Raw genomic sequence first — 144,179 nt, 5'->3', positions numbered from 1 at the left:
AAACTTGACAACTCCTTGTCTCCTTGCACCAAAATTAATTCAGTGAATCAAAGACCTAAATAAAAGATCTGAAACAATAAACCATATAGAAGAAAATAGAGGTACTAAACTTATGCACCATGGCCGTAGAGAACATTTTATGAATTTGACCCCAAAGGCAAGGGAAGTAAAGGCCTAGGTCAAGATATATCTTGACAATATGTTCAGATGAAAAAACAATGACTGGCTCATGTGTTTAAGGGGAGGAAATGGAAAATGCGAATTTTATAAAGTTTGATGATTTTACGTTTTCCAGAGTCCTATCATTATTTTAACTTTTCATAATTAACTTGTAGGTTTGTTTCTCTCGGGATTGGGGTAAGACGGGTATTACTACAGAAATAAAAAGTCGCTGGGTTTTTCTTTGGCAAAAAAGTACTATATGAATAGAGAATTATGATCTAGAGCAGAGGTCCCCAAACTTCAGCCTGCGGGCTGCATGAGGCCCCCTGAGGCCATTTATCTGGCCCCCCCGCTGCACTTCCGGAAGGGGCACCTCTTTCATTGGTGGTCAGTGAGAGCAAAGCGCAGCGTCGCTCACGTATAGTACTACTTCTGGTGACGCTGGACGCACATGTCAGGGCTCTGGAAGCGCTCATATCACTTGTTACGGCTAGCAGTGACAAATATGGAACCAGACATTGATCATCTCATTAGCCAAAAGCAGGCCCATAGTTCCCATTGAAATACTGGTCAGTTTGTTGATTTAAATTTACTTGTTCTTTATTTTAAATATTGTATTTGTTCCTGTTTTGTTTTTTTACTTTAAAATAAGATATGTGCAGTGTGCATAGGGATTTGTTCAGTTTTTTTTATAGTCCAGCCCTCCAATAGTCTGAGGGACAGTGAACTCAGTGGCCCCCTGTGTAAAAAGTTTGGGGACCCCTGATCTAGAGATTTAAGTTCAGTGCATTAGTGCACTTTAAAAGATGACATTTCTTTTCATTATTAGAATATTGAGCCTGACCTGTGGTGGCGCAGTGGATAAACCGTCGACCTGGAAATGCTGAGGTCGCCGGTTCGAAACCCTGGGCTTGCCTGGTCAAGGCACATATGGGAGTTGATGCTTCCAGCTCCTCCCCCTTTCTCTCTCTCTGTCTCTCCTCTCTCTCTCTCTCTGTCTTTCCCTCTCCTCTCTAAAATGAATAAATTAAATAAATAAATAAATAAAAATATTGAGGCTAAAATAATTTTGTTGTTTGACTCACCTTTTTGTCTTGCAGCTAAGCAAACTGAAAGGAAGACATCTGAAGTGGTTTTTCTCGGTTCCCTGACAGCCCAAGACTGTCACCGTCCTACAGTGGACGGCTCTCCCCACTGGGAGGCATCTTCATGCGGAATGTCATCCGAGGTAGGACAATCAGGGTGGCCGGGTTAGAGGGAGCTAAAAGCTCGGTACATTTCTTTTTTCCTACAATAGTAGGCTTACATTTTGCTAGTGACTTTGTAGAAACACAAAGGCTGAATCAGGCAGGCTTGAATGTCAGTCCCCATTTGAACCGCATACATGCCACTCAGAGATTGTCTAACATTCAGTACCTCTCCAACAGCTAGCTGTCTTTCCTCTTTACAAGCACTGGTCCCTGCACTGTGACAAATGGACAGCATCGTCCTAGGAAGCCCCGCAGGGAAAATACTGGCCATCCCCAGGGCCACAGTGAGAACTGTCTCACCCCAGCAGTTTGTTCTGGGGATCCAAGCCGCAGGACGGGACGCGGTCCTCATGCAGATGGCCGGGGCTCGCTATGTAGCAGACGGTTTGATCAGGGAGGTCAGCGAGGAAGAGGACCCTAAGATAAGACTTCTGGACGTATGAGGCTCATTGTGTGCTAGGGATGAAGCCAAACGAGCCAGCTGTGTGTGCCGTTGGGAATGGAAGGCAGGTCGGGTCAGGGCTGTGGCTTTGTCTGCACCGCCAGTGGAGGAGGCGCGGGGGCTTCAGGGACAGCGAGCAGGGTTGGTCCCGGAGACCAGACGCATGATGCGGGGGGGGTGAGGGAGTGGAAGGTAGTCTTTGACAATAAGGCACAGAATCAATCAGGTAGGCGGGTTGAGGACCAAGAGCTGTTAAAGAAGGAAGTTTATACCGAACGCTTGCTGAGAGGCGGAGACGTAGGCCAGCTGAGCAGGGCAGAAGCAGGCGTGGCAGCAGCAGAACCTGAGGGCATGGGCTCCTCTCCTCCATGGATGTTTCCTCCCCACGTTAGGGCTTCCATTCTGGTCCTCCAAGACGATATGCGGAAGTCTTCATTCCCACAGCACAGATACGAACCTTATTTAGAAGGAGGGCCGTCGCAGACGCAGTTAAGAGGAGGTCATCCCGGAGGAAGGCAGACCCTTAATCCACGATGGCTGGAGTCCTTATAGGAAGAGGGGATTTGGACACCGACATACAGAGAGAAGAGCTGTGTTTGAAGACACCCGTGGAAGATGGCCACGTCAAGACGCAGCGAGCGCAGTTGTGCCGTCCCAAGCCCAGGAACACCTGGGCCGCCAGAAGCTGGAAGGGGCCTCAGAAGGGAACATGGCACCTCCAACATCTTGAACTCAGACTTCTGATCTCCAGAACTGTGAGACCTTACATTCCTGTCGTTTTAAAGCACCCAATTTGTAGCACTTTGTAATGGAAGCCCTAGAAAACTATTAAACACTACTTTTATGATTTGTTAGGTGAGAGGAGGGGAGATAGTGAGGCAGACTACTGTATTTGGCCCAACTGGAATCCACCCAGCAACCCCATCTGGGGCTGACTCTCGAATCAACTGAGCTATTTTTTTCTTTTTTTAGTGCCTGAGGCTGACTCGTTCAGACCAACCGAGCTCTCCTCAGCGCCTGGGGCCAATGCTCAAACCAATCAAGACACTGGATATGGGAGGGAAGAGAGAGAGAAGGGAGAGAAGGAGGGGCAGAGAAGCAGATGGTCGCTTCTCCTGATGCCCTGACTGGGAATCGAACCCAGGATGTCCATATACCAGCCGACATTCTATCCACTGAGCCACAGGCCAGGGCACTTCTCTGATTTTTAATCACAGCCAATTAAAGGCAAGTGAAGTAAAACATATTCTCAACCAGTTCTTAAATTAATTAGCTGAAATCTACCTGGCCAGGCGCTGGGCCCGGGGACAGGCTCTGCTTTGGCTCTCCATCAGCTCTGATGGGCCTCTCGGGGATGGAGAGAGAGGATGGAGCTGTCGATACCAACCCTCCTAGAGAGCTCGCCCTCACTAACACCCTTCCTTAGTCGTCTTCTTAATCCTTTTATATCTTCCAAGTTGAAAGGATCGAAGTGTTTGCAGAACAAATTCTCAGAAACTCTTGATAAATATCTGTGTGTGGTCATTTGTCACCTCTGTTTGAAAGCTCGTATCTGTTGTATCTTGGTTCTTAAGCAAGACTTTATTTTAACAAATGCTGAAAGATCTAAAAACAACAGAGACTTGAAAATATGATCAAAGAATGAGAATCTATTTTTAAAAAGAGAGAGAGAGAGAGAGATTTGAAAAAGAACCAAACAATTTCCAGAACTAAAATGTATAATCATTGAAATTAAAAATGTGGCCTGACCAAGCGTGGTGCAATGGATAGAACGTCAGACTGGTATGCAGAGGACCCAGGTTCAAAACCCCGAGGTTGCCGGCTTGAGCACGGGCTCATCCAGCTTGAGCGCAGGCTCACCAGCTTGCATGTGGGGTCACTGGTTTGAGCCCAAAGGTTGCTGGCTTGAAGTCCAAGGTTGCTGGCTTGAGCCCAAGGTCACTGGCTTGAGCAAGGGGTCACTCACTCTGCTGGAGCCCCCTGGTCAAGGCACATATGAGAAAGCAATCAATAAACAACTAAGGAGCCACAACGAAGAATTGATGCTTCTCATCTCTCTCCCTTTCTGTCTGTCTGTCCCTATCTGTCCCTCTCTTTGTCTCTCTGTCCTTGTCTCTCGCTAAAAAAATAAAAATTAAATTAAATATGATGAATGTGCAATGGGACAAGGCTTGATTGCCACAGGAAAAGCTCTAACAATAATTCAACAAGTTCCAAGAAGCAGGTAAACTGATCTCATTTGCACAAGGGCCACTTAACTATGTTTTGCCTGCATAGTCAGGTTTTTTATTCTTCCCTCAAAGATCTCTGTTGTGGGTGTTGATAGTCCTATTTTCTGCTGCTTTGCTTAATATATAGTGTTTCTTTTATCCCTCCTATCTCAATGCCCCACTCATATTTCAGGCTGGGACCTACTCCTAATTTAGAGCTCTCTTTCCCCCTTTTGCCAACTTCTATTATAAATCTACCTTTGCCACCCAGCTTAGTGTATCCCAAGGTTCTCTTTACCATGCCACAGTCGCAGAGCTCCAGGGAAAAGCTACCTGGTCTCATCTCTCCAGGCAAAGGAGAACAGAAGCTCCATATCCACGCATGCTGCAAATGGCTTCTCCAGTCTACCTGAAACATTACCAGCTAGAAGCAGCAGTCACTGGGACTTGGACATGAGCTGCAAATTATAGAATGGTGACAATTCCGGTGCCATGCGGACTTTTCCTGGATGTGGACTTTTCCTGGACTCCTGCTCCCTGTGACAGATCCTAACAGACTGAACTGTGGTTGGGTTGCATTTTTCAGGGATTTGGCATGGTGATGGGGCCAACTTGGACTTGGTGAACATGTTAAGGACACTACTCTTTTATTATGGATTCTTGCTGTATTGGCCAAGAGTTTGCTTAAAGGCTTTTAATCACTGAAGAAAAAAAAAGGCTGGATAAAGAAGATGGGGCACATATACACCATGGTATACTAGTCAGCTAGAAGAAATGATGACATCGGATCACTTACAACAGATTGGTGGAATCTTGATAACATTATGCGGAGTGAAATAAGCGAATCAGAAAAAAACAAGAACTGCAGGATTCCATACATTGGTGGGACATAAAAGTGAGACTAAGAGACATGGACAGGAGTGTGGTGGTTATGGGGAGTGGGGGTAGGGAAGGAGGGAGGGGGGGAGGGGGAGGGGTACAAAGAAAACTGGATAGAGGGTGACGGAGGATGATCTCTCTTTGGGTGATGGGTATGCAACAGAACTAAATGACAAAATAACCTGGAAATGTTTTCTTTGAATATATGTACCCTGATTTATTGATGTCACCCCATTTAAATAAAAATTTATTTATTAAAAAAAAATAATAATAATTCAACAAGTTAAAGGAGACAGTGGGTTTTTCCCTTCCTGTGTAATGAACCAAGGTGACCATCCCAGGTTACCAGGCAGCACTGGTCCAAGTGGCTACTCAGGGACATTGATCTCTTCCATCTTAGTTTTTAGCTACCCCCCAGGATCAAATGGGACAAATTCAAACTAAAAAGCTTTCGCATACCAAAAAGAAACAAACAAACAAAAAGAAACATCATTAACAAAATAAAAAGACAACCCAATGAATGGGAGAACATATTTACCAATACAGTTGATAAGGGGTTAATAACCAGTTTATAAAAACTTATAAAACTAGGGGGAGGGGGAGGGGCACAAAGAAAACTAGATAGAAGGTGACAGAGGACAATCTGACTTTGAGTGATGGGTATGCAACATAATTGAACGACAAGATAACCTGGACTTGTTATCTTTGAATATATGTATCCTGATTTATTGATGTCGCCCCATTAAAAAAATAAAATTATTTTTTTAAAAAAAACTTATAAAACTCAACACCAGAAAAGTAAACAACTAAAAAATGGGCAAAGGACCTGAATAAACACTTCTCCAAAGAGGACATACAGATGGCCAATAGACATACAAAAAAAATGCTCAACGTCACTAATCATCAGAGAAATGCACATGCAAACCACAATGAGATACCACCTGACACCTGTAGAATGGCGCTCATTAATGAATTAACACACACAAGAGCTGGCGAGGGTGTGGAGACAAGGGAACCCTCCTGCACTGCTCATGGGAATGCAGACTGGTGCAGCCACTGTGGAAAACAGTATGGAGATTCCTCCAAAAATTAAAAATGGAACTGCCTTTTGACCCAGCTATCCCACTTTTAGGAATATATTCTGAGAATATGGGAAATATGGTAAAATTAGTGTACATTTGCATAAATCCCTCTAAGAAACTCACCCCCCCCTAAAAAAAGAAATAGGGGCCCTGGCCGGTTGGCTCAGCGGTAGAGCGTCGGCCTGGCGTGCAGGGGACCCGGGTTTGATTCCCGGCCAGGGCACATAGGAGAAGCGCCCATTTGCTTCTCCACCTGCCCCCTCCTTCCTCTCTGTCTCTCTCTTCCCCTCCCGCAGCCAAGGCTCCATTGGAGCAAAGATGGCCCGGGTGCTGGGGATGGCTCCTTGGCCTCTGCCCCAGGCGCTAGAGTGGCTCTGGTTGTGGCAGAGCGACGCCCCAGAGGGGCAGAGCATTGCCCCCTGGTGGGCAGAGCGTCGCCCCCTGGTGGGCAGAGCATCGCCCTGGTGGGCGTGCCGGGTGGATCCCGGTCGGACGCATGCGGGAGTCTGTCTGACTGTCTCTCCCTTCAGAAAAATACAAAAAAAAAAAAGAAATAGGGAAGAAAACTTCCATTTACAATAAAATTGGAAAATGGCCACCAACCCTGAAGAGTCCAGGGCGGGTACTGCCAGGTTTCATCCAATTATAAGAGATACCGGAGGGCCAGGGTCACATTTACGTCCTTGTTCTCAGGGTCCACCCAGAACTACCTTCTTCTGGGGCTCCAGAGGGTTTCAGGAGAGCCGGCCTGCTCTGCCTCCTTTCTCTCCCCCACCCAACCTCTGCCCCTGAGAAAGGTTCCTCCCTCTGCCCAGGGCCATGGCGCAGGCGTCGGGCAGGCCCTGATCCCACCTCCCTTACCAGAAGCTGTGTCGCCTCCGGCAAACCACTCTGCCTCTCTGGGCCTCTGGGCCTCCCTCTGTAAACCAGAAGCCTGACGTGCATCCGTGGTTTGCAGCCTCAAACCCTTTTCTCCTTACAAAGCTTGAGAGGGAAACCCATCTATGGGAAGAGAGGGGGAAATCAAGCCGCTGGACCCCAATCGGACAGGGAAGGGCAAGCGCCCTGCCCACTGGACTTCCCGTCCTGCCCTACAGACACAGAGGGCGTGCGGTGCGGACCCGCACTCCTCGGAGCAGAGGGCTTTGAAAATCACCCGTGTCTGTCCTCACTGACGTCTTGTCCAGCTGTAATGGCTGATGGTTCTTTAGGGAGCCAGACCACTAAATATTGGTCCCTGTCTTACTCTTTGGGAGAGAAATATAAAGAGGAGAGGAGGGGGAAAGGAGGAGGAGGAGAAGGAGAAGGGAGGTGGGGAGGAGGGCTGAGGGGGAGAGGGGAGAGGGGAGGGAAGAAAGGAAGGAAGGGAGGGAGGGAGGGAGGGAGGGAGGGAGGGAGGGACGGAGGAAAAGAAAAGGAAGAAAGGAAAGAAAGAAAAAGAAAGAAAGAAAGAAAGAAAGAAAGAAAGAAAGAAAGAAAGAAAGAAAGAAAGAAAGAAAGAAAGAAAGAAAAGAAAGAAAAGAAATAAAGAGAGAGAGAGAAAGAAGTAAACTGAGCATTTAAAACAAGAGCCACAGGTTATTTTCAGGCTTGAGCACAAACCAAATCCAACCACTGTCTTTGCCTAATGAATAATCAACATGAGGTAACTACACAGGACATTTATTAATAAGAATTATGTAGCCACATCTGCTTTTTTTTATGCCCCATTCTATTAAAATGTCTCGCAGAGAAGAAAGGGCCATTCGTGGGCCCGGGGTCTCACCGGCAAAGGGGCAGAGGGACAGCCAAGCGCCCGGTCCCTGGTCCCTCCGAGGCCGCTCAGGTTGGCGGGGACAGCTCCCTGGCCTGTGCCAAACAAACACGTCAGCCCCCCCGTCTTCCACCTGGAAATTGCTATCAGCTCTCGACACACGCAGCCCTGAAGAAGACCAGCATTCTGGAAGAAACATGGACTGAGAACAAAAAGCCTCTTTTGTCTCGAGGGCAGCAAAATAAAAAGGGCTCTTTTTCTTTTCTTTTTTTCTTTTTCTTTTTTTTCCAGGCCATAAGAAAAGACTCACTTGAAGCGCTCAAGCTGACATTTTCATGAGAAAACAAACTTGGACAGCTCCATTTACTGCTCGCAGATTCCGACGTGACCTGGACAGCAGCCCCTCTCCCCGGCCGGCAGAGGGGAACTCCGCCCCTCGCCCTCGTCTCTCTCCCCTGCACCTCCCGGGGGGCCTGTCACGTCCTCCTGGTTATTTATTTGGGGCTAATTTGGAGAGCGAGTGATGTGTCTGCGTGCCATGTGCTCTTGCTCACTGTCGGTAGCAAAGGAATTCTTACCCGTAAACTGCGGAGGGCTAGCGAGAGGGCACTGCGTGGAGGCTGCAGAGAAGAACCATCGGCTCACATCCCCGCTCAGCTCTCCCTTCCCAGAGTGCCTCACGCTTCCCCTGACTGCCCCCCCACCCCCCACCCCCGCCCCCACGACCTTGGGTGACCTCACCCACTCGTCCCGGTCATCCGGTCATCCGGTCCTATCCTCTCAGACCTTCCTACTCACTGCGCTGCCCTGCCTCAAATCCAAGACCTCGCTGATTCTAAAACACACCACTATCTTTATACAACTTTGTGAAACAAATACCCCTGCCAACGGCACGTGATGTGACGCTTTCTGCACCTTCGGAATCATTCTTTCATACTCAACGAAAAGGGTTTTGTCGGCTTATTTATTTAGACCAGGGGTCCCCAAACTACGGCCCGCGGGCCGCATGCGGCCCCGAGGCCATTTATCCGGCCCCCGCCACACTTCCAGAAGGGGCACCTCTTTCATTGGTGGTCAGTGAGAGGAGCATAGTTCCCATTGAAATACTGGTCAGTTTGTTGATTTAAATTTGCTTGTTCTCTATTTTAAATATTGTATTCGTTCCCATTTTGTTTTTTTACTTTAAAATAAGATATGTGCAGTGTGCATAGGGATTTGTTCATAGTTTTTTTATAGTCCGGCCCTCCAACGGTCTGAGGGACAGTGAACTGGCCCCCTGTGTAAAAAGTTTGGGGACCCCTGATTTAGACAGAGGACAGAGTTGTTCGTTGCTCTTGTGCCCGGATACCGATGGAAAATACACGCTAAGCAAGGGGTGGTGGTATTTCTAACATCTCCCGTGTGGAGATTCTGAATCGCTGTTCTGCACTGAGTCGTGGGCGCTCCACGCTCGCTCCTTCATGGACTCTCAACCTCCACACCCTCGAGAAGTGTGGGCGACCCGGGGTTTCTAACGGTGGCTCCTGTGTGGTCCCCAGTCTTTTCCTCCCGTCGTGGACACGCATTCTGTGATTTTCAAGGCTGGCACTTTCCGGGTCTAAGCAGAAGCTATCAGGAGAGGCCGTCAGATGACAATCAAGACTTGTGTTATTTCTCTCAAAGTAACTCTTACGCTGTCCAGTCGCCATCGTACCTAAGGGTGGAATTCTCACCTGCCCAAGTAATGACAATAGGGAGGGCCTGCCACCAGGCTGGGCGTGACTGCGGGACGCCCTCAGCTCCAAGACTCATCCCGAATCCAGGAACGGGAGCACGTGTCACAGCTATTAAGACGCGAGGGGGGGACGTGCTCTTTCCTCCGCAGGTCCCCTCTCGCCCTGGCCACTGCCGAGTCAGCTCCCCGGGCTCTGAGCTCCGCGCTCAGGGGCTGCTCTCCCTGGGCCTAGACTCCCCTCCCTCCTCCGAGCCACGTCTCAGTCCGCAACACGCATCCTGACCATTGTGGTTGTAACACGCGGGAGGGGCACGGAACCAGGGAAAGAATGAGTGTGTGGCTCCCGGGTGGGACGTGCGTGCCAACGCAGTCAGCGTGCGGCAGAGCTGCACCCGGGCGTGAGGAGTGCAGGAACCGTCACCCGTTCCTCACTCACAGATACGTTCAGCCCCTTCATGTAAGGGGCGCTGGGTGGAGGAGGGAGATCATGGTAGGAGAGGGTCTGATTGTCAGGACAGGACGTGAATGGTGGCAATGAGTTATAGCGAAGAGACAGCAGGGAGAGGGGACAGAGTTGGAAAGCGCTGCTCTGCGTGTGTCCTCGGGAAGGGAGGTTTCCCCGAGTCGGTGACGTCCAGAGGCCGGGAGGGTGTCTGATGGAGGAGTTTCTCGGGCGGCAGGAAGGCAGAGGGCTCAGAGACAGAAGGACCCAGCGTGTCCGAGCGACAGCAAGGGGGCTCGTGTGATAGGAACGCTGTGGACACGAAAGACAGCGGTCACGTACGACAGGAGAGAGGCAGCCGGGGACCTACTTGTGAGACCTTCAAAGCCACTTACAAAACACTTCAAACTGATCAGGCTGTACCATTGTCCCGGGGTGTCCTCAAGAGCCCGGAACTCTCCCTGACTTCCCCGGAGTTTGGGGGACAAACACCGTCCCGAACAGTAACATGAGTAGGCCACCCCGCTGTCCTTGCCGAGCCTGGTCGACATTCACACGGATCCCGACCTGGGCAAAGCCCTCCCGGGTAAGTGTGTTTGTACACAGAGGCAACTGCTCGCCATATGTGTGGAACAAGGGGGTTGGGCAGGGCGCAACGAGGGCGAAGGGGTGTTCTTCCTCACCCCCTCTGCTGTGCAGCTGTGCCCTGCAAGCCACTATCCTCCTGGCCCCGAGTGAAGTGTCCGGGAGAGACTGCGGGCGCTCGTTCCCACATCTGGTCAGGAAAAGGCGCAAAGACGGGATGTCAAAGAGCATGAGAGCTATGAGCGTGGCTGCAGTCACCTTTGAAACCAATCTGTCGCACGGGCTTCTGGGAATGTCTTCTATCTGGAGGAGGAATCTATTTCCAGCCCAGACTACTCCAAAAGTCTATGACTTTCAAGAATGGAGACTTGTCTAATATTTCCACTGAAAAGGATTGGCGGTGGGGGCAGGGGGCATGCAGAATAGACCCCAGTGCCAGGTGATCAAGGGAGGGCCGTGCCCTTGGGATGTTCTGCCATGCTTACGTCCTAGCTTATGTGTTCTTTCAGCTTCCCGATGATTCTGAACAAACCCAAATCTATACTGCTATATTTAGCATCCCGCAGTTTGATCCCGAGCCTGTCTGGAAGACGGCGTGGCCTTCTGCCAGCGATGAAATTAGCCTGTGGGATATCTACCGCGCCGAGCTAACCAATGGCCGGGCAATATTTTTAGCAACCGTAATATCATGTTTGTAAAAATTGTGCCTTTCTGTGACTTTTTAAAGTCATCTCTAATACAGTTTAAAAGCCGTGTCCCGTATTCACCCCACGAGGGGCCGCGGACCTCTGCACACAAGAGAGAAACAGACCGGGTTGTCGGTTCTGAGACAGGCAAGACCGAGGCCCCTCCGCGTGCAGGAAGTCCCTCCAGCAAACGCTCTCCCCGGACAGTGGGCAGCGGGGTCTCCCCTCTCCTTGATAAAGCCGTTTTCTTCACCACACTAGAAAACAAGATGAGCAGAAAGAGTGGGGAGAGTGGGTGAAAGCCCTTCTAAAACCGCCACACCTGTGTGTCCTGCCCCGACCAGAGCACACGCCGCTCAGTCCCACCTCACGGCCTTCCTCACACAGTCTCTTCTGCCTGCGTGCTTTCCCCCCATCGCTGCCGGCCCAGCCCTCCTGGAAGCTCCATACCACACTCTCCGGGGAACATCTCACGTTGTCCCGGCAGAACTCATCTCTCTCTCTCTCTCTCTCTCTCTCTCTGGTCTCCACAGTATTTCTGAAGAGGCAGAAAACGATTCTCTCTTAAAACTTCTACAGATTTCACCCCAGGTAAGGACGGTCCGAGAAGCTATCACAGCCAAGAGGAAACTTAGGGAGACGTGATAACTAAATGTCGCCTGGTCACCTTGATGGCGTCCGGGAACAGAGAAGGGGCACTAATTAGATAAGCACAAAGTATGGATTTTACTCACCAGGAATGAACCTGTGCTGGTTCGTTACGCATCCCACACGTTCCAGACCAGCCTAAGACGTGACTAAGAGGGAGTCTGGGCGTCAGGGACATGGGGACTCTGTGCTGTCCTTTCTGTTTTTCTGTAAATCTAAAACTGCTCCACATACAGAGGTATTGAAAACACAAGGGCAGGAACGACCTCCACTGCTAACCCTGATGAAAATGAGATTCACACCCTGGCCGGGTGGCTCAGTGGTAGAGTGTTGACCCGATATGTGGAAGTCTCGGGTTCGATTCCCAGCCAGGGCACACAGGAGAAGCGCCCATCTGCTTCTCCACCACTTCCCCCTCTCCTTCCTCTCTGTCTCTCTCTTCCCCTCCTGCAGCCAAGGCTCCATTGGAGCAAAGTTGGTCCAGGCACTGAGGATGGCTCCATGGCCTCCGCCTCAGGTGCTAGAATGGCTCCAGTTTCAACAGAGCGATGCCCCAGATGGGCAGAGCATCACCCCCTGGTGGGCATGCTGGGTGGATCCGGCCAGGTGCATGTGGGAGTCTGTCTTTGCCTCCCCACTTCTCACTTCAGAAAAATACAAAAGGGAAAAAAAAAAGAAAGAAAATGAGATTAACAGATGGTCATTGCCAACCACGTCTGCCTCTGGAGAGAGTACGGTCAACAGGTTGTGCCCAGTGGGCAAAGCCTCCTCTTCCACTTCATCCCCAACACCAGGTCTGCTCCAATATGTGAAAATGGAGACTTCACAAGAGACATGTTGTTGCAAATGTCAGAGTTTTCTTCCTTATTACGGCTGAGAAATATTCCATTACATACTGGACACCATATCTTCTTTAACAATTTATTCATCAATGGACACTCTAGGTTGTTTGCAAAGAATGCTGCAATAAACATGGGGTGGAGATATCTCTTCAAGGTGGTGCTTTTAAAACTGTGTGTATTGGTTTTAGATAGAGGGGAGAAGGGGGTGGAGAAGCAGGAAGCATCAAGCTGTAGTAGGTCGTTGCCTCCTGCCTGTGCCTTGACCAGGCAAGCGCTGGGTTTTGAATCGGTGACCTCAGTAGTCCCGGTGGACATTTTATCCTCTGTGCCACCACAGGTCAGGCAAGGTAGTGATTTTATTTCCTTCAAACAGATACCCACAAGTGTGACTGCTAGATCATATAGCTCTGTTTTAAATTTTTTGAGCAACTTCAGTAGTGTTTTTGATAGTGGCTACATAAGTTTACATTCTCAATAACAGTCACCAAAGGGACCCTTATCTCCACATTCTCTGACATTTGTTATCTCTTGTCTTTTTGATGATAGCCATGCTGACAGGTATGGGGTGATATCTCATGGAGGTTTCTATTTGCATCTTCCTAATAATTAGGAATGCTAGCACTTTTTTTCCATGGACCCGTCAGGCATTCGTATGCTGTCTTTGGAAAAATGTCTATTTAGATCCTCTGCTTATTTTTTTTTTAAATGAGCTGCTTTTTGTTGTCGTTGTTTTGGTTACTGAGTTGTATACGTTCTTTATATATTTTGGATATTCACTCCTTATGCAATGTATGGTTTTCAAATATTTCCTCCTAGCCCATTGATTTCCTTCTCGTTTTGCTGATGGCTTCTTTTCCTGTGCAGAAGCTTTTTGCTTCGATGTAGTCCAGCTTGCTGACACTGGCTGTGTTTGCTTACGATTCTGGTCTCATACCCAAACAAATGATAATCATCACCGGATTCAGTGTCAAAGAACTTCTTCCCTGCGTTTTCTTCTAGGAGTTTGATGGTATCAGGACTTATGTTTAAGTCTTCAGTTTGTGCCAATTTAATTTTCATGAGCAGCGCAAACAAAACGTACCATTTCATTTCTCTGCATGTGGTCATCCCGTCTCCCCAACACCCCCTGTGGAAGAGACTTATCCTGTCCCCGTCGAGTGTTCTTGGATTTAGATTAATACGTTCTTTACCTTCGTCCTGATGAAGAGATAAGTCTAAGCTTGCTGGTCTTGACAGGGTGGATGCTCATCCCAAAGTCCAAGGGTCCTTAGAGCCTCAGTCGGTCCTCTGTTGGGCACTGTCCTGTGGGGGCTCTTCTTTGCCCTGCTCTGTCCGTCGCCACACCCGGCACCCGGGCACCTAACACAAGTCTTCGTCTAGAGCTTCAGCCTGTGGGAGCTACACTCAGACCCCAAGCCCAGGTGTGCAGACGAACTGTCGCTGCCTGGCAGCCAGCAGAAAGATCAACTGGACACTTTGCCGGCCGGATTCCTCTTCTGTCCTTGTCCACTGTCTATCTGCTTCCCACCCACCTGCCACCGCCAGACGGCAGCCACTGATCACACATGAGCAGGTCGTGCACTTGGCCTTACCCGGGACACATTTAAAGTCAAGGTAGCAGTTCCTGACATCTGCTTCGTTCAGTACCTTTTCCTCTGTTCTTCCCTGGGTGGCATTAATCTGGTCTCACCGTGATAACCCTAAGAGATACACGAGGCAGGTCTGATTAGCCCCATGCTCGAGATGATCAAACAAAACATAGCAAGCAGTGGGATCTCACTCAGACGCTAAACCCCGAGGACGATGTTTATGAGTTAAACCAACCATTTGGAGAAGGAGACCTACCAGTTAAAGCCGACGTGTTTGTTCATTCGTTTAATCATGTATCCGTTTGCTAGTCTTTGCATTCTTCCAGTATGGTACAAAGTTCAAAGTCATAGTAAGCATTACCCTGTGTTTTAGAATTGATAAAGGGCATATTTTTTTTCTTCCCAAAATAAAGGAGCGTATCATCAGGATGGAATGACAAACAGGTCCACAAGCAAAGGACAGTGTTATAACAGTACTTCTATTCATTCATCCTGTTACTATTTGTTGAGTACTTACTCTAGGCTGGCACCCAGAAGAGACAGGAAATGGTGGTGTGAAACTTAAGCAGCGTGTAATAGTTTGATTGCTTGGAGTCAAATCCCAGCTCTGCTATTTTAAGTTTTGGGACTTGGGCAAATTACTGATTGCCACAGAGCTTCTGCCTCCACCTTTATAAAACAGACATCATAACGCCTCCTGACAGAGGGGAGAAAGGATTCTATCAGTCACTGTGAGTCAAAGCTCCAGACCGATGCCAGGTCCATGGTCACAGCACAATTAACACAAGTTATCACCACGACTCGTCACTGCTACCATGAAGCAGAGGTGGACAGGCAGAGTGTGCCACTAGAGAAATGCTCAGGTTTTTAAAAAATTACAAACAGAATAAAAGGTATGATTTCGAAAATAACCACAACTCACAGATAGATAGATGTTAGATGATAGATAGATCAATAGATAGATAGAGTCAATTGATTTTTGATATAGATGCAAAAGGAAATTTGATGGCAAAACAAGAATTTTCAATAAATGAGGCTGAAACAACTGGCTATCTAAAAGTTAAATAAACAAATAAGCCTTATCTCTTACACTACACACAAAATGTTACTCCTCATCGACCACAGACCTACACAGAAAAGCTAAAATGACAAGACTTCCTCCCCAAACGTTCCCGCCTACCCCTGAGCAGTCGCCACTCCGTTCCTGACAGCCACCCTCTGCTGGCGTCCATCACGAGTTCCAGGAAAAGCCAGCGGGAACCCACAGAGGCGGCGGAGCAGTCTGTAAACAGGTGTCCTTCACTGACCGCAGCGGCCGCGAAGCCACACGGCCCCAGGCACCCGGCTCTGCGTATCAGATTGGAGGAGCAGAGAGAGCTCCGTGTCCCGGACACGGCTGGGGCTGGGAGAAAGGACGCGGAAAGATCAGAGGTCCAGCTGGCGGCTGCTCACAGTTCCAGCATCGGGCCAGAATCAACAGGTGGCCGCAGGGGCAGCGGTCAGACAGGCTCGGACTCGCGATGGGGCGTGGCCAACTCCATCCCGCAGAGCAGTGGTGGTCAACCTGGTCCCTCCCGCCCACTAGGGGGCGCTCCAGCTTTCATGGTGGGCGGGAGCGGAGCAACCCAAGTATAAATAAAATGATAGATTTAACTATAGTAAGTTGTTTTATAAAGATTTATTCTGCCAAATTTAGCGAAAATCCGACATAAAGTACTTGGTAAGTAATTATAATTATATGCTTTAACTTACTGTAACTCTGCTTTATAAATTTTACAAAGTAAAGTTACTTCCCTACCTTATAAATCACCATTACTGTGGGAACAGTGGGTGTTAGAAAATGTTCTACTAACAGAGATACAGAAGTGGGCGGGAGGTATAAACAGGTGGACTCCCCCTGCCGCAGAGCCTCAGTGTTCCCAAGGCGGACAGAGGGGATGTAGGTGGCTCTGGGCCGCTCTGTCTGTCTCCAACCAAAGCAGCCTTGATTTAAGTGTTCTTTATATACAGGTTTGTACAAGTTTGTTTGTTTGTTTTTTAAGAAAGAAGCATTTTCTTAAAATAAAAGAGACAAAGCATTCACAGAACTGCTTACATGCTGCCCAAAAGACCAGTCCTGGGGGTCACCACGGCCCCAGCCAGAGGTGGTTGGTTAGACTTGGGTTCCTAAGAGCAGAGGGAGAAAACACAGTGGGCACTGGGAGAAAATATAGCACACATGCTCCAAGAAGTATAGCTGATGTTCCCATTACAGACCCAAAGAATCCCACGAACGCTCCCTAGAAATGATGTCGGCTTCGCTCATCTACTGACGTGCTGTGGTCAGAAGCAGTCAACCCCTGAGTACCCGTCCCAGCACACCTTTCCTGTCCCTCACCTCTCCTCCCTCTTCTGTGGAGACCTGGAGGATCAGAAACCTCACCTCGTACACGGGCGGCAGGGCAGGAGGAAGAGAAATACAAGGTGTAAAGTAGAACAGGAGTCAACCCGTGGTGGCGCAGTGGATAGAGCGCCCACCTGGAACACTGAGGTCGCCAGTTCAAAACCCCAGGCTTGCCAGGTCAAGGCACATATGAGGAGCAACCAGTGAACAATTCAAGTGAAGCAACTATGAGTTGATGCTTCTCTCTCTCAAAAATCAATAAATAAAATCTTTAGGCCCTGGCCGGTTGGTTCAGTGGTAGAGCGTCGGCCTGGTGCGTGGAAGTCCTGGGTTCAATTCCCAGCCAGGGCACACAGGAGAAGCACCCATCTGCTTCTCCACCCTTCCCCCTCTCCTTCCTCTCTGTCTCTCTCTTCCCCTTCTGCAGACAAGGCTCCATTGGAGCAAAGTTGGCCCGGGCGCTGAGGATGGCTCCATGGCCTCTGCCTCAGGCACTAGAGTGGCTCTGGTTGCAACAGAGGATGCCCCAGATGGGCAGAGCATCACCCCCTGGTGAGCGTGCCGGGTGGATCCCGGTTGGGTGCATGTGGGAGTCTGTCTCTCTGCCTCCCCACTTCTCACTTCAGAAAAATAAGTAAAAAAAAAAAATTTTTAATTAAAAAAAAAAAAAACAGAACAGAAGCTTCCTACTCACTCCCCACCTGATGCATGCACCAATATGTTAATGTGCATGGGCTCAATATATTAATTACCAAAAGGAGACTATTCTTGTAGCTGAAAATGACTATAGAACCATTTAATTCTTAAGAATGAGCTAGCCGACTCTGCTGGCTTCCCAAGACTTCATCAAAGTGTGAAGTACCTTGCCCTGAGAGCTCAAAGGAGGAAGAATAAAATTGTTAAAGTAATAGGTTTTTGTTTGTTTTTTTTTAACATGTAGGAAGAAGCGAGGGCACCAGACCTGGGGAATAAGATACCCCAGGTACAAAAGGGCTCAGAGGGTGAGGAAGGGCAGGGAGGCGGGGTGGCCAGAGAGAAGGGAGTGACCAGTGGAGGCGGTCAGAGCAAAGGACGTGACTGGTGGAGGCCGTCAGAGTGAAGGACGTGACAGGTGGACAAGGCCAGAGCGAAGGAAGTGACTGGTGGACAAGGTCAGAGTGAAGGACGTGATAGGCAGCTGAGGCCAGAGCGAAGGGAGTGACTGGTGGAGGCCGTCAGCACAAAGGATGTGACCGGCGGACAAGGTCCGAGTGAAGGACGTGACAGGTGGACGAGGCCAGAGCGAAGGGAGTGACCGGTGGAGGCAGTTAGAGCGAAGGACGTGACCGGCAGCTGAGGCCAGAGCGAAGAAAGTGACTGGTGAAGGCCATCAGTGCAAAGGACGTGACTGGTGGACAAGGTCAGAGTAAAGGACGTGACAGGTGGACGAGGCCAGAGCGAAGGAAGTGACCAGTGGAGGCTGTCAGAGTGAAGGACATGACAGGTGGACGAGGCCAGAGCGAAGGAAGTGACCGGTGGAGGCCGTCAGTGAAGGACGTGACAGGTGGACGAGGCCGGCTCGCAGGGAAGGCTGTGTCCAGTGCTCCGAAGTGGCCCTCTGGTTCTGCTGGGAGAGGGACGCTCTCGGAGGAGGCAGAGACAGAGTGTGCTGGTCCTTCCAGGTGACAGCCCCGGGGACGGTGTGGACAGAGACGAGAGACCTTCTGGAGGCCCCTGCAATAACTCACACGAAGGAAGAAGGTCTGAGTCAGGAGAGGGGTTGGTTGGAATGGAAAGGGGGTGGGTCTGAGAACCTCCATGGGGGCAGAATGCTCAGGAACCGGCCACTCTGGGTGGCAGGAGGGGAGAAGAAGAGAAGTTCAAGGACCACGACTTCTTAGAGCCTGAGCATCAGGTAACCGGACGGGGCCGGTCACCTAGAGATGGGAGAGAGGACAAACGGGGAGGGAAACGACGACCTCAGCTGCAGACAGAGAACTGGAGACGGTGCTGGCCGCACATCCTCGGGGAGACGGCCGGGGCGCAGCCGGAAATCCGCCCGGTCTCGGGGCTGCGGAGAGGTCAGGGCTGGCGAGACGCTTCTGCCCACCGCGACGCTTCTGCCCACCGCGACGCTTCTGCCCACCGCGACGCTTCTGCCCACCGCGACGCTTCTGCCCACCGCAGCGCCCCGCCCTAACGCCAGCCGGGGGCGTCCATCCTCGCGGGGAAACTCCTCCTGGTGATTTTTTTTTTTCCAGCACATCTTAGAAGCTGAGGGGAAAGAAATGGATCGCTTTTTAACATTTTCATTACGTTCATTCTAAACTGATCCTCTCCTGAGGTCCACGGACTTCCAGGGCCTGGTGTTGATATATCACCGCATAACTCTCCCCTCTGTATATAATGCTGAGTGACTTGCGCCCCTCGCAGGGCTCACGCCTGACACGGGATGTCAAACAGAAACAGAACATGCGTCTGGGCTGAAACCTTACAGAGGAGTCCGTGGGCGGCAGTAAATACCCCCGGCGCTCCCGGGGAGGAGGGCGCGCGCGGACAGGGCCGGGGCGCTGCAGATTTACGAGTGTGCCGTCCAGTCCGCAGGCTCCCCACAGCCCGGGCGGGGGCTGCAGACAGTGGGAGGTCCACACCGGCAGGGCTGCAAAGGGACAGCTGGTCCCCAGGGCTGTGAGACCCGGGCACCCCAGGGGCCGCATAACACGTTTCTAGTTCCTAGTTTGTTTGTTTGGTTTTTTTACCGCTACTCTTCCTGCCGGGAAGAGAACTTTGAGGTTCATTGAAATCCAGGAGTGTTTTCTTACAGCAATTGAACTCTAATGCCAAGAACACTAACTATTGCTATTGTGGATATTAGGCTGTTCCGCGTGCCTGAGTGTGAACTGGGTGTGAGTGAAGATTGCCTTTTCATCTCTCCTTGTTTATTTATTCCTCGTTTCCCACACCCATGGCTTTCTCCCTCTCTCCTCTCTCTCTCTCTCTCTCTCTCTTCCTCTTTCTCCTCCCCTAACTCTCCCATGAAAACCCTTTTTGTGCATAATCTAGAGTCAACTGTCTCACCTTCCAAGCACTTCACGTTATCACCTGCAAAATGAAGGCAGAAAACCAAGTGCTTCTCAAGCTTGAACGTGCAAATGATTCCTCTGGGAGTGTTGATAAAATATAGATTCGGACTTAGTATCAGAATGTGTGACCCGTACCCAGAAATAAAAGCAGACAAAGGAAGACACCTTCGAGAACAGCCAGAAGTTGGCTGGACAAAGACTTCAAAACAATTATTACACATATGTTAAACCAACAAAAGACTACAATGTTTAAAGGGTCAAAGGAAGGTAGGAGGACAATGTCACATTAAAATATCAACAGAGATGGAAATTATTAAAAAGAACCGAGTGGAAATTGTGGAATTGAAAAGCAAAATCAACAAAATGAAAAATTCTCGAGGGGCTCAAGAGTAGATTTCAGCTGGCAGAAGAAAGAATCAGCCAACAGAGTGAGAAAAGGGAGGAGAAATAAATAAATGGAGCCCCTGAGAAATATGTGATATTATTATGTGTCACGATATATGCATAAGAGTAACTTTAGCTGGAGAAAAGAGAAAGAACAAGAAAAAGTATTTGAAGAAACAATGACCACGCCACCCCATCCATATATATAGTATATAAAGATATACCATGCAAATAGCCACAAGAGAGCTACATGGACTATATTAATAATAAACAACATAGACATTAAAAAACATTACTAAGGCCCTGGCCGGTTGGCTCAATGGTAGAGCATCGGCCTGGCGTGCAGGAGTCCCGGGTTTGATTCCCGGCCAGGGCACACAGGAGAAGCGCCCATCTGCTTCTCTACCCCTCCCCCTCTCCTTCCTCTCTGTCTCTCTCTTCCCCTCCTGCAGCCAAGGCTCCACTGGAGCAAAGTTGGCCTGGGCACTGAGGATGGCTCCATGGCCTCTGCTTCAGGTGCTAGAATGGCTCTGACTGCGGCAGAGCGACACCCCAAGATGGGCAGAGCATCGCCCCCTGGTGGGCGTGCCAGGTGGATCCCGGTCGAGCGCATGCAGGAGTCTACCTGACTGCCTCCTCATTTCTAACTTCAGAAAAAAATTTAAAAATTTAAAAAAAATAAAAAATATTACTAGGCCTGACCAGGTGGTGGTGCAGTGGATAGAGCTTTGGACTGGGATGGGGAAGACCCGGGTTTGAGACCCCGAGGTCACTATCTTGAGCGCAGGCTCATCTGGTTTGAGCAAAACTCACCAGCTTGGATCCAAGGTCGCTGGCTTGAGCAAGGGGTTACTCAGTCTGCTGAAGGCCCGTGGTCAAGGCACATATGAGAAAGCAATCAATGAACAACTAAGGTGTCGCAACGAAAAACTGATGATTGATGCTTCTCATCTCTCTCACCGTTCCTGTCTGTCTGTCCCTATCTGTCCCTCTCTCTGACTCTCCCTCTGTCTCTATTTTTAAAAAAATTACTAGAATTAAAATAAAACATAATAAAAAAGGTCAATCTGACAGGAAGATTTCTATTATATAAACATATAATGAACCGAACTGAGCCTCAGAATACATTTCCCCAAAATAGTTTTAAAACATTAGTCTATACATTCAAGAAGTTCACCAAACTCCACACAAGATACACACAAAGAAATTCACATCCTGAGGTATCCTAGTCAAAATGTTGAAAGACAACGAGAACATGTTTAAAGCTGCTGAAGGAAAAATAATTCCTTGCGTACCCGGGAACCCCCGTAAGATGAATAACGGACTTTCAGTCAGAAAGATCTTGAGCACAAAGCAGGGGGGGTGGGGGCGGCCATATTCAAAGTGCTGAATAAAGAAGCTGTAGACTAAAAATGTTACACTTGGCTAAACAATGTTTCAAAAGTCCATGGAGAGACTAAGATCCCACACGGTACACAAAACCACTGGCAGGTCCAGCTAACAAGAAATCGCAAAGGAAGTCCTTCAGACTGAAAGCAGGTGGTAACATACAGTGACTCAAATCCACGAGAGAAAACAGAGCTCCGAAGGTAACTGCATACAAGGGTAATTATAGAATACAGTATCAGTACACGTTTGCTCTCTTGCTCTTAACTAACGGAAAAGCAACTGCATGCTGATACAGACATACACGATGGAGCAAAAGTTGGTTTACAGTTGTGACTACACAAAACAGCTTATTCTTGGAATGTTATCTATTAATTATTGTACTGTTCTCCATAGGAACAACTAAAACCATGTTTGTCCCACCCTGTATAATCTAAACATATTTAAACATATACATTATATACATTATACCTGAACATATACCTCTTTCAATAGAGAAAAGAAAAAAAAATGAGAAGATCTACAAGGATATAAAAGACTTGAATAACAACTGGACCAGTGGTGACGCAGGGGTTAGACACTGAAGTCGCAGGTTCAAAACCCCAGACAAAGGAAGACACCTTTGAGAACAGCCAGAAATTGGCTGGACAAAGACTTCAAAACAATTATTACACATATGTTAAACCAACAAAAGACTACAATGTTTAAAGGGTCAAAGGAAGGTAGGAGGACAATGTCACATTAAAATATCAACAGAGATGGAAATTATTAAAAAGAACCGAATGGAAATTGTGGAATTGAAAAGCAAAATCAACAAAATAAAAAATTCTCGAGGGCTCAAGAGTAGATTTCAGCTGGCAGAAGAAAGAATCAGCCAACAGAGTGAGAAAAGGGAGGAGAAATAAATAAATGGAGCCCCTGAGAAATATGTGACATTATTATGTGTCACGATATATGCATAAGAGTAACTTTAGCTGGAGAAAAGAGAAAGAACAAGAAAAAGTATTTGAAGAAACAATGACCACGCCACCCCATCCATATATATAGTATATAAAGATATACCATGCAAATAGCTACAAGAGAGCTACATGGACTATATTAATAATAAACAACATAGACATTAAAAAACATTACTAAGGCCCTGGCCGGTTGGCTCAATGGTAGAGCATCGGCCTGGCGTGCAGGAGTCCCGGGTTTGATTCCCGGCCAGGGCACACAGGAGAAGCGCCCATCTGCTTCTCTACCCCTCCCCCTCTCCTTCCTCTCTGTCTCTCTCTTCCCCTCCTGCAGCCAAGGCTCCACTGGAGCAAAGTTGGCCTGGGCACTGAGGATGGCTCCATGGCCTCTGCTTCAGGTGCTAGAATGGCTCTGACTGCGGCAGAGTGACGCCCCAAGATGGGCAGAGCATCGCCCCCTGGTGGGCGTGCCAGGTGGATCCCGGTCGAGCGCATGCAGGAGTCTACCTGACTGCCTCCTCATTTCTAACTTCAGAAAAAAATTTAAAAATTTAAAAAAAATAAAAAATATTACTAGGCCTGACCAGGTGGTGGTGCAGTGGATAGAGCTTTGGACTGGGATGGGGAAGACCCGGGTTTGAGACCCCGAGGTCACTATCTTGAGCGCAGGCTCATCTGGTTTGAGCAAAACTCACCAGCTTGGATCCAAGGTCGCTGGCTTGAGCAAGGGGTTACTCGGTCTGCTGAAGGCCCGTGGTCAAGGCACATATGAGAAAGCAATCAATGAACAACTAAGGTGTCGCAACGAAAAACTGATGATTGATGCTTCTCATCTCTCTCACCGTTCCTGTCTGTCTGTCCCTATCTGTCCCTCTCTCTGACTCTCCCTCTGTCTCTATTTTTAAAAAAATTACTAGAATTAAAATAAAACATAATAAAAAAGGTCAATCTGACAGGAAGATTTCTATTATATAAACATATAATGAACCGAACTGAGCCTCAGAATACATTTCCCCAAAATAGTTTTAAAACATTAGTCTATACATTCAAGAAGTTCACCAAACTCCACACAAGATACACACAAAGAAATTCCCATCCCGAGGTATCCTAGTCAAAATGTTGAAAGACAACGAGAACATGTTTAAAGCTGCTGAAGGAAAAATAATTCCTTGCGTACCCGGGAACCCCCGTAAGATGAATAACGGACTTCCAGTCAGAAATATCTTGAGCACAAAGCAGGGGGGGTGGGGGCGGCCATATTCAAAGTGCTGAATAAAGAAGCTGTAGACTAAAAATGTTACACTTGGCAAAACAATGTTTCAAAAGTCCATGGAGAGACTAAGATCCCACACGGTACACAAAACCACTGGCAGGTCCAGCTAACAAGAAATCGCAAAGGAAGTCCTTCAGACTGAAAGCAGGTGGTAACATACAGTGACTCAAATCCACGAGAGAAAACAGAGCTCCGAAGGTAACTGCATACAAGGGTAATTATAGAATACAGTATCAGTACACGTTTGCTCTCTTGCTCTTAACTAACGGAAAAGCAACTGCATGCTGATACAGACATACACGACGGAGCAAAAGTTGGTTTACAGTTGTGACTACACAAAACAGCTTATTCTTGGAATGTTATCTATTAATTATTGTACTGTTCTCCATAGGAACAACTAAAACCATGTTTGTCCCACCCTGTATAATCTAAACATATTTAAACATATACATTATATACATTATACCTGAACATATACCTCTTTCAATAGAGAAAAGAAAAAAAAATGAGAAGATCTACAAGGATATAAAAGACTTGAATAACAACTGGACCAGTGGTGACGCAGGGGTTAGACACTGAAGTCGCAGGTTCAAAACCCCAAGGTTGCCAGCTTGAGCACAGGCTCACCAGGATGGGTGCAGAGTTGTTGGCTTGAGCATGGGATCATGGTCACTGGCTTGAGCCCAAGATTGCTGGCTTGAGCAAGGGGGTCACTGGCTGGGCTGGAGCCCCACCCCCTTCCCCCATCAAGGCACATATAAGAAGCAATCAATGAACATTAAAGTGCCACAACTACAAGTTGATGCTTCTCATCTCTCTCCCTTCCCCTCTCTCCTCTCTCACAAATAAATAAATAAATAAATAATACTTGAACAATATTATAAACTAAACAGACCTAATAGATATCTATAGAGACATGCTATATTCTTCTCATAAGCAAATGGGACATTTTCCAGGATAGACCATGTAGTAGGTAGACCATAAAGCAAGCTACATTCTAATTTGAAATAACATATTGATATCATTTGAAATCATATAAAGCACAGTTCTCCTATTACAAAGGAATTATGTTAGAAATCAATAACAGAAGGAAATTCAGAAAAATTCCCAAACAACTGGAAAATGAGCAACATGCTCTGAAATGGCTGATGGGTCAAAGAAGAAACCGTAAGAGAAACGAGGAAAGACCTTTGAGACGGGGGAGAACAGAAACATGACGTGTCGAAATGTCAGGGCTGCAGCCGAAGAGGAGCTCGGAGGGACGTGATGCTGTGAGTGTCTGTGTCAACTTAGAGACTTCCCTCAAATCAATAACCTCATTCTCCCCCTTACAGGAACAGAAAAAGAAGACCAAACTAAACCCGAAGCAAGAAGAAAGAAGGACATGTGTAAGGATTAGAGAAGAAATAAATAGAGGAGAGTGGAATAGAACAAGAGAAAAATCAGTGCGCGAAGGCAAGGGCTGCTCCTCTGACAACACAACAAACGCAACAAATCTGTAGCTGGACTGACTAAACACAGGAGACTCACTACGTCATTCAAGCAGGAAAAACTGGAATTGCTTACGTCAGAAAGTACAAGAAGCTGCATCTCTAAGGACATCACCAAAATAAAAAGAAAAGTAAGTGAGGGCTATGAACAACCATGTGCCAACAAATTAGGTCATTTCAATGAAAGAGGTCAATTCCTAGAAAGACACAAGCGATGAAAACTGACACAAGAAGAAATGGTAAATATGCAGAGTCTATACAAAGCTAAGCTCGGGGGTATCAGTAGAATGAACATAAAGTTAGATCAGTGGATCAGGCTGAATTTACTGACAGGGGACCACGAGGCTGAGATTCTAGACTTGACGTTTACTTGAGGGGTTAGAGAGAGTTCACAATTTGTTTGATTGGCTGGACCCCTCTCAGACCTGAAGGTTTGGATCCCTCACCAGGCACAGAACCGTGACCAGCTCTGCCGCTGGCTGAGAGACTACGGAATGGGTAGGAAAAGCAGGTCGTTCTATTGATAAATACCAGCTGGAACCACATGAGCAGTTGCAGGTTATGAAGACTATAACTGTTACAAGTGTTTCTTCCTTATCGAATTATGACTAGGTCTCTGTGTACGTACCAAATACCTTTATTTTCTTCTCTCGCTTTTCCCCTTGTCATCTAACGTAGGGAGAGTCATAACAGTTCACTTTCACCCATGATTTAAATTACAGGGTATCAAAAAGACTGAACCTCACCTATGACTGCCCCCTCTTCTGTTAGAAAGAGGAAGCACACTTTGGGGTCATATGCTGGAGCATTGTATCAGTTAGACAAAGGTATGACTTTATTAGTGTCTTTATTTGACAGTTAAGTATGGTGTGAGGAGAGGAGTATGGGGGTCATGTGGACAGGAGGTGGATGGTGCTGGTTAGTTTTATTGGTCAGCAGGGCGAGGCTGCCTCGTTCCTCCATCTCACCCTAACCTGGACATTGTCGTACCAGCCCGCTGTAAGTAAAGGAGACCATCTTGATGATGGGGGTGGGGGGCGTTCATCTGATCCGTTGAAATGCCTAAGAGCAAAAATCAAGGTTTCTTCCCTTAGGAACAAAAGGAATACATAAACATTTCTTTTTTAAATTCTTTACATTCCTCAAAAGAAAATTATCTGCTTAAAGCCCAGATGCTAACAATATTTTGGGATGTGTGTAACACACATGGGAACATGTATGACAGCACAGCACCACAGATGAGAACAGAGGTAAGCTAACATCTGTTGTTATCAGCTTCTTACGTCATAGGTACAGGGGTGTATAATTGTCCGAAGGTAGACGGTGACAAGGGCAGATCACAGTCCTAAGCGGCAGTCTTTATCCAGCATTGGAAAACTGAGGTTTCATATGCTTTTGTTCAGTTCTATAGTTGTTACTTGGGGGACGGTTACCCATCATGGTGAGAAGAAGTTCCATAATAGTTTTTGAATCATAAGCGTACCTATCATATACAGCATTTAAAGTAGGGGTCCCCAAACTCTTTACACAGGGGGCCAGTTCACTGTCCCTCAGACCGTTGGAGGGCCGGACTATAAAAAAAAACTATGAACAAATCCCTATGCACACTGCACATATCTTATTTTAAAGTAAAAAAAACAAAACGGAAACAAATACAGTATTTAAAATAAAGAACAAGTAAATTTAAATCAACAAACTGACCGGTATTTCAATGGGAACTATGCTCCTCTCACTAACCACCAATGAAAGAGGTGCCCCTTCCAGAAGTGCAGCGGGGGTCGGATAAATGGCCTCAGGGGGCCGCATGTGGCCCGCAGGCCGTAGTTTGGGGACCCCTGATTTAAAGCCATGACCCTAAATGACACTGCCACAAGGTCAGTGTATGAAGAACCAGGTGTGGCCCAGGGGCTGCTCTCTCTGCAGGCAATCAGTGATTTGAGCACGTGCTCATGAGGAAGTTTCCATGGTGACACCAGAAAAGACTTACCAGTGATGCGGGAACAACGGGGACAATGTGGGATCGGAAGTGAATGAAGCATCTTTTCAAAAAAAAGAGGGGGGAGTAGTCAGCTCTGTTCCACGGGTTTGACAAGTTAGGCACGATGAGGTCTGCAAAGTGGCCACCAAATTCAGCCACACAGATAACATTACAAAAGTGTTTTTCATGGAGAAGCCTCACGAAACTAAATTCGAGAGTAAAAAAAAAATAGATGCCCTGGCCGGTTGGCTCAGCGGTAGAGCGTCGGCCTGGCGTGCGGGGGACCCGGGTTCAATTCCCGGCCAGGGCACACAGGGGAGGTGCCCATTTGCTTCTCTACCCCCCCCTCCTTCCTCTATGTCTCTCTCTTCCCCTCCCGCAGCCGAGGCTCCATTGGAGCAAAGATGGCCCAGGCGCTGGGGATGGCTCCTTGGCCTCTGCCCGAGGCGCTAGAGTGGCTCTGGTCGTGGCAGAGCGACACCCCATAGGGGCAGAGCATCGCCCTCTGGTGGGCAGAGCGTCGCCCCTGGTGGGCGTGCCGGGTGGATCCCGGTCAGGCGCATGCGGGAGTCTGTCTGACTGTCTCTCCCCGTTTCCAGTTTCAGAAAAATACAAAAAAAAAAAAAAAATAGAGAGGTTGGAAACAGCTTGTAGATCAGTCTTGAAAAGTTTCACTGCAAAGAGTAAAAGGGAAGTGGATAAAAATTGGAGGGGAAAGTAAGACAGTAGTGGATGTTTTCTCTTTTTAGGTGAGAGGAGATGAGATAGTGAGGAGACTCCCACATGCGCCCTGACCAGGATCAATCTGGCAACCTCATCTGGGGCTGATGCTCAATTACTGAGCTATTTTTAGTGCCTGAGGTTGATCTGCTCCAACAGAGCTATCCTCAGCAGCACCTGGGGTCACACTTGAACAAATTGAGCCACTGGCTGCAGGAGAGGAAGAGGGAGAGAAGGAGCAAACAGAGGGGAGGAGAAGCAGATGGCTGCTTCTCCTGTGTGCCATGACCGGGAATCAAACCCGGGACATCCATATGCCAGGCCAACACTCTATCCACTGAGCCACTAGCCATGACCAGTTGTGGACGTTTTCAAGATGAGAGAAATAATAGCATGTTAATAGGCTGAAATAATCTCATAAAGAGGAATAAAGAGAGAGTATACCAAGGAGACAGGCAATAACTGCTGAAGCAATGCTCTTGAACAAGCAGGGCGTAAGGTCTGGCTCTCTAGTGGAGAGGCTGGTCTTGGCTCAAAGCAGAGGTGGTCTTGTCTGTACACGGGAGAGAAGGGCACGCAGTAAGGTCTGGCTCTCTAGTGGAGAGGCTGGTCTTGGCTCAAAGCAGAGGTGGTCTTGTCTGTACACGGGAGAGAAGGGCACGCATAGAAAGACAGATGTATTATAAATAAATGGGCACACAGGGTGGTGGGGGAAACGTAGCAGTTCTTTCCCTAATGCTTCTATTTTATCAGCAAAGTAAGAAACAGGGTCATCAATAAAGTGGGGATGAGCAAAGACTGGCTGGAGACAAGTAGAGCAGAGGAGAAATGAAGGAGTCAGCTGGAAGAATGGGGTAGGGTGCATGGTCCAGTTACATTTTAAGGGACAGCGCTGCTGCATATCCACTTTGAGTTAATTGTCACTAAGTTGAAGGAGGACCAGTCAGTGAGAGAGGTGTCTGTGTGTTTGATTTTCCCCAGCCATTTCAGCATGCATGGGTGGGTGCAGGAGGGGTGGGGAGTTGGATCGGGTGAAGAGTTGGACTGTGTACCAGAGTTGTTGTTTTGCAACGACAACCACGGAATGCAATAAGGAGGGGGCAAGGAAATTGTTCACGTGATGGAGCATGGACAACAAGCAGGGTGTAAAGGAAGGGTGTGCATGAGAGGGAGGAGACAGGTGGGAAGAGCCACGGGGTCCAGTGCCAAGCGTTTCTGGCACCGAGACTTCGGGCCTGCCGATAACTCTACTGTTCGCCTCCATATGTTAGATTCCTTATTTCCATTCTAAAGAGGAGGACATAAATGAGTATTAAAATAAATCAATAATACATGCATACATAAACAAACAAAGAATAAATGACGTCACACAGTGATAAATGCAAGCAAGCGAAGGAAGCAGAGTCCGGGCATCAAGAGTCGTGACAGGGGCCTGACCTGTGGTGGCACAGTGGATAAAGCGTCGACCTGGAAATGCCGAGGTCGCCGGTTCAAAACCCTGGGTTTGCCTGGTCAAGGCACAAATGGGAGTTGATGCTTCCAGCTCCTCTCTCTTTCTCTCTCTCTATCTCTCCTCTGTCTCTCCCTCTCCTCTCTAAAATGAATAAGTAAAAAAAAAAAAAAGTTAAGAGTCGTGACAGGGAAGAGGGACGATGTTACACCTGCTGGGTATAAAAGGCCTCTGAGCAGTGGGCATGGGCTCTGTGGCTCCTGTTCTGTGTGCCCAGCCTGTCCCTCTCTCTCTAGCCAGCCCCCACCCCACGGCCGCGGGATAACCACACCTCCTTCTTCACTGGAAAAGTGTCATCTAGCAACGAGCTCTCGTGTGTCTCCTCGCGCTTTTTAAGAGGGGCGTGGGGAGAGGTGACCTGCGGGACAGACAGGAAGGAGGTGGAGGCGGAGCTCCGCGGGGCTGCGGGGTCAGGAGGTGGCAGGCAGGTCGGCAGGACCGGCGTGAGGGCGGGAGCCTTCCTGGAATGTTCCATCAAACAGCGCGGAGGTCAGCGTGGCCAGCCCTGCGAGGCGGGGCCGGCAGGGAGGAGCGGACCGGGTCACAGACGTCTGGAGACACTACTGGGAAGGACGGTCCCCAGGGCTGGAGAGAGATGGGACGTCACGGGAGGTTTCTGACACGACAGAGTTTGCAATGGCTCAGCCCGCCGCTCCGCAGGGAGTCGCGACAGAAGGGCGGAGGAGGAGGAGGGGAGACGGGAGGAGGCCCGGGCCATGCCCCCGAGGGGAGGCGACGGTGGCCCGACCGCGATGGTGGAGGAGGGAAGACGTGACTGGACTCCGGCTTGACCCTGAAGATGCGGCCGACACGCCTGCTGGTGAGCGGAGGACGAGAGGGAGCGAGGGTCCGCGGGCACCGCCCAGGCCTTGGCTGAGCCCACGGAAGGGGAGGGTGGCCGTGGACTGGAACAGGAAAGCCCGTTGGAGGAACAAGGACAAGAAGACAGTAAGGAGGTCAGTTTTAAGTAACATGAGACGTCTCACAGGCTTCCCAGTGGAAACTCGGTGTAAGACGTTAGATTCATGAGCCTGAAGGGCGGGCGGGAGATCCAGGTTGGACATATAAATGGGAGCATTAGGCTGCTTAGAAGGGTACCGGAAGCTTTGAAATGTAACGAGATCACCAAGGGAGTGTGTGTGCATGTGGGTGGGTGGGTGTGGGTGAGGGTTTGTGTGTGTGTGTGTGCGTGTGCGTGTGCGTGTGTGTGTGTGTGTGGGTGTTTGTGTGCGTGTGGGTGTGTGTGTGTGGGTGAGTGTTTGTGTGTGTGTGTGGGGGGGGGTCCTTACTACTGTGTATAAGTAAGTTTCTTGAAAGCAATGCCGATTGCCTGCATTTTATAAAAACTACGTGTCCATCGGGGCATCTTCCGTATTAAGCAATATCTGTTACGTTACTGCTATTTAAACATAGACCTCAATAAAATAAAATAAACACACACTTAGCCGAGAACTTGAGAAGGGTAGGATTCTTTTAAACTCTCTGCAGACACACCACGAGAGGCACGACGTTTAGCCAGGCTTGGAAGCTAGCAGGCATCTCGCTAAAGTTGATTCTGGTTTGCCAAGTGATTCGCTAATGAAATTAAAAAAAAAAAAAAAAAAGACACTAGGCTTCAGATTATCGGTTACTTGCATGACTTATGAGCAAATCATTTCTCCTCTCTGAGCCTCCGTTTCTCCAATGCGAAGATGAGGGAATGGAATTAGATGACCCTTAATGCTCCCCCTCCGAGCAGGCAGAGACTACATAAAATCTTTCACTTGGCTTTTCCTGAACTGGTTCGTTTTCTAGCTATATGTCTCCCCCAAGTGGTCAACGGCATGAGTGCAACCTGCGTTTCAGGCAGCGGGCTAGTCTTAATTGAGCTCCTGAACAGGTAGGTTCTCCGCCCTGGGTCAGACACTCCGCTAAGCCTTTCGGATACATTTCCCTGTTGGATCCTCACCACACAACCCCAGGAGGCAGATGAGTTTCTGATCCCTGTCTCATGTCGGAGGAAACTGAGGCACAGGACTCAAGTTCTCACGGGAAGTACTGACTCAGGATTCCAGCCCAGGCAGGCAGAACTCCCGACAACCACACCGCGTCAGGCTTCTCAGTCCCGCCCTGTCCGGCGGTCAGAAAGGAGGCACCGCCACGGCCGGAAAAGCTCTCTTGGTCTCAGCACTTGCGGAGAGGTGAGGAGTGGCTATTTTCGTGCGGAAAGAGCTCAGGGGTGTGGAGAAACCTCTGCTCACTACCTCAGGACAGAAGGTTTCAGGAGGCCCAGGTGCCCGAGAGGTCAGCTTCTCCTCACGATGTGCGGTCACCTAGCCAGCCTCCTACCTCCAGCCACCCTGGATGGACCCTCTTTGCTCCTTAATAGACTTGCCGGTCTCTTATTCCTGGCTCCTATTTTCAAGCCTCCCAGTTGCTTTAACAATGTTAAACATTTCTAATATTCTACATCCGATGGTTCAAGTAACGCTCGCTGCTTGTCGTGTCTTCTGGTTCTCGGTCGCCCCATCTCGTTTGTGTTTGTGATTTCTGACTGCGAGCTAGCTATTCATTTTCCTTTGAGCCTTACTTGTGCTGACTCTTTGAGCCTGAGTGGAAGGCAAGTTTCCCCAAAGACTATTTTGATTTGCTTCTGCCCATCTCCTGGGGATACTATTAACCCAGGCTTGGGGTTTTTGGATGACAGAGGAAGTACGAATCCAGGTTCTTCCTGAACCCATCTGGAAGTTGATCGGTCGTTATGGATTCTTGGCCAATCACACAGCTTTTCCTCTGCCTAGCGCTCAGATGAGGGTGAAGATGTTTCAATTCCATCTCTAATGCATGGGCCAATGTTTTCCCTACCTTATACTGTACTTTGTATGCAGGGCTCCGAGCACCCAGCCTCACTGGAGGAGTTCCTAGAGAGATCCCACATTGCGCAGGCTCACACCGTATTTCCCGAGCCCCGAGCGCTGTATAATTTTAAATACAAAGGCTCAAGGTCTTCAGGATTCCACAGAAACTCTAGGCACAAAGACTTACTGAGTATTCATTAGGCAACTTTCAAAGGCCCTGCCTGACAGGTGGTGGCACAGTGGGTAAGACTTTGAGGTCCCAGGTTCAAAAACCGGAGGTTGCCGGCTTGAGCGCAGGCTTACCAACTTGGGCATGGGGTCACCGGCTTGAACGTGGGATCACTGACATGATCACATGGTCGCTGGCTTGGCTGAAGCATCCCGGTCAAGGCACATATGAGAAGCAACCAATGAACAACTCAAGTCTTCAGGAGCAAAAATTGCTTCTGGCAAGTTGTTTTTGTTTTTTGTTTTTTTTCTGTCCTCAATTGAAACAGATATCTGTGGTTTGAAAATTATCTACTTTCTAGAAGAAACAGGCAAAAGTAGGCTGGGAGCAAGAGTTCCTGCTTCTGTGTGTGTGTGTGGGGGGGGCTTCTCAGATTTCTTTTGGGCCAATCCAGGAAAGCATTTTAAAATACGTTTACTTTGTAACTAAGAGTGTAGTTACTCCAGTCAGGGGTATCATTTCTGGTATCTAATCTGACATCCTGTCAGAAACAGAAGTCACTAGTACTTTCTTAATGACAGCTGGTTGGCTACCTCTCTTTTCCTAATACCTAAAATTTGGTTGATAACTAGTAACTGGTCAACAGCCCCAGCTCTGACCTATAGTCACTTCTTTTCTTTTAGCAGAGATGCCGTGGATATAGAAATACTATTTATTTTGCATTGTTTTAGGGAAAATAACCTACGCTCAATAGGATGAAATGTTTATCTCCAAGTGTGAGATTGGCGCTTACCCGGAAAGCACCGTCACTGCCGGGCAGCCAGGATGACACGACAACAGGGCCGCAAAGATGACTAAGACGGACTCCAAATAACTCACCATCGAGTGAAAGAAAGTCAAGTCAATAGAACAAAACACACAGGTTTCCAGTAAAACAGATCCGCAGACAGAAATTTCAAACGCAGATAAAAACTTTGATTCGTTACACATCATGATCACTCCGCTGACTTTATACTACACTATGTGGACTGCCCATTTTAATAGCAGGATCACATTTTACACTTTACAAGGGTAAATTCACTTCACCCTATCAGAAAAACGGGGGGGGGGGGGGAGGGTGTTACCATAGCGATTGGACTGCTAACCCTTATAATGATGTCAAGGTTTGTGGTGAGAATCCCTGGATATTCATTCATCTGAAGGACAGGGATGACAAGAACATTGCTCCCATGTGCAGTCGGGTCCCAGAGGATGTGCGGAAGCTGGGGGGTGACGTGCCAGAGGTATTCCCCAGACCACGTAGTGGACCAACGCCCCGGCCACGTGCTTCTAGGAGTCACGACTGCTGACTGGGTTCCCCCTCAGACCAGTTCATGAGGCACTTAAGGACAGCAACAAGCCCACGATCAGCTCCTAGGTTCTCTACCTTCCGCACTCCGAGTAACAGGCACCGATGCGTGTGGCTGTGACTAGCGCGCCCAGCCCGGGCCAGGAGCCAGGGACACGAAGCCACCTCTGAGCTGCGGAACAGGGTGGCCGGTGTGCGGTCCCGGGTGCCTCAGGACCTTCCGTGTCCTTCGTCCTCCTGAAGCTGAGACAGAGGTGAGGACTCGGAGAGTAGAAGGCCCTTAGAGACTAATGAAAGGGCCACATCAAACTCCTCTCCCGCCTAATCCGCATTCGCAGTGATGGACACGGAACATGGCCACGCTATGGGGACACAGAGGCCTCCACACTGGATTCCCAGGGGTCCCGTTTAAGAACGAGGAGCCAGAGCGTCTCGGGTCGGTTCCAGGGTCGCCACCTTCTACACAGCTGCCTTCAGGTCGACCAGAGCCTCGGCCACCTGGGACCTCAGCTCGTGTCCGAGATCACAGAGCAGCCTCGGAAGGTTGGTGAGCCTTTGGCTCCTCCCAGCCATAGCCCGTTCTCCTCAACTCCACACTTCACTGAAACCACTTTGTTTTTTGTTTTTGTTTTGTTTTGTTTTTTGTATTTTTCTGAAGCTGGAAACAGGGAGAGACAGTCAGACAGACTCCCGCATGCGCCCGACCGGGATCCACCCGGCACGCCCACCAGGGGGCGACGCTCTGCCCACCAGGGGGCGACGCTCTGCCCACCAGGGGGCGATGCTCTGCCCCTCCGGGGCGTCGCTCTGCCGCGACCAGAGCCACTCTAGTGCCTGGGGCAGAGGCCAAGGAGCCATCCCCAGCGCCCAGGCCATCTTTGCTCCAATGGAGCCTTGGCTGCGGGAGGGGAAGAGAGAGACAGAGAGGAAGGAGAGGGGGAGGGGTGGAGAAGCAAATGGGCGCTTCTCCTATGTGCCCTGGCCGGGAATCGAACCCCGGTCCCCCGCATGCCAGGCCGACGCTCTACTGCTGAGCCAACCGGCCAGGGCCTGTTTTTTGTTTTTTAATTAACATAATTTCCTATTTCTAATCTATAAGAAAGCAGGAGGTGCAGCCCCTGGACGTGAGTCTCAGATCTCCTCTCTACTGTTCCCAGTCAGAGCTTCATTTCTCTAAGTGTTGTTATGTTTGGGTTTTGGGTTGTTTTTCATGTCTAACAGGGGACACTACCACCTGACTTTGAAGGCTCCGGTCAGGATGGAGCGAGATGAGCGAATACGGGTACTGGACACAAAGCACGGGGTGTAGTCCACCTCTCTCTCACGGCACCGGATCGGTGCTCAGCTCGGGATCTGGAAGCCCCACGGGGTGACCTCTCCCCTCACAGCTAACGGTGTCCGTGGAGGGCCAGGGTTCCCACAGCCACACCCTCCTCTGCAGTGTCTGGTACCTGCCCTAGTTGGCTCTGTAACGCTTTCTCCCACACCGCGGGCCAGGTTAGAAGCGGGCACAGAGAAAGGGTAAGGTGCGGAATTAACATACGATCCATGAGCCAGGATTTGATCAAGGACCGAGAGGTGAGAGTGTAACAGTCCATGCTGAAGCTTCAATGCCCTCTGCAACAGTGCCCGGGGCTCCGTGCCCGTGGGCTCCCTTCCAAGTCCTCCCATCCATAAACCTCCCAGGTTTGGCCTCCACAGAGACCTCTGACCACAAGTTTCCTCCCGACCCCTTGGTCTCAGGGAGCTAGGGGGTGACGACAGTTTGAGCGGACATGTGACGCCCTCCGGCAGCCTCGGACAGACCCAGGGCAGAAGCCTGGCTGGTAGCCCCTCATCGAGCCCGAGTGGGCTGGGTTCTTCCAGACTGTTCCCATTCCACCAAGTCACACAGGCAGAAAAACAGCCCCCGTCTCCTTTAGCATGAAGCGAGCTGGGCAGGTCAGGGCGACCAACAAGGAGATACCCCTCGGGAGACTTCGCTTCTCACCTGCCCAGACAGAAAGCAAAGCCACACGGCGAGCACGAGCAGAGGAGAGAGAGAAAGAAGCCGTGGACACATCCGGAAGACGAGACTTCTCTCCCAGGGTGAAACGAACAGATAATTTAATGGAATAGACTTCATTTTCCCCTCTCAGGGTCTGAGTCCAGAAAATCAGATTACAAAATCATCATCACATCCTAGATTTATTACAACTGACCTGCAGGCAAAAGGATAGAACTGTTACATAAACACTTCGATTCCGTGAATATATCTTAAATAGAGGAGGAATTCAAACAAGAATACAGGATAAAATATTCCAAAAGCTCCAAGAAGCAGTTATGTTACTGAGCTCCATTTTTACAGACAAATAAGGCAATATCCCTGCACATTAGCTTTTCGATAATTTTTATACATTTTTCTATGGTACAAGAGAAAAATACCCAGAGCTCACAATGTACAGTTCTTACACTATTTTCACAGTTTGTGAACACTATACACCCTTTTGTTTTAATAAAGATACAATGTAATAAACTCCTTGCCCTTAAGTTTATAGTTTATAATAATCTATGATTAATACGCTACAGTTGCCTTTTTATGTGACCATCCACACGAGAGAACGGTCAGCTCAGCTCTCGGACAGAATTGCTTTCTCTCCATTTGTATAATGGCAAAGTGACCCCTGCGCTGAGCCAGATGGGACAGTGACAACAGAGACACAAGGTCCTCGCGAGTCCCAGGGAGAGACGGAGGATGATGGCTTGGTGTGTGTGTGGGGGGGGGGGGGGGCACGTGACAAAAGCATGCTTCCTTTCAGAACACTGGGAAGTCTAAGGTTTAGGATGGCGTGGAGGAAAAAGTTAGGAAAATTACGCAAGTGGACCAAAGCGATAAATCAATTTTTTTTTTAATTCTGAAATTTACAGGGATGTAACTTTGAAACAGCACCATTCTCCTTTATTGTTTGATAGTGTTATGACTGTCACTCTGGGAGGAGGCGCAGCGACGCCCGTCCCCGGGGGCTCGGAGGTGGCATCGCCGCCCCCACGACCATGGCTGTTTTAGGTTCCAGTGTGCTTGGACCGTTCACAGTGCTGCTGGCAAAGCCCGGCTCTCGGGCCCCGCGGCCCGAGCGAAACCACAGGGACGCCTGGCGGACGCGTGAGTCTCACCACAGCAAATGTGGCCGGTTTCAGGGGCCTCTCACAACTGTTCTGGGGAAGTCTGGGGTTTTCTGTGTGTGTGGAATTCCAATTCTAAGAGATGATGGTGACCTGCTGGAGGTCCTGGCAGGGGACAGGCTCGCTAAAGGGCCGCCATCGCACGTCCTCGCTGGGGCCTGCGCAGGTCTAGAAAGATGCTTCCTCCTCACTCCCCACGTCAGCGGAGCCCGCATTTGTCAGCCTTCTCACCGTGAGCATCTGAGAGATCTGGGGCTAGAAATCCCTGGTAAGGAACATCCCTGGCATGGATAAAGGTTTTTGATTTTTTGATATGGGGGAGTGGGGGGGAAGGCAAAATATTGAATTAAGCAAAAGTCACATAGTGGCAACAGACTACAGGGCAGGGAAAGAGATGCTGGAACTGAAGGCCCGGGCCAGTAAGGGCGGACAACCGAGATTTTGGTCTTTCGCTGCCTACAAGAACTCTGTATCTACTCGATCAAGGCACGTTGCTACTAGCTACTTCTCCCTGTTAGTGAGTTACGATGGCCAAAGCGTCAGCGTGGGACCAAGGGGAAACACAGCCGCTACAAGTTGTCCGGAGGAGACACTAGAAGAAAGAACGTCTGTAAACTCTGCCCTCCGCCCTCTTCTCTCAGTCCTGGTGGGTGGGTGGTGGCGGATGGAGCGGGTTGGCAGCACACCAAATTCTGAGTGAAAATTCTTGGGATCAGCACCTTCTGTGACAAGTGGCAGACTCCTGAGTCTTCCCAATGAAGAGGAGAAGGGACTGGCGGAGGAGAAAAGAACACATTCTGTCCTGTCTCGATATTTTCATCTTTGCCTTCTTTGAACGCAACGTGGTTTTTGGTAAAGATAAATTCACTCTGATTTAAAACGGTATTTCACACAGGGATTTGGCTGAGCACATCGACCCCCGGACGTCGACGGAGACTGTAAAGCAACAGAACGTCGGAGCAGTGGATCTATTGCACTTGGTGAAGAAAGGCAAGGCCTCCTCTGTGTCCCAGCCGCGGAAGGCGACGCTCGCCGGCCGTGCGCCTCCAGGCTCGGACACGGCACCTCTATCACCGCGTTCTTCCAGGACTTGGAAGTCTGACAGCATTCTGCTCTAGCAGCTGCGACTCCGGGTTCTGAGTCCAGACATGAAGTTCTGATGTGATCGAGTCACAGTCCACACGCTGATCGTCCTGACTTCCACGTCTCACGAGCGTGTTCACCGGGAAAGAGCAGGAGGTCTCTCCGGCCAGCACGGACTCCGTGCGACCGACCGGGGGTCTCGGGGATGCGCGTTCCGGGGGACGGGGGGACACGGACACGATGGAAACGAACACCAGTCTTATTGCACGTGGTGTCTGGGCGAGCGATGAAAACACTGTGACGCGGGGGCGGTCTGTCCGTCCTGCTTCCTGTCAGCCCTTGTTTCTCGAGTCGGACGTGGCAGCGGCGTCAGTCCACGTACATGGGCGAGCTGGGCGTGGCCGGCATCTGATCCAGGATCTTACACACGTAGCCTGCCACCTCCACCGTGCGCTCCTCGTACATTAAAATAAAGGGGTGTTTCTGCGAGGAAATTAAAAAAAGAAAAAAATACCAAAATTTGTATCATATTGAACCCTTCCTGGTTTTGATGAGGCATTGGACCAACGGCTCCAACCACGTGGGGCTGTCCAATACCGGGGCAGCAGCGCAGAGGGACCCCAGGGTGGAGGGGCCCTAGCGCGGAGGGGTCCCAGGGCGGAGGGGCCCCAGGGCGGAGGGACCCCAGCGTGGAGGGACCCTAGGGCGTAGGGGTCCCCAGCGCAAAGTTATCCCAGCGTGGAGGGACCCCAGCGCACAGTTATCCCAGCGTGGAGGGACCCCTGGGCGGAGGGGCCCCAGCGCACAGTTATCCCAGCGTGGAGGGACCCCAGCGCGGAGGGGCCCCAGCGCACAGTTATCCCAGCGTGGAGGGACCCCAGCGCGGAGGGGCCCCAGCGCACAGTTATCCCAGCGTGGAGGGACCCCTGGGCGGAGGGGCCCCAGGGCGGAGGGACCCCAGGGCGGAGGGGCCCCAACGTGGAGGGGCACACACGCCTCGTGCACTGAGACGACGGTAGGGGGTGTGGGCGCCCCTGGGCACAGTGCGAGGCGCCAGCCCGGAAAGGAACCTGCACAGCTGGGTGTGGTTATTAAGGTGGAGAGCACAGCTGTCCCTCCACACAGGGCCCAGTGGAGGCCGCACCACCATCTGAGCACCGAGGGCAACTGCACCAGTGTCCAGCATCCGACTCAGGACACACAGAAGCACCTGCTGGCCCCTCCCCGCCGTGGAGAGCGAGGCCGGAACAGAAGGGCTGCCCTCTCCGTCCCCTGACCCCGCCCCGAGAGCAGCCCCGCGGACACTCATCCCGTGAGCTGCACGACGCTCTCCCAGCCGACAGCGCGTGTCTGCCCCGCGGACCCCCTTGATCCCCCACCATCGTCCCTGTTTCTCTCCCCTCACTGCTCCAGGACTGATTGGATGCCTTTAGTCCCGGCCGGGAGTGACCTTTAGTCTGGCCTACCGTCCCGGGGAGCTAGAAGCTAAGTATGACAAATAGGGTTTTTGTTTTCTTAAAATACTCCCACATTCTGAGGTCGGAAGCCTTTCCTCGCAGCCGAGCCCAAGACCACAACCACCACGAGATGGCTCACCACGCCCGGACCAGGCTCCACGGGTCGCAGGGCAACTTTCAAAGCAACGGGAATTGGCTGGGTGACCTCAGTTTGCACGAGAACAGGCAGTAAGGGCAGCGTTAGCTCAGCGGGTTCCTACGCACGTGTGACACACACACAGACCGCGCAGAAAAAAACGCTCCTTAACGTGGACGTTAAATTCCTCAGGGCAATTTTTACAACCTGTCGAGGTCAAAACTTCCCATGAGGACAGAGCTAGTAAATTAGTAGAAAATTAGAACAAATTTTCTCTTTTCAAATTATCTTTGTCTCAAAGCATTTTTAGAATACTCCGTCGGTCACGCTGCCTGCCTGAGACAAGCTCCCTTGCTGGGGGCCAGCAGGCCGGGGGCCCGGGGCTTGTTCGAGGCCAGCAGGCCGGGGCCCGGGGCTTGTTCGGGGCCAGCAGGCCGGGGCCCAGGGCTTGTTCGGCGCCAGCAGGCCGGGGCCCGGGGCTTGTTGGGGGCCAGCACGCCGGGGGCCCGGGGCTTGTTCGGGGCCAGCAGGCCGGGGGCCCGGGGCTTGTTCGGGGCCAGCAGGCCGGGGCCCGGGGCTTGTTCGGGGCCAGCAGGCCGGGGCCCAGGGCTTGTTCGGCGCCAGCAGGCCGGGGCCCAGGGCTTGTTCGGCGCCAGCAGGCCGGGGCCCGGGGCTTGTTTGGCGCCAGCAGGCTGGGGGCCCGGGGCTTGTTGGGGGCCAGCACGCCGGGGGCCCGGGGCTTGTTCGGGGCCAGCAGGCCGGGGGCCCGGGGCTTGTTCGGGGCCAGCAGGCCGGGGGCCCGGGGCTTGTTCGGCGCCAGCAGGCCGGGGCCCGGGGCTTGTTGGGGGCCAGCAGGCCGGGGGCCCGGGGCTTGTTCGGGGCCAGCAGGCCGGGGGCCCGGGGCTTGTTCGGGGCCAGCAGGCCGGGGGCCGGGGCTTGTTGGGGGCCAGCACGCCGGGGGCCCGGGGCTTGTTCGGGGCCAGCAGGCCGGGGCCCGGGGCTTGTTGGGGGCCAGCACGCCGGGGGCCCGGGGCTTGTTCGGGGCCAGCAGGCCGGGGGCCCGGGGCTTGTTCGGGGCCAGCAGGCCGGGGGCCCGGGGCTTGTTCGGGGCCAGCAGGCCGGGGGCCCGGGGCTTGTTCGGGGCCAGCAGGCCGGGGGCCCGGGGCTTGTTCGGGGCCAGCAGGCCGGGGGCCCGGGGCTTGTTCGGCGCCAGCAGGCCGGGGGTCCGGACTGAGGAAGAGGCGAGGCTTCCCAAGGCCTCATACTCACCAGAAGTTCCTTATACTTTGGCCTTTTGGATTCGTCCTTTGTAAGGCTAAAATAACATCAGAATAACATTGTTAGAATGGAGATACACTGACCCCAAGTAGTTTTTTTGTTTTTTCACAAACAAAACATTATAAAGAATCTAGTAGTTTTTTCTTTCAGAGGCAAATGTAGCCAACAAAGCAGACAACCAGCCAACACAGGAAACACGAACAACCAGACAACCTATAATCTAAGGGTTCATCCTCCGGACGGTCGGGTCAGGAGCGCAGGAGAAAAATGGGGAACAAGGCAACTGTGGGTAACTGGGTAGAGCAGGGGTACCCAAACTCTTTACACAGGGGGCCAGTTCACTGTCCCTCAGACCATTGGAGGGCCGGACTGTAAAAAAAACTATGAACAAATATCTATGCACACTGCACATATCTTATTTTAAAGTAAAAAAACAAAACGGGAACAAATACAATATTTAAAATAAAGAACAAGTAAATTTAAATCAACAAACTGACCAGTATTTCAATGGGAACTATGGGCCTGCTTTTGGCTAATGAGATGGTCAATGTCCGGTTCCATATTTGTCACTGCTAGCCCTAACAAGTGATATGTCGCACTTTCGGAGCCGTGAAGCGTGCGTCCTGCGTCACTGGAAGTAGTACTGTACGTGAGCGACACCGCACTTTGTGAGTGACATCCGTATCCTGTGCTCCTCTCACTGACCACCAATGAAAGAGGTGCCCCTTCTGGAAGTGCAGCAGGGGCTGGATAAATGGCCTCAGGGGGCCGCATGCGGCCCGCGGGCCGTAGGTTGGGGACCCCTGGGATAGGGGATGGCATAGCTACATGGGAAAATACTAAAAGTACTCTTAGTTAAGTATAAAGTATGTCTCCATATGAAATTAAATGTGTCTATGTGTGTGTGTGTCTCTGAATAGATGCAGATATATTCATACAGGCACCACCTAAGAGAAACCACTAATCTGGGAGGTAAACTGAATTATACATTTTACCAATTTATCCTGAGATTTAAGAAAATGTCTTACACGCTGTATCTCCAGACTGTGCTCTTCAGTCGGAAAGTTGCCAGCAGTACAACCTCACCATGGACTACGCTGAGACACTGCACACCTCCTCTCTGCCAGCTGAGGGCCCCTGAATTCTCCCTTGTCTCATTACTGTTGCCAGAAGTCTTCTGTTTGTATCTACCCGGCCTCGGACTGCACCTTAATCATCACTCTCCTCCAACCTCAATTAAATTTATTTTTTACTATGAAAAGCTAACTAATACTGGCAACACAGCTTGCCTATTTCTCACCTACTCCGGGAAAACAATGGGCCCCTGACACCTGTCATCACCATCTGTGGAGGACTGGCACCCAGGACACGGAAATAAAGACACACAGTGCTACATTTACAAAACAAAACCAGCAAAGGGATCAAGGATGCGGAACCAGCAGCACTGGCGGGGTGCACAGGTGACTGCTGTAGATGTTATGCCCCATGGTTCTTTAAACCCAGTGCTGCGTTAAAATGGAACATATGACATGATGACACTGACACCATTATACAGACCGCATATATGTGTGCAAACTGGTAAAAATAGATTGTTTTTAAAAAGGAAAAGGCAGCCGACTGGAGTCACCCTCACAGCCTCCGTCCTCCCTCTGAAACCAGCAGAAAAGCCGGATCCACAGGGAAGCTGCAAGGGGCTTGCAAGCCAGGGTCAAAGGCCGTGTTCTAACGACACAGAACACAACCCCGCTACACAACAGACAATGAAGTGTCAGCGCTGTAGGACCTGACACAAGTTCAGAGAAACAGCCTTCCTGGAGAGAAAAAGTTATGAGGAGAAGAAAAGAAAAGCATTTTAAGAATGCAAAGCTATACTAAATGCTATGACTATTTGCTCATGAACAATTTTTAAATCAGGTTGGGTAAAGTAATTATCAAAAATAGTCATAGAATAACAAAACAGGATGTATTTAAATACAGATTCAAACAGCACAAAGCAGGACTGTATTTTCCCGTATCTTCATGTCTGTTCTCACGTGCCACACGTTCCCCGGCGTGTGCACCTGACACAGGTGGGCAGACAACGGCAGCAGGGTGGGGTCGTCTTCCTTGGAATAAGGCTTCCGAGACCCAATATAGGTAGTTCTACCTGTTGAGCTTTCTATTACTGCATACCGTATTTCCCCATGTATAACACACACTTTTTTTCAAAAAATCTGGGGTCTAAACACTGGGTGCATCTTATACAGTGATTGTAGAAATTTTACTTGCATTTCCCGCTTTTATGCGCTTATTTCTGCACACATTGTTAAGACAGTGATTTGTCATCACACACAGATGAGTACAAGCTAATGGATGGGAGTTTGGGCAGTGATGAGAAGTGGTATGGATTTTATGATGAATAAAACTTGAGTTCAATAACTTTATGGAATACATTTCTTTTCCAAATTCTAGGCCCCAAAACGAAGGTGTGTCTTACACATGGGGGACGACAGCACAGCCGACCACGCTCCACGTTCTGTCAGAGCTGAGCCAGCCCTGAAAGTCTCATCTGGGAGGATCCCGACTCAGTCAAAGCTTCCAAGGGACCCTGGCCCAACCTCACCATCGGAACCCCCGCAGAGGGAGAAGCTGGCTCTCCACCAGGCAGTATTCTTGGACAGGGAACCAGAGCTGGGGGACGGAGCTGCCCCACCCCCACAGCAGAGTGTCATCAGCACCTGCGCTGCAGACCCAGAGCGCGCAGCCACGCGGGCTGGCGGGAGGGCGCCGTGCCACCAGGTAGCGGCAGTGACCCAGAGCCCAGCTCAGAGGGCAGGCGACAGGAGGCCCCGCCCCCCGTAAACCCCAGCGCAATTAGGACTAGTAAACCTCGCGGTCCTCACCACACGGGCGAGGCACCCGGCAATCACGTACTCACCACAAGTTGACAAAGTTGATGAAGCTGGGAGAGAACTCCCTCTCCTCCGAGTTACTCAGCTGCGGGGGGTCGCCTTTCACGACCTGGGTCAGCTGGTCAAACACGCTGTTCCACTTCGGGTAAGGAAATCGGCCCGTGGCCAGCTCATACTGAGAAGAACACGGAGGGAAAAGCAGAAGACACTCAGGCATCAGTTCCTGACTGTCCCCCCCGGAAACGGCAACACTGAGAACTGAAGCTGCGAGCAGAAGCCCTGGAACAGCCTCGAAGGGAACCCTGACCAGAAGCAGCAAAGGCGGCAGATTGTTAAAGCTAAGTGGAAGTGGTATTAGAATCAGGGTCATATAAAGACTTCTGGACCCACCAGATTCTAGAACGTGGACTAAAAGAACACTAGACTTAACCCCAGACAATGTCCCAACAAGGCACACCCCCGGCAGCTTCTGGTTCCAACTTCTTCGTACGGAGGGTTCCGGAAGGCTGGTCTCAGAACTATCCTAGTACAACGTCTGCACAGTCATAATCATCTGAGCAGGGTGCTACATCCAGAACGGTGGTCAAATCCATCGTTAAGGTAAAAGAACACGCACCATGCAAAACGCCCACGGAAACGACACGCGTGTCCCCCTCTGTGGTCATGCTGCAGCTCCTGCAGTTTCCACCACAACCAGATATTGCTGTTACTGAAGAAACAAGTCAGGGCCAACTCCCTCACCCTCAAGCACAGCAATGATGCTCTAGTCTAGACGATCTCTCTAAAGCACACAACAGCCGGAGATATAACCCCTGCGACTATAGTCATGAACAGGAAAATAGAGGTAAATGAAATCAGAGGCCAGGAAAGTGAAGAAGTTCTTAGGAGAGGTGGAAAATTGATGACACTTTCTTTCATTTCTAAACTTCTTGTTTAGTCTACTATGGCAAGGTTGGGTCAACATAAACATACCAATGTGATCCCCAAGCTCCAGACGTCAGAGCGGACATCATATCCTTGTCGCGATGCACTTGGGTCTATTCTTTCAGGCTGGAACACAAAGAGAGGTCATGGTCATTCATCACTCACAGCATCAAAGAGCAGGAAAACGGAAGCAACAGCTGGGTTGGTGACCAAAAGGCCAGCCTTCTCCTTAGAGCAGCGGTTCTCACCCTGTGGGTCGCGACCCCGGTGGGGGTCGAACGACCCCTGTGTTTTGGTCGTTCGACCCCCACCGGGGTTGCGAACCACAGGGTGAGAACCGCTGCTTTAGAGGATCCACATCTGGGTCAGATTCAGAGTAACAGAAAGCCACCATTAAAAACAATCAACAGAAAAACAAGCCAACACAAAGCTCAGTGGCTCTCTCCACAGAGGGAGTACAAAGCAAGTCTTCTCACTTTCCCCAAGTACTCACAAGCATTTACAAACCTGAAGCTGAGAACAGGCAAAGGCAGAGATAGGAAGAAAACTGGAAACGTGTAAGAAATAAAGAATTGCTGGGCCAGCTTCGTGGCAAGTATGGTTAAAAAAATAAAAAGACTGGCTCTTCATTGTTTCGGTGAATAAAGCTATACTGCAATATATTTGAGATACAAAAGCAAATATGAGCTAAATTTATTATAATTATTTTTCCTCTTCATCATAAAGCTAAATTTATTGGTACGCATAACTATTAGGCATTTTTATCCAAATTACACATTTCCAATTAGTTATACATCATCCCACCACTTAAACAGTTAAAATCATTTTTAGTAATTTCTGTGAAGGGTGCATCTTTATAGTTCCTTGAAATAAGAGACCACTGTCTACATAGTGTGTCAGGGATGAAGAAGGAAAGAGAAAGGGGGTGTGACAGGCAGGGCGGACCCTTACCCCAAGACTGAGAGTCACTGCTGTGGACAGACAGGTCCAGAGAACCCTAATAGCTGACTGCATGATATTCTCTGCCTGCCAGCAACAACTTGTGTGGAGACCTATGTATTTTGTTCTAAACGTGAATACTGTGGCTGCATAAATTTTCATTCTAAGCTATTTACTTTGCTTTTAATTACAAATACACTTTTGTAACTTCTAAGACACACAACACATAAAAATCCCAGACAGCTGGCTGACCAGAAAAATAATATACTCCACCCAACAGTGCAGCCCACACGGAACGTTCACTAATATAGACCGTGGTCGACGCCATAAAACGCATCTTCTTTTTAAAAAGTGAAATCATGTAAGCCAGTGGTCCCCAACCTTTTTTTGGGCCACGGACCGGTTTAATGTCAGAAAATACTTTTACAGACTGGCCTTTAGGGTGGGACGGATAAATGCACAAAATAAAATTATGCGACCAGCGTAAAAACTGTGGTATTTTTAAATATAATTGTCAAACTTACGAGACAAGCGTCAAGAATGAGTTTTAGACGGATGTAACAGAGGGAATCTGGTCATTTTTTAAAAATAAAACATCGTTCAGACTTAAATATAAATAAAATGAAAATAATGTTAGTTATTTATTCTTTCTCTGCGGTCCGGTATCAAATGGCCCATGGACCGGTACCGGTCCACGGTCCGGGGGTTGGGGACCCCTGATGTAAAGTATTTTCTAAGTCCCCAAAGTAATTAAATAAAAAATCAGTAACAGAAAGATACCTAGAGAATGCCCAAATATTTGGAGACTAAACAACACATTTCTAAATAATACATGGAACACTGAAGTCATCTAAGATTTCAGATCCATGAGATCAATTCAAGACCCTGTATCCTAAAATTATATCAGAAGTATAGGTTTGAAAAACAAAAGGTTTTTCAAAAGTATAACAGGAAAACAACCAACTGAAAGAACAAGATGTGTAACATTAAGAAAGATAGCAAAAAAAGTGATAGATAAAACAATTTTCTATCAAAAACAAACAGTTTATAATCAGCATACAAATTACTCTGTATTAAAATATATAAGATAAAAAACAAGGAATAAGGAAAAATTGACAAGCACACTGCTAATAAATTTTGAGCAGTGAGTTAATGTAATTAATAATACAGAACAGACCTTTTTTCCAATATTTCATTTTTAATTCACCATTTACCGTGCTAAAAAGAACCTTAATAAGTCCCCCAAAACAGAAAGGCACAGGTTCAAATGACTTGGAAAGCAAGTAATAAGCCAAAAGATTAACACGAGTCAATGAAACACTTTATATTGGTTAGCAACGCTGTGTAACAAATTACCCCAACAATAAACCGCTTAAAACCATGACCACGTTTTATCTCCCGGTGTCTGTGAGTCAGGCTCCAGGGACCACTTCTGCTGGGCAGTTCTGACTCAGGGTCTTTCGTGAGGCTGCAATCCTGATGGCAGCTAGGGCTGAAGGCTTTCCTGGGACTGAAGAATCGTCACCAAGCCCGTTCTCAGGGCCACTCTCCGGAGCCTCTGTTCCTCATCCCAGGAGTGTCTTCACGAAGCTGCTTGAGCATCTCCCCAACAGGCCAGCTGGCTTCCCCCAAAGTGAGCGATCTGGGAAACAGAGCAAGAAGGAAGCCCCGCGCGCCCGCTCAGACCTGCTCCCAGAGAAGACCCTGGCGCCTCCGCCCCATGCCCATCCCAAGTCAGTCACTGAGTTCAGTCCTGCTAAGGCTGCACGAGGGCTCCGCCTTTTGAAGGAAGGTGTATTAAAAAAACAAATTTTAAAACTATCACACGGTTGAATTTTTTAAACTTTCCAATAAAGAGATCTTACACCTGACCTTTAAGACAACTAAGAAAGTGAAAATATGCATATGTATACATATACATGCGTGTGCACGCACACAGACACACACACTGAGGCTGAGGCAACAGTAAGACTGCAGTGTTCAAAGAATTCTCTCCCTTTCCCCACAGACCCCTGGCCATGATGGACTGCAGCCTGGAAGGATATAAAACTCACTGCTCACAGAAATGGGGGGGGGGGGGCGGGGAAGGTGCAGACACTCCAGTCCTGGACTGCAGCCTGGAAGGATATAAAACTCACTGCTCACAGAAATGGGGGGGGCAGGGAAGGTGCAGACACTCCAGTCCTGGACTGCAGCCTGGAAGGATATAAAACTCACTGCTCACAGAAATGGGGGGAAGGTGCAGACACTCCAGTCCTGGACTGCAGCCTGGAAGGATATAAAACTCACTGCTCACAGAAATGGGGGGAAGGTGCAGACACTCCAGTCCTGGACTGCAGCCTGGAAGGATATAAAACTCACTGCTCACAGAAATGGGGGGAAGGTGCAGACACTCCAGTCCTGGACTGCAGCCTGGAAGGATATAAAACTCACTGCTCACAGAAATGGGGGGAAGGTGCAGACACTCCAGTCCTGGACTGCAGCCTGGAAGGATATAAAACTCACTGCTCACAGAAATGGGGGGGGGGGGCAGGGAAGGTGCAGACACTCCAGTCCTGGACTGCAGCCTGGAAGGATATAAAACTCACTGCTCACAGAAATGGGGGTAGGTGCAGACACTCCAGTCCTGGACTGCAGCCTGGAAGGATATAAAACTCACTGCTCACAGAAATGGGGGGGGCAGGGAAGGTGCAGACACTCCAGTCCTGGACTGCAGCCTGGAAGGATATAAAACTCACTGCTCACAGAAATGGGGGGGGGGGGGGCGGGGAAGGTGCAGACACTCCAGTCCTGGACTGCAGCCTGGAAGGATATAAAACTCACTGCTCACAGAAATGGGGGGGGGCAGGGAAGGTGCAGACACTCCAGTCCTGGACTGCAGCCTGGAAGGATATAAAACTCACTGCTCACAGAAATGGGGGGAAGGTGCAGACACTCCAGTCCTGGACTGCAGCCTGGAAGGATATAAAACTCACTGCTCACAGAAATGGGGGGAAGGTGCAGACACTCCAGTCCTGGACTGCAGCCTGGAAGGATATAAAACTCACTGCTCACAGAAATGGGGGGAAGGTGCAGACACTCCAGTCCTGGACTGCAGCCTGGAAGGATATAAAACTCACTGCTCACAGAAATGGGGGGGGGGGGGCAGGGAAGGTGCAGACACTCCAGTCCTGGACTGCAGCCTGGAAGGATATAAAACTCACTGCTCACAGAAATGGGGGGAAGGTGCAGACACTCCAGTCCTGGACTGCAGCCTGGAAGGATATAAAACTCACTGCTCACAGAAATGGGGGGGGCAGGGAAGGTGCAGACACTCCAGTCCTGGACTGCAGCCTGGAAGGATATAAAACTCACTGCTCACAGAAATGGGGGGAAGGTGCAGACACTCCAGTCCTGGACTGCAGCCTGGAAGGATATAAAACTCACTGCTCACAGAAATGGGGGGAAGGTGCAGACACTCCAGTCCTGGACTGCAGCCTGGAAGGATATAAAACTCACTGCTCACAGAAATGGGGGGAAGGTGCAGACACTCCAGTCCTGGACTGCAGCCTGGAAGGATATAAAACTCACTGCTCACAGAAATGGGGGGGGGGGGGCGGGGAAGGTGCAGACACTCCAGTCCTGGACTGCAGCCTGGAAGGATATAAAACTCACTGCTCACAGAAATGGGGGGGGGGGGCGGGGAAGGTGCAGACACTCCAGTCCTGGACTGCAGCCTGGAAGGATATAAAACTCACTGCTCACAGAAATGGGGGGGGGGGGGGGCGGGGAAGGTGCAGACACTCCAGTCCTGGACTGCAGCCTGGAAGGATATAAAACTCACTGCTCACAGAAATGGGGGGGGCGGGGAAGGTGCAGACACTCCGGTCCCCTCTGCCCTCTGAACAGTGCGCTTCCACCAAGGAAATGAAAGTTGGTTTTGCATCTCATTTGTATAATCAAACAACTTTCTTTGACTTGTCGTTTGCTTTTCTGATGTTCTTGTTTAATAAAAAAAAAAAATGCTTTTTTTATTGCTTCATCTTCATTTTGAAATATCCCTTAATTTTTGTGAGCAGTATATGTTTCCACCAATGTTTTCAAGTCGGGGAAATTTTCTGGAGCTCAGAGGCCAAAGATATGATTTTGCTTACTAGGTTATCAATAACTTTTTACTGTATAAATAAAAAATAAATAAATAAATAAATGTTGCCGATGCATGTTTTTAAAGTTTTCACACAACGTAAACTACAAATAATCCTGCCCAACAGTTTTTACGCAGACGCCACGGGCCACGCGGGGCTGTTTCTGCAATGCCAGCGCAGTTCTGCTGCAGGAAACACTGTGACCAGGTCTCCTCACAACAGCTGCAGAAATACACATCCTGCACGTCCTGAGTGAGGCCCAAAAGGCACTTAATAAAATGTAACAGCCGTCTGTAATTCACTCTCATCCTCTCTCACACACACATGTACACACAGACTGAGTAAACCAGAAAAAGCCATGTGCTTCTGAGTCAGAAACAACACCAGGAACCATCAACACTTTCATTCAACATCGATCCAGACGTTCTAACCAGAAGTAACCAAGTACATGCGAGACAAGGACATTCATAACGCGATTATACACGAGAAAGGTCGATCAGTAGGAGGAAGGAGAGCCCAGGCAAACATTATTTGCAGAATGCTACCGTGAGTACCATCTGAAACCTACTCTAAGAAGTAGATGAGTTACTTGGCTGGTTATACAATAAACGTGTCAGTATAAATAGCTTTGCTATGTATCAGCAATTCAGTCAGGAAAACACATCCCATTCAAAAGAGCAACAAAAACCTGTCTTCGCCCCCAAGAACACAACAGTGAACCACATCGAGACGGGTCTCAGGTGGCCCCCAGTCCAGGCAGGGGACAGCAGTCAGGCGGGGGTGGGGGGGAGGGTTCGGAAGCAAAGCGGGTCACAGAGATAAGAGTAAGGCGCGTGCCACTGCAGACGCCGGGCTCCAGCAAGGACCATCGAAGGGCACGACGTCTGTGCAGAGACCTAACCAAAGGGCAAGAACGGCACACTAAAAATATTCACGGCTGGCCCTGGTTGGGTCGCTCAGTGGATAGAGTGCCATCCAGGCACATCGAGGTTATGGGTTCGAGCTGCGGTCAGGGCACAAATGAGAAGCAACTCATGAGCGCACGACTAGATGGAACTAAGCTGAGCAACAAGTTAATGTTTCTATTTGTCTCTTCCTCTCCTCCCTTCTCTCTCTCTCTCTCTCTCTCTCAAACAATGAAGAAATGTCCATTCGCAGGAGAGAGTTGGAAGAAGAGAGCTGAAGGGAGAGAGGAAGGGCACGAGGAGGCGGGCAGTGCGGGAGCTGCCCCAACGCGGGGGAAGGTTCAGGAGCGGCCGAAGAGCAGAGCCCGGAGCCTCACGGGCCCGCAAGGAGGACGTCCACCCGGGCAGTACGTGGGGTGCCGAGATCTGACCGAGCTCCGCAAGGTCACCAGGCTGCAGCAGAGCCAGGCGCAAACGGGGCCGCCGGGAGGATGTCCGCCCGGGCTGTACGTGGGGTAGTGAGATCTGACCGAGCTCCGCAAGGTCACCAGGCTGCAGCAGAGCCCGGAGCCTCACGGGCCCGCAAGGAGGACGTCCGCCCGGGCTGTACGTGGGGTGCCGAGATCTGACCGAGCTCCGCAAGGTCACCAGGCTGCGGCAGAGCCAGGCGCAAACGGGGCCGCCGGGAGGACGTCCGCCCGGGCTGTACGTGGGGTGCCGAGACCTGGCCGAGCTCCGCAAGGTCACCAGGCTGCAGCAGAGCCCGGAGCCTCACGGGCCCGCAAGGAGGACGTCCGCCCGGGCTGTACGTGGGGTGCCGAGATCTGACTGAGCTCCGCAAGGTCACCAGGCTGCGGCAGAGTCAGGCGCAAACGGGGCCGCCGGGAGGGGACAGGAGGTCAGGCAGACGGGAAATGCCCGTGGACGGACCAATGAGCAGAGGTGGCTTTCATAAAGGGCGGGCTCTCGGCCCCTTCAGAGAAGAGCAGACAGGGTGTGCTAATGGACAGGACGTAATAGACTGAAAACAGGAAAACAAAAGTAAAACTGCAGAGTCGTGTCCTCCGCGAATGGGCAGGGGGTCTGGGAGGGCCAGCAGCTCACAGGCTTCCTGGGGAGCAGAGAGGTGAGTAACAGATCAGAGTTCAGTGCGGACACAGAAGTTTGCAACTTCTATGGCATCTACAAGAGAACAGAAATCAGGAAGCTACTTACATGCTGCTGGAGGGTACAGGTGAGGGGCAGGCAGGAAAGAAACCATCAGCAATCAGTCATTGTCCTGAGCATCTACTAAGTGACAGGCACTGCACATCACTGAACAAAAGAGACAGACAGCCTTAATCCTCAAGTCTAAGGAACTCACAGAAGGCGTCTGAGTGGCTGAGAAAGGAGACTCAGTCCCGGGACAGGCCAACCGGAAGAAATCAGAAAGATGCAGATCTGAGGACCAGGAAGAGGGAGGAGCCAGGCAGGAGGGCTAGAGAGTGCAACGTCCTGGAAACCACGTGACAACCGTGCTTCAGCGACACGCATCTCAGCGTTAGGGGCGGACGAAGGAAAGCTATGACTGAGAACCGAGCACTGGCTTTGGCACCACAAGAGGTAATGTTCACTCCGAAATCAGCGGCTCAAACGGAGGGACGAGGGTAAAGACCCATCAGAACAGGTTGAAAGAGAATAAAAGTAGAGAAAACAGAGAGAAAGGAAGGGGCAGACTAGTATTTAAATTGCCAATAAATTTGAAAAAAAACATATTAAGAAATGTGTACAACCTATAAGAAGGAAAAATTAACGGGAAACATGAAGACACTTGAATGAATAGAAAGAATATATTTTTTACTGGGAAGACTCAATATGATAAAATTGCAACCATCAAATTCATTTATGTCTAGTGAAGTGCCAATAAAATGCCTGCTGAGCTTTTAAAAATAATGTTACTGATATTCAGGTGAAAATCCAGAAAGGTAACATAGCAAAATCAGAAACAGTTCCAAATCCAAGAATTTAGTATGTGTTTTAATTCTAAGCAATGAATCTGAATGGAGATAATTAAAAATAAAATTTTAACTGCTAAAACATCTGTGGGGAGAAACGTTCTACTCTTGCTTGTGATAATACACTAATATTGATTATAGCAGGATTAAAAATTGAAACGTAGCCTGACCAACGGTGGTGCAGTGGATAGAGTGTTGACCTGGGACGTGAGGTACCAGGTGAGAAACCCCGAGGTCACTGGCTTGAGCGTGGGATCATCCACATGACCCCATGGTCACTGCCTTGAGCCCAAAGGTTGCTGGCTTGACCAAGGGGTCACTGGATCAGCTGGAGGCCCCGGTCAAGGTACATATGAGAAAGCAATCAATGAACAACTAATGAGATACAACTATGAGTTGATACTTCTCATCTCTCTCCCTTCCTGTCTGTCTGTCTGTCTCCCTCTCTTTCTCATGCTCTCTTTTACACACACACGCACGCGCACACACAAATTGAAATGTAGAGCTCAAAAGCCTAAACTTAGGCACTAAAATAAAATCCTGCAACTATTTTCCATGTGAGCATGACAAATATCTTTCGAGATATGACAATGGCTAGAAACCTCCACGTTAATGATTGATAAGCTCATCACATTAATATTTTCTATTTCTGTAACTGAGCCAAATATCAAAGGAAAACTTCTGAGAAAACTGTGTAACATAATTCTCCTATTTTAAATCAATATAAAAGATGTTAATTCTAATAAAAAGCAGGCAAAGGATAATGCATAAAAGTGGCCAATATTAGAAAAAATGCAAAAGTATCCAACTTTATTAATAATTTAAAAACAGAAAACAAAACCCATTAAATTAAAAAGAACTTCCATTCTGGCCTGTTAACTTCACAAAGATAACGCCCTAACAATCTGACACATACCGACACCTATTTAGAAAATACAACCCCCCTTTAACATTTCTAAAAGTCATGAGATGTATGAATGTTTTATATCCACGAAAAGATATGAGGGAGTTGTATACAACTATAGTTTTTAAATGTTTATAGCCATATTTAGTATTACAAAGCCCTAGCCCTAGAAAAGCTTAAGCAGGCCAAAAATAGAAAATTGGTTCATTTTTAATGGCAAAATTCATTATATATAAAAGTGCACCAGCCTGGAGAAGTGCCTACAAGCAAATATAAAACATATGTGCAACATGAGTACATTTACATAAAAATGTAAAAGAATATTCACAAAAACATTTTTCTCCATTTATGTGAGTAATTAATTCTCCATTTAACTATTTTATTTTTTATATATTTAAGAGAGATATAATCTTATAATAAGAAACATATTTATAAAACTATCAACAATAGAATTCTTCAAACATAGAGTTATTTTACTTACCACTGAAAAAATACAGAAATAATGCAATGGCACTTCCAAGTCCCCAGGAAGTGAGACCATCGAGCCACGGGGGTTCACATAGACCATACGTCTCACAGTTACAGATATGAACAGAAGAAGGGGCAGGTGAGTCTCATTTAGGAATGTGTGTACAGATGCATTCCAGGATGTAAAGTATCACACCCACAGTCTTTCCATGAATATTCCAATATGCTATACTGGGCAACAGATACATACTAGGGATCTTAAGAAATTCAAAATAAAAAATCTATTCACCCTGGCTGGTTTGCTCAGCGGTAGAGCATCGGCCCAGCATGTGGAAGTCCCGGGTTCAATTCCCAGCCAGGGCACACAGGAGAAGCACCTCACCCTTCTCCCTCTCCTTTCTTTCTATCTCTCTTCCCCTCCCACAGCCAAGGCTCCATTGGAGCAAAGCTGGCCTGGGTGCTGAGGACAGCTCCATGGCCTCCACCTCAGGCACTAGAATGGCTCTGGTTGCAACAGAGCAACAGCCCAGATGGGCAGAGCACTGCCCCCTGGTGGGCGTGCCAGGTGGATCCCGGTCGGGTGCATGTGGGAGTCTGTCTCTCTGCCTCTCCGCTTCTCACTTCGGGAAAAAAAAAAAATTAAAAAGCTCTTCTTCGAATAAAACCATCATGAATTTACATCCAAGATTATGTGGGACATCTGTTTTCTAACATTCTGAAATAAGCATTTCAAACAGCTGACAAAAGAGAAAGCATTGGTTTCTCAGCTGCCGATCCCGTTTCCAAAGGCGACGGCAGTTTGGCAATAGTTGTTTAGTACACTGACTGTCCTGAAGTCAGAGCCCTCAGGGCTGTACTGTCACACCTCAGGGAAGCCCAGGGCCACGCCCAGAGCGTGGTGGCCTTCTGCTGTTCTGTAAACTGCTTTACTGAGATGTGATTCATACATCATACAATTCACCCTTTTAATTAGTACTTTTAATTACTATGCTACTATACACTATGGAGCTATAAAACTTAAAATGGCACACAGTGGTCCCTAAATCTGGCCCTAGGTAAATGAGAAACGGAACAACACCATAAAAAATGGAAGAGTATGCAGCTCCCACAGAACATCCCCCAGAGAAACAGTGAAAATAAAGAAAAAATACAATCAACTTTGTTAGAACTCTAGGGGAAAAAATCGCAAGCTTTACAGCAACCAATCAGACACTGACTCAAGAAGCATGTGATCTAAAAGGTGTGCAGCGCCCTTCGCTGGCCCTGCCCTGTCCTCGCTCCAGCACAGGGACAGTTCTGAAGAGGACAGTGCCCAGTCCTCGCTCCAGCGCAGGGACAGTCCTGAAGAGGACAGCCAGTCCTATCCTCGCTCCAGCGCAGGGACAGTCCTGAAGAGGACAGTGCCCAGTCCTCGCTCCAGCGCAGGGACAGTCCTGAAGAGGACAGTGCCCAGTCCTCGCTCCAGCGCAGGGACAGTCCTGAAGAGGACAGTGCCCTGTCCTCGCTCCAGCGCAGGGACAGTCCTGAAGAGGACAGTGCCCTATCCTCGCTCCAGCGCAGGGACAGTCCTGAAGAGGACAGTGCCCTATCCTCACTCCAGCACAGGGACAGTCCTGAAGAGGACAGTGCCCTATCCTCACTCCAGCACAGGGACAGTCCTGAAGAGGACAGTGCCCTATCCTCACTCCAGCACAGGGACAGTCCTGAAGAGGACAGCCAGTCCTATCCTCACTCCAGCACAGGGACAGTCCTGAAGAGGACAGTGCCCTACCCTCGCTCCAGTGCAGGGACAGTCCTGAAGAGGACAGTGCCCTATCCTCGCTCCAGCGCAGGGACAGTCCTGCTGGGACAGTCCTGAAGAGGACAGTGCCCTGTCCTCGCTCCAGCGCAGGGACAGTCCTGAAGAGGACAGTGCCCTATCCTCGCTCCAGCGCAGGGACAGTCCTGCTGGGACAGTCCTGAAGAGGACAGTGCCCTGTCCTCGCTCCAGCGCAGGGACAGTCCTGAAGAGGACAGCCAGCCCTCCCAGCGCAGGGACAGTCCTGAAGAGGACAGTGCCCTATCCTCGCTCCAGCGCAGGGACAGTCCTGAAGAGGACAGTGCCCTGTCCTCGCTCCAGCGCAGGGACAGTCCTGAAGAGGACAGACAGCCCCCCCAGGGCAGGGCCCCGCCCCCTGGTCCAGAGGGAGACCTCCTTCATAAAGAGCTGTTTCTCTGTGCCATCTGCCTGGGACTCTCTGAGGAACAGACACAAGGTGCTTGCCGTGGTTCTGCCTAGACTGGAACTCGCTCCAGGCAGAGAGGTCCCGGACAGTCCCTGAAAACACTGTACGGCATCTGAGTACCCCAGGGCGCCTGGAGCACGACTGGGATGGAGGCAATCCCTCAGAGCACGAAACGCCTGTGGGAAAACTGAGAGGCACGGGGTTCTTTGAGAAATGAAGCCATTCGAAATCACCCGTACATGCTGAGAACCTTAGAAAGCCATGCGTGCACCCAGGGCAGAACGACACGAGATCGTAGGAGACAGGAAACTTGAACCGCCGGCTGATCTACAGGCTTAGGGCCACGGCAGGAAATGCCAGGGCAGAGCTGTGAATGACCCAGCCAGGCGCCGAGGAGGGTCCCAGCACAGAGCCAAGCTGCAGCACTGGGATGGCTGCTTTAGGGGTTTTCCCGTTTTCTTTATGAACGGATCTCTTTTTGGATCGTGCTTTGTATTCTCACCACCCCTCCCCAACCTCTGTCCAAACACTGGCTGAGCATAAGCTAAGCGGACAGAGTATCAAAGGTCACATAGGACTTAGAATACACTCATTTCAAACCTTAGAAAAATCACTAAGTGGACAGAGTATCAAAGGTCACATAGAACTTAGAATACACTCATTTCAAACTTTAGGAAAATCACTGAAGAAACAGCTTTACCTCGCAACAAGGAACAACTGTAATATTCAAAATGTCCCGATTCTAACCAGTTCATTTCAACGCAGGCAAAGAAACTGGACAGTCTGACCCTTTCACTGACGAAATGAGCGGAACTGCACCTAAGGAAGGGGAGACAATGACTCCTCCAGACAAGGCTGCGTCACCTGTCTTCAATATGACTAAAGAGCAAAGGAACCACAAGAAAACATTTCTTACATCTTGCTTTTGAACTGGTTGTTCCACTTACCCCTAATTGTCATTCTGAATGCAATACTGTCCACATCTTCCCAAGACTCTTCCTGGCCAGTCACCATCCCTAAAGTCCAAAGTATAAACGCAGATCTCTCGTATGTATTCACACACACACACACACACACACACACACACACACCTCTGACATTTTCATTTGTGGGAGAGGTGACAAGGAAAAAATGTAACAAAACAAAAACTGCTGAAAGCAATGATTCTAAAATATTGTTAATGGAAAATGTTCAAATACAATGTTTTTCATATACAATGACCAGAACACAAGCAACAGAACGTGTTCAAAGAAAATATGCCTTTAACTAGTTACAGGTTAAGAGGTAAGTGAAAAGAGAAATAATTGTCGATATAAATTTTAAGTAATGCTGAAAATAAAGCAGTATTCAAGGTTTTTAAATAAGTGTAGATTTGGGCAAAGCCCTTCCACAAACCAGATTAAAAAGCTCTCATGCAGCCTATGACGTTTCTTACTTTTCTACTGCTGGTAGCACCAGGTTTGGAAGTATATAAACCAAAAAAGCTAACAAATGAAAGGAGAGAAAAATTATATACAGCTTTAAGCTAATCTTTAGTTAAAAAGAGTCTTCAAAGACTGAACAGAAACTACGGTAGGAATGCTTCAATAAATGACACAAATCCTACTCGTATCACCTGTGAAGAGTGGTCCCTGGTCCCCAGTGACCCAGAGCCACACTGAGGAAGACAACAACACTTAAGGAAAACGTTTAAAATCCAGACATTAAGTTTCCAGTCAAATGTGGAGCACGATCCAGGCTAGACAGCGGTATGTGCAAAGGCACTGGTGAGCTGGGCATGACGTGCAGAAGGACCATGTAGCTTCCTCTCCCTGAGAGAGAGAGGCTCGACGCTGGCAAACTCTACACCTAAGGCACCTACCCTTGGATTTGTTCACCTCTGAGGACAGAACCAACAATACTCAAAGCACAGCCCTACACTCTGTAAGGTATACTGAGTTTTACCACAAACTCAAGTCTTCCCAACTTCTGCAACTGGACACAGTATCACTTAGCGGCCTAGAACACATTACCCACAGGTCTACTACAATGTATCTACTGCAGCCAAGGCAACATGGGGGGGGGGGGGGGGCTAGAAACACAAAGCCGCCTCCTTCTGAGAACTAACCATCGGGTTGGTCAGTGGAGTTGAATATAATGAAAACACAGGAGTCAGGGAAGACCACAGTGTTAAGTACCAAGACAGAGGAACAGAGTAAGACAGTAAGACAGGAGTGCGCTGGGATCGTTTTGCAAAGTCTTGTGGAGAAGCTAGCACCTGAATCTGGTCGTTAGGGCAGAGGAAAATGTTTTAGTTTGGTGCAACTGCATGCCCGACGGCAGAGTGCTTACAGATACAGCACCAGAGGGCACAGGCTCTCGGCGGGATGACCGCACGGGAGAAGACTCGGCCTTCACACTCACCGCCATGTACGGCCTACACCCCGCGTCTCTGGTCTTGGCGATGGAGTCCACAAGCTGTCCACTGATGCCAAAGTCACAGAGTTTAATATTTCCACTTCTGTCCAGAAGGATATTAGAAGGTTTGATATCTGCAAGAGACAGAGGTCATTCAGTGTAGAAGTCGTGAAACAAATGAGCTACGTTCTAAAGTACTGTAAGTAAAAATACTGAGAAACCCTTTGACAATGTAAGTGATCAAGTTCTTAAAATTCAGATATATAAGACGACAAATATGAGACATCTCTGAAGACTGGTGTTTTTAAAACTAAGTATCAAAAAACGCTATACACAAATTCAGGCATTCTATCACACTACCTTTGTTTCATCAAGAGACATTCATTTACTCATTTCAAATTCATTACTTAACAGTCAAAATACGAAGTGTGAACTTAATCTGTAAGAGTACACCACACTGTTTGACAGTATATGTCAAAGACGACACAACGAAATACAAAGCAGGCGAGTTATACACCCACACTCTGCAGGGCGGAGCTCCGTCACACTTGGGAGCGTGGCCACGGCAGCGCCTCCAGGAGGCCACGGGCGGCAGGATCAGGGACGCAAAGGGTCTCAATTCCGATTTAAAATTCACAGGGTGTAGCCCTGGCCGGTTGGCTCAGCGGTAGAGCGTCGGCCTGGTGTGCGGGGGACCCGGGTTCGATTCCCGGCCAGGGCACACAGGAGAAGCGCCCATTTGCTTCTCCACCTCCCCCTTCCTCTCTGTCTCTCTCTTCCCCTCCTGCAGCCAAGGTTCCATTGGAGCAAAGATGGCCCGGGCGCTGGGGATGGCTCCTTGGCCTCTGCCCCAGGCGCTAGAGTGGCTCTGGTCGCGGCAGAGCGATGCCCCAGAGGGGCAGAGCATCGCCCCCTGGTGGGCAGAGCATCGCCCCTGGTGGGCGTGCCGGGTGGATCCCGGTCGGGCGCATGCGGGAGTCTGTCTGACTGTCTCTCCCCGTTTCCAGCTTCAGAAAAAATACAAAAAAATAAAAAAATAAATAAAATTCACAGGGTGAAATGCTAAATGTGACCTGTGAACTTGCAGCAGCAACCACAATTTCCTTATCCACAAAGCGAAAAAACCATTCCTAATTCGGGGTTCTGAAAATGGAAACTCTTCATACACTGCCTGAACATTATGTGTCCTCCGTAGAGGCATGCACTCAACCATCGCTCCCACTTGAGAGACCTTCCTGATCTCAGAGGCCCACCACTATGCTTCTCTCCACAACTCCTCGTGACAGCCACCTCGGAGAGACCAGGCTCGTCTCTCCCACCCCCAGAGTGCTTGTGCTCTCCCACAAGGGGACCTGACCCTACACGATTTCAGGCCAAAAGAGAAAAGAAGAAGCCTATTTAATATTACTTTTAACCAGCATTAAGCTCAAACAAAAGTAAATGAATTGTTTCGATGTTCAAGGTTAACTAATTTCAGGTTCAGGGTCAAGCTCAAACTAAAATTACTTAATTAAATATCCCAATTTTTTTTTAACTTCTTAAAAATTTATTTACTGGTTCAGCAAAGGGGAAGTGAGAGACGGGAACATCGAGCCATTCATTCCTGTACGTGCCCTGACCGGGGACTGAACCAGCAACCTTTGTGCTTCAGGACGATGCTCTAACCCACCGAGCTGTGCAGCCAGGGCTAAATGCTCCGATTTCTAATTTCTTTAACCACTAGAAACTATGTTTCTTAGAATTCAAGGTTTTTCACTTCTCTGAATATGACCTTTGACTTTCTGTCTTACTTATTGCTGGCTAAATAACATACTGTCACATACTGTCTTAGGTCTGTCCGTTAAAAAATTGAGATTGGTGAACTTAAGTCACTCATCGAAACCACAACCTCTCTCCTCTGAGTCTGTTATAACAGAAAGAACAACTATCTAGTCTATTTGCTGAATTAAATTCAGGATTCCCCCATCGTCTAATAGATCTACATCAAATGTTTAAAAACTCTGAATCTGTGTCTAATGAGGACAAGATCAATGTTCACAAAAATATAAAAGCTTTAGAGGAATTTCAAAATAGAATACTAATAACTAATCCTGCAACTTGCAAAAACACCCTCGGAAGTAGAGAAGAAACCCCGGACCGGGTCAGAGTGTTGAAAGTGCACAGGGTGCCCTGGCCGGTTGGCTCAGCGGTAGAGCGTCGGCCTAGCGTGCGGAGGACCCGGGTTCGATTCCCGGCCAGGGCACACAGGAGAAGCGCCCATTTGCTTCTCCACCCCTCCGCCGCGCTTTCCTCTCTGTCTCTCTCGTCCCCTCCCGCAGCCAAGGCTCCATTGGAGCAAAGATGGCCCGGGCGCTGGGGATGGCTCTGTGGCCTCTGCCCCAGGCGCTAGAGTGGCTCTGGTCGCAACATGGTGACGCCCAGGATGGGCAGAGCATCGCCCCCTGGTGGCCAGAGCGTCGCCCCTGGTGGGCGTGCCGGGTGGATCCCGGTCGGGCGCATGCGGGAGTCTGTCTGACTGTCTCTCCCTGTTTCCAGCTTCAGAAAAATGAAAAAAAAATAAAAAATAAAAAAAAAAAAAAAAGAAAGTGCACAGGGTGACTCCGGGCCTTATTCGTACACGCAGAGACGCTATCGAGCCAATGAGTAATTAATTTTCAACTAAGAATAATAAGAACTCACAATTACTAAACCCAACATATTAATAGGTAAAATGAAGTGTACAGGCTCCCAAAAGGGAAAAAAAACACCTATAATAATAGTGAGGTTTTAGAATACATATAGTATGTTTTGTTAAAAGTGACAATGTAATTTTCACTATTTTTTTTCCTACTGAGGAAAAATTGTTTTATAAAACAACAATCTTATTATACGTACCTCTGTGAATGATTTTCAAGTTTTCTTTTAAGTGGTTTAGTGCTTTCACAGTCTGGAGGGAAAAGCAGAGACAGGAGAAACAATTCCTTTTAGTAAATAGCACAACATTGATCATGAGTAACAGTCCACACAGCCCACTGCACACTTCTAAGCCAAATGTTTCAATAATCTCTGCATTTTTTTAATGTTAATGAAGATGCTGAGTGATGATTTTAAATCTGAAAACTTTGTTGCCTTTAGGGGCTATTCCCCACAGTTAAAAAAAAAACAACCCAGTAGCTTATAATTTTTTAATAAGTCATTGACAAGTGATACAGTGTTTCTTATACCTTCAAACATTTCAAGAATAAAAACATGTAGCCTGACCAGGCAGTGGCACAGTGGATAGAGCGTTAAACTGGGATACAGAGGACCCAGGTTCGAGACCCCGAGGTTGCCAGCTTGAGCACGGGTTCATCTGGTTTGAGCAAAAAGCTCCCCAGCTTGAGCCCAAGGTCGCTGGCTTGAGCAAGGGGTTACTCAGTCTGCTGTAGCCCCACGGTCAAGGCACATATGAGAAAGCATTCAATGAACTAAGGTGTCACAACAAAAAACTGATAATTGATGCTTCTAATTTCTCTCCGTTCCTGCCGGTCTGTCCCTATCTATCCATCTCTCTCTCTCTGTCCCTGTAAGAAAATATAAATAAATAAATAAATAAATAAAAAGAATGAAACATGTAGCACAAAAGAAGCCCAACAGGCTGGCTCCATTATCAGCCCTAATTCGTAAGTTTCTCCAAATTCTGTTTCCCACAGTCGCTCACCCTCATTCAGTGCTACGCCTTCAAAGTGACTTTCTGCAGAACCACAGGCCCTCTACTCAGCCACTGTGGCGACTTCCCCAGAATCTACCCCCTTGTTTGGTCACTGCTCATGATCAGAAAATTGAAGCTTTCTTCAGGAGTGGAGGGAACAGGGACTTGAATGAAACGTCCCTAACCCCAGCCTAGCGGAGAACTGAAGATCAGGCCTACCACTGACCATAGAGAGGTCAAGTCCCCATTGTCCTCAAGCTTCTGGGTATCAGGAATGCAGAACACATGAGCCTGTCATGTTCCAAACAGCCAGGCTCACGTGTTCACTGAGTTATTAATTAGCAAGAAGAGATTTAACACAAAGTAATATGAAATGTTGTGCTTAATATATAAGGTGATTGATTACCAAGTTCATAAACATAGACAAATAATGATTTATTAGTGTAGCTATACTACACATCTTGCAGCAGATGATAAAATAACTATGCTTTCTAGCTTCAAGATCACCCTGTTATGTAAGAACAGGATTCTGGGATTAGATTGCCTGGGCTTACAACATTTACTAGTTACAATTGTATACATTTCAAAGCAAATTAATCATTTCAGCTCCCGCTATTTCAGATCTGTCATCTGTAAACAGAGGGTTATATTACTTACTATAGAACTGCTATGAAGATAAAATGTTGTGAGATCTTGGCCTGACACAAGTAAACATTCAATAACCACTAGCTATTATCATTATGTGACTATTTTCCTATGAATAATAACAAATGCCAACATAATACTGGGTTTGGTATACTGGAAAGAGATAACTCAGCATATCAATATAAAATTTCCTATACCAGTCTGTTTAATGAATGCCTTTCTAGTAAAACACAGCTTTTTTTCATAAAATATATGAAAGGGCATATATCTAATAGCACATCACACATCTAAATTTAAGCATTAATTCAGCTAAATAACTTAAAACATCAACATGACACCTATGAATCTTAAGATTATAATGACTAGAGTTATCTAAGTTTTAAAATTTCTATTACACACACACATATCTTACAACTAAAATACAATTCAGAAACAATATAGATCTTTAATGTTAACCATTAGTGATTAGACGGGACAAAATGGCAATGAACAGATAAGCTACACTGGCGGCTGAGGAAGCAGAGAAGAGACAAGGAATCATATGAACCAGAACAGCTATCTCCCAACTGCCTATAAAATGCAGTCCTCAGGGTCAGTCAGTAACCCAAGGAACGTACCGAACTCAGATGATCATGTACTGAGAATCTCGGGGGGGGGGGGGGGATCTTATTCATTTTACTTTCAAAACAAACAAAATTTTTTTGGAAAAAATAATTATGAACCTTTGTCAATGAAAAGATTCAGAGTAAGAAAGGAAATAATCATGACCTCACTTTCAAGACTATAAATACATTAGTAAAAAACATACCTCTTTTCTTTTTGGTACTTTGGTAAAAGTGAATTGATCAAATTAGTAGTAATGATGGTTACTGAAATTGCTAGTCAATAATTTAACTAGTATAGACTAGAGAGCCCAAATCCTAAACCACAAGAAAGAATACTTTGTGTAAGAGTTTTAATTAAGAGACGATACGGTGCACAGAAATGTGTTGTAGAACTAGGCACCTGAAACTATAAGTATGATAACTAGTGTCACCCTAATAAATCCAATTAAAAAATGAAAAAGAAAAAAAGGAGACTTCAAGGAGACATGCTATGGTTCTGATTAATTTAGGGATAACTGTGATAAGACAACAGGTTTGGGGCCTGGCTGGTTGGCTCAGTGGTAGAGCGTTGGCCTGGCGTGCAGGAGTTCCAGGTTCAATTCCAGGCCAGGGCACACAGGAGAAGTGCCCATCTGCTTCTCCACCCCTCCCCCTCTCCTTCCTCTCTGTCTCTCTCTTCCCCTCCCGCAGCCAAGGCTCCATTGAAGCAAAGTTTGCCCGGGCACTGAGGATGGCTCTGTGGCCTCTGCCTCAGGTGCTACAATGGCTCTGGTTGCAACAGAGCAACGACCCAGATGGGCGGAGCATCGCCCCCTGGTGGGCATGCCAGGTGGATCCTGGTCGGGCGCATGCGGGAGTCTGTCTATGCCTCCCCGCTCCCAACTTCAGAAAAGTGCAAAAAAACAAAAAACAAACAAACAAAAAAAACACAACAGGCTTGAAAATAGCTAAACCAACAAGGGGAAAAAGGAACATAAGATTACTTTTACTAATTTTATTGCTAGAGCAATCTATTATGGTCTGTTGTAATTTTATTGAAAAGAATATTGTAATATTTATGCAGACTATATTTTACAAATGGTTCTTGGGACTTGTGTTAATGACCCCAAAGACGTGATTTTGTCTCTTCTCCTACTCTATAAACATTCCAGGAATGTTGATAACATCCTGTGAAGGGCATCTGGTGTGTACATTCAAACTCCAGCAGCATCTTTATGTAAGTATATAGAGAATGAACAATTTGAAAAGCAGGTACTTACTGCTAACGTAATTTTGCCTAATATTTCTTCTGGAATAACATCATCTAATACACTATATACATATTTGTAAAACTTATCAAACGAGGTAGACATGAGTTCCATACAGATCCAACAGTCGCCCTAGAAAATAACAAATAGCTGTTATTCTTATACATCTTATCATTAAGTACCATTTTTGTCTTTCACTTAAAATTAAAATGCAATTAAAGAAAAAGCAATCTTCATTTTAAAAAAAACCAATCCTAGTAGAGATTTCCGGTTCCCTATTGAAGCTCTGGGAAGAACAGTCTCCTTGTGCTTAGAGCAACTGCCCAATCTCCCCACTCTTAGCTGTAAGTACAGAGCACCTTACACAGAAGACTTGTGCTTTTATAAAAATTTCAAATTGTGCCATAATGAAATATAAAAATAGAAGACATGTGGGAAACTGTTCATTCTCATTAACCAAAAACAAACAGATTACAGTTATCTCGAGATACTATAAAAACTCCTTCAATTAATTAGTAAAAAGAGAGGGAGAGAAATACATAAAGCAAATCCAATGCTTCAAGTCCGTGTTCAAATACCGCCTTTTCAGGGGTTAACATTTAAGATGCCTATCTGGCCTGGCCATGTTGGCGCAGTGGGTAGAGCATCGACCTGGAGTGCTGAGGTCACTGTTTGAAACCCTGGACCTGAATGGTCAAGACACATATGGGAGTTGATGCTTCTTGTTCCTCCTCCCTTCCTTTCTTTCTCTCTCTCTCTCTCTCTCTCCTGCTCTAAACTGAATTTAAAAAATAAATAAAATTAAAATAAAATGCCCAACTGATTTAAAAGGCCAGTCATCCCACTCTGAGCACCCCTGCCTTACCTTGCTGTATTCTAGAGAGCCCTTACCCTCTTCGAATATAAAATATGTATTTTATAATCTTTCTCATCTCTATTTTCTACTAGAACTTCCTCTCCAGCAGGCCAGGGGCTCAGTCAACATTCCCTAAATGAATGACTGCTGATTATAATAAAACGGAATCACTCCGCCGGGTCAGCCGCGTCACAGAGGGCTTTAGAACAGAGGGAAGGCGCCCAGACAGTACAAGAGGGACGGACCGGCAGTGCGTGTGCATTTTGAGAGCATCACGGCTGGGAACCTAACACCAACGGTCCATCCATGACAGAAACAGAACGAACGACAGACCACTGAGCTCTCTCACACAACGAAACGGCACAGCATTAAAGGGGTTATCGAAGATGACATTCTTTCTAAAACGATCCAGTTCAAGAGAGGTATGCACGAGGAAATGGAAACATGAGCAGATACCAGGATCACCACGGCGGAAGGACCTGAACATGGCTGTGAACGACCCTGCCGAGCCCCGGCTGAGACCGAAACCTGTATCAGGATGGAGGCGACAAACGGTCTGAAAACCGTGCTGTCTGCCACCCTATTTGTAGGCCCAGCTGTACCACTGGTCTCCTATCCCTCATGCCGGACTGCGCAGACCATGAGGTTAACACCCCTAACAGAGAAACGGCTGGCCCAGGACAACCCTGCTAATGAGTGACACGGCCACAAACAGAATCCAGCTCACGAACGCCTTTCCCTACCCACACCCAGACCTCACTCCTAAGCACTGAGAATACCGGGCCTCCAGCCGAGAAAGCACTTGTGGGCGGCACTGAGATGAGTTACGCCCTGGTGCCTAGGCCCCCGCCGGAGCACTCACGTGGCTACAGGATGCACCTGGAGAAGCGCAGCTCACAGGCACTTCTGCCAGTGTGTCCTGAGCTTTTCTTCTCTCTCTCTGTTTACTTTGAGTGCTCTTACCGAGTGGCTCTCACAGAGGACAAACACCCTTCACTCAAAACACACACTTGAATTTATTTCATTTTTGTTCTAAGAGAAAGTTTATTTAGAAAGTTGCAGAGGTGCCTGACCTGTGGTGGCACAGCGGATAAAGCATCGACCTGGAAATGCTGAGGTCACCGGTTCAAAACCCTGGGCTTGCCTGGTCAAGGCACATATGGGAGTTGATGCTTCCAGCTCCTCCCCACTTTCTCTCTCTGTCTCTCTCTCTTCTCTCTCTCCCTCTCTGTCTCTCTTTCTCCTCTCTAAAATGAATAAATAAAAAATTTAGGCCCTGGCCGGTTGGCTCAGCAGTAGAGCGTCAGCCTGGCGTGCGGGGGACCCGGGTTTGATTCCCGGCTAGGGCACACAGGAGAAGCGCCCATTTGCTTCTCCACCCCCCCCTCCTTCCTCTCTGTCTCTCTCTTCTCCTCCCTCAGCCAAGGCTCCATTGGAGCAAAGATGGCCCGGGCGCTGGGGATGGCTCCTTGGCCTCTGCCCCAGGCGCTAGAGTGGCTCTGGTCGCGGCAGAGCGACATCCCAGAGGGGCAGAGCGTCGCCCCTGGTGGGCGTGCCGGGTGGATCCTGGTCGGGCGCATGCGGGAGTCTGTCTGACTGTCTCTCCCCATTTCCAACTTTAGAAAAATACAAAAAAAAAAAAATTTTTTTTTTAAAAGTTGCAGAGGTAAGAAAAACATGAGTCTGCTGGGCATGGGATCAGGAAACAGCTTACAGAGGCAAAAGGGCCCTCGGAGTTCTGGAGGGAGGGAGGGAGAGGAAGGGAGAGAGAGAGAGAGAAAGGTAATGCACCTGGAGGAAGGAGAGGGGACACCGGGAAAAGGAGAGGGGACACCCGGGGGAGGGACAAGGGACACCGGGAGGAGAGGGGACACCCGGGAGAAGGAGAGGGGACACCCAGGGGAGGGACAGGGGACACCCGGGGGAGGGACAGGGGACACCCAGAGAAGGAGAGGGGACACCCAGGGGAGGGACAGGGGACACCCAGGAAAAGGAGAGGGGACACCTGGGGGAGAGACGGGACACCCGGGAGAAGGACAGGGAACACTCGGGGGAGGGACAGGGGACACCCAGGAGAAGGACAGGAGACACCCGGGAGAAGGACAGGGGACACCCAGGGGAGGGACGGGACACCCAGGGGAGGGACAGGGGACACCCGGGGGAGGGACAGGGGACACCCGGGAGGAGAGGGGACACCCAGGGGAGGGACAGGGGACACTCGGGGGAGGGACAGGGGACACCCGGGGGAGGGACAGGGGACACCCGGAGAAGGAGAGGGGACACCTGGGGGAGGGACAGAGGACACCCGGGGGAGGGACAGAGGACACCCGGGAGAAGGAGAGGGGACACCCGGGGGAGGGACAGGGGACACTCGGAAGGACAGGGGACACCCGGGGGAGGGACAGGGGACACCCGGGAGAAGGAGAGGGGACACCCAAGGGAGGGACAGGGGACACTCGGGGGAAGGACAGGGGACACCCAGGGGAGGGACAGGGGACACCCGGGAGAAGGAGAGGGGACACCCAGGGGAGGGACAGGGGACATTCGGGGGAGGGACAGGGGACACCCGGGGGAGGAACAGGGGACACCCGGAGGAGAGGGGACACCTGGGGGAGGGACAGAGGACACCCGGGGGAGGGACAGGGGACACCCGGGAGAAGGAGAGGGGACACCCGGGGGAGGGACAGGGGACACCCAGGAGAAGGAGAGGGGACAGCCGGGGGCAAAGTGTGCTCACAAATGTGAAGGCTCAAGCACAGAAAGATGCCCAGTTCCCCCACGTCGACCTAAGAATTCAATTAGGTCCCAATCAGAATTACCAAGCACCTGGACAAGCGCATCCTAACACCTGCGTAGAGAAGCAGAGCCCTGCACAGCTCACACGAGTTTAAAGAAGGGACCGAGCTACCAGACTTTTATATAAAGCTATCACAAGAATAGATGGTGGTACTGATTCAGAGTAAGTGAATATGCCAGGGCATAGATTGAAACGGCCCACACACCTAGGACATTTGACTTACGGCAGATGGAGTAAGGCACACAGTGGCAAAAGGGTGGACTGGCCCGTGTGTGCTGCTGGGGCAGTGAGCTTCCATATACAAAGTTACAGCAGATCACTGCCTCAAACCATCCACACACAGAAATACAGAACTCCCAAGACTGGCCCATGCGTGCTGCTGGGGCAGTGAGCTTCCATATACAAAGTTACAGCAGATCACTGCTCAAACCATCCACACACAGAAATACAGAACTCCCAAATGCAATTGTTGAAAAGCAAAAGTTTAAAACTTTTTTGCTTTGAACCTGACCAATGGTGGAGCAGTGGATAAACCGTTGACCTGGGATGCTGAGGTCGCTGGCTTGAGAGTTGGCTGGTGAGTCGCTGGCTTGAGTGTTAGATCATCGAAATGACCCCATGGTCACTGGCTTGAGCCCAAGGTCACTGGCTTGCCCATGCCCCCAACCCCCGCCTTCAAGGCACTTACGAGAAGCAATCAATGAACAACTAAAGTGATGCAACTACAAATTGATGCTGTTCATCTCTCTCCCTCAACAACACAACAACTTTTTTGGTTTGAAAATCTAAGACTTTAGAATAGGAAAATTTTTCTTCCCAAGAAGATACAAGAAAAGAAAAAATCACAAACCAAATTTAACTCCACTATAATGAATATTTTTGTATGATAAAGGGTACCATATCAAAAGTCAAAAACAAGACAAGAGCATCTATTTGGATATAAAGAAACAAAGGAGTAGCACCCTGCATAATGAAGCACATGCTAACTTAATGAGGAACAAATAAAACTTAATGATGGCAGAGACATATGAATGGGAAAGTCACAGAAAGAAAATCTGAACATACAGATAAAAAATTCTGTGCCTTGCCTGACCAGGCGGTGGCGCAGTGGATAGAGCGTTGGACTGGGATGCCAAGGACCCAGGTTCGAGACCCCGAGGTCGCCAGCTTGAGCGTGGGCTCATCTGGTTTGAGCAAAAGCTCACCAGCTTGGACCCAAGGTCATTGGTTTGAGTAAGGGGTTACTCGGTCTGCTGAAGGCCCGCGGTCAAGGCACATATGAGAAAGCAATCAATGAACAACTAAGGTGTCGCAATGCGCAACGAAAAACTAATGATTGATGCTTCTCATCTCTCCGTTCCTGTCTGTCTGTTCCTGTCTATCCCTCTCTCTGACTCTCTGTCTCTGTAAAAGAAAAAAAAAACAGAAAAACAAACAAACACACAAAAAAATTCTGTGCCTTGCCAGTACTTTTTGTCAATAAACAGTTTGCCCTCCGTATCCCTGGGTTTCACTTCCTCGGATTCAAACAACTGTGGATTGAAAACAGTGTTTGGATCTGTGGCTGGGAATCCGAGAATGCAGTGGGCCAACTGTGCACATTGCTCTACACCACTTTATGTGAGTAACTGGAGCATCTGCGGATGTTGGTATTGATGACCTGGGGCCAATCCCCACCAGACACTGAGGCCCAACTGCAGCTAAGTTCATGGGGAATCAAAAGCTATATGCGGGCTTTCAGTTGTGAAGGGTTAGTGCCCCAAACCCCAAGCTGTTCCAAAACCAACTGTACTTTTAAAATAGTCTGCCCATTTAAAATACCTTAAACATATACGCACCACATGACCCAGCTATTCCACTCCCACGTATTTACCCAACGGAAATAAAGTTGTATGTTCACTCAGAGACTTGTACACAAATACTCATCCTAGCAGTTTTATTTGTAATAGCTAAAAACTGCAAACAGCCCAATGACCACCAGCAGGTGAATAAGTACACAAGCTGTGGTGGACCCACACAAAGGAATGGTACTGCCACTACTTGGCAATCAAAAGGAACAAACTATTGCTACACGCCACAACATGAACAGCAAAATAACTATGCCGAGTAAAAGAAGATTCATAAGAGAGAGAGAGCATTCTGTGTGATTGCATTTACACGGCATTCTGAAAATGCGATTTATCTGCAGTGTCTGAAAGCAGATCCGCGGCTGCCCGAGAGCGGCGAGGCAGAGAGGGGTGTGGCTACCCAGGACACAAGGAAACTCACGCGTGACGCAGATGTCCACCATCTTGATTATGATAGTAATTCTACAGGTGTACACATCTGTCCAAAGACATCCAATGGTAAGCCACAGGGTAAAAGTTACTTTAACTTTTCAATAGTATCAAACTCTTTTTTAGACTTTATAGAGAGTCTAAAACGAACTTAGAAACCTGTGCAATTAGGTGTCTTAATAACTTATCTAGATAAAATCCAAGTTGTACTTTGGACTTTTTGAATTTAGGCCCCTCCTAGAAAAAGTATGTACATGGCAGAAGACAAGGGCAACAAATAAGCTACCAACTTCAGTATTAAAATTTATTCACTGCTCTGAATAAAGTTACAAACTTTCAAAGGCTCAAAATTACCCAGTGGCAAGATTAATCTCTATACAGCGCTGCAAGAAGAAAAATAGCATTTCACAAGCCCCTTGATCGACAGAGACTGAAACAGATCACTACTGAGGCATTGTGGTCATATAAATTATGTGAAATAAAATATTCTGGACAGTATCTCACCGTGACAGGAATTAAAAACACCTGTCTCTCTCAGAGTGACAACCAGCAGAAAGTCCTGACTGCATACATTCGCTTCCATTCTTTCCTGTCATAAACCCAGAATTTTGGGGTCTGTTATTGAAACTGAAAGTCCTGTAGCCAAAAAAGATCTTTACTTCGAAGTAATCAATCTTGAAAGAAAAGTGTTTCTGTAAACTCTTACTGAATCTGTTTAATATTTTTAACCTTTGTAACTTGAGAAAATACTTTTTGACTAATGTATTCCTTAAAACAGAACTTTCTGCTTCTAAAACTTCATTTTTTTTATTATTCAGACAGTATCATTTCTTCCATTCTAAGATTTGGGGGAGAAATTCAAGTTCACCCTATCTAGGCATTTTGTGACTTTATACAATTGTATAGTTCCTAAGAGTTCACCTTATCATAGTAAAAAATGGTAATGTTTGAAAGGTAGATTTCATATTAAGCTAACAGTTCTTCATCCCTGGACCACTTATGTTATAAGAGAATGAACAGTGAGATATTTTTCTTTGAATTCCCATATCTGACACTTATTGGCTGTGTGAGGTTTTTCAAATTAGAACTCAAATCCCAGTTTCCTCTCTGGAAAAGGGGGATAATACCACTACACTGCCTGAGGCTGTTGTGGAGATAATCTATGTGGAAACCATAGAGCATTTGCTGCATAGCTCAACTCCCTTGCTCCTTCCCGAGATGGCACACTGAAGCCTACCCAGCTATGAATAAGAAAACTCATCCACCGCACACCAAACAACCAACCCAAAGAGAAACAGGCAGAGGAGCTGAATCGACGCTTCTCCAAATAGGACATCCAGAAAAGACGCTCCTAATCGGTAATCACCAGATAAATGCAAATTAAAACCACAGGGTGTCGCCTCACACCGGTCAGAATGGCTGTCATCAACAAGTCAACAGAAAGCAAGTGCTGAGGACGATGTGGAGGAACAGGGACCCTCACGCCCTGTTGGTGGGCACGCAGACTGGTGGAGCCACTGTGGAAAATGGTATTGAGGGTCTCAAAAGATTAAAAATACAACTGCCCTATGACCCAGCAATTCCACTTCTGGGTAAACATCTGAAGACACCCAAAGCATTAATTCAAAAGAACACGAGCATCCCTACGTTCATTGCAGCGTTATTACAGCAGACAAGCCATGGAAGCGACCCAGTGCTCGTCAACAGGTGAGTGGATAAAAAAGCTGTGTGCATACAGACGTGGGCAGATTACTCGGCCATAAGACAGAAAGAAATCTTACCATTTACAACAGTATGGATGGACCTAGATGGTGTTATGCTAAGTGAAATAGGTCAGTCAGAGAAACAAATACCATATAATGTAACAAAATAAACTAACAAACAAAATAGAAAGAGACTCATCAATACAGAGAACAGACTGATGGTTGCCAGATGGAAGGGGGCGGGAACTGGTGACAAAGGTGAAGGGACTAAGAAGGACAAATCGGTAGTCACAGAGTAGTCACGGGATGTAAGTACAGCACAGGAAACAGTTAATAGTAAATACAGTAACAACTGGGTGTGGCACGAGGCAGACTGGACATACTAGGGAGACACTCTGTAAATTATGAGCGTGTGACCACTCTGCTGTACACCTGAAACTAATACAAAATAATATTAAATGTCAACTGTAACTGAAAAATAAAACCCAAAATAACTAAATAAAATGCTTAAGAGTTAAGTTCAACACTTGACTCTTAATCACCTAACTAAACTTCACAAATGTATGACGATTGCTCAGGACGCCACAAAGGATTGATTCATTTACAGCTCTGACTTTTGTCCCTAGCCCACACTCGCTTCCCTGCGTTCGAGAGTGAAGTGACCGGAAGTGAGAAAATGGGTTGACAGTAGGAGGCGGAAGTAACCCCCACGTCAGACTGCAATACCCAGAGGTCACGAGAAGAAACATGAGCATGAGACCAAGAAAGTAAGCGTTCCAGCATCTGCAGGAAACCTAGTAAGAGAATTAGATGAAGAATATCTATCAGCCTTCTTAGCTTCCCCGTCCGACAGATTTCCTGAGGACTACGGGTGAGCACGGCCCCTGCTTCCGTTTCAGCAGACGCATCTGACGACAGAGTGAGTAAGAGTTCTAACAACAGGAACAGGGGCACTGAGAGGCTGCGAGGCCAGAAGAGACAGGTCTACACCCAGAGCAAAAGGGTTACTGTGTAGAAATCAGCTGACCTGTCAGGTTCTGAAAGAATAGAAAGTATTTATAAATGAAGAAAGGAAATACAGGACTCACAAAAGACAGCCATTAAGAAAAAGTATAAAGTTCACCCTTCAACTGAAGGAAAACTAAGTGGTGGGAATTAATGTATCGATATCACAGCTTTATACTAAACTGCTGAGAAATGAAGCCATCACTCGTGATGTAAGGCATTCACCTGCAGATCAGAATGGAACCCGCCCCCCTCTCACTGAGGTCACCAGACAGTCAGTCGTCAGCTCACGCAGACGGCCGCCCCTACCTCTCTGAAGAGCTCACCGTAAAACTGAACAATGTACCAGTCAGTCGTCAGCTCACGCAGACGGCCGCCCCTACCTCTCTGAAGAGCGCACCGTAAAACTGAACAATGTACCAGACAGTCAGCCATCAGCTCACGCAGACGGCCCGCCCCTACCTCTCTGAAGAGTGCACCGTAAAACTGAACAATGTACCAGACAGTCAGCCATCAGCTCACGCAGACGGCCGCCCCTACCTCTCTGAAGAGTGCACCGTAAAACTGAACAATGTACCAGACAGTCAGCCACCAGCTCACACAGATGTCCCGCCCCTACCTCTCTGAAGAGTGCACCGTAAAACTGAACAATGTACCAGACAGTCAGCCATCAGCTCACACAGACGGCCCGCCCCTACCTCTCTGAAGAGTGCACCGTAAAACTGAACAATGTACCAGACAGTCAGCCACCAGCTCACGCAGACAGCCCGCCCCTACCTCTCTGAAGAGTGCACCGTAAAACTGAACAATGTACCAGACAGTCAGCCATCAGCTCACGCAGACGGCCGCCCCTACCTCTCTGAAGAGCGCACCGTAAAACTGAACAATGTACCAGACAGTCAGCCATCAGCTCACGCAGACGGCCGCCCCTACCTCTCTGAAGAGTGCACCGTAAAACTGAACAATGTACCAGACAGTCAGCCGTCAGCTCACACAGACGGCCCGCCCCTACCTCTCTGAAGAGTGCACCGTAAAACTGAACAATGTACCAGACAGTCAGCCACCAGCTCACACAGATGTCCCGCCCCTACCTCTCTGAAGAGTGCACCGTAAAACTGAACAATGTACGGGCAGTCGCTGCTCCGCATCACCACGTCCAAATCCATGAGGAGCTGCTTTTGTTCCTTTTCATCCACTGTTGACCGAATTCTCTGGAAAAGAATGACAAAAGATATCATGAAAAAAAAAAAAAAAACATAAAAAAACTTGAGAAACACCACTACCACAAAAAAGACTGCAAATTGCCAAGCAAACTTCACAAATACCAACCCGCCATAAAAATTACCAACTTTCTTACACCTTAAAGAACCCCCCTTTTTTTTTAAACCAGAGATATACAGAATAGCACTTAGAAATTTTTATTTTTAACACAACAGCACTTGGTAACTGTTTAAAGGACACGGGCTTTCTAATCACAAGCATTTACTGAGGATGCTGGAAGTTATACACAAAGTTTTGAGGGCAGTGACAATGAACCCATGGGCAAATATACATATATACCATAATGAACTCTACATTAAATCATAAAGAACTCCACTGCAGACAGTTTCCATGGGAGTAGGCACAGGTGGCCCCATACACTTGGATCACCCCGTCAGAGTTGGAGGCGATCTAGGCCGTCGATGCAGGGACAGCCCCCTCCCCTCCCGGGGCCCGCACCCCACCGCACCCGCACTCACTAGGGACAGGGCACACAGTTCAGAGCAGGTAACAGTGAGAGCCACTACAATCCGTGTCCCCCAAACCCCGAGGGCCATTCTCCCCCGTCACCACACTTTCTGTATGGTAAAACCGAAAAGATCTACCTGACTCTCCAAACCATGTGTGGGAACCAGGACAAGGTCAACACGCTGAGGAAAACCTCACACTGAGCCAAGAGAGGGAGGGCTCTTTGTCCCTTCCTAGGCGATGCGGCCCTGCTCAGTACAGTGAGGGCCTGGGCGTACCCCTAACCCACCGGAACCACCACCCTGCACAGCCCTTAGACACTGCCACGGAAGGTTCGGATCACCGCCTCCTGCTGGCCCAGCACAGCAGCTGGACGCGGTCAGAGGGGCAGTCTCACTGCCCTAGAAAGGTGGGAAAGGAGCTCACAGAGCAAAACATTAATAATGAAGTTACAGTTTAACATCAAAGGCATGCAAACATCTCTTGTACTCACGAAAAATTCAAAATGCCACACTGCACCACTGTGTATATAATACATAGCACATACTTACAAGGCAAATTAGTATCAAAAAATACCTAAGGTGGCATTTTGTCTTTCCAAGAATCTCAGTGTTCTTGACAGGGGTGAAGGAAGTCGATTAAGGTCTTGAGCCCATTTTACAGATGAGAAGCCACAGGCACAGAGAGAAACAAAGGGGGTATTCCACATGACAGGACAACAGCAGTTACGTAAGGAATAGAAGTCGGTTTTCTCATTTCCATGTGTCTGCGCCAGATAGGAATTTCATGCATCTCAAACACAAATTTAACTTTGCTACTTAAAATGTATAGTCTGCTAGCTACAGTACTTCATATCAAGTAGATGTTTTCAGTGTATGCTGATTTATTTAAAACTTTTACACATTAAATTTCCCTGTACAGATAAACAAGAAAAAAGGAGACAAAATAAGAACAGTACTTTTAAAATTAAGAAATGTCCCTTCTGTCTCACCTCTTTATCTTTTCATAGCTTGGGGATTAATAATCTTGCTTTTTAATCAACAGCAGCATGTGCACTCAAAAATAACATTGTTAAGACTGCCCTGCTGTAGTTACAGAGAGGACCCCTGTTACTCCGTGGACTGAAGGCCTAGCTGAAGTCCCAGCATTTGATTCACATCGAATACTCACTCCCTAACAGGGCTATTATTTATTTTTGACAGAGACAGAGAGAGAGTCAGTGAGAGGGACAGATAGGGATGGACAGACAGCAGGAAGGGAGAGAGAGGAGAAGCATCAATTCTTCCTTGCAGCACCTTAGATGTTCATTGATTGCTTTCTCATATGTGACTTGACCAGGGGGCTACAGCAGAGCAAGTGACCCCTTGCTCAAGCCAGCGACCTTGGGCTTCAAGCCAGCGACCTTGGGCTCAAGCCAGTATCCTTGGGCTCAAGCCAGTAACCTTGGGCTCAAGCCGGGGTCATGTCTATGAACCCACACTAAAGCCAGTGACCTCATTCTCAAGCTAGTGAGCCCGCATTCAAGCCGGCAACCCCCGGGTTTCGAACCTGGGTCCTCTGTGTCCCAGTCTGACACCCTATCCACTGCGACACCACCTGATCAGGCCCTGACAGGATTATTATTAACCAGAGTGTAGAGATTAATTCCTGGCAGAGCTCTAACCTTTGAGATCATCAGCATAGCAGGAAACCATGTTGATCTTTAAGTTACCCTTTAATACCACGACTCCTGGGCGCCAGTGAACAGAGAGACCGCCCCAGTCCTCCCAACACCTTGTCCACGTGACAGGGTGGGTGGGAGAGTCACGGCTGGTACTGCATCTGAACTGTCTGGGATTAAGCAAGGATAGACAACTCTCAATTATAATACAGTTTCAGGGCTGTACTGCAACAGTTTTTATATGTGAGCACTTGCCTGACCTGTGGTGGCACAGTGGATAAAGCGTCGACCTGAAAATGCTGAGGCCGCCGGTTCAAAACCCTGGGCTGCCTGGTCAAGGCACATATAGGAGTTGATGCTTCCAGCTCCTCCCCCCTTCTCTCTCTGTCTCTCCCTCTCCTCTCTAAAGATGAATAAAAAAAAAAAACTGACATATATGTGAGCACTTAATAAAATGAATTAAAGAGGCCCAAAGGGCTCAGTACGGGGACTAACGACAGATACACCCTACAACAGCAGACAGTAGCTTCAAACTGATAGTAATTTGATAATTCCATCAATGGTTCAAGTCTGAGAATACTTCATGATCATGATTCAAATGAGAGATTGCTCAGTAACCAAAGTCACTACCAGGAAAGTTCTGCAAATGGAACATCAAAACAATGTGTATGAAAAAGACTTCTAACAGTAGAAATAAGTAAGGCTAGATTTCCTCATAAAGAGTGGGGATGAAAATCTCACCTGAGAGCACAAAGTATTTAAGCAGATCATCTCAAGGACCTTCCCTTTTTTAAGAAGTTTCATTTTCACCCAACTGTTAGAACTCCTTAAAACCACCTGTCTCTGCATTATGGGGACACTGGCTCTTTCGCTTGTCACTATTTTATTAGCCAAGCTTAAGTTACTGCGTACATGCTCTTGCGACAAATTAAACTATATTTTCTGAAAATCAACCCACATTGCTTTTCCAAAATAAAGTACTTTCAAATTTTTTATTTTAACTAGAACACAATGCATAGAAAACACTTAAAATCAAAACAAGAATTACTACCCTATATATATGCACAGTTTTCCACAGTGACTAAATGTATATACTTGAAGCTAAAAAACATTTTGCTCATTACTGTCCAAATTTGTACTCAAAGTTGTCTTATCCTCCTAGTAAAATTTTAAAAGCCGGTAAATGCCAATAAAAACAGCATATGGCTACAGGTCAGCAATGCCAAGACATCTCCAAGTAACATCACTTAGAGATACCAGGGAAAGAATGGGCTCCACTCCCACCTCTCCGGTTTTATGACCACCAGGGTTCCACGTGGTTACAAGAGCCAAGCCAGCTCACATCACTGGCAGGAACAGCCGCTAACTCAGTCACCAGGCATCCTGTATGAATTATGCCCCAGTGACAGAAGTTAACAAGTACATAGGACAAGCTAAAAAATGTAAGTTAGAAATCATCCTCTCGTCCTTGACTAGCCCATGCACAATACACAGCAATGTCCACTTTGGAAACAGCCCTGGTCACACAGAAACACTGAGAAGTCGTTGAAAGTTTGGCTTTTTTCCTTTCTCTGCACAAAGTCTCTGGCTACTCTAAGTGCAGAGAATGTACACTTGGCCTCGGAGACTAAGACACACAGATATAAGAAAAAGGGGTTGCGGGAAATGTTAAAACAAACCCACTGAAGACTGCCATGGGCAGTGGGGATGTCGGGGAGAAGCAGAGAGGAGGAGGGAAGTAGACAGGATGACACTCTCAAGGACACCGGGCTGGCCCCTTCTGGTTGGACTGTCTAATCGCATTCACTTCCTACTTCTGTTTCTCCTCCTTTCCTAAAGTTATCTTCAGGGCTCAGGAGAGGCAGGGAGAGGGAGAGAGGGGAGAGCACAGTGACATTGTCGTTGTCATGGAACAGGGCGATGGTGGCAAAGAGAAAGGGGCAGGCTGTTGGTAACAATGGCCAAGGGACCAGCCACAGAGGGAGGACAGGAGGAAAAGCCACAGAGCAGGTCCTCAGAGGCATCACCAAGGGGCTAAGTAAATACTCAGTGGATTCAGGTGGTAATCCTTGCCTCTCACTCTGGCTCAGAGTTAACCCTTACATCGCCATGTCAGAGTTCTCAGAGATATCTGGCTAGCGAGGCCAGGAACACACCAAAGCACTCGGTCTGGCCTTGGAATGACCTGTCTGCGTCTGCCTGTGTCCCCCTGCCGTGAGAACCCCCGACTCTCACCCACCTAGAGCCCTTCTTCCCACCAACTCGAGCTACAGTGGAAGGTTAGACAGATGACAAACTTCATCCTTTGGACGACGCGCATGAAGAAAGTCACCTGAGTCACTTGTCCCATTCCTGCTTAGAGAAAATGAGGCATCCTGCACCTGAAAGACCCAGAGGAGAGAAAGATTGAGACAAGTCGTGTATGTTCTCAATCAGAAACAGCAGTTCCACGGTGTGTGTGACAGATGTTAGTTCCTCGGATCTGAGCATTCCAGACAAAAAAGCAAAAGGCACCTGTAAACTCATCAGGAATCAAGAACTGAGGAGTCCAGAACTGGCTTCAGAAAAGGGCAACCGTCCAACAGGATTACGAAATGCCTGTCCTTTCTAACTGGTACTCTTCATGTCCCTGTTCTGAAACGGAGAAAAGACAGGAGGAAATGAAATGATGGGAAGAGGAAATGGGAAAACCAATGTGGAAGGAAGGGCGTGACCACGCCCCTGGCAGAGGTTTCTAAACTGTCACATGACGAATTCTTGTGGTCTTCTGTGGGCTCGTGTAAGGTAGGGGACTCTCATCCCTGCCGCTCGGGTTCAATCTCAGCTGCTCAGGGGTGTACAACGTTGAAGAGGGGCAGGTTCCCCGTCAGAAAGCGGGGCACAGACACAGCAAAACCCAGCAAGTGGAGGAGTCAGTGACTAGGGGGAAACTCAACGTATGGCTTTCAAAATCACTCTAGGCATGGACTACACCACTTTGCATGGGAAGAAAGAATGCAAGCCTTAACTAGTATTTTGGCCATCAGCAATGCAAAGTGTTATTTGCAATTTACCACCAACCCAAATGGGAACACTAGAAGGTACTGATTTTCAGCAAAGCTGTGTGGGATCGGCTATCACGAAGAGGTAGCCAAAACTCATATCAGTGATGACGTCTCATTCCTCTTCACAGATTCCTCTGTCACTACCGATGGCTCCAAAGGTACCTGTATTCTATATTCAAGTAATTGCCAAATGTTCAGTCAGATGGCATGATGTCAGGACTGTCACTCCCAGGACAAGAATGAAATCAAAAGGTCCCTGTGTTGACCCTTTGTACCAAGTGGACACTGATGACTCTCACCCACGTGGAAATCCTAGAACTGGTACCTGAGTGGACATTTCACCTGGGGTCTTAGGTGGAACTCCTCTTCACAGAAAATTTAAAAATGGTAAAGTGAAGAGTTGACAGTCTTTGCTTTAAAATCAAAAGGTGAAAAGAATAAGAATTATTTTAATGGCTATAGTTATAATAATATTTTGAAAATGTGTCCATCTTCTGGGCTATACAAATACCAATACTCTCTGCCCTAAGTGCACCCCTGACCATTAAGCCTTCCTCTGAAGACCCTTTCTAAGGTTCGCGTCTGTAAACAAAATACGGAGGGGAGTCCACTGTCAGTCAGCGGCTGACTTCAGATCAACTGAACTCAGTGATGTCGGGGAAGAGAGAGCAGGACACTCAGATCCCTAAGTGTGCCCTTGGATCCTAACAAACATTCTGGCCCTTACAAACAGCAGGAACGGCCAGAACTCGGTTCTAATAGAAAGGTGGAGAAGCCCCGAAACCACCGCGCACCTGACTGAGCTACCGCCGTCCTCCGAGCGCAGAAAATGGCAGGCGTTCTTGCTTCCCTCGTTCAGAACAAAGATCCCACATCCCACAGCTCTGGCAAGACTCCTACCACTGCTGCACAGGCTCACCCTCAGCTGCTAAAGTCCTCCAAATAGACCACAAACAAAAATGCCCATGATACCTCTCAATGCCATCACTAATAAGGACCAACCAGATGGCAACATTAGGCAAAGCAAAAGAACAAAGTATCTGGAATGCTGACCACAGGAGCAAAAATAGTTTTCATGTCAAAGAGTGACAAGCAGTGTCTGTTATAACAGCGGCTGGCCCACAGACCAGTCACCCTTGTGCACACCCTTGTGCTGTGTGCAGAGAACGGCACCCGTTCGCGGACGGGGGCTGAAGACCGCTGTGTTAAATCCACGGTGTGAAATGAGGACAACACATGCTTCTGCTAAGGCAGGGAGGAGGGATACTAAATCTTAACTGCAAACCATCCAAGCCTTGGGACTCAGTTTAGTGAACTCTCAAGTGTATCTTAGTCAAAGTAAATAACAGTAGTATCTCCCACTCTTCTGAGGATACTAAGGCCCCATTAATTCCTTTTACATATAATCTGCTGTGCATCACCAGAGAACTGGGAAATGAGTTCCAAACACATACGCAATATTACATCATGGGAAGAGCTGCCCCGAGGACAAAGTGAACGGGACAGGCTTGGTATGTCGTGATATCATTCATCTCTTTACTTACTACATCATCCACATATAACGGATACAATGTTAATCTTAGCATTACAATTTCAATGGTCTGCACACAGATCATAAATGACATCATTCCTTCAGTACCCACAACGATAAAGTGAGGTGAGATGTATCACCAATTTCAGAGGCACGGCCATAAGACAACAAAGAGTGATCGCAAAATGTGTAAGAGCAAACATTGGCTCAGATGGCCCTTCCTGAGAGTGACATGTGAAAAGTCAGGTTTTTCTCCAAGTAACTATATAAGCTGGGATGTGGTACTATGTCACAATTCAGTCAAGTGATAGTGGAGTTTCAGAAACTGTATGCAGAATGTTCAAAAACACCTATGGTTAATTAATGTTCACCTAGCAACCCTTTCCAAACTGCCCCGCTGGGACCCAAACGCTTCCTCAGAGGTCATGCCCCAAGGACTTCCAACAGGGGTATCTGTCTCCTCTCCCTTCCATCAACCAGAATAGTACTGAGTCTATCTATTTTATTTACTGGGGTGTATATGTAATTCTGTTAACTAAATGAACCCACACTCTGAAAACCACTAAAATCAACAGCAAAAGAAACACATGTATAAACTAGGGTTTCCAACCACAACTACACAAGGGACCCGAGTTCAAAGCCAAGGTCGACTAGATGGCAGTCCCACCATGCCCTTCAGAGCACCCCCGCCAGGAAGTGATCCACCTCAACTTCCACTCACAACAGCTTAGGCAACATTAGAAAGCATGAAATAATATGCCTCAATCAATCACGCATTTCTTAATTAATCCAATCAACTGAGAGCATGAGACACTGGAATCAACCTGAATCCAAACAAGACAGCCATGACTTCCACATCCCACAAGGGATCAGCATAATCAAATGCTAGCACTGTGGCCTTTCCAAACTCAAATGGCCCTACAAAGTACCCTATGTTGCCAGGAAAAAGCTCTTCCAATTTAAGGCCACTCCTACCAAATGTCAGTCCAGTGCTCTCAGAACCACGTGCAAGACCAATGTTTAAAGACTAAAATGAGTCTGCTCCAATAATGCTCACAGTCCCCATCAAAACTGTTCATTCGTGGAACTTCTGACACCAACAGCAAGGTCCCCGCGGCTGCAGGGAGTACAAGCCAAGCCACGCTTTGCTGACCTCTGCCTCCCTCGACTTGCAGAACCAGCAGCCCCAGGAGGGCTTCCTCACGAGCAGACGGCAGCCACACTGCTCAGGAGAAGGGCTGCGCTGTGGGACGCTGGGACTGCCAGACGCAGGGCTCTGGGCCTTGCCCGCAGGCCTAGGGGTTAAACCTCGGTCTCCACTCCAGGTCAAGGACACTGAAGTCCAGAGCCCAATACCAGAGAGAGGTAGGAATGCAGGAATCGAAATCAGGTGACTAGCCCAGGATGGGGAACACTTCAGTCACTGCAACAGGGCAGCTGGAAGAGCAGAGAAAAACGGGGAGTGATGAAGAAATAAGACAAGTCAGGCAGATCACCAAGAGTCGGAAACCACCTGAAACCCTTACCGACAAGGCCACATCACTCATTCAGTCTGGCCTACGCACCTGGCCTCAAACAGCCAATCTGTTATCCTGATTAAGTCTTTTAACTTTGCAAGGAGAAGACTGAAAGCTCATCATAATGGTCAATGCTGGTAACTTGAATGTGACATCTTCCTCTCCCCACCTATCTGTCCAATGTGAGTGACATTCTCCCACGAGATGACAGCTCTATTCCAGCCTGCTCCATCCCCCCCAATAACAACTCCACTGCCTTCCATCTTTAGAGGCAGCAATTTAATTGCCTTATATTTCATCTTCATTCTCTTCTGTTCTCCCATTTCTCCTTTCTTAGCCTACAACTAGGAACTGGGCATGCGCGCCTTCAAGACGTCAATCTGGACATAAGCCTGCTAGACACAACAAGGGAGGCTGGTGGTCCAGGCACGCGGGGCTTACGCCTCACGCGGGGTTTACGCCGCAAGCGGGGCTTATGCTGCACGTGCGGTTTACGCTGCACACAGCAGCAGGAGGAGGACACTCCACCGAGCTGGAAGGCTCAGCTCCATCCGTCCTCTGCGGACAATGTGTTGGTCCGCCGCTCAGTTCTAGCCATGGCCCAAACCATCGCACTGCAGCTCATCTCTCTGACTCTGCGCTCCTGAGCACCAGGGTCTGCTCATCATCAGTGGATCTAACTCTCCTGGGCGCTTCCGCTCCTAGCCTTCCGTCATGATGAACCCTGCCAGAGAGCTAACTAGGCACCCACTTTAATCCCAGGGGACAGGTGCTGTACATGTCTAATTTTCTTCCAGTGGATACCCCACTGTCGTGCAAAATGGGCATTAAATGTCATTTGCAGAGGATGTGATCAAAATCGGAAGTACCAGCCCCAGCCGAAGAGCACCCCTCCGGAGCACGGGCTAACAACAGCTTGGCCCACGGAAGCCCTACAACTCAGCCATTCAGACAGAGATAAACAAACCAGTAGTATCACTACCGTCATTGAAGAGGAAAACCTACTTCCTCAGGTGAATACAATTAAACCTGAAGGGTTAAAATGTTTCACATCTTTTTTTTTTTTTTTTTTTTTTTTTTTTTTTTTTTTTCCATTTTTCTGAAGCTGGAAACAGGGAGAGACAGTCAGACAGACTCCCGCATGCGCCCGACCGGGATCCACCCGGCACGCCCACCAGGGGCGACGCTCTGCCCACCAGGGGGCGATGCTCTGCCCATCCTGGGCGTCGCCATATTGCGACCAGAGCCACTCTAGCGCCTGGGGCAGAGGCCACAGAGCCATCCCCAGCGCCCGGGCCATCTTGGCTCCAATGGAGCCTCGGCTGCGGGAGGGGAAGAGAGAGACAGAGAGGAAAGCGCGGCGGAGGGGTGGAGAAGCAAATGGGAGCTTCTCCTATGTGCCCTGGCCGGGAATCGAACCCGGGTCCTCCGCACGCTAGGCCGACGCTCTACCGCTGAGCCAACCGGCCAGGGCTGTTTCACATCTTTGATCCTTACACAGAACCTCAATGGCAGCTTGGGGACCATCCTCGGGTCAAAGGTCAAAAAATTATTTTAAGTGTAACTCTTACAATGCTATCTTACCAAATCTGATTCATTATATCTTAACTGATTTTCAGATTAAGTCTTGGAGATTTCTAGTAACTAAGAAGTCATCTTTTCAAACATTTCTTCTATTTGACAAAATAAACTTGGGGAAGGACTTCCTCTAAACTAAAAATGAAAAACAATAATTGTTTAAATATCAGGCTAATACCACAGTTTATTTCTGTACAGATACTACAAGTAACTCTCAAGGGTAATTTCCAGGATAAACTTAACATCTAATCAAATAATCCTTTAGAGTCCCAAAGTACAAATTCAAATACTAGCACAGAACTCCTTCAGGTGTTATGTCCCATTTCAGCAACAGCAAGGGACAGCTCACAGGCTGTCAACCACCAAGATTTCAGTCTTATAGTTCACTGAAATCTCCACTGTCCTAAGTACGGAGCTAAGCACAGCAGGTGCTCAGTAATTCACTTTCCACAGGTATGATGTCACTCTAACTCCCTAATGCACTGCTTCTATGTATTTGTACTTGTCAACCTGGTTTGTGCGCCTAAGTAACGAGGGAACAAACTAAGGTGTGACGTAAGGCTAGGCTTTTTCAAACAGACCGACAGTAAATATACTTTACAATGTACAGTAGAAGGCATAGATCAGTCATCAAACTCGTATCAAGTACAGCCCATGAATACGTTGGTTAATAAGTCATAATACCACTCTCCTCATGCTGAACTATCACACTTGCTCAAGAATTCAGGGTGATAAACAAAGGTGATAATCATACAGCGGGTATCGACGTGATTATTACCAGTTTGAGGTCCCAAGACTGCCTTCAAAGTAGCTCTTGAGGGTTGGGTTTTTAACAGTATCTCAGCAGAGGCCCTCAAAATAGGGTCAAATTACATATAGTGGACAACAGTTTCCTATTTTCACTGTTAAATTCCTTCAAAACTTGAGTAAGCATTATATGGTTTCAAATGTTATCAAATTAAGAAAACCATTTTAACATCAAAATGAAGTACTTCCTTTCTCTTTGAAACCCATTAATCGTGGCTAAATCAACCCAGATTACAAAAACAGAGCACGGTGCTGATTAGCAAGCACGGCACACTGCGCACAACCTGAGGACACAGGACTTGGTCATGGAACAGCACTTCCCCGGCTTGGGGAGAGCAGCGAGAATGTCAGCTGTATAGGGTGGGTTTCTCTTAAGAGCCAGCAGCGTAAAAGCGAACATGACAAACAGGTAACAGGGCACGGCGACACTCATCCGGGACAGTCTGAATGCGTCTTTCTTTCCACCTACACTGCGGTGGCACAAAATAAAAATAGAAATCATTCACATTCCAAGGAAAACGACATTTTATTTCAACAGCTATACTCCAGAGCAAAAGTCTCAGCGTCTTTCTCTTCAGATGTCTGCTGGTTATGCGCAAAGTTTCACACATGTATTCATCTTCCTGCGAAGAAAGTCTGCAGTTCTCGTCACGTTGTAACAGAACATGACCAAAACCAAGAGGACTCACAGAGACTCAGGAATTTTTTCCCACCATTAATTTCTGATTTTTACATGAACCAGCAAAGAGACATGCTCAACAAGGAAGGAGGCTAACATGGTAACATTTTGCTCACAATAAACTTCAAAGTAGGTAGCCTTTTATATTAAGAGACATCCACTCCCCAAAATCCAATAAGGAACCAAGACTCCTTGTCTCATCAAGCCACTGTGACAAACTCTCAAAACAGGGGCGTGACAGGGAGACGGTCAGCTTGGATGTCTGCAAGCCCATTCTCAATTCTTACAAATTGGGACATTGCTTATTGCTCTAAGGATTTTAAGTTCAAGGACAGTATATACACAGCTTTTTTTTTTTTTTACTCCTTAAATCGCCCCCCCACCCCAAATGTCAATTTTCCTAAAGTAGCATACACAGAGCAAATAGTCATTAGACATCTGAACAAACAAATGGATAAATGACAATTACATGGAAACCATCCATGCATTACAGGTTCTGACCAACACGCACCTGCTGGGTACAATCTATGGGCCAATCTCCATTTCTGGCCATTCTTAATTTGTTTGTTTGTTTTTTAAATGAACATATTAAGTGGCATTGACACTCACAATAAGGACAGACTATGACAGCATGATGACAAGGTGTGCATTCCCATACACCTGTCAAACCCAGGATCAGGGCGGTACTGAGCACAGACAGAACCATGGACGGAAGCCCCGCCGGTCAGGACCGAGTAAGGTTGAGGTTAGCGGCAACAGCACGTGCGCGGTTTCCAGGAAACCTTCAGTGAGACTGCTGTTAGCCCTAGCCCCGCACCTTGCCCAACCCAGTGCGCCGCCTCCTGGTCCAGCCGCCCGCCTGCTGGGCCGCCCGGCCGAGCTCCCCACGCCATTGCAAAAGCCTGAAGTGTAAACCGTGTTAATGCATCACATGCATGACGCACAGAGCGCTGGGGACACGCCCTGCAACAGAGCACGGACACCCAGCCACCAGGAAGACGCCCTCCATGCGAGACTCCCGCAAGGAACTCAAAGAAACAGTTTTAGAAACGCCCACATTTTCCCTGAGAGTCAGAACAGAACAAATAGTTGTATTGCTTACAGCACGAAATGACACCAAATGGGCTCAAGGAGCAAAACTAATAGCGGCTCCACCTACTTTCACTGCCATGATCTGGGCGCTGGGCTTGTGGACCATCTTGTTGACGGAGCCGTACGCCCCCCGTCCGATCTCCCCCAGGTCCTTCAGGTCCTCGGCCGTGAAGTCCCAGTGCTGCTCGGGGGAGATCTTCAGCTTCCCCGACGACTCGATGCTGTGCGTCCTCAGCCTCTCTCTGGAAGACATTGGGGGGCAATTGCCACAACGTCAACAGGGTTGGACTTTTTTTTTTTTTTAGCTAGAAGCCATTAAGGTGTGGGAAATCTGTTTTCTTGTAATTGACTAAAACGGTCCTACCTCCAGATTTGGGGAGGTTTTTTTGTTCCCATCATCTAGTTTACATACTGAATTAAAAAAGGCCCAAATTTAGATCATCAATAAACATGGCTTTCATGAGATTCATAAAACCTATTTCCATTTATCGAAGAAACTAATTCTGCAAACCAGTTTTCGTTTCCAGATATAAGGTCTTTTCCATGCAGGCTGTATTATCAAATGCAGAGTCCCAGGAGCTATGAACCCCATTTCCAAAACGTTCTTAACCTACCTTACCCAACAATATTTACTCCAGGGCCTCAATCCCTAATACATACATGCACAACTTGGCTGCACATTAGAATCATCTGGGGAAAAAATTTGAAATCCCATGGCAATTAAATCAGAACATCTAAGGAAGACAAGAGGCAGAAAACAGTCTTTTTAAAGATTCCCCAGGTGATGCTGGTCAGGTCTGGAAACTAGCACCTTCTTGACAGCCCTGTTCATGCTAACAGCGTGCTGGGGGGGGGGGGGGGCTAAACGAATAGTCAGCTGGTTCTAAGAGGGAACTGCAGTGTGCTATTCAAATGGGAAACGTTTAGCCCTGTTCAGTAGATAAACCAGTGGGGTGAAAACAAACAGTTCAGAAAAGGTGCTCACCCGTATAGATGTCCATTAAATAAAAACATCACCTCCAAAACCCCAACCTAGAGATGTAACCAAGCTTCGTGAAAAGCAAACCCAATGAAAACTGCAAAATCAATCTCACCTCCCTCTCTCTCTGTCCCCCCCCCCACACACACACAATAGGTAGGAATAAACTCTATCAAATAAGAGTGAAACATACATAAAAAAAAACATTCCACTATCACCTACATATTTTCAATTTCATATTAAATATTAGGATCTCTTGTAAAATCTGATCTGGTGATAAAAGCAAAAGTTCACGTGCTTGGTTATTTTTCTTCTTCCAAAATTTATAAATGTTTCTCAGATTCTTTGGTTTTTGTAGCCATTTTTAAAGTTCTCAAAATATTTAGAATTTTAAAAGTGTGCCCCTGGAATAATAACCATGTATACTAATTTTAAAAATAACCAAGATTCAGTCAAAAGGTACAAACTTTGAGTTATACAATAAGTAAGTCCTGCAAATGTAATGTTATAGTTACTGATACAGTATCATGTATCTAGAATTTGCTGACGGTGTAGATCTTTAAGGTTTTCAGCACACACAAATTTGTAACTGTATGTGGTGATAGATGTTAACTAGACTTACTGTGGTGATCATTTTGCAATATACACAAATATGCAATCATTAAGTCATACACCTGAAATGAACACAATGTTGTCAATTATACCAGTGGTCCCTAACCCCTGTGAGAATAAATACTTTACATTATTTCCATTTTATTTATATTTAAGTCTGAACGATGTTTTATTTTTAAAAAATGACCAGATTCCCTCTGTTACATTCGTCTAAGACTCACTCTTGACGCTTGTCTCGGTCATGTGATACATTTATCCATCTCACCCTAAAGGACGGTCTGTGAAAATATTTTCTGACATTAAACCGGTCCATGGCCCAAAAAAGGTTGGGAACCACTGAATTATACCACAATAAAAATAAGTAAAACCTCATCCAGGTATAAAACAGATAATAGCCAAGACTCAAGATGATAGTTCAAAGATGAATACACTTTGTCTAAATAACAATTTAGTGAACTAGCACTCCAAAGACCAGCTTTCAAATCATACTACTGTCAGAATACCAGCTTTAATTTACTCGTTCTTTCAGTTCACAAAATTCCTTTGCCGATGTTATTTCTACTCTAGAATCAGAAGTGACAGAAGCCTAGAACTCAGTGGCGTAAGTGACCATTTAGGCATGAAGGTGAAGCCAGAGCAAATGTTTCAAAGTGGAAACCAGATCTAGGCAAGTACTTCAAGCGCAGAAACTAAAATTTTCAGTAATCTTTTTCATGATGTGGACGGATGAAGCCAGGAAGTATTCTAACATAAAGAAATTCCACATATAATGATTATTTTTCAGTGATCAGTGGCAAGTAAACACCATCTCCATGGTGCCGTTTAATCACTGATGAAAATACACGGTACCAGCCTACCACTGAGGGAGCTGAAAAAAGGTGACTAAAATTATGTGTAAATTGGAAGAAACGTTTTTAAAGTATTCACTAATTCAAGGGCTGTAGTAGAGAGCTTCGTAGGGGTCCCATGACATTCACTTTCCTGATGTTCCCAGCTCTGCATGAGCTCCTCTGAGTTTAGATGGAACCTGTAACTTGTTTCTAACAAAATATGGTAAAGGATATCACTCCCAAGATCACGTGTATCGTGTAACATTTATCACTAGCATTTTTAGAAACAAAATGAATGTTATTTCTTTCCTATATAAAAACCACAGGCCCTGGCTGGTTTGCTCAATGGATAGGATATCCCAGGGTTCAATTCCCAGTCAAGGCACACAACAGAAGTGACCATCTGCATCTCTCTCTCTCTCTGCTTCTCCCCTTCTCTCTCTCTTTCCCTCCCACATCCAGTGGATCGACTGATTCAAGTGATGGCCTCGGTGCTGAGGATAGCCTGCTTGCTCCAGGCGTGGCTGCCTCAGGTGCTAAAATTAGCTCAGTTGATTCGAGATTCGGCCCCAGACAGGGCTTGCTGGGTGGATCCTGGTCGGGGTGCATGCAAGAGTCTATCTTCCCTCCTCTCAAAAAAAAAAAGAAAAAGAAAAAAGAAAAATCACAGAATAATAACAGTATAACATCTATTACTTTAAAGATTGACTTCTCTTTGGGATATCACTTAAGAATAGGGACTGTATCTTATCAGTAATAATTCCTAAATACCCCTCATGTTTCCTTTCAAAATTTCCTAGGTATAATTTATACAGAGTATCCTAGCTGCCTTCAGTGAACACTCTCCAGAGGCCCAACTCCAAGCCCCTGGTTACCAGCCTGGGAAGCCCAGCCAAGAGCCCCCCTGGTAAGCACGGCCAGCTGCCACGCAATAGCCATGCTCTTCTTTCCAGCGGGATCTCCTTTTCTCTGGGGCAGCAATACCCCACTGTGACTCTTCCTAACTGCTATGGACTGAACTGCGTCTCCCCGAAACTCACATCAAAGCCCTAGCCCCCCCTCCCAGAGACTGTACTGAAGACGACCTATCAGGGGGTAATGAAGAATAAATGAGGTCACAGGGTGGCGTTCGGAGCTGATGGAAACTGTCCTTACAAGAGGAGACGCTGAGAGCGGCTCAAACAGGAGAGTCCCCCCCCCCCCCCCCCCGCACAAGGAAGAGGTCAGGTGAGCACGCTGCAAGACGGCCGCTACCTGCAAGCCAAGAGAAGAACCTTCAAAAGGAAACCGACCTTGTCAGCCCCCTGGCCCACCCAGCCTCCCAAACTGTGAGAAGTAAATAAAGTTCTGCTGTTCAAAGCAGCCAGTCTGTGGTATTCCGTAACGGCAGCCCAAGCAGACGAAGATGCCAGACCGCCTTGCGGTGCGAGGCAGCAACATGAACGCAGTGCTTAAAGGAGATGACCCGGCTAGGAGAAAGGCCTTCTGTCCATTCCCCTTTCCCCTTCTGGCTGCCCGACGACTGCGATTCCAGCCACCCTCGCGGCCCTTGGGAACGGAAACCATTTACTGGGAAGGAAGGAGCAGAAAAGTAAAGCACTGTAGACTGATGACCATGAGGCCACTACATCACCTCTCGGCCTGTCCATCTCCAGACGGCACCTACGGAAAGAGAAACAAACTACCTTGCTCAAGCCATTATCTGTCCTTGCCTTTGCATTGGTGGTGAGACAGCACCAGAAGCACCAGAATGTCACCAGCGACTGGACCTTGGTTCAACCATTGTGGCACTTGAGTTCTGGCTCAGAAAGAATTCAGAGCCAAGACCCAACTACAAGCAAATATTTACTTAGAAGGTCACAGAGGTAGAAGAAGTGAGCCAGCTGGGCTGTGTGGGCTCAGGAAACAAGAGACAGAGGCAAAGAAGGGCCCTTGGAGTTGCGGGGGGGGGGGGGGGGGGGGGCGGGGAGCTGGGGGAAGGACAGAGGGAAAGGTAGACTTCTCCTCCCCTCCCCCCCTTCTCTCTCCCTCTCTCTCTCTTCTCCTCCCCTCCCCCCCCTTCTCTCTCTCCCTCTCTCTTCTCCTCCCCTCCTTCTCTCTCTCCCTCTCTTCTCCTCCCCTCCCCCCCTTCTCTCTCTCCCTTTCTCTCTCTTCTCCTCCCCTCCCCCCCTTCTCTCTCTCCCTCTCTCTTCTCCTCCCCTCCTTCTCTCTCTCCCTCTCTCTTCTCCTCCCCTCCCCCCCTTCTCTCTCTCCCTTTCTCTCTCTTCTCCTCCCCTCCCCCCTTCTCTCTCCCTCTCTCTCTCTTCTCCTGCCCTCCTCCCTTCTCTCTCTCCCCCTCTCTCTCTTCTCCTCCCACAGCCACAGCTTGATTGGCTCAAGCACATCAGCCCCACACACTGAGGATGGCTCTGTGGAGCCTCTACCTCAGGTGCTAAAAATAGCTGGTTGTGAGCATGGCCCAGATAGGCAGAGCATGGGCCCCAGATGGAGGTTGCCAAGTGGATCCTGGTCGGGACACGTGGGAGTTTGTCTATCTCCCCTCCTCTCACTTAAAAAAAAATTATCAAATTGTACACTGTATATAAGTGCAGTTTACAATAGGCTGTTACACCTCAGTAAAATTGCTGTGAGAGAAGGCTATCCTCGGGCCGCACAGCCTAGTATGAAAGGATCCTCCTACCACAGGTCTGTAGTTCAGGGCATGTCTGTAGTGAGACATCCAGAGCTCGGTGCAATACCAGTCCGAGCACTCCTGCTCCAACAGCAATTCCTTCATCTCCTTGCTCTCTTAACACTGTACTCCCACTGACAGTCGAAAGTATAAAACACAAATCTCAGTCTACACTGCTATTACAGTCTTTCTCTACGTCTACCCACAGCACTACTCAGAATGACCACACGTCCCCGAAAAAACGTGTCCACATCCACTTCCTCTGCCTCCGCCCGCCCCGCTCACAGCCACGAGCGCCTTCCCTCCGACACTTCCGCAGGAATGCTCCTCGAGACACTGCCAACTGTCCCTTTATTCGGGTCGTCATTTTATCAGGTCCCACTGAGGTCAGCATTCAGTTATCTTAATTTTCTGTGTTCCATGTTATCGCCTTCGTTCTCAACAATATGTTAGCGGGACACTTCAGTTCACCTATGATTTTATACTACAAACCTGAAACTGCATAAGCAAAGTCAGAACTGTACTGCTCGAGGTAAGTAAGAACCAAGAGTCCTAGCTGCAGTTCATTTATAACCGGTAGCTGACTTTTCATACCACTACTGTGTGGATTGTCTTTTTTTTCTTTTTATTGGATTTACTGGGGTGACACTGGTTAACACCATGACACAGGTTTGGGCACATACTTCCACAGCACACCATCTGTACACTGTACTGTGTGCTCACCACCCCAGGGCAGCACTCTGTCCACCACCCTTTATCCCGCTCTCCCCTCCTCCACCTCCCTGGGAACTGTCTTTTCAACACATCATTATAAAATAACTATAGTCTCAAGCTTACTTGTATTACTTCTGGGGGACAATTATCCTAACAAGTGAATGAAAAAAAAGATTTTATAGAAATAAATGTATTTCTTTTTTATTGAATTTATTGTGGTGATCTTGTTTTGCAAAACCATACAGGTTCCAAGTGTACAGCTCAAACAGCGTCTGCACCCGGCATCGTGTGCCATCACCCCAAGGGAGGTTTCTTCCTGTCCCCATTTTCTCCGCTTGCCCACCCCCACCCAGCCCTTCCCCTCTGGCTGTCACTACACTGTTGTCTGTGTCTTTGTGTCATAAAGGTTTTATTGAAATAAGTTTTATTAACAGACACATTTAGGAACACATGTACTTGATGTACCTGATACTTTCAGAGGTTCCCAAAGGAGACCTGCCAGGAGCTAGCTACTCTTAGCATAGAAGGTGGTCAAAAAGCTAATATCAAGTCTTCAACACCATACTCAGTGGACAAAACTGTGCTCCCCACCCAACAAAAGGCAGGGCATCTGGAACCTCAGGAGATGAGCTTAGCTTTACAGACACAGTTAAGATAAGGGTCTCAAAAAAAGATCATTGTAGACTAGGGGAGGCTCTAAATACAAGAGAAATATCCTTAAAATAAGAGACAGGAAAGGAGAAGCCAGAACACAGAGACATGGGGAAGGAGGCCGAAAGAGGTCGGGAGCAGCAAATGGAACTCTGCTGTCACAACCCAGAGAACATCAGGAGCGGCCGGAGCTGAAGAAGAAAGGAGCCGCCCCCTCCAGAGCCCTCCGGAGAAGCAGAGTCCTGCCACCATCCCGACTTCAGACTTCTGGCCTCCGAACTGTGGGGGAATACATTTCTGTTGTCCACCAGGCCTGCAGTAATGGGTGGCAGCCCTGGGAATTCAACACACCATCTAAATTCCATCCAACATCTGAATTTTTCTGTAAAGGGACAGAGAGTAAATATATATTTTGGGCTTCACCAGCCATACAGTCTTTGTTGCAACTATGTAACCAAATGGGGTGACTACATCCCAAAAAAACTTTATTTACAAAAACTAGCAGCTGGCCACATTTGGCATTCGCTGATCATATCATCTCAATAATATTTAGTCATCTAAATGACATGTCACTTAAGTGTGATATCATTTAACTAAATCTATTCATTTTTCATATATTTTCTCTTTCAAATTTATAATGAGCTCTAGAAGAAACTTCAGTTATCCATCAAACCCTATAGTTTTATTTCCAGAATTTAATCTCAAGACACATTTCAAGCTTTTTCTTAAAACTCCCCCACATATCAACAGGGAACGGACGGAACAGTCTGATACCTTTCCTGGTTCAATCAGGTGAACAGGCACGTTCAGGTACTCCCACATCTTCGTAGCTTACAGCAAGTAAGAGCTGACTACTTTAACATTTCTTCTTCCTAGACGTGAGAACGTGATTCCTCAAACTTTCCAATGCCTGCTCATTTTCCTTTAATAAATAAATATTTTGTGTCGAAACCACCATCCATAAATTCAATCAATTTTCAGTCTTTTCTCCTCCTATTTCATTATCACACTCTACTTCTCACTGACCAGGACCTTGATTTCCTGAAAATGCTATCACACACAGCTTTTTTCCCAAAGCATTCTTGATATTTTTTTTCAAGCCAGCATATACTAACAAGCCTCAAGCTGTTTCACTGTCCTCACCACACACTGCTGGCTACAGAGCCAGACTCCTCCACAGACAGGAAAGGAAGAGAACACATACCCTGCACACCACTGCACCTGCTCGTCTCTGTCCATACTGCTAGGCTGCGCAGATGAACCCTGCGCTACACGTCCTTCCGCAATGCAGCTCGACTGACTCCGGAAATTTCCACAGCAACCTCAGCCTGCCGATTGCCATGGAAACTGCCTGCTTCCTGGCACTACTAAGAAAATAAGTATCTTTACTAAGATCTAAGGTAAAGCAAAAAAAAAAAAAAAAACTGAAAAGAATTACTCAAACATTCCAAACATACATTTTTAAATCCTGATGTCCATATTCCGTGAACAGAGGTATTAATTCCACAAATGTGCAGTGTTTTGAAGCCGTACAGATTTGTGAGGTAGAAAGCAGTTTGCATCACCACGGAAAGGAGTAATACTAGAGAGAATAAGGTAAACGTTCCCCTTGGCCTCTTGCTGCTGCAGAAGGCAGCGTTTTCTCTAAGAGCCGACAGGGTGTCCGCTGGACTCAGTCTACTATTAGAACAGTAATTTCTGGGCTGTTTCTTATAGAAAAGGTTACAAAAACTGCTCTAAACCAACAGGTAACAAGTTTTTTAAAGATCCTTTCCCTGTCTGAGCCCTAATCTCCACTGGTGGCTGAAACCCTTTCCCCCATGTATGTAAGAAACTAGAATCGTTGACAGAGCATCCCCAGGAGTCACTGCCACCCCAGCAGCCTTCCTAACTCTCTGGAGCACATCAGACACGGCTGACGTAATGCCCACCCGCCTGCCCTCTGAAACAACGCTGGTTCTGTGACACTGCACCCTTCCTAATCTGCTTCCTACCTCTCAAGTGTCTTTCCCATTACTGCCTGTTGCTCCTATCGACCCAACCTCTAAATGTTCCGTTTCCTCAGCGCTCACGCCCTGGATCCAGCTCTCATCAAGATGCACTCTTCCTAGACAATGTTACCATCCATATGCTGACCACTCTCAGCCCTGATCTCCGGTCTAGACTCTCTCCTTTGGACAGCGACACTCTTTCTTCTACACTCCCTCGTCCACCGATGCCCCAGACCCAGAGTCCCCTCTCAGTACTGCAAGCAAGCCCATCGCCCCGTGACAGCTGTTCATACGGAAAACAACGCACCAACAATACAGGAATAAACTGTTTGGCGCACTCACCACTGTAGACCTACTTTTGCCCACCCCCTGTATATTTTGCTCATAGTGTCTACCTCTAAACCCGAATCTTCCTGAAGTAGAAATATCCTTTTTTTTAAAATAAGGACCACCCTGCGTCCAGCGCAGTGCCCAGTAGAGGTTAGTATTCAACAAACATTTGCTGAATGCACGAAAGAACACGTACTGAGTAGCTTCGGTTTCTGATGGTTCCCAGTTGCTCAGAAAGCTTTCATGCACTTCCTGGACTCCGAGACATCCTTACTCCATTCCCGACACGCCTTTCTTGGCCTCCACTCAAACTCCCAAGTAAGGAGAAGCACACCTGTCCCACTTGGCTTCAGCAGCTCCTCACTCAGGAGAGGGGCCGTGGTCACCGCCCGCGGGGGCCTGCCCTGCTCTCTGTACCCACAGCCCTCAACGGTGGACAGCTCTGCACCCCAAGGCTCAGCTGTCAATGTCTGCAGACAGTGCTGGTTATTACAACTGGGGGCAGAGGGTGCTACTGCCATCTAGGGGCTGGACTCCAGAGCTGCTGCTAAATATCCTACAATGGACAGGACCGCTCCCTGGAACAGAGAAGTATCCAGCCTAAAATGTCACTAGCGCCAAGGTTGAGAGGACACAACTAGTTACAGTCTCCTTACACTGGCACTCTGTGAAGGGCTTAACATTTTTTTAATTAAAAAAAAATACAGTTCACCAGCACAAAGTTATTCTTTAAAATTGTTTTTAATTTAAAAAGTGAAAATACTCTAATGGCTATCAGTAAACGAGGTAAAACATCCTACACCTTATACAATGTAAATAAGATATATAACTGATTGAAAATAGGGTGTGTGCAAAAGAAGCAAAAACTGTTTCACTGCTCACAGCAATCATTTTGAAATACTTAGGATAAATTCTCTTTGAATTTGTATCACTGACTTATAAGAGATAAAGAAACACTGTGTTATTTATATTTACTTATAAAATAAAAGAAAATCTTTGTCTTGTCCATGTGAAAAAAAGAAAGAAAATAGGGTCTGTGCTAATTTGAAAGTATCTTCACAATGTACGAAGTTAAAATAAGCTACAAAGAGCATACACTAAAATTGTGTGTTGTGTTTTTGTATAGATTCTTTAAGGACATACACAAATTATTATGTATTTTGATATTTGAACGAGTGTTTCTGCAAGGACCTATCCCATGTATACGGTTTTGTCTTCAGAGAGAAATATTAAGAGAATGAAGCTTACTTTTTATTTTGTAACTTTCTGCACCAACTGAATTCTCTTACCACAAGCATGTATTACTGATTTTTAAAGGGTAACATGAACTATCCAGATGGAAAGATTATGGACCATTTTGGATTCCTCTTTTTTTTTTTTTGTATTTTTCTGAAGCTGGAAACGGGGAGAGACAGACAGACTCCCACATGCCGCCCGACCGGGATCCACCCAGCACGCCCACCAGGGGCGACGCTCTGCCCACCAGGGGGTGATGCTCTGCCCCACCGGGGCATCGCTCTGTCGCGACCAGAGCCACTCTAGCGCCTGGAGCAGAGGCCAAGGAGCCATCCCCAGCGCCGGGGCCATCTTTGCTCCAATGGAGCCTTGGCTGCGGGAGGGGAAGAGAGAGACAGAGAGGAAGGAGGGGGTGGGGGTGGAGAAGCAAATGGGCGCTTCCCCTATGTGCCCTGGCCGGGAATCGAACCCGGGTCCCCCGCACGCCAGGCCGACGCTCTACCGCTGAGCCAACCGGCCAGGGCCAGATTCTTCTTTATACTTGTATGACAGAGAGAGAGAAAGGAAGAAGGGTGAAAGACTAGTAAATGTTCCTTCCAAATACAAGCGCAGGAAAGACAACACATCCCCAGGAGGCCCCAACTACTTAGGACACCACACCCGATCACGTGACTGTTGAAACACATCGTACTTTGAGAACAAGGACCAAAAAAAAGCCCACAAGTACCATTCAGTGAGAGTAAATAATATACTTACAGTTTTTATTGTTATTTTTCTGGCTTTTTTAAACTGAAGTATCATTTTCATATAATGAAATGCAAAGATCATAAGTAGATACTTGGATGAGTTAACATATGTATACACCCTTATATATACATCATAACTTGAACAAGATATGAACAGTTCATTACCCCTGAAAGTTCTCTTGTGCCATTCTTGTCAAAAAAATAACAAAAATAAATAAATAAATAAATAAATAAAACTTCCTAGACAAGTGAGGCTTTTTCTGCTCAAATGTAATAAAGATAAATTAGATATTAGAGATCCTCTTGGCCTCAACAAAGACATTCCCTTAAAGTTAGAACGTATGGTTCCAAAATGTTTAGTATAAGCACCACAGTGTAGTCACAGGCATCATTATTCGTTCCCAATGTCAGCTTTTTTAGCTAGTGTCTCTTCTTGTACACGTCTGGCATGCTGTGAAGATGAAAGGGCTGTTCTTTCAGAAAAACAATTGCCTGGTGCACTCTGAATGACTCCGTGCACTGAGGGCATTCACACAGTATTCAGCACAGCAAAAGCACAGAATATACCAACAGAATACCTACACCTGCTCAGGTCGAGTTCATACTCAGAACGCGATTTTATCACCAGCTTGCACATCTTATAAAATATCTCTGGGTACTGAAAAGCTCCCGGTGCCTGGGATAAGCCAGTCCTGATGGGAATGGAAAAGGCGGCCACACGTGTTCTTTAGCTTTTTCCTTTTACTCTCGTTCTACAGCTCACTCTCTCATCGAAAGAGCCACGGGGCAAAACGTGCGCGCCCACTGCATCTGGGTGGCAGGCACAAGAGTCTCTTCCACACTCCTTTTCTATATGTTAGAAATGTTGTAATCACTTTCCAACAAACGATCATTAAAAACAAGTCTCCTGTTTAAATTCTCTCCTCATTCTCCAAGGATTTACATAAAAAGAATAATTTAAAAAAGAAAAAAATGAAAGTAGCAAAAAACAGAGACTTAAACAAATTTTCTGAATGCCTAAAAGCAGACCAAAATGTATAAACAAAGTAAAATTAATCAAAATCTCAGGAGGGGCTGCGCAGTTTCAGACGTGGCAGCCGCTGCAGTGCAGTGCACGGCCTCGTTTGGACGCTGCTTCTAACTATTCAAAAGTATCTGAAGGAATCTGCACTGCTCACGAACACAGGGGACCAGGGAACGTGCAGACACGCCGGTGCTTCCAGCCTTTTGTATGGCGCATTTTCACCAAGGAAATAAAAGTTGGTTTTGCATATCATTTGCATAATTGAAGAACATTCTCTGACTTGTCCTTTGCATTCCTGATGTTCTTGTTTAATAAAATCAAATCAAATGCTTCTTTTTTTAATAGCATCATATGCATTTTGAAATATCCATTAATTTTTGTGGGCAGTATATTTACTTGATGACATCAGAGAATTATTCTACTAGATATAATAACAGTATTATGATTATGTTCTTAAAAAGGAGTCCTTGTCTTTTAGAAATACACCCTGAAATATTAATCGATGAAATAATATACCTGAAATTTGGTTAAGACTGGGGGGCGCGGGTAAATAAAAACAGCACTGGTCACATTACCTGCTGACACCACTAAAGCTACCTGGTAGATACATACAGACTCATCCACCACTCTCTAGTGTTGTATATATTTGCAACTTTCCACAATAAAGTTTTAAAACTTGGTAATTAAAAAAACAACACAAAAACTACAGCCCACACCACATGGCAGGAGGGAGCACAGCAGAGGTGAGGGCTGAGCGTGGTGCCTCACAACCTTCGGAGGACCCACAGTGGGAGGTAGGAGAGCCCAGGGAGGGCCCACAGTGGGAGGTAGGAGAGCCCAGGGAGGACCCACAGTGGGAGGCAGGAGAGCCCAGGGAGGACCCACAGTGGGAGGCAGGAGAGCCCAGGGAGGACCCACAGTGGGAGGCAGGAGAGCCCAGGGAGGACCCACAGTGGGAGGTAGGAGAGCCCAGGGAGGACCCACAGTGGGAGGTAGGAGAGCCCAGGGAGGACCCACAGTGGGAGGCAGGAGAGCCCAGGGAGGACCCACAGTAGGAGGTAGGAGAGCCCAGGGAGGACCCACAGTGGGAGGTAGGAGAGCCCAGGGAGGACCCACAGTGGGAGGCAGGAGAGCCCAGGGAGGACCCACAGTAGGAGGTAGGAGAGCCCAGGGAGGACCCACAGTGGGAGGTAGGAGAACCCAGGGAGGACCCACAGTGGGAGGCAGGAGAGCCCAGGGAGGACCCACAGTGGGAGGTAGGAGAGCCCAGGGAGGACCCACAGTGGGAGGTAGGAGAGCCCAGGGAGGACCCACAGTGGGAGGTAGGAGAGCCCAGGGAGGACCCACAGTGGGAGGCAGGAGAACCCAGGGAGGACCCACAGTGGGAGGTAGGAGAGCCCAGGGAGGACCCACAGTGGGAGGTAGGAGAGCCCAGGGAGGACCCACAGTGGGAGGTAGGAGAGCCCAGGGAGGACCCACAGTGGGAGGCAGGAGAACCCAGGGAGGACCCACAGTGGGAGGCAGGAGAGCCCAGGGAGGACCCACAGTGGGAGGCAGGAGAGCCCAGGGAGGACCCACAGTGGGAGGTAGGAGAGCCCAGGGAGGACCCACAGTGGGAGGTAGGAGAGCCCAGGGAGGACCCACAGTGGGAGGTAGGAGAGCCCAGGGAGGACCCACAGTGGGAGGTAGGAGAGCCCAGGGAGGACCCACAGTGGGAGGCAGGAGAACCCAGGGAGGACCCACAGTGGGAGGCAGGAGAGCCCAGGGAGGACCCACAGTGGGAGGTAGGAGAGCCCAGGGAGGACCCACAGTGGGAGGTAGGAGAGCCCAGGGAGGACCCACAGTGGGAGGCAGGAGAACCCAGGGAGGACCCACAGTGGGAGGCAGGAGAGCCCAGGGAGGACCCACAGTGGGAGGCAGGAGAGCCCAGGGAGGACCCACAGTGGGAGGTAGGAGAGCCCAGAAGCAGAGGGTCACTGAAATTCTCCCTAGAAGAAAGGTTGAGCCAGTTCCTCCGAGCTGTCTCTCCATTCTCCCCTCATCATAATAATGATAATAATAATAATAAGCGTGAGTCTGAAGAAAAGAAACACATTATTTGGAGAGAACGAGGCCTCCTATGGTGAGTGTTGGTCCTGCTAATTGCCCCGGCAGCTAGAAGACTCAGGGCAGACGGCCAGCTCTCCGGCCATTACAGGAAACTCAGGTCAAGCTCACCAGTTGACCATTGATAGCTAGGGCTTCCACTAGGCTCCTAACTTCCTCATCCTCAGCTCCCTATGGAAAATCAGTAATTATAAGACAGGGTGGGAAAAGCTAATACAAAGGAGAAAGACAAAGGTAAAAGAAAAACTGACCCTTGAGCAAATAAATTACCTAGCCGACAGAAAAGACTTTAAAATTTCAGATTTCATACCCAGAAATTAATAGGATACTAAGAAAAAGTTACAATCAACAATTGGAATTTAAATTAAAATAGAATATTCTATATCCGAGTCATAATATAAAGGAAATCTCAGAGGATACAGAGGGGAAAAATAGAGATGGGAAATACGAAATAAGAGTCAAAGATCCAGGGAATTCAAGAGGTCCAATATCCAAAAAACACACACTTCAGGAAGGGAGAATAGGAAGAACAGAAAGGAATATATATATATATATATATTTTTTTTTTTAAGCAGAAATTTTCTCAGAAACAGATACATAAATCTTCCAACTAAAACAGTTCTTCCAGTCACAAAGATGATCCAAATCTAAGCATATCTTCATATAATTATAGAATACCAAGAATAAAGAAAAAAGGCTAAAACTTTCCAATGAGCGATAGAAAAGGTGATACATTAGGTAATATATAAATATATTTAAGAAACACCCCAGCTACGAATACATAGATCTGTCCACGGTACCCAAAAGTTCCCTGGTGCCTGCACTTCACCAGACTCCCTTCTCTCCACCTACCTGTTCCCTACCTGGTCTCTTCCTGTCTTTCAGATTCCAGTTCAGATCTTGGCCCCTGGTGCAACTCTCCAGCCAGTCATCTAAAGCGATCTTACTGCCCCTTCTGCACCATTCACAGGACATCCAATCTGTTAACACTTTACGCCTTACTTCTGAACTGCTGTAGCCAAGTCTCATTTCTTGGAATTTATTCAAAAACCGTAGGCTCGCAGAAAATAAGGACACAGTCTTAATATTTTTTTAACTCTTTCACAGAATTGTGTAGCCAGCAGACATCATAATACCAGATGATCTAAAACCCGTTCCCAGGACACAGCTTAACTTCACTAGTTGCTTATAGTTCATCTGATCTTTCCTAAATTCATGAAAAAGTTTTACACTTAGATGTGTAACTAAAGTTCAAGGAAAGTTTAGAAGGAAGAAACACACATAAATAGCACAGAGGTAGCTTGTTCAAAGCCCCCACCAACTTCAAGTCTTATCGTAAGCAGTGAGCAACACTGGTTCCCAGGGCCTGATAGCACACAAGTCAGAGGAAGACACAAAAGGATTCTTTTACTAGAGGGGGTGTGTGGGGGCGCGGGGGGGGGCAAAGGAGTCACGTGGCCCCTAAGCAGTGAAGCAACTGCCTCTGACCAATATCTAAGCAGCCAGCTGCTGTTTCAACCCAGATACTAAACCAGTGCAGTCATAAAATTCATACGAAGTCTGGGTCTGAAATTGTAACACACCAACACCAAACTCTAGAGATTCTATCCAAAGGTAAAAATAATGCCTATTACCTTGTTCTCTGGAACTTTTAACACTGGCTGGGAAGAAACAAAGGATAAGAAACCTAGCTGATTATAGGATTATTACAAAGTAGGTTTAACAAAAACAAACAAATAAATAAATAAATAAACCACCTGACTGGATCAAATTTTGGAAGAAAACTTCTTTTCAGCCTATTTATTGTTAATTAGGGAGGGCGAAACGGTCCATGAATTCACTATTCATGAAGAAACTCTTCAGGGAAGAGAGTTCCGATACACGTAAATGGTTTTCCAGTTCTAAATATGAGTCAGATTGTCTTTCTTTTTATCCAAGGGGGCTCAAAATCTCTGATTATTGCAGACACTTTCTTTCTTAGACTTCAAATACATGGTCCAGCTGGCAACCGAGGTGAAGAGACATGTTCAGGCCGTGGCTGTGCACCTGCTCTCACTAAAAGGTCTAGGAGGGGGGAGGCAGTCGTTCCACAGGGCTTCCTTGCTGAGGCTCCGCCTGAGGAAGAGGTGGAAGGGCTTCCCCCCTCAGTACTGTAGCCCCACCTGGTGTGTCAGAGAGGTGGGAACGCTGGACTCCAGGCTGAGCTCCTAAAGGGAGATCTCTTTAGGAGCATCCAGAGAGTTAAACTGACAAACTATCCCCAAATAAATGAAATGGTTACTCCGCTTTTCATTTAAACTTTCACTCCCCTTAAGGTTACAGGTGAAAGCCTAAGAGATACACACAGAGACACAATATTCCCTTCTTGACACCGCTGTATGTCTTATCAAGAGAGAGAGATAGCCCTGGCCGGTTGGCTCAGCGGTAGAGCGTCGGCCTAGCGTGCGGAGGACCCGGGTTCGATTCCCGGCCAGGGCACACAGGAGAAGCGCCCAGTTGCTTCTCCACCCCTCCGCCGCGCTTTCCTCTCTGTCTCTCTCATCCCCTCCCGCAGCCAAGGCTCCATTGGAGCAAAGATGGCCCAGGCGCTGGGGATGGCTCTGTGGCCTCTGCCCCAGGCGCTAGAGTGGCTCTGGTCGCAACATGGCGACGCCCAGGATGGGCAGAGCATCGCCCCCTGGTGGGCAGAGCGTCGCCCCTGGTGGGCGTGCCGGGTGGATCCTGGTCGGGCGCATGCGGGAGTCTGTCTGACTGTCTCTCCCTGTTTCCAGCTTCAGAAAAATGAAAAAAAAAAAAAAAGAAAAAGAAAAAAAAAAAAAAAAAAAAAAAAGAGAGAGAGATAGAGACAGGGAGAGAGAGAGAGACAGGAAGGGAGAGATGAGAAGTTGATGAGAAGCATCAACTTGTAGTTGCGGCACCTTAGTTGTTCATGGATTGCTTTCTCATATGTGCCTTGACCAGGGGCTACAGCAGAGCCAGTGACCCCTTGCTCAAGCCAGTGACTATGGGATCATGTGTAAGATCCCACGCTCAAGCCAGCAACCCCACACTCAAGCTGGTGGGCCCGTGCTCAAGACAGCAACCTTGGGGTTTTGAACCAGGGACCTCAGAATACCAGGTTGATGCTCTATCCATCGTACCACCACTGCTGTTGTAAAAATAAAATATTTTCACCTGACCCGCAGTGGTGCAGTGGATAAAGTATCCACCTAGAATGCTGAGGTTGCCAGTTGGAAACCCGGGCCTTCCCTGGTCAAGGCACCTGTGGCAGGTGATGCTTCCTGCTCCTCCCCCCTTCTCTCTCTCTCTCTCTCTCTCTCTCTCTCTCTCTCTCTCACCCTCTCTCTTCTCTAAAATAAAAATAAAATATTTTTAAGAATTTCAAAACAAAATAATGAAATGAAATATTTCCGACATTCTTATTGCAGGACACGTCCTTCTACCAACTTGTCACTGTTAGTGCACACAATGCACACCTCACCTCAAAGGACAAGAAAGCAGCAATAAATATGCCTCTTTGGGAAGAATATACCTGTAGTCTAACAAGGTGTGAATACCAATTGTTGAGAAATTATTAAGAACTGTCATGATTCTGACCCTTCTTCAACCTTCCCTGTCACTGCCACCTCGACAGCTCTCCAGACCAGAGCTGGAGGAGAGGGACTTCTATGGACGTGGACAGAAACGTCAAGCCGCTGCTTTTGACCCTGTGTATGACAGCTTTTTTGGAAGAAAGACATTATCTATTAATATATCACTTCAATTCAATCAAAGGTCTCTGCAAAATATTATTCTGAAGGTATTTTAAAGTAACAGATGTGTCTAATATTTTCAGGGAAATGTTGTAAAATCACATTTATCTTCTAATAAAAAAATCCAAGGAACACATTTAAAAAATAATCATTGACACATGTACATCTTGTTTTAATTTACTGCGACATGGAAATCTCGACAGGAATTCAGTTTATCCAGATGGGACTCAGCCCTGGCTGGGGAGCTCCATTGGTTAAGTGTCATCCCAACACACCAAGGTCGCAGGTCCCACTCCCAGTCAGAGCACACACAAGAGTCAACCAGTGAATGCATGAATAGTGGGACAACAAATCCATGTTTCTCTCTCTTCTTTCCTCTCTCTCTTTAAAACCAATCAATCAATCAATGAGTAAAAAGAATGGGGACCTATTTTGTCACTAGTCAGAGATGTGAGTGCCATCCCCCCGGGAGAACAAAGTCTCCTAAACACCCTTTACAATTGAACAGAGAATCCAGAAAAAAAGGGACCAACAACGTTCTCAGTTGTGTGGGAGAAAAATTAAAAAGAGATAAATACATCTCACTCTTTAACTCTTCTTCCCTTCAACTAAACTTTAAAAAGGAAAACTGTGTTTACCTGCTTCAGACTACAGCCCCAAGAGCTTTCTACTTAAGTTCAAATAGCAATATTTCAAATGGTCCCTCCAAATAATGAAGACCAATCCCTAGACTCCAAAACAATTCATATAACACAATAACTTTTAACACCTTTGCTTGGCACGAACCTCTTATTCGATTACAGAATACTCACATGTGTGGGTTCTGAACTCCTGTAGGATTGGGATTCAGAGTAAACCTTGCTGTAGATTTGAAAGGTGGGTTTGCAAAGTTCAACTTCAGTGCTTTGCGTTTACCTAAGAAATAACAAATAAAAAGTAAAAGTTTCAAGTACTACAAAACAGGCACTGTCCTGAGGGCATAAGAAAGTCATACCAAATGGCAGAAAACATTTCCTTTACATATAGGTAATACAGTATTTTAAAAGGCAACAGAGAATTTCTAGAATTAAGAGAGAGTAAACAGAAATTGTCTAAAGTTGTTACCATCCATAAACCACACATTATGCTCCAGTAGAACAGGAAGTAATTTCCAGGGCTTCAAGTTCAATGCCCAGAGAAGCTGACACTTATGCAAGTCAAAATATCATTATGAAAATCATTCACTTCAGCAGTTATATTGAAAAATGCTAAACTTTAATGCCTTAATTTAATAAGTATCATTTTCTCTCAAATGTAATCAACAATTGCATGCAGAATCTAAAGCATTTGCAACCATAATGGGCTAAAAAATACCATGGTAGAGTCAACTTCAAATTAATAACAAAGAAAAAAATTAATAACAAAGATATGTCAAATAATTATTTATCTGGAGCAATTCCTTTAGGCTGAGGAGGAAGAAGATATCAATGTTTTATATCACATAAACAAAACATGTCCTTTATAAAACACCAGAAAATTCAGAAAAGACAAAACAAAAAAATATATAAAATATTATATACACATATAAAATAGATCGGGTTCTTAAAAATATTTATGTACACTTCTAAGTCCAATGACCCCAAACACATTATTCTATATTGCGGACTACTTTCCCTACATAGACATTGTTCTTCTCTACAGTTAAAACCAGACCAGAACACTGTTTCATAACATGCTTTAACCACTGACCACATTTCATCGTGGCTTCATGCGCATTTTAAGGATACTAGTATCTCCCAGCACTCACTCTTCGCAGTTTATTGTACATGGATCTACCCACTCAAACATGTCTGCAACCCAACCGCCTTCCCAGCGCCGTGGACTCGGCCGCTGTCCGAGAGCGCGCAGCCGCCTCAGCCTGGTCTGTGCGAGGGGACTTGCAAGTGTGGGTCGCCACGCTCGTCGGACAGGACAGCGGAGGAGGGGCCCAGAGCCACGCTCGTCGGACAGGACAGCGGAGGAGGGGCCCAGAGCCACGCTCGTCGGACAGGACAGCGGAGGAGGGGCCCAGAGCCACGCTCGTCGGACAGGACAGCGGAAGAGGGGCCCAGAGCCACGCTCGTCGGACAGGACAGCAGAGGAGGGGCCCAGAGCTCCTTCCTGGCTGTGGCCCCCGGTCAGCTGTGGGGGGCGGGCCTTTCTACAGGATGGGAATTCCGAAGGCCCGCCACCTCACTTTCAGAAATAAGACTTGTACCACATGAGCCTTCTGCAACTGGCCTCTCCGGTACCGAGTATGTACTTTAAAATCATTTTTATTTGACAGCAAGTAGAGTAAGGAAGGACATTCAAATTGCACATGCAAATGGTACTCTATAAAAAATACATAGTAAATATGACTCTTTCAAAAAGCCAGTTCTGTATATTACCAAAAAAAACTTTAAGTAATTGAGATAAAAATCTGGGAAAATGCTTGCAATACAAAATCAGAAACTCTCTCTATATATAAATACATCATACGTTAGGGAAAAAATTTAAAAATCAGCAAGGGTATGATCAGTAAAGCAAAATTATGAAAGAACTATGAAAGGCAGTTAAAATTTTGATCATGTGAAATTGGCAAAGCTTACAGGTTTTGTTTTATACATATACATCTATATTTTCAATGACAACACATGGATCAAAGTGACTAGGTAAAATGATCACTAGTACATTTCTGGTGGAAAAGTACGTTTTACCGGTGACAGTTTCAGCAATATATACAAGAAAATCACTGTATGCGCATACGCTCTTTTACTTCTTGGAAATGTGGCTCTGGGCAACGTGGAAGGCAGAGGGTCACGCTCAGGCCTGGCAGGTCCGCCCTGCGGGGCTCGGGCAGTGCTGGGGCTGCTGGACCCACTCTTCCTTCCACTCACTGTCACCTGTCTCCCTTTCAGTTTATCCAAAGCCTGACCCACCACGTATTTTGGAAGCAGATCACTTGTCTTCTTGTTTCGAGGTCCACAGATGGAGAGGAATTGTGTGTCAAAATGGATCCTCAGAGTCCCACCCAGACCTGATGTAGATGATTTGGGATGACACTTCAAACTGTTGGGAGGGTGAAGTGCAGGTTAACTCTGGATCGGACCTGTAGGCTGAAGGTGTGTTGCATGTGAGGTAGATGTGAGTACTTGGGGGGCCAGAAGGCAGACTGTAGTGGACTGAATGGCGGGTCCCAAAGAGACCAGGTCCTAATCCCTGGAACCTATGAATGTTACTTTATATAGCATAGCTTCTGAAGATAAAAATTAAGCTAAGGACTTCTGCAAATCAAATTTGAGGAAGTTCAATGCCCACAAACACCCCAAATCAAAAGCTGAATGCCACCTGTCATGCAGTGTATGTCTGGGACCTCTCGGTACGTCACCCATGACCTCAGGACCGTGAAAAACTGATCAATGACCAAGATCAAGTGCAAAACAACAACACAACCAAGAATCACTGCAAGAACAGCCAAAGAAAAACAGGAAAATTGGCCCTTTCTTCAAAAGCTAACTTCTGCACCACCCTGGAAATTCTGGTTTCCAAGCTCTCCCCGAAGAGAACACCCCGAACTATTGAAACAGTCTGTCCCACATCATCTAAGACAGTTCTTTCCTCAAGTTTTCATCAGAGAAACATTCCCAAGCACGGGGTCTTCAAGAACATTCAAAACTATGATTGAAGAAAAAGATTTACCCAGGCATATCCATGCTCACTAAACCCAAGAGCACCTTCTGCTGTGACTGACACAGCATCTCAACGGCTCACAGAACACTGAGGGTGGAAGTTCAGCTTTATTTGGCCTTCGGCCAAATGATCAAGAGCCCTGAATATTCTCCCTCTGCTATCTCCTCAAGCAATACAAATCTTCAACATCACTTTCCATACAACTGAATTTGATCTTAGCCAAAGATCTCACTCACCCACCAAGGGCACTAGTCTGTCTACAGATCAAATACGAAGATGACCGCTCTGCATTCCAGATTACCAAAAACATCTCTCCTTCACTTTCCCCAGATAAAGAAAAGGTGTCATTTCCTCACTATTCATTAGGAAGCGATATTATTTATACTTTCCAAAACCAGTGTGTCCTCAGAGGAATACTGTGTTTACACCGGGTCCACCTTGTAACCTCCAAGGCTGTTTCCATCATCAAATTGTGAACGATTTTCTTTTCTAACTGGTTAACTCTCTTGATTTATCTTTGAGTTCTGCAAACCACCTGTAAGAGGTAACTAGAGGAAAATAGCAATTCAACAAATATTGACTGAGATACAACGATTAGATTGTTTTTTGTCGACACTGCACTATTCTCTCATCCCACACAGGAGACTTCTTTTCTGTCCTTGTGTCTTAGGAAGGAGGGTTCAGGCACCCTGGTCAGAATGAGGGCCAGAATCTTCCCATCCAACCTGTAAGTGTGGATACCAGCTCTACAATATTTTAGTCAATCTACATATTTTCAACACCAGTCATTTCACCAAGTCTGAAATAGTAATAGCAATGTTTTACTGTTGATGGCAGTAGAAACCACTGAAGGACCTGTATGGAACATGTAATCGCTGCCTCCAGAGGATGGCTTTGTGATATGATACTAATGAATCACTGTGGGTTATGTGGCCGAGCGTTACATAGTCACCCAGGGGTCACAACTCCTTGTGTCCACACCTCTTTGTAATGTAACTTTGCTGCTCTGCCCCAATCAATAGGTGACTACATCGATTTCCCTACCTCTTGAATCTGGGTTGGCCTTGGGGCTTGTTTTGACCAGAACAATTTAGCTGAAGGAATGTTTAATGACTTCCAAGGGTTAAGACTTGAGGCCTTGTGGCTTCTGCTTTCACCCTCTTGGGAAGTGCTGAGTACGACTTAGGCGGTCCAGTCCAGCTGCCTTGAGAATGGAGGCCCCAAGAAGGAAGGGGGGCAGAAGTACCACCACCTCAGCTGGGCTCAGTCAACCCCACAGACCTACTAGCTGCACGCTGACATGTGGGCGGACTCCGGGGAGCCCAGCGGGGCTACCACTCAACGAACAAGAACCACGAAAATGAAGCAGCTGCCCGTTTACACCACTCTTCACAGCCGAAGGAGCCAGGAAGGAGTGCAGGGCCCTCTAAAGGAACTCCCCCCGCCACCACAAGGAATTCTCTAGAACCCAGCACAGGAAAAAGTGAGAACCTGAAGTACAATGTACGAGTCAGTCATATATGCCTTCAAGAATAGTGGTGATGGAGCAGCCAGAGCTCAGAGCATCCTCTGGGGTGGGGCTGGGGGTTGCCATAAATTCTCCTTTCTCTCTTGACTTTAATTCTTAGTACCTTCTTTGCAAACCAGGAAGAGAATAGAAAATAACTTTTTTAATCATTTGTAATCACCAATCATGAAATGAGGAACACACAATTCTAGCCATATAACTTTATATTCAAACACTTTCAGAAATGAGGAAACACAGTGTTAGACAAGAACTTGTTTTCATTTCCCTTTCTGCTTCGATTACTGTAGTAATGAGTGCCCTAATTTATGACATCAGTGCAGAGGCTGAGAGAGGAAGGAAGTCCCCTGGTCAGTCCTGTCCTGGACTGACCATCTCAGGCATTCCAAGTATTAAATGAGCTACTACCAGCTAATGTTACACTCCTCCTCCTCTACTCCTCAAGTCTTTGATACACAACAGTGAGCAATTTCCAAAAATTCATAAATCTCACTTACAACTTTGAGCTCCAGTCAATAAAATAAAGCTGCTAATCATTGATGCAACTAACATTTTGAAGCTGAATGGTTCTGAGTTTAAGAGATGAAGTAAATAGGCCAGCAGCCTCTCCACCCTCTTTAACATGTGTTAACACTTTCGTATAAGATGAATTTTGGGGGAGGCTAATGTAACGATTGACATCACCATAGGTAGAAATATGGTGGCCCCGCACAGGCGCAGCTAGTGTGCCCGGCAGGAGACAAAACAGCTGACCCACAGCAAAGATTGTTTTGTGTGGCGTCCTGCCAGAATAATAAAGGAATGTGGTAGGAGGAGGCTGAAGGGTCAGAGGAGGAATTAGTATTGCTAAATAAATGCTAAATGATCACCACTGAAATACCGCTAAGGAAAAAGACAGGATACTCCTACAGCCTGGGCACTTACACATCTGTAAAACCAGGACCGAAACAGACCTCACACGGCAGCACTTCTGTGGCGAGGGTGACCATACCTTGAAAATGCAATGGCGCCTGACCTATGGTGGCGCAGTGGATAAAGCGTCAACCTGGAAATGCTGAGGTCGCCGGTTCGAAACCCTGGGCTTGCCTGGTCAAGGCACATATGGGAGTTGATGCTTCCAGCTCCTCCCCCCTGTCTCTCTCTCCTTTCTCTCTCTCTCTCCTCTCTAAAATGAATAAATAAATAAAAAATTGTTAAAAAAATAAAAAAGAAAAAAAGAAAAGAAAATGCAATGGCTGCTAAACAGTAGCATGAAAAATGGTAACTGCTATGATATTAGTTCTAAGTATTAAAACTGAGAAGCCCTGGCCAGGTAGCTCAGTTGGTTAAAGCGTCATCCCCATACACCAAGGCTGTGGGTTCAATCCCCGGTCAGGGCACATACAAGACAACCAATGAATGCATAAATGAGTGGAACAACAATTTGATGTTTCTTTCTGTGTGTCTCTGGCTCTCTTAAAAAAAAAACTGATTGAAAAGTAAGTTAATCAAATTCTCTAAAAAGAAAAAACCTGGAAAAAGTTTGTCTGATACATGTTAAACCAACAAAAGATACGAACAAGGAGAGAACAAAATTCAGTTTGCTTTGTTGATTTGTTTAAATTACCGTCCCATAAAAATCCCTACTCCCATCCAAATCCGCCATTTCTCTTAGAAACTAGAAAAAACAGCATGGAATGACAGCGCCAGTTCACCTCATTTTGAAACTCGACTCTGCTACTTCCTGGCTGCACACGAGGGCAGGTGACGACCTCCCAGCCTCAGTCCCAATCCAGCCACACGAAATGAACTGCTCCTTCCTCGGAGGGGGCTTGGAGGGGTAAAGGATCAACAGTGTCAGCCTCACACTGGCTCAGTTGTCCAGCTTTTCTTACGCATTCCCTCGTGTCCCGATGGCCTGGTCCCACACTAGGGGCATTTCACCAGCACCAGCCAATGCTTCCTCCATGTTAAACATTCTCCTCAGCAGACAAGGTTGACCTCAGAGGTCAAGCTGCCTAAGCGAGACAGAAGTAATTCACTGTCGGCACTCCTGACCTCTGGCATAGGACTCCGGTCCTCTCCTGGAACAGGGACTTTTTCTTTAACCTGGAATCATCAAGGGTCCTATTATCCTCTATCAGTTCCCTCAGGGCAGCTGCCCTGACAGGAAGGCAGAAAAGCTCCTCAGACACTGACAGACTCCAGAAATGGGCGTTTTGCTCATTACAGACTGCATGTTACTGTGAGGTTCTTGTTTGGTTAGCAGACGTCCTCAGCGGGAGTTTGTAGGCTTAAAAGCCCCAAATTTGTGCCCAAGTTGATCTTCCAAAAGGAAAAAAAAACTTTTAACTCATTTCTGTCATAGTAAATTTCATGGAATGAAGCTCTCAATATGACTTAAAATCCTTCCAAACGTAATCCTTGAACTGAGTCTTCATTCCCTGATTCGGCTAATCCTCAAATCACTCTGGCATGGTTATCTGAGCCCCTCTATGACCACTAGTAATTTTAACTCAATTATTCACAATGCCATTATTATGGATTCCTATAGGTAGCCTGAGCTGGCAATTAATGAAAACCACCAACAGCACTACTTCTGATCAAACTCTGAGCCAGGGATGTCTGCTACCAACGAGCAAATATAATTCACCAGGCTAGACTGGCCACGTGCTGATCAGTCCAAACTCCTCAAAAATATACCAACGCAGGAAGACCTGCTGGGATGACCAAGGGAGCACAAATGTCAAGGCTTCAGTGACGTAAACAGGACCTGAGATGATGGAGGAATCAAATAGATGCTGTTGAGCAGAGCTTGGCATCAAACAGATGTTGTTGAGCAGAAGCTTGGCTTTTGATCTCCGTGGTCCCAAATTCTCCCATAAGCGCCCCTGGTTTATTGAGGGGCAAAAAGAAAATAGCTTTGTGTGAACTAACAGCCCCAGCTGAAGTCACTACTTTCTGAAATAAAAAATTCAGGGGGTGGTGGATAGAAGGGCTTTATGATATGACATTAAATATCCCAATTAGAAAATAAACAGATAGTTAACAAATAAAAGAATAAAAATAAATCATTAACATGAAAATATCAAATTCTTCTAGTTAATTCAAAATATTAAAATTCAATGTTTGCCTTTAATAACATACATACATAAAAAGAATCAAGTTAACAAAGGTATAAAGAGCAGGTCTCTTCATTAAGTGAGAGGCGGGGAGGCAGAGACCAGGATTCTCCCTGTACGCCCCCTAAAAGGCGATGCTCTGCCCACCTAGGGCCACTGCTCCATTGCTCAGCAACCAAGCTATTACAGCACCTGAAGTGAGGCCGTGGAGCTATTCTCAGTGCCCAGGGCCAACGTGCTTGAATAGAGAGAGAAAGAGAGAGAGACAGAATGAGAAGGATGAGAGGTGGAGTAGCAGATGGTCACTTCTCCTGTGCACCCTGGATGGGAATTGAACCCAGGACTTCCACATGCCAGGCCGACACTTTCCCGCTAAGCCAACTGGCCAGGGCCAAGAGGGTCTCTTCTGTATATTTACATCTAGTTGCAGTTATTTGGAATCTCCATACTTTCCCCAACAAACCCAAAGCTCCAAAAAGACAGAACTGCTATTTCTCATGTACCTCAATGCCAAGATTTATACCAAACACATAAATTCCTAACATTTGTTCAGTAAACAAACAAAAATAGATAACTGATTAAACAAATTCCTACTCTGAATATAAATTGGTCCACTTTCTAAGAGGGCAATATCTAGAAAGTATCTCAACATGCCCTACGGTTAACCCAGCACTTCCATTCCTAAGAATCTACCCTTTAGGAAGTTACAGAACATACAAGTCAACTTACTCAAAGCAGGAATATTTACGGTAGATCAATTACAAAAATATGGCCCAATTATAACTGCAATACTATACTACCAGGAAAAATAAAAATATATACCATAAAAGACTACTGATACCAGAAAATGTTAATAAGTAGTAAAGGGGTCTTTTTATCAGTTTTTTTTTAAATTAGGCATCAAGGAACGTGTCTAATAAATTATCATTTTAATAAAAACACATATAAGCATGATAATTTATAATCACCAAAATATCACTGGTAATGAATTCAAAGTGCTGGAATTATAGGTGATTTTTTTTTTCTTTTTCTAGTTTTCTGTAATTCAGTTTTTCTACGTTAATAAGCATTTATTGTTTCGGCGTTAGTGATAATCTCCTGGCTACTCATACCAGAGCTTTGTAAAACAGACCAACCTTACGGAGGACTAAAGAAATTAAAAAAACATGACCTTAAAAATACAAATATAGACCCTTTCATACATCTATTAATATATCTTGGATACTTCCATACACTATCATTTTGTAATATTTCACAAATTATATCTTTTGAGACTTTTGAAGGTATGTGGTTCAGCCAAATGTAACAATATTTTAATCTCCAACAGAACAGGAGAAGCTCGTCCAACACAATCAGGCCCACAAAGCCACCCTCCAGTTATTTTGCAAGTGCATGCCAGTCCCACACCCACCTACAGAGGGCGCCAAGTGGGTACCCAAGGGGACAAGAGGCAGAATGTGCTAGGACGAGTTTCTCAAGGGTCTCCAGCTGACTCAGAGTCCTCTGGTGGACGGTCACCCTTCCCAGTCCTTCCTGAGGAAGGCCGAAGCTGCTCCTCACCGGCGCGAAGCCCACTCACACAGAAGCACTACTGCTACGCGAGGCAGAGAGGTCTAGCCAGGAAGGGGAGTGCTCACAGCACTGTCGGTGCAGGTGCTCAGAACACTTCCCATCCATGCCATGCCTAAAACTCAGCCCAAACTATAGGACATTTACGTTCTTCAGCCTCCAACTTGTGAACAGACCAGCAGCTGCCCCGTGGGGACGAGACACAAGTGCCATGCTAGTCAACTCCAACAAAGTTTCCATGCAGAACGGTCCAAGGGACCTCTTCCTTTTTCTGTAACATGTAAGCCACAGAGCGACCTCTGTTCCCAATCAGAACCCCTCAACATTCTAATTAAACCCATTAGCTCCCCAACCTCTGAAGTCACTGTCTGACCATGCACAAATAGTAGGGAGCTAGCCACATAACTGACTCTTCCTTTTCGGTAGCCATCTTTCTAGTGGGACAAGCCACATAATACACAAACTTAGGAAAACCGTGTCAAGAAAAATCATGAGGCTTGTTCCAGTTTTCATCACTACCCCAAGCCCGGGCAGTGGATCCCTGCCAACGTCAATGTAGAGGCAGGGACAGATATTCTCAGAACAGCTTGCTTGAACTCTTAACGGGGAACCAAGCGCTCACTGGGCTGACATCATATTTATTTTTCCTGCTTGGTAAACACACACCATTCTACCATTACTATTTTAACTTTCTACCAGCCAGCCATAAATGAAATAAGCACGTGAACCGTATATTTTAACTATACCATCAGTATTTCTTCAATTGGTGCTTCAAACCTTTTTTATGTGTCGTGACATAAGAACATCTGGACAACACAATGAAGAAAAAACAGGGCTGTTATTGGCCACTCCAGTGACCTAGAGCTCTACTCTGCAGCTCCAGGACACAGGGCCCGAGAAATCTGCATTTCAGCCGACAGATAATGTATTCACTGAAGCACCCACACTGAGGAGCTACCAAATAACCAGACCTGACTTCTCGAAAAGTTTACTTAGAATAGTATCAACCACACAACAAAGCTACCACACAACAAAGCGAGACTTTCATCAGATGTTAATTTCCTTCTTTATCAGCCAAAAACACCAATCAGGATTCCCATCCATAACAATTAACTCTTCTACACCCAGTCCTCCGAAAACTTCCTTAGCAAGTAGATCAGGATCAAGAAAGCTGTAAGAAAAGGCACCCTAGCCTCCCAGTGAAGGTGGGGCTTTGGTCCTCCCAGAGGGCATGCCGAGCTTTTTCACAACAGACAGTCAATGTCCACTGGCCAGAATGATATGAGGTACCCACCAATCTTCCCGGGTGACTGCAATTAGCCCTCCTAGACACTTGATAATAGACTCAAAGCTAGGGGTTAATTGCATGCAAGGTGGTTTTGCTATACACAGTTCTGTGATATAGCACAAACACATACAGCCCTGCTTTTTAAATCTGCACTATGCCATGTTGCTTTTACTACAGAGCTACGTTAGTACCTGTTTTTGCAGACTGGAAGACATCCAAAGAGGATTCTTGCTTTTACAGAAAAGGCAAAAAACGAAAATACTGTTCGGTGCTTTGCAGAGCTCTTTAGAAAGAGCACCCGCACCCACAGCAGCTCCGCCAGGCTCCTCCCCTGGGAACTACGTGCAGCATCTCAGCAGTGCCGGTGCTCTGAACTAGGTCTCAGAACATCCGAGATCATCTCCATTACTCCGTGCCTCCGTCAGCAAGATGTGTCCTAAGGTCTCAGAAAAGCATAAGACAGCTCACAAGGCTGTTAGGCTTATCGCAAAACTAAGTGTAATTACGAAAGACGTTGGCCAAGAGTTGGATTTGGGACCTGGGAACACATACCATTTTTCCCACTTAGCTTCATGCTAATTGCTTCTTCCCTTCATACCATTTCGGCTAATGAAAAGTTTCACAGGGATGCTCTACTTTCAAAGAAGCAGGGAAACCCATATTTGGTATCAGTCCCAGGTTCTGGCGCCCCAAGGAATTTCTTAAGTGATAGGAGTGTCTTCTGTTACTCAGAGCAAGTCCCTTCCTAGCAAACCAGAGTTCATACTAATGAGTCACAAGGTTGGGGGAGGCCCTACAAAACTTCAGGGTGGGGCAGGTCTCCAGATAAATCAACTAAGGGACCAAGGCTTGTAGCTTTTAGCCCCGCCCCCTACACTCCATGGAGGGGAGGAGCACTGGAGATGGAGCTCAACCACCAATGGCCAATGACGTAATCAATTCTGCCTATGTCATGGAAGCTCCATTGAAACCCCGAAGCAATGAGTTTGGGGAGCTTTCTGGTTGGTGAGCACAGCAAAGCGGGAGGAGAACTCGTCCCCACAGAAGGCGTGGTAGCTCTGACCACCTCTGGCCACACCTTTCGTGTGACTGTGTTCCTGAGTTGTAGCCTTACTGGTGAATATAAGTCAAGTGTTTTCCTGAGTTATGAGAACTGGTCTGAAAATCAATGAACCCAGGTGGAGTGGGGGGGGGGGGTAGCAGGGAACCCTTTAACTTGTAGACTCCCAGGCAGAAGTGTGGGTAACCTGGGTGCCATGTTTGCATGCAGCCAGATCTGGAGTGGGGGCCGTTCTGTGGTGCTACACACTGCAACTCGTGAGACATGATGCTAACTCCAGGAAGCTATGCAGAATTGAGTGAAACTATTGAACACTCAGCTGGTGTCAGAAAACACCTGAGAGTCAACATTTAGAATACTGAAAAGTAAAGGATATTAAGATTTTCTAGTCAACATAATCTTTTTATTGCCATTAATACTTATAATTGATTTGATTTTTTTTTAATTCAGTGAAGAGGGGAGGCAAAGAGAAAGACTCCCAAATGTGCCCCAACCAGCTTTGCCCCATCTGGGGTGTTGCTCCGTTGCTCAGCAACCAAGCTCTTCTTAGCACCTGAGGTGGAGGCCATGGAGCCATCCTCAGTGCCCAGGGCCAACTCACTCCAATTGAGCCATAGCTGCAGGAGGGGAAGAGAGAGAGAGAGGGAAAGAAAGAGAGAAAGAAGTGAGAGAGGGAGTTGTGGAAAGCAGATAGGTGTTTCTCCTGTGTACCCTGACTGGGAATTGAACACGGACATTCACACTCTGGGCCAACACTCTATCACTGAGCCAACCAACCAGGGCTGGAATTGATTTTTTATGCTATTAAAAACTCTAAGTAGCCTGGCCTGTGGTGGATAAAGCATTGACCTGGAATGCTGAGGTCACAGGTTTGGAACCCTGGGTTTGCCCGGTCAAGGCACATATGGGAGTTAATGCTTCTCTCTTCCTCTCTCTGTCTCTCCTAAAATGAATAAATAAAATCTTTAAAAAAAAAACTATAAGTAAACCTAAAAACAAAAAATATTCCAATTCAATTATAGATAGTGGAAAGATCATTTGTGAACATATTTTTTCACTTGTATATCAATAGCTGATTTATAAACAAATATAACATATTATCAAGGATTATAATCAAGCCAGAAGGACTTCAAATACCAAGCAAAATCTTGATTTCATAGAGATCTTTTTAAAGCAAGGAATTAACATATCTGACCACATTACGCTGACTCAGAAACTCAGATAGAGGGTCTTACTCACTTCCTTTCCTTTCTGTTGGGCTCCATCATGGACCACAGTTAACTTTTATTCCAAGCTGACTTCTCTCTGCTCTCTCCAGGGAACACCTGACTCCCTCATCCAACAGACCCAGTACCTTATCCCCAAAGCAAAATATTCACACAACCACATACCACCACCTATAATAATAACCTTGCTTTCCACCATATGTCCTTAGGAATTCAAAAAGGCAAAAGGAGGAATCAGTTTTGCATACAATTAATTCAATTAAGATAATTCTGAGTCTTCCAGTAAACTTTCACCACTCAGTGGCACCTTTAAATGACAATGAGGCTCAGTTTTGCTGAGCATCTGTGGCCAGAGACACGTGCACTCAGAGGTGCGAGGTGGGAAGGCCAGCTGTGTCCCAGCAGCTTGCTCTGCTTCAGGCACAAGTCAGCTGTATTTCCAAGACGGCTCTCCCCGATGCTAAACACCACGGACAGTTGAGCAGTGATTCCGTAACTGCAGAGCAGCGGCCCACTATGTAATGTTAACTGGTCATCCAGAGCATACTGATCTATACAATAGCCCCTTTCTTTTTCAGGTACGTACACCATCAACATCTGAATCTATGCATTCTTCACATCCACCTGGGTGACTTCTGACCATGGAAATTAGACAGAGCAGTCCAGTGACTTGGTACTTTAGATTATAGCACCAGGAACATCACAGGAACTCAAAAATGTCTTACTTTAATGAATAACCCAAGCTGAGGTTTTGACTTAACAACTTTAGGACAAATAGTTTTCATTCAGACATCTCCATTGGGGGCTTTACCTGTATTTCTTGGTAGATCTAATCTATTGCTTCTTTTCTCTATCAATATATGTATAGCTAGAAGTTACACAGGTTCTCTGAAAAAAAAAAACAAATAAAAAGCAGCCAGAGCTTTAAGCAGAGAAATGCTCCTTACAGACAGAGCCTCATGACACATGCGTTAGTCAGCCGTCTTCCGGCTTTTTAAAAGATACTTGGCATCTTTAATTGCCTCCAGTTGCACAGGACGTGACCATCTTCTGTATACTCAGCTTGCTCCAGTTCAGTGCCGCTGACACTAGATACCTTTTTAAGAAATTTTAAGGAATGGTTTGCAATCAAAATTTAAATTCAGATCCAACTGTGTTGCCACCAAAGCAGATGAGAGGTGGAAAACGAAGGAGCATCTGCTACACAGAGTTCATAGTGTATATACATAAGCAATCACTACCGTCCCGTTCTACTCCCCTGCCCAGCATCTGAACCGCTTCTCTGGACTCCACTGAAGAAAACCACTCAAGTTAAAAACCATTACGGTGGGGCCCTGGCCAGTTGGCTCAGCGGTAGAGCGTCGGCCTGGCGTGCGGGGGACCCGGGTTTGATTCCCGGCCAGGGCACATAGGAGAAGCGCCCATTTGCTTCTCCACCCCTCCGCCACACCTTCCTCTCTGTCTCTCTCTTCCCCTCCCGCAGCCAAGGCTCCATTGGAGCAAAGATGGCCCGGGCGCTGGGGATGGCTCCTTGGCCTCTGCCCCAGGCGCTGGAGTGGCTCTGGTCGCAACAGAGCGAAGCCCCGGAGGGGCAGAGCATCGCCCCCTAGTGGGCAGAGCTCGCCCCTGGTGGGCGTGCCGGGTGGATCCCGGTCGGCGCATGCGGGAGTCTGTCTGACTGTCTCTCCCCGTTTCCAGCTTCAGAAAAATAAAAAAATTTTAAAAAACCATTACGGTGGGAGTGATGCTGTCATCTCCTGGTGGACAAAACCAAGTACCATTTGTTGCCCATCGATGCAGTCTACAAATTGAGGTTTTCAAAGGGTTAGAATAAAGTCATGTGAATCAGGAGCCAGCTGCACTCAAAGGGGGTCTGTTATATCCCATCTACTTCCTAAAATGTGTAAGCCCATGAGAGCATCCTGACTGAAATCTCTCTAATTTGTCAGTCATCCACTGTGCGAGATCAGGTCAGGGTTACGAGTATCACACAGGAGACTTTCATGAGTGACGAGACGGTGACTGACAGGGAGTGCAGCAAAGGAGAGTGGATTACGAAACTGTTCCTAGGGAAAGGTGAGTAATTACAGCCTTGCGCAAGCACGTACAAGTCCCTGACAGGTAAATGCCGACTGGCACACAGGTGTTGCCCCAGGCGTTTTTTATACGCTCACTGAGAACTCTTGCTTACCTGGAGTCTGACCGAAGCACCTCTCCATGACTGGGGCCCCGAGCCCTGGGAAGGCAACGCCCAGAAGGACCTGAGCCTTCTAGCACTGGACATAAATTAACAAGCAGAGCTGGACTCCAATTTAGGGGGGGGGGGGTCTTAGTTTAGCAGAAATACTCTCACACACCCACTTGTTTAACAACTTCATCAAAAAATGTCAAGAAGTATTATTTGACATGTTTTTGTATTATTATTATTACCTTCAGAGATTAAGATATTTTAAAAAGTTAAAAGAGAACCCTGGTTAACGAACAGATCAACTGGTATTCCAGGGTATGAAGGATTCGTGTCCTGTTTTAACTCTCTCAAAGCACAGAAAGTCACAACACATGTTTTTGTGTAGGTGTGTGCATATACACACATAATGTCACTCCCTTCTACAGTGGTGCCATTAAACTGGAGAGAAGCAATGTTTAACTCTATAATTAGCATTCTGATAATTCACCCCAAACAGCTGACTACAGCTATTATTTGCAGAGCTCAGGAATGTTCGAAAACACAAGTTAACCAGTTACTAGTGAAATAATAAATTTAGACAAAAATCACTGGTGGTGATCAAAACATCAGTGGAAGGCTGATGGGGCACTTGAGCCCATGGGAATCACACTGACCGCACCTCACCACGGACCCACCGCAACAACACCTACACCAAGACAACAGGCTTCCTGCTCCGGCGCAGCAAGTCCACAGCTCTACCTAGGAAGTGTTCTTGCCAATTCACAGGAACACGGGGCAAAGAGGAATGGGTGGAACATGACAAAAGGACGTCATCAGCGAAATCCAAAATGTGTACAATGCTACAAGATACATGACCCAATTTGTTCAATGACTAAATGGAGAGAAAAGAGAAGAGGAAACGACTCCAGATCTAAAGAATCCTAAGAGATAGATCAGGCGTGTGCAATGTGTGTGGGCCTGCTGAGCTCTCAGTTTGAACACATCAACTGTAACTTTGGCATGTGTAAGGCATCTGAGGAGATCTGAACACTGAGTGGCGATCTGATGCTGTTTTATTTATTTAATGGTGTAAAATGGTATTGAGGTTATGCGTGTAAGAGTCTGTCACTTAGAGGATACGTGACTTGGACATATGTGGATGAAATGGTACCCAGAATTAGCTACAAGATATTTCAGGAGAGATGGTGGGAGAGGAACCAATGAAATTAAGACTGGCCATTAGTTGGTAACTGTTGCTATGTAATGGGCACATGGTCCTTATACTATTCTATTTTTGTGTGTTTGAAAACTACTATAACTAAATTTTTTTTAATTAAATAATGTTCCGCCTTCCACTCCTAAGTAAATGAAAGTAGGAGGGACATAAATCTTTTTGCTACAAGCATCAACTCATTGTGAAGAGTCCATCTACTCAAATCCATCCTCTGCAATGCACATCCGTGCCTCCGGGCTCACCGACTACTACCAGGTCTCCTGACCGTTCACCCTGATCAGCTGTTCTCCAGCCACATGGCGCATCTGGGGCTCCCAAGGGCGTTAATTCATCTTCCACAACCGCCTGCGCCGGAATAGTTTAGGGTTTTTTTATTAAATTATTCCCTGACGGTGGACCCCCTGCGTGCCGGAGCTGCCGAGCCACAAGAAGAAAACTTTCCACTTAATGTTCCGTCAGGCTGAGCAGATGGCATCGTGAAACTCTCTGGGGCCGGGAAATCGGAAATGCTGTAAAAGGTGAGTCCAGACCCCGCACCGTTTGCGAGTGAACACCCCTCAAAGACCAGCTCCATCAAGGTCCAATGCTTTCTTTCAAGGACCAGTAAAACACTGTGGTTTATAGCATGCGATCTGTGTCACACCAAGGCCACACAGGCCTGCCCCTCGTTGACGGTATGACTTCGAAAATTCTCCTTAATTTTTCTGTGCTTCAGTTTTCTCATTTTGATACTTCATAAGCTTGTTGTAAGAATTCAAGAGTTAACATCAAGTGGTTAGAACAGAATGTGGCATACAATAAATAAATTACCTATTATTATTACCATCACACGGTCTGTCTCATGTGCAATCCCTCAAACCTCAGCGTCTTCAGGGGAGGCTCTAGTCTGGATTCATCTTAAAGACCCAGTGCCTCTTACTGTTAGTGCTGTATATATACATGTATTTGTTAACTGTTCCATGTGTGTCTGTCTATTTAATGTTAGAAGAGGTTCTCTAAAAGGGAGTGGATATGCTTGAATATATCTGATTTTCATTTCCAATTAATGTTCACTTAATGAGAAGATGAACACCAACATGTCTAATATATCTTCTCATCTAGACACTTATGTCTGAATTTTGGAAACAATCATCAAATCATGTAGTGAGAATTCAAGTATTTGCTACACCTTGTTTGAAAACCATCATCCTAAATACATAAGCTAAATTACAAACCACTATGATTAAGTTGAGGTTTAATTAGGAAACTCTGACAACTTTCCACACCATTTATGCCCCTATATCTGTTCAATCACAAGTTTTGTGAACTAGCCCTGCATTTTATAAGAGTCAAGTTTAACTGGCAGCTGAAGGAAAACTCTGAAATGTAGGGGAAGAATATTTTTTCTCACTCAAAAATATCACACATTGAGCTTCTCCAAAGGATTTTGAAGGTGCAACAGCTGTTTGAAATGAAACTTTCCTTCTTCTAGAGTCAAAACCCATTTTTCAGGAGAAGTGAATGTTTCCACCACTACCAAGATCAAAGATACTCAGGCAGCAGGGCCCTGGAGGGTGAAATGTATCAAGGGTCTGGAGAACCTTGGCTGGGCCCAGACCACGACCACCGTTCTTGGGTTTTAATTAGCATCAAGGCTATTTTCAAGGAGACGGAGTTTTCATAAGAGTTCACCATGGTCCCCAAAGATAGGGATGAGTACACTGGACCCTAGTTGGGCTTAAGAAAAATCCCACTCAAGTCTCATTTTCAACTTACTTCAGCATCTTTATAAATTTAAATAAAACCTGTTAAACTCCAGTAGTGGCAAATGTGGTCATTCTGTTTCTTAGGATTGCTGAAAACCTTAGCCTCGTTTTTAAAATTCCAAATCATACAACTTTAGTCATTGGGTGTAGAGTTCTGCTACATGAAATGAGAAACTGCAATGTACTCTGAATTGTCTTAGGCTCTTCACTGTAAATGCGGGACAGCTGTTCCTCTCCCCCACTCCTTATTTCCCTGGCTTTTTACACTTCTCCTCCAAAAAGAGTCAGATCATCTCTTGAGAAAATTCATCATCATTTATAGGCATTTCTTATCCGGTCAGTAAACTTATTAATGACATATTCACCTCTCCAGAAAGATTTAAGTAACATCCTTCCTCCTCTGCCCTGGCTGGATAGCTCAGTTGGTTCAAGTTGTCCTGATATGCAAAGGTTACCGGTTCGATTCCCGGTCAGGGTACATATAGGAACAGATCAATGTTTCTGTCTCTCTCTGTCTCTGTCTCTCTCTCAAATCAATAAATAATTTTTTTAAAAAAGAGAAATATGCATCTTCCACTTGATTGTTTCCTTTTTATTATTTCCAACTTAAAACCAATTGGGAATACTAAACTTGAAAGAATAGTTTCACATGAAATGAGAATCTGCCATTAGGATACTTCCATTTGTCTCTCCAAACACTCTGAGGTGCAGTGTGACCAAAAGCAATCACTATCTTTACTCTAATGTCTATTAGTTATTCAAGAATAACAGTCACCTCTAGAGCATATAATTTTCTAAATAAAGATCCCATTGTGGCCCTGGCCAGTTGGCTCAGAGGTAGAGTGTTGGCCCAGCGTGTGGGTATCCTGGGTTCAATTCCCAGTCAGGGCACACAGAAGAAGCGCCCATCTGCTTCTCCACCCCTCCCCCTCTCACCTCTCTCTCTCTCTCTCTCTCTCTCTCTCAATCTCTTCCCTTCCTGCAGCCAGGACTCGATTGGAGCGAGTTGGGCCTGAGCTCTGAGGATGGTTTTATGGCCTCCACCTCAGGCACTAAGAAGAGCTTGGTTACTGGGCAATAGAGCGAAGCCCCAGATGAGCAGAGCATCGCCCCCTAGTGGGCATGCCGGGTGGATCCCGGTAGGGCGCATGCAGGAGTCTGTCTCTCTGCCTCTTCTCCTCTCACTTAAAAAAAAAATTCCATTGCTATGCAAACTGTTCCAGGTAAAATAACTTTTTAAAGCCACTAAAAATTTTTAAAGGTACCAAAAGGAAAGATACAGAAATTGCACACTCCCCAAACTTGTTGCTAGCACTCACCAACCCTAGGACCTATAGCCACAAGCTCAGATTCCACGCCGTACAGAAGGGGCAAGCGGCTAACAGAGCCCGGTGTGAAAACCCAACGAGCAGCCGAGTATCTGCCAAACTGCTAATTACTCTCATTTCGATTAGCACAGGATTCCGTTAGTCATTTTCTGAGGAAAGCCCCTATGCCCCTGGATCCTTCCTGAGTCATATTCCCATCTAAATAAAAAACCAGAACGCAGATACAGAAATGTAACTTCATCATTTATGAATTTATCAAAAACTTTTGTTTCTAGGCAATTCTAATCCCTCTTCAAAATAATAGTTTCATAAAGCAAAACAAATCATATTCTAAAGAACAGTTGTTTACGAGTTATTTCATTTAAGGCCATTGAGATACGATCATTCACACTCGGTCATACACCACATAAACACCTTTAGAAGTACAGAATTATATTATCTTCACATGATCATGATGAGTTAACCTTCTAAATGTACCTCTACATGGTAAAGAATTCTTCGAGTTGTCTTACATTCAAACTGCAGAAAAATTCAGCAATCCAAGTGTTAAAAGAAATATAACATTTTTAAAAAATAATTATATCTTTATTACTTATTATCTTAAAGACATATTCTCTTAAACATAGTTTAGAAAACCAAAAAGCAAATAAATGCACAAACTATAATTGATAAAAAGGAAGACAGTGAAGTGCCAAGTGGATTTTTATTGAAATTCTATAAAAATCAGGTTTCAAAATTAAATATGTGATCTCACAGCACTTGCGTTTCTGTGTGTGTAAATATCTACACACACACCTCCAATAAAACTCCACGAACTTTTATCACAGGCAAGGAGAACAAACCGATTGGAAGAGTGATGTAGCAATATAAAACAACAACAACAAAAAAAAACACTGTGTGGAAGTCAAACAATGGGAAAAATTAATCCTTCAGAGCTTCCATTAGTCATTAGAATCATTTTACAATAGGTCTTCTGATTCGTGGTGGAGACGTGAGCATCTGCAGCATGGGCAGTCAAACTGTTAACAATACCTAATTCTGTACTGTTGCCCCGGGGCCTCCTGTAACTCCTGCACGATACACAGGGTGGAAGCAAAAGTAGGTTCACAGTTGTGTGTGAAACACAGCTTACTCCTGTATTATTACTTAATTATTGTATTATTTTTCATATAAATAACTGCAAGCCTACTTTTGCCCACCCTGTATAATTACTGTTAATGAATTTAATGTAAGCCTTTCTGATAATTCTGAAACACCTTGAGAATACAACTGGAGATGCTGACACTAGACTAGAGTATGCCCTAATAAGGTGCGAAAGCATTGCTTTGGTAATTTTTTTATTTTAGTTTGTTCCTATATTAAACTAAAAAGCACATACTATTCTTTTAATTATTATTGATTTTAGAGAGGGGGGACAGAGAGAGGAAGGAAGAAAAAGAAAGAGAAAACCACCCATTTGTTGGTCCACTTATTTACGCATCCACTGGGTGGTTCTTGTGTGTGCCCTGACCGGGGACCCCACTCGCATCCTTGTGTACTGAGACGATGCTCATCCAGGCCAGGGATGCTTTTGTCATTTCAAGCACCCCTCTATCTTTAAAGAAATGAGCAGCCACTTTTAATATAAATTTAATGTCTCTATTCCAGAGCAGACTGGAAGACTGATTGTCTGCAAATGTTACAAAATGGCAGTTTTAATTTTTAAGTTGTATCAATCACAAGACCACTTTTGGAAAAAATAATAATAATTTGTTAGTATCAGTAACGTGTTCGCAAATAAAGTTATCTTAAAATATCTAATTGGTACCAACTGTGCAAAAATAAATGTGGTCAACTTAGACCTAGCCATCCCTACACCAACATACCTGCTCCAACTCTTCCTCATACAGTGTATTATATACTACTTAAAAGTTACCAAGAGCCTGACCAGGCAGTGGCGCAGTGGATAGAGCGTCGGACTGGGACGCAGAGGACCTGGGTTCGGGACCCAGAGGTCGTCAGCTTGGGCGCAGGCTCATCTGGTTTGAGCAAAGCTCACCAGCTTGAGCCCAAGGTCGCTGGCTTGAGCAAGGGGTTACTCTGTTTGCTGTAGCCCCTACCCCCATCAAGGCACATGTGAGAAAGCAATCAATGAACAACAACTAAGGAGCTGCAATAAAGAACTGATGATTCTCATCTCTCTCCCTTCCTGTCTGTCTGTCCCTCTCTGTCCCTCTCTCTGACCCTCTGTCTCTGCCACACAAAAAAAGAAAAGAAAATTGAAAAAATAAATGAAAATTAAAAAATAAATAAAAGTTACTAAGAGAATAAATCTTAAATATTCACCAAAAAATGAATCATGTGAGGTGATGGAAGTACTAACTAATGTTACTGCTGCCACCATTTCACAATATGCAAGTGTGTCAAATTATTTCACACTGGCACAGTGTCAGATGTCAATTACACTTCCATAAGGCTGGATGGAGGGGAGAGAAGAACACATATACATAAGCAGAAGATCAAACAAGTTACATTGTATTTTGGAATATTTTTATATGAAGTGGAGAACAGCCTCCTTGAGTTGGGATTTTCTTAAACTGTATTTTAAACAGTGATATTTAAACTTAACATGCATTTGTTTTGGCTTGACCAATTTTGCTTTTTTTTTTTTTTTTTTTACAGAGACAGAGAGAGAGTCAGAGAGGGAGATAGGGATAGACAGACAGGAACAAAGAGAGATGAGAAGCATCAATCATCAGTTTTTCGTTGCAACACCTTAGTTGTTCATTGATTGCTCTCTCATATATGCCTTGACCGCGGGCCTTTAGCAGACCAAGTAACCCCTTGCTCAAGCCAGCGACCTTGGGTCCAAGCTGGTGAGCTTTGCTCAAACCAGATGAGCCTGTGCTCAAGCTGGCAACCTCGGGGTCTCGAACCTGGGTCTTCTGCATCCCAGTCCGACGCTCTATCCACTGCGCCACTGCCTGGTCAGGCCAATTTTGCTTTTTAACAGAAAACATACTCTGCATTCTATGAAGACTAGTTTCCGAATATGAAACACTAGTGTATAATTGGGGGGGGGGGGTGAAGGCAGGAGGAAGAAACAAGCTTTGTTTTAAAGAATAAAATAATAACATGCATTAAATATATGGTTTAAATAAATTAATTTTAAAGCATGAAACATCTGGTGTAGTTATATACTTTTTGCACTGCAATCCTAAAAGTGAACTTTCCTCAGCTTGTGATTTAAATGATAGTTAAGTCCAAAGACATATATATCCTTCTATAACTGTTGGGCAGATAAAATATATTATGCTCACTTTGTTAAAAATGGCGCTGCCCACATAAAAGCCCGTCGCCCAGGTAATAATGTTAGTTGCCCTTCTTGCTTGGGATGGGCGTGATTATATTAATGTATGTTGGGGAGGGCTTCCGTGCCAAAGGGTTTTAAAAGGAAGAGAGATCACGTTGTTTCGGGAGAAGAGTGATTGCGTTCTAGAAGAAGCCCATGCTGTAGGAGAGCAGAGAAAGGCCACGAGGAGGAGGCCAGGAGAAGCAGCCAAGATGGCGGAGTGCTGAAGAAGAAGCCAGTTTGTGCAGAGAGAAGGAGATGGGGAACACAGGTGAATAAGGCTAGTGAGCTAGAAACCTTTGATTCTAGGAAACTTGGCTAAGTCAGTAGCTTTGAATGAGTGGGTTTGGGAGCCCAGTGTGTGTTTTCACTTGCCCGCTGGGTGCAAGCCTGGATTAAAGGTAATGGCCCATCAGTTTTTGGCTCTGTTGTTTCATTACCATCTCTCCAAATCTAATGAGAACCTGCACAGGCCAGGCGGCTGTGATGGTGGCTGTGGCTACTGGCTTTACAATACCTATCTACATATGAACATCTATATATACCTTTTAATACCCATACATGTCTTTCTGAAGCTAGTTTATCTTCTTCTATCTGTATACACCTGAATATACCCAGAAATCTTTCTATACCCATATACATTTGAATGCCTATATATGTATGTCTTTCTTCTATTTCCATTTCAAACAAAAACAAGAATGTAAATTTTTTTTTGTCTTTGGAAAAAGAACGAGAAATGGAAGCTCTTTTAATGTAAAATTGCCATGGTTGGTTAGTTAAAACAATAGCAGACACATTCCCAATACCAAGATGGATATGAAAAATATAAGTAGCATAGTATCATAAAATGTATAGCTTACTTTGTGCCTTTTCACAGAAGTTTATCTGAAAGCCTAAAGTAAAAGAGATAAGTTCCAGTTCATCTACTGTAAATCAAACAAACCAAAATTAGAACATGACATTGCATTTTCATATTACATTTTGAATAAAACTAATTTAAGAACAGTTCAAATCACATCATCCCCACATCGCAGATATAACACATTTATCCAATAATTCAACTTTTTTCAGATGTAGATGAGCAAGTTTAAATTATAAGAGTTACATTGCCTTTACCTTTGTTTTTCTAATCTATTCAATAAAAAGAATCCCTATTAGCCCATGGAAGTTCCAGGTAATTTTTAAGAGAGATTTGTCAGTTCTTTCAAACTACCAATTCAGAATATTACAAGTTACTTTATTAACTCAAATTACTGACGTAGAACTACTCATGATTAATTACTACGTACCACTCAAAAGCTTTAGTTCACAAATGGTAAAAATCTACACATTTTCTAGTCAATTAGCTACCCTCAAGTGATCAATGAACTATTAAAAAGGAGGCCTGATTAAAAAAAAAGCCCATGTCCCTCGGAATGATAAGACAGAGAAGCACTTTAGTTATAAAGAGAAAACCGGTGAATTCTCCTTAGAAACGTTAACACATTTGCCAGCTCCAATCGAATCTGGTTGTACCTTATACATACAGTGTATATAGATATATTTTGTAAAATACACGGAATAAAATAGGCTGTTTGAAACAAAAGCCTTCTTAAAATATTCTTTCTCCTACTTTGTTCTTTGGGTGAATAGGTGGTTTTCTTAACAGTGCACTTAGGCCTGTGTTTATTACTGCTTTGGGGAATAGAATGGGGAAAGTAAATTTAGAATGAGTATCACTCAAGTTTGTATTTATATAAATTCAATCAAAACTTGCAGACAAAAAGAAACAGGACTAAAGGAAGACTATATTTAACTAGTCTTTCCCATCCACTTATCAAAATATTTGGGGTTCTAAGAAGATAAGGATGTCAATCACCTATTACAGAGAAAGCCTGAAAAATGCGAATGTAGTTACTTTGACAGGAAGGTACCTTTGGTGCATCCAAGACCTAATGACACAAACGGACACTTCACAGGACAGAAGTCCCCCCACAGGCAGGGCCCAGACACAACCGCTGAAGCTCAGTATGTGCCCTACCAGACCAGCAGCAGAAAGATTTCAGAAAGAAAAAAGAAAAAACGAAGATCCACAGGTCTTCTAAAGCTAAGAGGCTAAAAGCCCGGCTCCTAGCAAGCAAGGCAAGCCAAGGACAAGTCAGGAGGGCAGGGGACGGGCTCCATGGGGTGGAGAGCGGAGGAGCCTGTGCCACAGCTCCAAACCCAGCCTCGCCCTCTCCCACTCGGAAGGCGGGAAATCCACCTGTACCACAGCTGGGGAGGAAGCTGATGAAACACGGAAACAACTCCAAGGCAACAGATACTCCACTCCTTTCTGCTCTCAATACCCGCAACAGTCGCTACTAGGTAGCAAAAATGAAAGTGGAGAGGAAAAGCAAACAAAACAGCAACATGAATGGGGCAAGGAGCAAGAAAGAGAAATCTGAAGAGGAAGAGAAAGACCAGGTCGGATCTGTCCTCATGGTTAGATAAAAATAAGTTACAAGATAAAGCATAATAAACAGACTCAAAGTTTAAAGGTGTATGTAACTGAGAATGTTAGAATGTCACCAATGACTATCCTGACACTTAGAAATTAACTCCACTTTTTTTTAAGTACATACTCAAAATTCTCAAAACTGCCAGGGCAGAATCAAGGCAAGCAGCTGAACAGGGAGGGATGAAATTCTCAGAGCATAACTACAGACTTGCTCTTTCCAGCGCATCACGATGAAGTAACTAGGTGAACGGATTCTACCCCTCACCCCAACGCCCACCCCTGCATTATTCTCCCTCAGAACAGACTTCCTAATGCTAACCGACCCCGAGTCCTCCGTGCAGGCAAGGAAGGGCTGGCTCAATGTTTCCCAGGAATCCCCTTCAATCTCATCAGTTAAATCAGATAAAAAGTTCTTTAGCTAAATCTTTTTAGACCTTTAAAGAGGACAGATAGATGATAGATAGATGATAGATAGATAGACAGACAGACAGACAGATAGATGATAGATAGATAGATAGATAGATAGATAGACAGATAGATAGATAAGATAGATAGACAGATGATAGAGAGATTGATAGATAGGTAGATAGACAGACAGACAGATAGATGAGATAGATAGGTAATTATAGACAGATAGATGATAGATAGATGATAGATAGATAGACAGACAGACAGATAGATGATAGATAGATAGATAGATGATAGATAGATAGATAGATAGATAGATAGATAGGTAATTATAGACAGATAGATGATAAGTGGATGCTCTCTTTGTATGTGACTGCCCAGAGATTTTATGTCTGCACGAAAAGGAGCCTGTGCAGCTCAGAAAGTCGGTGCTGATAGTACAGCCTTGGGAAAGGAACTCCCGGAGCTCACTGTACAGCCAGGGCAGGGAGGGCCGCAGGGGACCACCGGCATTCTTGTAGGAGCAGGGGGAAATAAAGGGTGGGAAAGTACTGGGGAGGAAAGCTTTCACTGTCCTCAGCTTGATAAAAAACAACGTGTGGCTCTGCTACAATTAGTCCATGAATACTCATTCACGTCTGTTCAATTTTTGAGGTCTCCTTTGTACCAAAAATTCTGTCTTGAATGTTGTCTTTCCATTCACATCCTTTAAGTCCTGCATCTCCTAGGTGCTAGGTATCGCCTGAAGGTCTTGCTAATAACCAGTGAATTTTTAAAATCTGAAACGCCTCACTCTTCTTTAGGCTGGTGAGTTAGCAGTACCCTGGGACCTGACTTGACACGATCCCTTCTATTACTGGATCTGCCTCACTTCGGGCAAAGAGTCTTCTCTTGGCCCTGACTGGCTGACATGACTCAGAGAGAGCTCAGAGAACCATGTCGACCTGTAAAAGCAATGGCGACCAGTCGGACAGGTGGACTAAAACCCACCTCTACTAGGGGACGTTACTTATCTTAAACATCAGTTCCCACGTTGATGAAAGGAGACTATGCCCAACTACCAGGAAAGGGTGCGTGTGAGCATCATATTAGGTTAAGGATAGAGAAAAAGAGCCATGTCAACTATTAGTTTCTCTTTGTAAGTCTGAATTCGAGTTTCCCAGGCTGTATCATCTGGGCCATCTCTATCTTTTAGAGATTTAGATTGCAAAGGAGATTGACCTCGACTATGTAGGATAGAGTTGATTATGGGGTCCAGACCCATGGGCCCAAAATCAATCCAGCTTCTCAAATTAGGTAAGAGAAAGAGAATTTAAATAAAGTGGGGGGGGGGGGGGCTCTGTCCTGGCCGAACGGCGCGTAGAGCATCATCCCAATGCGCAAAGGCTGTGGGTTTGTCCCCAGTCACAGCACACACAGGAACAGGCCAACATTTCTGTCTGTCTGTTTCTCTCTCCTTTCCTCTCTCTCTAAAATAGATAAACAAATTTTTTAAAAAGAGAGAACTTCACAAAAAAAGAAAACATGACTCAAAATACAGAATTAACTAATACCCCACCTTCATCAAGTTTAAGTACACTCTAAGATGCATGAAAGGAAAATGTAACAAAAGAAGTATCCTAAAAGCAACATATCTTTCTACTTTTAACATTTTAACTCTAGGGTGGCGCTCATTTTTAAGGGAACGCAGCATAATGCAATCTGTGCTTTCAGGGGGTCTAATTTTCTGAGCTAGACTTTTATCAGGTTGTATCCAATAAATGGCAAAAGAAAGAGCATGCTATACACTGGAAAAAGCAAGCAATGCTTGAGTTTAGAACTATATATATCCAATGTCCACACAATTTAGGTCTTTAAAATTAAGATAAAGTCACCCTTCTATCGTCTTGAAAATCAGAGTAAATAGTGACAGACAGTCCGATATAATCAGACATAGGGCATCTCAAAAAGATTTTATATACTCCAATGTTATTGGGAGAAAGAAAATATTGATTTCAAATCCACATTTTTCTTAACAAATACGATTCCTTACATTTGAAAGTTTGTGTGTCTTTTTAAAGTAGAATCACACTATCATATTTTTATTTAAATTGATAGAATGTACACCTGAGGGCGAACAAGTCAGTCCATCAGTTTTCTGATACTCTGTATTTGAAATAGAAGAACTGTTTAGATCAGTGTATTTAGAGAACCAGAGGCACCTGCAACACTTAATACATTTCCTATAACAGGTACTTTACAAAGGCCTCCATGTGTTTCAGAATCAAGTATAGATTTTAACAATTCTTTAAAGTTTTTAAAAACAAACATACATTAGCTAGCTGAGGGAAGTTTATTTTTTCCTGCTTTGTCTTCTGTAATAAATTTACCTTCTTGTGTTTGTGAGAGCTTTTAAATCTATTATATTTTAAGTGACTAGTAACTAAAGCAGGTAATCATCTCTAATAATGATTCTTATATACTTAAATATATTTTAGAATTTCTTTTACATGTATCAATCTAATGATGTGATTCTCATCACAGCCCTATAAGGCAGGTATTATCCCTGTTTTCACAGATGAAATACTCAGAGTTCAGAAAGGGTAGGTAATCTCCCCAGGGTCACAGAGCTTGGACACACCAGAACAGTCACCTGAACCCAGGGAAAATAAAGATTCATACTCATCGAGCCTATTCTGAAAGAGAACACTCAATAATAAAAATGGAAATCAACAGGTTAGAGAGAAGGATGGGACCCATTAATAATAAAGCTAAAGAAAATTGTGAGTGGATCATGAGGGCTTAGCGACCACCTACTACTAATAATAAAAGAGCCCTCTACAAATAACAGTATTGCTGCCTGACCTGTGGTGGCGCAGTGGATACAGCACCAACCTGGAATGCCGAGGTCTCAGGTTCAAAACCCCGCGGCTTGCCTGGTCAAGGCACGTGTGAGAAGCAACTACTATGAGTTGATGCTTCCCACTCCTCTCCCCCTTCTCTCTCTCTCTATCCTCTCTCTAAAAATCAATAAATAAAGTCTAAAAAAATAAGTAACAGTATTGTTGCTACTAGCAGTGAGGATGGCATGTCAGCAGCATCCTTAGTACACGCCAGCCCCACGCTTTATATGCATTCTCCAAGTACTTGTTAGGTAAGCAGTATGCCGACTTTCCAGCTGAGAAGCTGAGGCTTGAAGAGGCTAGGTATCTTGCCCACAATCACAAAACTCTTAAATACTGATGAGGGGATTCAAATCCAGGACTCCCGAGCTCTGGATCTTAAGCATTATGATAACAGGAAAACAACATTTCCCGACTTGGACCACTCTTGAGCCGCAAACATCAAGGGTAGTCCAAGTTGGGAAATGCTAGGAAGGTGTGCAGGGCTATCCAGCGCCCCGCACAGTGCTTATCACACAGGACATCAAGGGTCTGTCACACGACCCTGTGTGTCTTCCCTAATGTCCCAGAACTGAATCCGCTTTTTGAGGGAGCATGGTTGTTAACAGCTCCCGGAAAGGCAGTGTTTGAATGGCAAGTAGAAGCAGACTGTGGGAAAGCGGTGGGAATACAGCAAACATCTTTTAAGGACCATCTCAGTGAAGTCTGACCTACAAAGCCAAAGGTGTCTGGTAGATGAAGTATTGGAGGTTAGGCCCTAATAGTATGAAACAAACCAAAAAAAAGATCCTAAATTGCTGCGTCCGATGCTTTATAACCTAACTCAGCCGGACAACATCCTGAGAATGTCAAGCTTGTCTCTTCATTCTGAGTAATCCAAAGAGGTTCAAGAACAGGTACAACAAACAGCTTCCTGAGTCAACCAAGACTGTATGTACTCAGACTCAAAAAAGGAAAGTCCACCACTAATTCCAAGAAAAGTGTGATGTCCTCCTTTCTCCCTTTTAGACAGGGTTCAGCTTATTAGAGAGTTTTGCTCATTAGGTATACAAACAGGAGTGGGGAGGAGAATGAACAGCATCCAAATAATTCCTGACCACAGTGTGACTTTCTTTGAATTCCTACAATATTCCAAGCCCTGCCCCCTTCAGAAACTTCACACACACTGTGCCTTCTGCTTAGACCTCTCTTGCTTAGCATACAAGAGCCAGCTTCCCAGAAGGGTCATTTCTGACCATCTTATCAAAGCAGAATACCCTCTTCCCGAGTATCCTCTACCACAGAACCCAGCTGGTTACCTTCAGAACTTTTCTCCATTAGTCATTCTTCTTATTAGCCTGCAGACTGTCTCCTCTCCCCCACCCTATCAGGAGAGTCAACTCCATCAGGGACGAGACTGTCCAATCCACTCTTTTCTGTACTGTGTATCCAGGTCTGGAGAGTACTATGTCTGACACTGGGCAAATGCTCAATAAATATTTTTTGGAAAAAAATATATATATTTATATACCTTTTCAAACTACCAACCTTCTTACCAGCCCCCCCAAAAATACCATTCCCCCCAAAAAGAACTATTATTTTTATGTTACTCATTCTAGATAAGCAATACAATACTTAATTGTCATTTTGCTCTTTCATTTTTCCCACCATCACCAACTAGACTCTCAAGCTGTAAGATCAGGAAACCCAAATTATACCTCAACTGTACACCGTACTTTGCAACACCCAGTAGTTGATTCAGTCTGAATTCATTGTTGGAGGGCCTGCACAGGAAAGTCTCCTCTGAGCTCTGACATCATCCTCTCCATATATCATCATTCTTTATGTATATAAAAATTATCTCAGGAGGAGGGTGACAAGGATTATAAAAATGAATATAATCTTGTCTCTGCTTCCTGAATTACACACCCTCTCACCAACACGAAATAGTCGGTCCATGTTGAACCTTAGACACACGGTGAAGACAGGCCAGAAGATCAGAATCAAAGAATACCTACGATCACACGACCAAGGGTGCTCCCACTGATTCTGCTAATAATTTAAAACTAAGCAGTTTGCTCAAGTTGTCAAGAGATTTCTGAGATTCCCTTTTAAAAATAGCATTGCTACTTGAAATGCCCCAGTAAACTAATGGAAACGGTCCCTGCCTGACGGGCTGGGGCCTGGCATTTTCACAGGACCCCCTGTCAAGAGCCACACAGAGAGCATAGGCATTTCCAGTGGGGAAAGCCCTTAATTAGGAGAGCTGCCTCGGACGTCCACCCCTGCACACTGCCACTTTGACCCCTGCCTTTCTATTTCCTGTAGCTCTCCATCGAAACCGAATTCGCTGTTTATTTTTATTTATTTATTTTTTTCTGCATGCAATGCGAACACAGAAATCCCTGGCCCGGAACAAATGGCTTCTCCCCGGGTCGATGGCTGTCCCTAACCACCTTCCAGGTGGCCGAGGCCTGAGCAAAGCCCCGCGCCTCCCAGCTCGAGGGCACCCTGCAGAAGTTCAGGAAGGCAGGGTCCACCAGGACCGCGGGGACCCGAGCTCAGCTCGGCGGTCCGGCTGCCGCTGGGCCCCGGAGGGAAGCAAGATGGCACTGCGCGGGGCCCCACTGCGGCGGCGGCGGCGGCGGGGCGTGAGCAGGGCTCGGGGCGCGGGGCCGAGGGGCGCCCGGCTGGGGCTCCGCCGCCGCCGCCGCCGGCTACCTGCGCGCAGCAGCCAGGGGCGGGGGCCCAGGCCCCGGGCGCCTCCCGCCCCGTCCCCGTCCCCGTCGGAGCCGCGCGCCCCCGGGATGATGGCGGGGCGCGCGCCAGGTAAGGGCGGCCGCGCGGGGGGCGCCGGGGCCCGGCCGGGCCAGGTGGGCCCCGGGTCGGCGCGCAGGCAGCCGGGCGGGGAGGGCCCAGGCCGGGCGCCGGCGGAGGCCGCGGCCGGGGCCTGCGCGGAGAGCGGGTCGGGGATCGGAGCCCGGAGCGCGGAGCGCGGGGCCCGGGGCCGGCACGGGGCGGGGCGGGGAGCCGCGGGGGCAGCAGCGCGGCCCCGGACGCTCGCTCGCTCGCTCCGCCGGCTCCCGCGGCGTCTGCGGCGGCGGGGACAGGCCGCGGCGGCCCGACGGCGGCGCCCGGGGCTCGGGCTGGCGGCGCGGCCGCCTTCCTTACCCTGCATGCTGCTGACGGCCGCGTGGCCGGGCGCCGGGGACCCCGTGGGGCCCGGGGTGCCGCTGCCGCTGCCGCCCCCGGAGCCGCCGCCGCCGCTCGGGCTGGGAGCCGCCATTGTTGGGAGTGAGGAGCCGAGCGGCGCCGCGGCGGCTGCAATGCAGCAAGCTCGGCCTCTCGGTCGGCCGAGGGGCGCGGCCTCCGCCCGCCTTGGGCCCGCCCCCGACACGCCCCGGTCCCGCCCCCGACACGCCCCCTGCCCGGGCCTGAAGCCGCGCTGCGCCAGATGCGGAGCTGGAGGACCGCCCAGGTCGTGGTGGCCGACCCGAAAGGCGGGCGGGCAGAAGAGTTCTGCACCCCGGCTGCGGACCCGCCCGCAGGGCCTGAAGCGCTGTGCAGAATTAAGAGTGTGTGTGTGCATGACGGGGAATAAGAGCGTACATAGCTTGTGTCATTCCCACGGAGGTCTGTGACCTCCAGAGGTTCAAGAACCCACTTGTTGGATGGATCTCAGAACCCAACATCAGCATGCTAAAGCTGAAAGGGGTCATGTTTCTGGTCTGATCGATGACGCGGACCATGCAGAAGGGGCTTGGCACTAGCTCTGGTGCCATCTGAAGCCCCTGTGGAGCTCTGCCTGACACCCCAGCCCCTCTGCACTGGCCTGGCCTGGGAGATCCCGAAACTCCTGAGTCAGAGCCTACATTTTAATAATATCCCCAGGTAATATGTGTGTATGCCAGAACCCCCTCCTCCAGCCTCCTTCCACCCAGACCTCAGCTGTGCTGGGACTTCCTCATAGCACGTTGGAAACCTGTCCTCCACCAAAAGAGCCCTGCCTTCTTGCTCCAAACCCAACCTTATGAAATAGATTGCCCAAGGGCTTAGGAAAAGTGAGCTGGAAGGTGGGGGGCAATAAAGATAAATCGAAGGTGAGGGCAGGGAGGTGTACCCAAGTCCGATCTGCCACTCCTTAGAGGGTTTGGCTGACTAAGCAACATCTCCAAGTCCAGATCGTTATAAGCATGGCCAAACCCACATCTAAGGAATCAGTACCTCGCCTTGCTCTTGTGGGTTCTGGGGAATCCTAACTGTGGGCTTCTGAGAGGGAAAATTTCATCAGAACCAGAAAAGGAAGTTTCCCATCCAGGCTGTTCAGCCCGGAGCACAGACGACATAGTCTATCTACACTTTCTGCCTAATGTTGATACAAGAGAAATAACAAAGGACAAAACAAAAGACGGAGCTTTGGCTCCCTACCATTCTCCCCTGGTAAGGTATATAGATTGGTAGATGACTTTCTTTTCTTTGGAGTTTACAGTAGTGCCTGGAGGAGTTACTATTAATTATCAAATGGAATTCTTCTTTCAAAACAACAACACAACTTGCCAAAGATTAGAAAAAATGGATGCACCCCTGGCTGGTTGCTCGGTGGGTAGAGCATCCTCCTAGAGTGCGGAGATTACTAGTCTTGGTACGAAAAGCAATCAGGGGTGCACAACTCAGTGGAATGAGTTAATGCTTCTCCCCTCCCCCCGCCCACGCACGCACACACACTTCTCTCTCTCTCAAAAAAAAAAAAAAAATTGAAGCAGAAAAATACACACCATGCATTTCCATTGGGATTGGCCACGTTGGTATACTGAGAAAAAGCATCAACACTTTGCTGACAAATGACCCAAGTGCAGTATCCTGAAATGCCAAATCATTCTATCTGAGCAATTTTCTGACACTTAATTCCAGAATTAACCTGCCAGTAGTTTCCTCACCAGTTCCTGTTGTCTAAATGTCAGTGTGTGTGTGTGTGTGTGTGTGTTCTCATTTCTAGTTCTTCTAGTTCCAAAATCCCAACCCCATTTTTTGACATAGATACTTGATCTATTCAATGTCTTCTGTAATAGTGCTAAAAGCCCCCCTTTCTAATTATATGCATTTTTAATAGGAACTTATTAATTCCTAGAGGCAATAGTAAAGATTAGGCAACTACTAGGGAAAAAATGTTTTAAATAGTTTCCCAATATTGTTTTAGATTATATATAGGTTATAATTAAGTTTGTTCAAAAAGAGTTTAATAAAGTAAGGAAAACAATGACCTGGTATAGTTAAATCAACAAATAAGAAAAATATATGTAACAAGTAAACTCAAGGAAAAAATATTCAACCTAGAAAATTCATTCAGGAAAATTAAAAGAGTAATATAAAACTAATCAAGTTTTTTTGTTTAATAGCACCTAATGCTGGGTTTGTGGTAACACTGACGGTACTCTTGCATTGATATTAGTATTGTAAATTGCTGGGTGAAAGCCAGGAAACATGACCTTCGATTATATCTGCCTATGGACAAAATGAGGAAGGACCTCAGTGTGTTCACATTGATGACATCATAAGATGTCATACTTTTCATACTTTTTCATATGCTTCCATTTCTCTTATGCGTGATGGGTTCTTTTCTCAGGTGTTTTATGGTTTGTTATAAACAGACTTGTGTCCCCAAATATTTTTCTGTTGAAATTCTAACTCCCTGTATCTCAGAAAGTGATTGTATTTGGAGATAAGACTTTTTAAAGAGGTAATTAAAGTAAAATGAGGTCATATGAGTGGACCCCAACCTAAGATGACTGGTGTTCTCGTAAGAAGCATAGGACACAGACACACCCCGAGGGAAGACCAGGTGAGGACACAGGGGGTAGAGGCCATCTACAAGCCAGGGGGAAACCGCAGAACAAACCAACCCTGTCAACACCTTCAGCTTAGACTTCCCGCTTCCAAGTGTGTGAGGTAATAAATTTCTGTTGTTTAAGCTACCCAGTTTCTGGTATTTGGTTACAACAGCCCTAACTAATTCACATATGGTTCAAAAACTGTGTAGTTTAAATATATATATAACCTTTGTGGTAATAATGATAGCAGTTGGTATAGTATTGGGGGAGAGGGAAAGGCAATTAGGCTATATGTATCAATAACCAGCACGTTCACAAATTTATCTTTTAAATTTTTATTTATTTATTTATTTATTTATTTATTTATTTTTAGTGAGAGGAAGGCAGACTCCTGCATGAGTCCCAACCGGAATCTACCCGGCAACCCCGTCTAAGGCTGATGCTTGAATAAACTGAGTTGTCCTCAGCGCTGGCGCTGACACTCAAACCAGTCAAGCCACTGGGTACGGGAGGAGAAGAGGGAGAGAAGAGGGAGAGGGAGAGAAGGGGAAGAGGAAGAGAACGAGGAGGGGTAGAGAAGCAGGTGGTTGCTTCTTATGTGTGCCCTGACCGAGAATGGAACCCGAGACATCCATAAGCCGGGCCAATGCTCTATCCACTGAGCCAACGGGCCAGGGCCAGCAAATTCACATTTATAAGCGCTCCTTAAGAAAAATCCCCGCATGGGCTTAAAATTCTTGGCTCTGCCATGTAGTGACTTTTCCTCCCCACTAGACGATAGGACTACCAGATTGAGACCGTTGATTTGAACAATGTATGGCAAGGTCAGAACGCTTTGTCCTGACAGAGGCTGCAGAGAAGGGTAATGTCTATATAGCCCCTGCTCAGAGCATCTTGGTTGAGGACTAACTTGCTGGTTATTTCTGATCCGTCTGCCTCAGTGGTTAGTTTAAGAAAACATTTTTTGACCTGTGGTGGCACAGTGGATAACGGGTCAACCTGGAACACTGAGGTCACCAGTTCAAAACCCTGGGCTTGCCCGGTCAAGGCACACATGGGAGTTGATGCTTCCTGCTCCTCCCCCTCTTCTCTCTCTCTCTCCTAAAATAAATAAAGTCTTTTAAAAAAATAAATAAAATGCTATTATGCTAAGATATACACTGTTTATTTAAAAATAAAACATTTTCTACTTCATATGCCAAATTAATTTAAAGTAAGCTATAACTGGATGTCACCGTAGGACCCCAATTTCAGCCACTGAGAAGATAATGAGAAGGGTCAGACACCTCTATTTGGCTGAAACAATTACCAGACTTTCCCTATAAGTGCTCAGCAGTGGGCTTTGAGTGAAATCCATCTTCTGTCCATCTCCAGATCACTGAGGGCTCAGGACCAGGTCATCCAATGTCTGATTTTGCCTCTTTAGGGCTGCAGGCTGTACAGGTTTCTAGATATTGGTTGAACATTGCATTGAATTGAAAATAAAGGGCATGTGAGAAGCTTTGACTGTTTTTATTTTTATTTTTTTTTTAATTTTTTATTTATTCATTTTAGAGAGGAGAGGGAGAGACAGAGAGAGAGAGAGAGGAGAGAGATAGAGAGAGAGAAGGGGGAGGAGCTGGAAGCATCAACTCCCATATGTGCCTTGACCAGGCAAGCCCAGGGTTTCGAACCGGCGACCTCAGCATTTCCAGGTTGACGCTTTATCCACTGCGCCACCACAGGTCAGGCAAGCTTTGACTGTTTTATGCCATCAAAAGAACCAAAGCTCTGTCTGGTTCCAAGAAAAAAAGGCATTAATTTTGACGATCAATAATCATGCATGGGTATAAAGATTTATAGGTAAATCTTCATCACAACATTATAAAAGGAAAAAAATAGAAATACCTCACTACCTCTAAGTGAGAGGTAATATTGGTAGAATAAGCTATGGTCTGACCAGATACAAATATAGACTATAAAGATCTGATTCTCATCTGTTAGAACTTGACCTACCGCCTGTCCTCATATTTTATATTATTAATCCTCCCTATTTAAAAAGTAAATAAAACTAAAGTGGAAAAAAGTAATGACATGTTAATGGTAAAACCTAGGTGGTGGGCAGACAGAAAACAGTCAATAATGACATATAATATCTTTTTTAAAAATCGACAAATATAAAAATATTTTATATATTTTTCTGTTGACCTTTCTAACATAGGAATTATCTCAGATACAAGCTCCCGTTAGTTCAAAGAAAGGTAATCTTTAACTAAACTCAACTCATTTATTGAAAGTCATTCTTTCCCTGATTCTGTCAGTTTTTAGACAGAAACTGGCAGACTGGCCCAGATAGCTCCCAAAATGAAGGTACATTCTAATACTAAGTGAGAGTTGTAAGACTTTCACAGGATACCACATCAAATTTTGTTATAAATAAAATTTCATAAAGAACTAGACTCTTACCACTTTTTATTGACTTGATTTACCTCTGTTTCTTGTACATCATCTCCATCTTCCCCTTCCTTTATATTTCTCTAACAAACAGACTCTATCTTTCTGCTTCTTTCTCTGAATCATGGTGTCTCGGCCTCTGTGTTCTTGGCATCTTGGTCTTAGATACTTTGTTGTGGGGCATATTACAGGTCCTGTGCATTAAAGAATATTCGACAGCATCTCGGACTGCTACCCAGTAGATGTCAGGGGCACCAACACCCCTGCCCCTAGTCAGGCTGTCAAAAATATTTTCAGACATCATCAAATGTCCCTTAGGAACAAGATTGCCTCTCATTGAGAACCATTGATCCAAATTCTCTTTACTATGGATTTAGAGTATATTTTATTTTCTTTCTGAGAGAGACAGACAGACAGACAGGAAGGGAAAGAGATGAGAAGCATCAGCTCATAGTTGTGACACTTTAGTTGTTCATTGATTGTTTTCTCATACGTGCCTTGACCCTGGGGGCTACAGCCAAGCCAGTGACCTCAAACTCAAGCCAGTGCCTTTGGCTCAAGCCAGAGACCTTGGGGTCAGGTCTATGATCCCATGCTCAAGCCACCAACCCTGTGCTCAAGCCGGTGACCTCGGAGTTTCAAACTTTGGTCCCCAGCATCCCAGGCCAACACTATCTACTGCACCACCACCTGCTCAGGCAGTATTTCTTTCTTGAGAGTTCCCCTAGGGCCTAGAGTATATTAGTGAGCAATCCTGTTCAAACGCCTGTAGAGGCCAGCTAGCAAAGGAGTGTACAGATATAAAGAAACCTGCTTAAAAGGAGGGTCCCAATTATGAGCAAACGGGAAATGGCATGCACCATAAAAGGTGTTCACACTCAAAGTAAGAATATTTAGAGCTGTGATAGCCAAATGTATACATGCTTCCAGTTTCCAGGACCTGAGCTGAGAGGATCACATCAGCATCGGAGAGAGAGGGGTCCTGGGTAGAATGCTGCAAGCTTTAATGAGTGCAGTTTATGCCTCATTCTTGGTAACCAGTTTCTTCTAAGATGGAGCTTCTGTTTTGTGTCTTCGGTGACATGCTGCTGCTTCTGAACAGCTCCATAGGCAACCCGAATCTCTCTGCAGTGGCTTTCTCTAAGACCTTCTAAAACAGACTACTGTTGCTAATTAACTTTATTTTCTCTCTGTTCTACTAACATCACATAATAAATAGGCTATGTTCTGAGAAAAAAAAAAATTTAAACCCTGGTGTCTGGTTAAACTTAATCATTTTCTCTCTGTGTTCCCCAATGTTCAGATCCTTTGTGCTAATTAACAGTGACAGATGAGTCACTTGTCTTGCTGTCTCCCCAGTGGAAGAAAAAGCTTGCTTCTCTTAATGATCTGGGAGACCTTCAGGAGTCACCACATGGTCCTGGAAGCTTCTGTCTGAGGGAGGAAAGATTAATCTGAAAAAAAAAAAAACCAAAACACAAAAACTCCAGGGCAGACAGAAGCTCCAACATGGGCAGCTGTCCAGCTGTCCCCAGCATCAGACAGCAGGGACAGATGGGACTTCCCACTGCTCAATGCGGATGGAGTTTTTGGGAGTCCTGGCCATTGAGGTGAGGTAAATGTCACAGACCCAGCAAGGACAAGGTCTGGTTGTCCAAAGTTGGCAGGGTCATCAGCCCAGAAAGGGATCAAGTAGATTAAAGTGAAGAAGGCCCACAGGTGGCAACAAGTGACCATATGGAAAAAAGTAGAAGTCAGTTAAAAAGGGGTTAAGACTAGATGCTTATGGGGACAGAAGAAAGAGAATTCTGGATGCTGGAAGGTTTAGGGGAATATGAGGCCTTTTACCAAATCCCTCCAAGACTTTTACTTGAATGGAAATCCCCAAGTTTTAGATGGGCTCCAGTCAATTGATTAGATCGAGAACCACCTATAGAGGCAGAAGCTGTTCAGATCTGCATCTAAAAGGCAGGAGCTCTTGTGCTGTCATGAATTGAAGTTCAAAAGAGATCATCATACTATACAAGGAGTCTTAGCCAGGTGAGAGTCCAGCATCCCGTGAATCTTAGGCTCTGTGACTGGGGCCCTAACCCCCTTCTTGATGGAATCAAGCTGGGTTGTTGACATCTACTAAGGACAGAGATTACCTTCAGAGGC

General features: G+C 46.6%; 1 protein-coding gene across 3 annotated transcripts; it reads right to left on the bottom strand.

Annotated features, from left to right (window-relative positions):
- Positions 1-35,869: 35,869 nt before the first annotated feature.
- MAP2K4 (mitogen-activated protein kinase kinase 4) lies at positions 35,870-137,102 on the bottom strand. Of its 3 annotated transcripts, none has more exons than XM_066364901.1 (12): positions 136,933-137,102; positions 128,874-128,939; positions 105,562-105,664; positions 87,175-87,349; positions 74,563-74,682; positions 64,847-64,966; positions 61,542-61,593; positions 58,674-58,801; positions 44,760-44,837; positions 43,814-43,962; positions 40,888-40,933; positions 35,870-38,508 (listed from the first exon to the last, which is right to left on the bottom strand). In XM_066364901.1, the coding sequence occupies exons 1-12, from the start codon at positions 137,045-137,047 to the stop codon at positions 38,395-38,397; spliced, it is 1,266 nt and encodes a 421-aa protein (XP_066220998.1). In that variant the 5' UTR covers positions 137,048-137,102; the 3' UTR covers positions 35,870-38,394. The 3 variants fall into 3 exon arrangements, with proteins under 3 accessions (XP_066220998.1, XP_066221000.1, XP_066221001.1); XM_066364903.1 differs by having other exon boundaries at positions 128,874-128,906; XM_066364904.1 differs by lacking the exon at positions 128,874-128,939.
- Positions 137,103-144,179: the final 7,077 nt, after the last annotated feature.

Source organism: Saccopteryx leptura, chromosome 2, assembly GCF_036850995.1.
Source record: "Saccopteryx leptura isolate mSacLep1 chromosome 2, mSacLep1_pri_phased_curated, whole genome shotgun sequence".
Taxonomy (NCBI): domain Eukaryota; kingdom Metazoa; phylum Chordata; class Mammalia; order Chiroptera; family Emballonuridae; genus Saccopteryx; species Saccopteryx leptura.
This window is presented reverse-complemented; position numbering and strand designations above follow the sequence as displayed.

Coding starts and splice junctions, on each gene's coding strand:
- MAP2K4 (XM_066364901.1), bottom strand. CDS start 137,047: ATGGCGGCTCCCAGCCCGAGCGGCGGCGGCGGCTCCGGGGGCGGCAGC. Junction 74,683..87,174: donor CCCAGATCATGGCAGTGAAA/GTAGGTGGAGCC, acceptor ATTCTTTTCCAG/AGAATTCGGTCAACAGTGGA. Junction 64,967..74,562: donor ACGGTGCACTCTTCAGAGAG/GTAGGGGCGGGA, acceptor GTTATTTTCTAG/GGCGACTGTTGGATCTGTAT.